Source organism: Polyodon spathula, chromosome 17, assembly GCF_017654505.1.
Source record: "Polyodon spathula isolate WHYD16114869_AA chromosome 17, ASM1765450v1, whole genome shotgun sequence".
Lineage (NCBI taxonomy): Eukaryota > Metazoa > Chordata > Actinopteri > Acipenseriformes > Polyodontidae > Polyodon > Polyodon spathula.
The window spans coordinates 28501554-28623449 of NC_054550.1; the positions used below are offsets into that span (position 1 = coordinate 28501554).

Genomic DNA, 121896 nt, shown 5'->3' on the forward strand with positions numbered 1-121896 from the left:
GATATTCAGTATACTTTCGTTTCTCTTCTCGTAGCTTCTCCCGTTCCTGTAAAAAAATTAAAATGTACCACAGGAATGGGAGGTTGCTTTCACAGTGGCAAACCAGTATAAAAGCAAAATGATGCCTCAGAGTGAGACACAATGCCCTCAGTCAACAACGTCAAACATTGTGGAAGCACGTTTACCCATTTAACAGTGTTTTTAAATTACTGTTTACAATGGAAGCCAACAAAACAGAGTTACAGTGTTGCTTCTCTATCAGTAGACTGGATAGACTAAAATTGCAGGACACCAAAATGTTCATCTCACTAGGCCATGTACATCTCAGCATGGAATATATACACAGTAAAAATAACTCAGCATCTGGCTACCTTCTCCTTTTGTGCTTTCAGTCTGTCTTTCTCCTCTTTCTTTTTCAGTCTTTCCACTTCCACCAACTTTTTCAGTTCCTCCTTCTTCTTCTCTTTGTCTTCTTTCTCCCTCTTCTTGGCCTCAAAAGTATCTGATTTTTCTTGTCTCAGCTTTGCCTTCTCCAGAGCTTTAAAAGAAATCAATGTTCTTGTCAAACAGCAGAGACGTGGATTCTCTGAAGGAATGCATTCAGAATAAATACTTTGTAGGCAATGCAACAATGTGAAAGTTCTAAAACATAACACTGAAGTGTGTTTAACTCTTTCAAAATTGAAAAACTGTTGAGCGGTCTAGTGTTCATAACTCCATACAAAACTGTATATGGCTATTGGTAAACTAAACATTTTCTGAATTTATATTCTATTCCAATGCTGTGCAGTGAACATTTGTTGCTGCCAGGGCCTGCACTCACAGGCTGCAATTCAGCACTTAAACCACGGATATAAACATGCCTTTCACATCAAGCTGTGATGTGAACCCACATCTCTACCTGAGCTTCAGTTCCCATTTTACAAGATCTCACAAAAGAACCTTACCCATAGCTTTCATTTCCTCCTTTTGTTTCTGCAGCTTTTCAGCCTCTTTTGCGGCTTTATCTCTGCTATGATTTTTATGCCTGGGAGTATGTTCTCCATCAGTGGCATTGCCAGACTGAAATAAAACCCAGGAGAAGCAGTGTGAAAACAATGAACTCAACAAGAACCTATTTTATGAATCCAGTAATACAATAACTACAGGATATCAAATATAAGAATACATCTAAAGATTAAATGAGTAAGAAGGTTCAATTTACATTGTTTTAATAACTTAAAAACACAGACACACACGCCACAGTATTTCATTGCAAGATTAAAAAAGCAGAGTCTAATCACATTTGATTTCTTACATGTCCACGAGAGGTTTGTCCACTGGCAGGTCTACATCGACCTTTACTTGCAGGGCTGAACACAAATGTTGGTGGCTCATCAGGGAAAAAGGAGAAGAAATTCTGATCCAATAACTTATATTTTGTAATACTAGCGTTCTGTTCAAAACAAAAACATAAATGTATAAGTGTTCCCTCCTCGTATTAAGGCAGCCCTTTATACCACATAATACCATTCCATTAGTGGCTTGGCTATAGCAAATCAAGGATATTTAAACATACCTTAATTCCAATCACACCATTCTGAGGCTCACAGTGTTGTTTCAATAGCAGTTTCAATCTCTCCCGAGAAAAAATATTTTTCTTACGGCTACAATAAGAAAAAGGGTTAAAAATAGGCGTTTTTACATCCCAAAAATAGTTAACACATATTGCTTGAAAAATATAAAGAATCAATAGGTCGTGGAGATAATATCAGGAAGTACAAAACACATCTCCAAGAATATCAGGCACTTTAAAAAGTGTCAACAGCATTCAACTTGTTTTACCTGATAGGATACCACTTTCAACCAGACCCACATTTCATCTATTTTTAATAGTATTATCTACCACTTTGAGACACCATTTAAGATTGCAGACCATTTAATCACAGTTGAGGTTGTGTACCAGTTAAAAAGCAAAGTGATTTTTCTTACTTAATCTGTCCAGTCTTGACAATAACTGGTTCACATCCTTCAATTTTAATAGGTTGCACTTTATATTTAAATAAAGAAGGTTTGATCACAGCTTTCTTTTTCCTAGAACACAAAAAAATACAGAAAATGTACTGTTCACTAGTGATGGAAACATGACAACACCTCACTGTTTAGAAATGCCTACACAAATGATTCCAGATAATATTTAGTTAGTTGTGTGGGTTGTTAGTAGAGCTGTGTTGGTTTGAGGGAAGAAAAACAATCAGAAATCGGAAATACACAGGTGATAGTTTAGATGCCAAGACTCCGCCCAAGGTTTTACCGGTCTAGGACAGAGCCGAGGAGTTAAGCCTGTCTGCTAGTCTGAAGACGCTGCAAGCAATACTACTGAAAACAAATGGTGTGCTTGGATAACACAGGGTTTGTTTATTAACAAATACAAATTTGAAATTACACCAACAAACATTATCTTAACAGGACAGAAAAATAAGTAAAATGTATTGTCTCAAGGTCAAGTGTATGTTTACAAATTTTAATTCAATGACATCGCCACTTGAGTACTGCAGAGGTATTCATGAAGAGTTGACTAACAATAGCAAATACACAACTAGAGGCAATACATTTACTGACCCATTCTTTGCTGGAGATTTACTGGCTTTGGTGTTTCCTTCATCTTCACTGTCATCACTTATAATGATAGAGTCTCCTTCAGTCTTGGGTTTGACGTGCCCGTTTGTAATGCCATTCTGCCGAGGCGAGAGAACCTCTAGAATCTTGCATGGCTGCCTAACATTATGGTAAAATAAATAAAAGTTAGTACATTTTCAATGTAGGGCAAAGAAAGTAACACATATATATTACAGAAGGAATTTACAACTGTCCATCTGGTGTTTTTTTTGTCCCCCTGCAGATAAAATAGTACAATAGTACAATGAGTGAAAAAATAACAGAGTTTAATCTATAAAGTGCCCATCACATTATGATCTATGCACATTCAGGGTTATAAACAAACTGCTTGAAACATTTCAGAAACTGCAGATTAGTATAATCCAGTCACAGCATGAACTGGACCTAGCCTCCAGGATTGACAGAGGCTTACAAATCACAGTTATTTGCTAGGCCAGGTACAACACAGCTCTGCTGTTTCTATATGGAAAAGCATTTACTTCAGTCTAATGAAACTGGTTTTTCATGCGTTTGTGCTTCTATTTATAGAGAAACACCCTCAAATTAAAACAAACAAATAAATAAACTTGCTAGAAAAGAGAAGGTTTCGGTACAAGAAATAGGTGCTATTAAAGTATTCAACTGGAACAAAGGGTTAATTTAAATTTAGAGCACAGAATTCTGCTCATCAAGATAAAGAATCTCTCCTCAACTCACTGACTACAGGGACTGAAGCACAAAGCCAGGAAGTGCCTTTTCTTTAACGTTGCACCACAAGCCTCATACTGGATTCAAACTATGCGCCTCCCTGCACCCAGACACTAACTAGTGTTTAGCATGCCTCCAGGCATAGTCACATTAGTGTGTAAAGAAGAAAGCAGTGTCTGTGCTCAACATGTCTCCCCTCCCCTGCTGTGGTTCCATGTTGCCTCATGTTTTTTAGCAACACAAGGCAGGCATGTCTGATGAATGCTCCCAGAGCTAAAACAACCAATCAGAGTGGCTCTGTATGAACTCCACCCACATCAGTCATTTCTGATATCACCAAAACAGGCAAATCAAACTACATGTAAAATCTCTGAAAAAAGCCCAAAAGTCTTCTGAACACAAAAAATCCAATGTTAAAAAAAAAAAAAAAAAAAAAAAAAAAAAAAAAAGAACCACAAAAAATGCCAGATTTACAATAGAGCCTCATTACATGAGAACAAGGGAAACTTGTCGTCACATTGAAAACCAGAACATTAGTCAAACCTTTAAGTCTTTTTAAAATATTCAGTATTTTGGATTAATATTTGTTATTTAACCATTTGTCTTTTAAATGGCTCTGCATTGGCATGACATGTTGGTTTTGCCAAGACAGAACACACACCACCCTCTGGAAACAGATACAACATACTATATATTTTTCTAATAATTAATCAGATAATTCCACATTAAACTGCAGTTGGGCAGGAAGATCATGACAACCTATAATCTTTGTCTACTCCACCTGTGCAGGTGCTTCAAAACCAGAATCCTGGCTTATGTTTCTTCCACCATTTTAATCTGAAGATAATTCAGTAATTCATTTTGACAAATTATTTTTAAGGGTTAAAGTTTACTTACAACAAAAACACTACCCTTTTTTAAAAAAAAAAACATACCATATTATTGTTATACTTTTCATTTTTAAAACTACAGAATACCATCTGGAAGCTTAACCCTGACAAAACAGCAGAAGTAAGATACAAATAATCAACAACAATCAATTATTCTTTTGTTCAAAAACGAATACTGCAAACCATGTTTTTCCACGCTTTGGAAGTTAGAAATAGATGGTCAGTTTAAATAGAATTTTAACAGTGGTAACATTAAGTAGGTCATTTTAAGTTTGAACCTCAGCATGCGTCTTTCTAAAACCACGTTTCCATGACCCACCAAACCTGGTACGTGCTCGAGTTTACAGTGCCTCTAGGTTTCTGATCACATCAGATAGATTCCAGATTTTTTAAATCCTTTGATGGAAATGGCTACTTTTAATCACTGCCATTCTCATATACATTTTGACATCTGACACATTATTTCCCTTGTCTGGCGCTTCTTTCCCTGTTCTGCAAACCAGTCTGCCAGAGGTATATGTACTGCAAGAAACAAATGCCAAAGAATATCTAGATGGATTTATCTTTTAAATTACTGACAATTTGATTGCAGTACCGTCTGCAGCGAATGCATGCCTTGACCGTTTAACTCGCAAGTATTTCCTGGCCAATGTGATAACTCGGAAAACCATGGCAGCGTCTCCTTTTTCACCAACTCGAGTTCAGAGAGAATTCAGACCAATTCGGGCACACTCTAGTCGACTCAAGTTGGCTGTCCATGGAAACAAGGTATAATTTTTGAGGACCTCACCTAGTTCCATTTGTGCTTGTTACATCTACAGTTTCTCCAGCGAAGAAGCGATCCTTCACATAGGCGAAGACATCATCACAGATGTCATGAAGCCGAGAGCGGTGTGTCAAGGTGGTGAGGTACAGTAGGGGCACGATCAGGGGCTCAGGGAAACTCTGTAGATTCTGTTTGGCCCGTTTCTCACATTCAAGGGCTTCTTGGTAAGTCAGTCCAGGCTTTCCTGTGATAGCACAGCTCCATACCAGACTGTTACAAAGGATAGTCCTTTCAAAAAATTCACTGCAGATTATAAAAAAGCACATGTTAGTTATATTTCCAGGGTTCTTAATTGTCCCATTATTTCTTTCCAAGACAATTATTTATTTTAATTGACAGCTCTCTAAATATGTAAACAACTTTACCAAATTAATAAAGGTCTGGTATTTTTAATATTAGAGGTTGGTTAGAATGTCATTGAAATGCTCCTATACAGATCTAATTTTGTTATTTTCATATACAGTAACTTCTATCATAAGGGCATTATATACCTCAACAAAGACACACTGAACACACAAAAAGTGAACACATTAAGTGGAAGCCGAAAGGGCAAAATTACATTTGGAACATTGTAAACATTCATTGTTTAGGCCTCCCTATTAAAAATAAGAAAATATCATCATAACCTGTAAAATGTAATAATGCAAAGAAAAACAAACTAGTGAGTAATTATATAAAATAGTTATTCTAAACATAGTGCATACTGAACAGCTGTCAAATTGGTTGCTTTGGAATCTGTCAAACCTTAAGAGTCTTTACTTAAGTTTAGGGTTAACTGTCTACATTAAAACTTTGTTTATGCACATTGCACTGTTTGATATGAATGAAATAGGTGCAATAATTAACATACAAATCAATGTATTTGTATACATTATTGCAGTGACAGATTTTAATTTATTTTGATTTAATCACTTAATATATATTGATTTTCCCTTCTGAACACCCCCCCCCCCCCAGTTGTTTGAAAAACAAAACAAATACTTATTCCATATTTTGTGTTTACTAAAATGGTAAGGACTTGAGGGGTGTTATTATTATTAATATTATTATTATTATTACTAAAGATCAAGAAAGGGCTCTATCAATATTTCCTAATTCTATTAACCCAAACCTCAACCCCATGCAGTAAATTATTACTGGAGCCAATGCAGAGCAAAGGCTGGTATTGGCTTATACCTAACAGCACCGAAAGTACAAAAGTGTGTTATCATAAAACGTAAGCATGCTGTACATGTTTATTGTAAAGCAAGGCCTAGCAGAGTAGTACAGTACTAACACATAAAAGTATCAACCCATCAGACCGCATCTTCTCTAGTGTTATGAAAATTCATGACATTGGATCACCTATACCATCAACACACAGTTAAATTCTGCTTATTTTATTTACAAGCCTCAACATAAAACTTTCATCTAACGCATTAGTTCGAACTTGAACAACCAGAAACCGACTTCCTTGACTGTCATGCTTTTTAAATTATTATTATTGTCGAATTACGAAATGTCATCTTTCTGTTTGCAAAGATGAGCCACTCTGTTAGTTGTTTGAAATAAATACCCCCTTACTCGTAGTCTCTGAAGATCTCGTTGGTCACTTTGCAAAGAAAAACCTCTTCCGCGAGCTTGAGATTCAGCGGAGGTTTCTGTCTGACAAATGGCTTTCTGTGGAGAAGCGGCATCTTTTTCCTTTCTCTTGTCTCTCTCAACTCTCGGGACTTTCAAAAATTGGAGGGAAAAACAAAGTAAAAAACTACTATGGGATAGTCAACTGTTGTCTCCCAACTCACCAGTTATACAGAGAACAGTCTGAAGAGAAACACGTGTAGAGAGAAGCGAATTAAAGCTTTTAATGAGATTTTTTTAAGAGAGGAAATTGAGCCTTTTGTTAATGACACACGCTTCCCCGAGCCTCACTCACACACACAATAGTAAGTGACGTTAAATCCTGCCCACATGAAATGTGGTCAGGCTATCATACCGTATTTTACCGCTTATAATTAGAAAGATTTGTATATAATACCCATAAAACCAATACCCCGTTCACAACGGAGTTAGGAAACTCATTACCAGTCGTGTAATGGTGAAAAGATTATATGTTCAAGACAAATGTTCCAGTTGCTCCACTTCTCGGAGCTGTTTGTATTACTCAAGTTTTGATCCGCACCAGTTCACAAATGAGGAAGGACAACGAGGTGGAGCTTTCACTTCTGATCCACAATCCGGTTGGATTATTGTTACCCTACTGACAAGCCTTCGACCAATCAACCAGGCCAGCGATAGAGTTCGTTGGGGACGTAGGCGGAGGGGCGGTGCTTATCAAGAGGTTTCATGTGAGTTTCATAGGCTTGAAAAGGATTAGTCATATTCGAGAAATTTCGTATTTATTGTCCTTAGTCAGTAGCAATCACATGGACCATTGTTTTGCGGCCTCTATCACGTTTTTTTCAGTTTTACACACAACTATAGTTTACAAGCCAAATTACATTGTGTTCCTTATTGGATGTTTACAATTTGGCTGATGTTCCTTGTTTTCCATACATTATTTTGACTTTAACTCAGTTAAAGGCCATTTATCCTGCCAAACTACAGTTTAATTTTCCACCCACTTCTTGTATAGGTATTAGGTAACAGGATATGGTTCTTTTGGGCAGCATGAAACACAAGTGTAAGGTTCGGGTAGGGTTCTATTGCCTGTAACACAGGAAGCCCCTACGTATTTAAAACTTGTATGTGTGTGTGTGTGCGCGCGTGCGTGTGTAGAAGGAGTCCCCTTTGAGAAACAATATAAGAGGCTATACCTCATGATTCTGAACCAGTGTTTAAAGGTTGGTTCAAGGCTTTGCAAAGACCTTTGGGCAGTTTCAAAGCCACTGTTCACTGAAGGTGTTTCATTGTGCTGAAAATTAGATGACAGGTACCCAGGCAACCATGTTAGCTCATTCAGTGGAATAGGAAAACAGAATGGGAGCAATTATGCACCAGGCTGCAGACTGCTGGGAATGCAATCATTAAAGAATATAGTAGGGTTGTTTTAAATCCCATTGAAGATTTAAATGGTTTGCCTTAATTAGCTGCTCACATTGTTAACTGTTCTGTATCCCAAGTGTTCTTGATATGTAATTGCCCACAATATATTCACAAATATGTGGGGTTTTGTTTTCTATTTTATTGTCGGTAATGTTAAACGTTCATCTGGTTTAGCAAGAAAACTAACCAGATATTAATTTTCTTTACCTAAAAATCAGAAATATTAATTTTTGTAAATGAGCACTGATCCACAGTAACCAGTCTAATATGACTTTCCATGTTTTTTTTCTATTTTATTTTTTTACTTTAAATACAATAATGCACATTTTAATTGTTATTGGTAACTCTGGTGACATCTTTCTAAAAACCGTAAAGGAGTATGCATTTAAAAGACTATGAATCTCAACAAAGGCCATCACCAGTCACACCCCACTTAGCTTTGTCTACAACTTTTGTAGAAACTAGTGTTTATGCAAGCTATTTTGCCAGTAGTTTTATGCTACACATGAATGCATCTTATGACTACTTAAGTGTTTTCATGCATGCACTTAAATTAGTTGTTTCCCCAAAAAATCCAGTGTAAGAAGGTTGCCTGACCTTTTTTTGAAAAATATGGAAAATCCAACAATCTCCATATGAATCTCCATATGAAATCCCCCACTTCCCTCACTCTGAATACACTTTTTGTTCTAAAAAAGACAACGTGCTGGCATTTTCCTTTGTGAGTATAGACATAAGCCTATAGATGGTGCCATTATAACTCACAGTTTGGACAGAGCTAGTCTCCTGAAAGAACTTGACCAAAGTTCAGTGTAACCTTCTGACATAGCCATGTGTCGTCTATTTTTTTTTTTTTTATTAATCAATATTGCGATTTAGAGGAAAGGATTGAAATGAAAGAGAATTATATATGAACTACATCAGTAAAATATGGATGTACTCTAATATAAGAAATACACATGGTTTCTATTGTGTAATTGCCAGAAATATTTTTTATTTCAGCAATTGTAAATCTTTATTATTTACCTAGATTTCAAAAGTGCAATTCATAAACAGTTAATTTGCTGAAGGCAGATTCCTCCCCCAGTCCGATGCAAGTGAAACAGAACAGTGCTCTATAATATACATCACTAGATCCAAAGCATCTGTATTATAATTAAGGCCCTGTGTTTTTCACTTGTTTTTTATAACCTGTAATTTAGTCCTCTCGCCAGACGATGTCGATATAGCCTCCACAGTAACTCACTTTATGAGCAATCATTTGAATAGCTCATCCTATTAAAAGTGCCTATTAGCAGATTAATAAACAGAATGCTGTAGATGGCTACTGGCATTTAATTAACCCTTACATCACTGTGAATACGTATAACAGGATTTTAATAGGAAGTTTTTTTTTTTTCCCAATATTATTTCAGAGAACTCATGAGTATAAATACATTGTTTATAGCTTTTACTGGTACACTTTTAAGCAAATCATTTGTTTAAAAAGTGAATAACATTTCCTTGATATCTGGATATCACCGGGCACAAATAAGTAATATTAGTCAACAGAAGATTGGGGAGTTTTTTTTTTTTTTTAAATGGATTTCCTGTTTCTGGCACTGATCGTTGAACAGTATAGTTAATATAACCATTTCTTGGACTCTGGGCATTTGATTGATTATGAAATATAAACTAAATAAGCTGTGTTTTTTAAAACATTTTAATTGGTTTTGTTTTGTACTTTGAATATAATGTAAAAAAAAAAGGTTGTTCATAAGGAACCCACAGTGTTACTTATGTTTGCGTGAAAATGTGTAGATATGAAGAAACACTTCTTTCAGCATCCACAGAATTGGCAACAACTGACAAATATCTTCAAGCGCATCTTGCTAAATTGCACAAGTTATAGTTATTCTGCATTTCTGTGGGCAGAAATTATGCTACCATTTTCTTTTGCATATAGCTGATATCCCTCCTTTTCTGATTTACAGTAAGCATCAAATCCTGGAATAGAATCTAACAGGAGGGTTTCTTTAACTACAAAATTGTTGTGGGTCAAAAATCCTTACTGCCTTAAGAAACTTGTGAGCTGGTTGAATAAAATATGGTTGTATTCTGCATTGATCAGGGTTCTAGTAGCTTGTCAATTTTTCATAAACATTGAGGAAAGTTTTAACACACTGCTTGTTTATACTGACATCTCTGCTGTGCAACTTTTGTACCAGTGTTCGGTATGTATTTATTAATTCTGCAGCTTTATCATATGCTTGATAACCTCTGTTACAGCTTTCAAAACACTGTATAAGATCCACTAGTCCCTTACCATGCACTGAAGTCATGGAGTTGAGACACCAGGTCGACATTGCTGCGTGCGATCTCTCAAAGAAATGCTTTTTTATTATTTTGGTGCATCAATTTTTTCAAGTTTCAAGGCAAGCTTTTTCTTTAAACACATCAATTAGAATAGCCAAAATTGTCCTTCATAATTAGGGGGTATTTTCTAGTTATCCAGAATGTAATGACTCGTCACTTCCTTTCAATGCCTGCAACTTTAAATCGGCTTTGTTACTATAGGTGCTGTGCAGTAATCACAATTGCTTCTCTTTTCAGGACTACAACACAGCATCTGGGTTTCTGAGAAGAAAAACAAAGTATCCCCAGCAGAATAATCAAAGGTATGTCATATCAGATCAGAATGGCATGATGCAGTAAGACTGACATGTGAAAAAGATGGCATCATTGGTACATTCAGAGCTTAAAAAGACTCAAGTGACACGGAAATGGTTAATCTTCACTGGAGATCACCTGTAATGGAAATGTATTGAGAATCATAGAATACAACTGTGTACCATGTGGTCTGTACCATTGATATGGACGGAGTTAGGCATTACCTCAGTGAAAGACCTAATATTTACGGGATAACTCTGGTAATGTAAGAAAACCCAAGAAAGAAAACCAAATAAAGCTGTGTAACACGCATTCAAAAGTCACATGGCAGCCACATTAGGTCAGAGGTCAATTTCAAGGTCAGCAACACATTTAGCATGATGGGTTAATATAACCTTGAAAATATGAAGTCACCAGTTCAAATGGTTTGAAGTTACCAGCTTTAATGGTTTGAGATATTTGTAGTAGTAGGCGAAGTGGTGGGTTTACAAACTCATACAAGCTCCCTTTATAGGGGTGCTTAATTGGTGTTCTTTCCTTTCCATTATTCTGAAGATACAGTACGTGATTAAAACTACACACACGTTCCATTAACTTAAAGATCACCAGTTTTGAAGAGTACAAAATGTCGTCTAATTTGAAGGATCTGAAGGAAAGCTGAAATATAAATGAGCAGGAAGTCACATCCTCCCTAGCTGGATCTGCCCCCCTCCTTCCCACCCTCATGATCAAAGTTGACGTGGGTCTGAGGGAGGGGTGACGGAAGGCAGAGAACCACATCCTGGGCCCACTGTCATAGGAATATAAACTACACAGCTGGTGCAAGACAAAACGGCAAGATATTTTTCTGCACAAGTATCTTGATTTTTTTGTCCAATTTAGATATTATTCAAACATGCAAAATGTATTCTTTTTATTTTGATCTAAATTAAATTCTGGATACAAAGTACATGTTAGTAAGCATGTCTTTGAGTGTCCCTTTCAAACAGCTTTAACTCACAAGTTTGTTAAAGATGACGAGATGATGAGTCTGGCAACCAGATCCACTACTACATAAAAGAGCCTGGCTTATTTTCTTCAGCAGTTGTAGAGCTGAAGTATTCCCTTTCACTTGCCATTCATCCTTTTCACTGCTGAGGGTTAGTCTTATTCACTCTCACTGGGATAATTTACCATATCTAACATCACTGCTAGGTAGTCATCGTAGCAGTTTACCAGATCGCTTGAAATATTTGATTTTTGGGGGGGTTGGACAGTTTTTGTTGAATGGCACCCAAATAAAAATGTTTGTATCAAGAGGTTTACTGCATACAAAGACACATTTAATAAAGATATATATTATAACAAAAAACAGTATAAGGGTGTGGCGAACAAAAAGTCTACTCATGGCAAAGCCACTGTAATTTACAAATTACAGCACAATTATTTTAGCATGATGAATATTTCACAACCTTTGGAATCCAACAACTAGGAAGCTCAGAGCCTGTTTGTTGAAATGCTTGACTACATGTGGTTTAAGAGCAGTTTCAAATATTAGTACTCCATAAGAGTTTTACCACCACCTTTCTGAATTGTGGCACTAGTAGTCTGGTATAGTTGTTGTCCTTGATAAGTTAAAGTATTCTGTAGAGATGGACCTGCTTCAGTGCATCTGCATCAGTGTCCTGCCCCAGATATACTTCATAGTCAAGGGGAACTTCTTCCACCCATTGATTAAGCTGTACAGAAAACTGTATAAAAAATAAAAATAATATATTTTATAGATATATTTATATAATATCAGGTTTAAATGCATCCTGCCCTTCTATAGACCCCGATTTGAGATTAGCCACTTACAATCCTGCAATGCAAAACTAAACACACAAATCACAATACCAGATATTAACAGTTTAACAGCTTGAACATACTGCTGAAATAAACTGTTTCTCGAATTATTAAAAATGCCAACCTATCAAAGATTAGTAGCCTCATCTTATGATTTTAGTACTTTTTATTCTTTTTACAGTTAGTGATTTCTTTTCTGAAGGGTCGATCAAGTTCACCTGAAATTGGGATATTTACCTGAAGTCGCTCAATTGATTGTTGAAGGCTTGGCACAGTTAGCAGTAAGGCTCCTTTCTTTCTTGTATTTTGACTCACACATTGCCATGCCCTTGATGGAAAACAAGAAAAAAAAAGTTTTATTTACTTTTACATCAGTTCTGGACATAAAGGGCCATTTATTAAGGTATGTTCCCTCAAAATGCAATTTTTTAAAATGTTTGTGAAAAGAAAATAGAACAGTAATGTTACCTGCAGTTTAGGTGCTTTTGATTAAGGACATAAGTAAACAAGTTGGCATGTCTAATTGATAATATTTCCTTCAGGGGAGCGATGATGTAACTCTTTTATGCCTTTGATGAATCAGACATCCTTATATACCTGAATATAATCCCCTTTTTTGGGAGGGTGGAGGGGGTGGGGGGGGTCTATTACAGTGATTAAAACAGATTATTCACAGATTACACAAAATGTTAACAATTGCAAATTATAATAACAATAATTACCTGGTCTGTTCTTCTGCATCAAGAAAGTATTCAAATACATTGTTCATAACAATGACATCAGCATTTTGCAAGAGGGAAATCTGGGAACAAATGTCTGCATGGACTACCTAACAAAAGAAATTAAGATGAAGACCTGAGCATTTGAAATCTAGGTACAACTCCAAGTGAGCTGAACAACACTGCAATGATAACGCCTCTCCTCTAGCAACAGGAACTCCTGAGATACAACCCTTCACTAAAGTAGAGCCCAATGCACTTCATGCATTGTAAAAATAGAACAGAAAAAAGAATACCTGTATTCTGTCTTTAAAGTGATACTTTGTGATTGCCATTTGCTGAAGCTGGCAGAAATCAGCATTGATCTCTACCCCGACTAACTGGGAGGCAGAACTGTATAAATAGCCCTGTAACAAAAAATGCACAAAGTTTGAACTTTTTCTACAAAACAAATATAAATCCCTTAGTGCGTTTATACTGTATCAATGCATTGATCAACACAAAGTTTAAGGGTGGTAAAACTGGTATTGTATTTTTGGAATTATTTTAATTTGATTAATCATTATTTGTAAAAGGATGTTTTACTCTAAAAATTTTAAAAAGTGTGTGCTGTATGTTAGAAATATTTTTAAAACCTGTTTTTTTATGAATTATATGAAGCTGGATAACATGAAAATCATGAAAAGGCCCTAAACTGCTGTTGGCTTTGTCAAAAACAATAAAACCATTTTCTTGAATATTAAATGTAATTTTTTCATAAAAACAGATTAAAAAAACAAACTAATAATCCCTACTTGCAAATAGGCACCATATTTTAAATATATTACAAAGAAAGACATATATTGAAAAGACAGAGCTGGCTCTGTGTTAATAGTACAGTATTGAGCCTTACCGCATACAGCACAGCCCCAAGTCTGGAGCCCACATCAACAAGCACTTTCCCTGTCAGATCTGGTAATACATGATGGAAAAGAAACTTGAGTTCCAATGTGGAGAAAGAGTGCGAGATGAAACCTAGGTAAAACACAAGGATACGAGTATATGGATTACAACAAACATGGTACCCTACTTACAGGACTGCTTTAAACAAATAAGGTGCACATTTCATATACTTGTCTTATTAGTGCAAACTTGAGCCATGAGATTGAAGCCTGGTTTCCACCAAAGGCAAGAGAGAGGCAAGAGCAAGGTGCGAGCGAACGATTATTTGAATGTGTAGAAAAACCTTTGTTTCCAAATTAAAATTAAATTAAACCATTGTACCAGTCAGTCAGTTAGGCTGCCACGTCCTCAAAATCCTTCTTTTTTAGGATCCCAGAGTTTCTGCTTTACCGCCATCTATTACTGTGTCATAAATGGGATAACAGACTATAGTCACTCACTTCACTGTTTAAATAATTGTGTCTTTGGTCATGTAATGTCACACTTGTACAAGTCCTACACAACGCTAAGAATGTAGCATCAATTATATTGTTCTTGGTCTCCACTTTCTGTGGGATGGAAAATCTCACAGGTAGTAAGCACCTGATTTTGTGTCACAGTAACTACATTTGCAGAACAAAACGAAGCATCAGTTCTGAGTTTCCTTATGCTGTACAAGCAACTTAGTTGGGAAGATCAGGTAGACCAGTAGTACAAAACTGAATAAACCAACCCAAAGGAGAAGTGTTGTGGGATCCACAGTTTAAACAGTAGTTCCTGCTCATCTTCCCCTCCTCACACAGAGAGTCAACAAACTCCTCATCATATAGGAACGCGTCTACATGAACCGTGGGTTCTGGGTTCTTCAGCATCTAAAAATGCAGTACATATTATCAGTTTAGCAAGTCATTACACTGCCTACTACATAGCGATTACAGGCCTCACCATGGATCAAAATAAGACTCCCAATGCATAGCATTTTAATCCATTCCTGGTTTTACTATGAGTTTAATAAGATACAACTGAGCTTGTTACCTGTACACAGTGGCTAATCAAGATTGTAGTAAAACCTGGAGTGGGTGAAAATGCTATGCAATAGGAGTCTTATTTCCATCCCTGCTCATTACGTTCACACTTTGCATGGCTATTCATTAAAATATGTTAAAGCTGTACTTAATTTGGAGAACAATTATCTTATTAATAGCTTGTCTCATTTTGCTATTCTATGCTGTGGATGACCGTCACGGTGAGTGACGTACTGTTTTAAGGCAGTGTTTTACAAATCTTTTACAGTTACTTGAACAACATCTGAACTAGTTACTGTTACAAATATGTTATAGTTTTTTTTTTTCTTTTTCAGGATTGGCCAGACAGGCTGCAGCTCGAAATATTCTTTGAAGATTCAGTTATTTGTTTTATTTTTTTAGGTGCTGCCACTAACTGCAACAGTGCCATTGACAAAATCAAGATAATAATTAAATAAATAAATAAGTACAAAAAAAAACATCTACTGTACCTTCTGGATAGCTCTGGGTTCTGATTTAACCATTGCTTCCACAGGTAAACAACTTCTAAGATCTTCTGCAATACTTTTAAGTATAATGTCATTGTTGTCAGTGCAGCACTCATCCAGTTCATCTAAAATATAAAATGACGAAATATATTTTTCAATTAGCATGCACTTCAGCCGGTCCATGCATATATTCTCTTTGTACATCGAAACTCCAAAATTGAAATATAGTACTTAAAACGTGAATAACATTTTCATGCTCTAAATTAATGTTTTGAGAAATATGAAATATAATTCTTACCGGATACCCTTAACCACTGAATGAGTTTGGGGAGTTCACTTGATTCTACTTTCGAAAGCAAGTCGAGAATGGCTATTTTAGCAGTTGAAAAATCCATTACTAATGTATATTACAGTACAATTTGAATATGAAAATAAAAAAAAAGCACGCTGTAGCGCATCCAGTTTGAAATCGTGTGTTATTGACACCAAGTACATATTTTACAGTTAAGGTGTTCATGTTTATTTCGCATTCGGATTTGCAAAATTAAAATTCCAACATCCTATTAATTAAGGGTTTGTTTTTTTGTGGTAAAACTAAATGTACGAATGTGGTCGTAATACAGCGATCTTCAGTTTTCTAGTACAGTGGCTCGTTTTCACTTCAAAAGTCCAAATGGCAGGCTAGTCTGACGGCAAATAAAAATTTCCACCTTAAAAATATTTTGTCCTGACGAGCTCTAAAGGGGCGGATATGTGAACCAGGAAAGGGTTTCCGTTTCCTGGTCGAGGTCAGATTTTAATGGTGACGTTTCTATGTGGTCCTGGACGGAAGAAGAGGTTTTGTGTTTGTTCGGATTCCACTGGGTACTCGTTTCATTTTCTTTATTTTTAAATCCCATTGCAATTTCAGCAAAAAAAAAGAAAAAAACCTGTGATGCCGCGTTTATTTTGTATTATTACAATTATTTATAATGTCAAATCCATCGTAGTATTCTAGGGCCCAGCGGGTTTGTTGTGTGAACATATGTTTTATTTAGTTTTACTGTATTAATGGTAGAATTCATTTACAAGCTATGGTTTATTTTACATCTGTGTATAATATGTTATAAGTGTTTGGTAAGTGTGTATTCATCTATTGCAACCTGTTATATAAGTAAAAAGTACGTAAGAAATGTATCCTGCATGTAAATAAATCAAACAGCACGTTTATACTAAGTTACGTTTTCCCATATGTTTTACTGTTTGTTAAATGACACGTTCCACTGCCCACCCTCGTTTAGGTACTATTACGACTGCTGGTAATCAGAGTGTAAAAGGCAAGGATTGCCCCTTTTCTCCTGTTATCACACCACATAACGCCTCATCGTTCAGCTGGGTTACCTTATGGATTGAGTCTGAGGATCTTCGTATTGAACAGCCGAGCAGGGATTCCTTTTTTACGATTCAGTTGTGTTTACAACTGCGTTTTCACCGGATTTTTGGTAATTTTGAGTTCAGTTCTTTTCTGTTGCACAGTGTATTGTGTAGTAGTGGTGGCTTTAACATGTTTAGTTGAATTATTTTGTTTCTGTTGTAAATCAGGTTTTTAAGAAGCTGTCAAAATGGTGTTAGCTGATCTTGGAAGAAAAATAACATCGGCGTTGCGTTCGCTGAGCAATGCAACAATCATCAACGAAGAGGTAGGTGATAGTATTCCTCATGCTCCTTGGAACTGTAATAATACAGACGAGTTACCATGCCATGTGTTTTATTGGTGAAAAGAGAAACAAAAAACGTAGAAGTACATTAGTGTGCTTAAATCATTAATATGTCAGTTAACATGATGTAGAATTGCATACATCTGATTCATGAAGTCAGGCATATTGTTGGCTAGGGGGGTGGATTTTTATTACTAACTTACTCTTTTAACAGGGACGGTTATTGCTAGAAATTCATTTTTATATATTTTGTGTTTATGTATTGGGGAGGGGGAGAATGTTGCAGTAGCCAATGTTTTTCTTCGTCCAATACGAACCTATTAGAATGCAGTTGCTTTAACTGTTACATTATCTTGGTTACTTTTCCCTGCAGGTTTTAAATGCCATGCTGAAAGAAGTCTGTGCGGCATTACTAGAAGCAGACGTAAACATAAAACTAGTTAAGCAGTTAAGAGAAAATGTCAAGTAAGTATAGGAAACGTATCTCATTCCTTTTATTTGGGCCATTTGTACATTCATGATTTATGCTTTCCTTACAATCCCCTGGCATCTGGGATATAAAATGATGTCTGTCTTTTGTGTGAACACTGATCTTTACATGTTTACTAATATACTTTTTTTTTTTAAATAGGACCAGTTAACATATAGGCTATATAAAAATACGCATGTGCGACACTTCACATTTGCCCATAACAGGAGAGTCGTTTGTTCAGTTACAATGGAACTGCATCAGAACGATATTGTTTAGTTTATGTTATTGAATGGTGATATATGCTGGCCTCTGCACGTTTGTGTGTCCCTCTTACGTTTTTGTGGCAAGTTTGAGAATAATTTCCAATTATGATTAAACATTTAGTTGCAACTTTATTTTGTACAATTCTGTACATACTGTTGATCTGTGTTATGATCAACATTTTTTACGATCTGATTTTCAATTTACTGCAGTGGCAGGGGATAAATGATACTGACATGTTCCATATTCACACACACATTTGTAATTGTTTTGATTCGTTTAATTCACTGAGGGGTTGCCTCAAATTGCAGTAACCACTAAATTGTCTTTGGAAAACACCTGTAGTTTTCCATCTAAACTTTTTTTTTTTCTGATGTATAATAGTCTAAACATTTAAAACAAATAAATAACACTGATTGTTAGATCCTAAACATCTGAACAGTTGTTGGCACGCTGTTAATTGGTTTAAATATTACAGTTCTGCAGTCTTTTATATTGCTTTATATGGCTATTCAAAATGTTTTGACAAAAGGAAATGTGTAACTGAATGCTGTTTCGCAGTGTGAGCTTCTGAGACCTGTACTAGTTTCACTCTGGCTGGTGGAACGACTTGTATTTCTTCCATAACATCTACAATATAGTCTAAATTCCTTTGTAGGGCAGCAATAGATCTTGAAGAAATGGCATCTGGTCTTAACAAAAGAAGAATGATACAGCATGCAGTTTTCAAAGAACTAGTCAAGGTACTTTTATGTTTTGATATAGAAGTAATAGGGTTGTAGGCCTTGTGCCTTTAGCTGCTTGACTCCTGGTGGACAGAAAAATAAACAGAACATAATGTACGCATTACTTAGGCTAGGTGTTGATCAGTGCTGGAAATAGCTTAAAATCCACTTCTACAAGGGTGGTAGAGGTTGATCAGAATAAGTTGACTTTTGGGTCTTTGTTATTCAGTAATCTTTTTGTCTTAAAATACTTTTTAAATTTTTTTTTTTTTAAAAGCTTGTTGATCCGGGGGTCAAAGCCTGGACACCAACGAAAGGAAAAAATAATGTCATCATGTTTGTTGGTCTTCAGGGGAGCGGAAAAACAACAACCTGTTCAAAGGTATAAAATAAAGCTACCCTTTGCTGAAATGTTACTTACTCTAGTTGATAAGCTGAGGTGTATGTTGACTTTAACATGTGTGGTTCCTTTTGTTGAGTGTTTTGTATTTTTTCACAGTTGGCATATTACTATCAAAGGAAAGGCTGGAAAACATGTTTGATATGTGCAGACACATTCAGAGCAGGTAATGTTGAACATTACAAACAATGTAACTTATGAAATGGAATACAGTATATCAATGTGCATGCTGCTGTAAGCTGGGTGTTTAGTATTTTTGTAGTTTGTATTCAATACATAATTTTGTTTGTATGCACATGTACATTTTTTTTTTTTTAACCAGTCATGACATGTAGGACAGTAACTGGTTCAGATTATTATTGAAATTGATTGCTCACCATTAAGATCCCATTTTTAAAAGTCATATTGTTTTTGCTTTTTAGGTGCTTTTGATCAGCTGAAACAGAATGCAACAAAAGCAAGAATTCCTTTCTACGGCAGGTATGCTCTGTAAAATAAGAATGAACCACAGTTTTCTGGTTGTGTATAGGCAACATTGCATCCCCTTACGACAGCCATTTGCTAAAATATAATTTGAGTGGTAAAGTGGAAGGTTAAACCGTCTCTCTTTTCTGCAGTTACACAGAGATGGACCCAGTTATTATAGCTGCAGATGGTGTGGAAAAGTTCAAAAAAGAAAATTTTGAAATAATAATCGTTGACACCAGTGGTCGTCATAAACAGGAAGACTCCTTGTTCGAAGAAATGCTTCAGGTTTCCAATGCTGTGGTAAGTCATTCGCAGCATGAACAATATGATATGTGGGCGATGTAAATAAGTTTATTTTTTCAATTTAACACAAAAAAAATACATGATTACATTTTATTCTGATTTACTTATTTTTATTCTATAGCAACCAGATAACATTGTGTATGTGATGGACGCGTCTATCGGTCAGGCTTGTGAAGCACAAGCCAAAGCTTTCAAAGATAAAGTAGACGTGGCGTCTGTGATTGTGACCAAACTGGATGGACATGCAAAGGGAGGAGGTGCTCTCAGTGCGTAAGTATCTTGTTAGTTTCTCTCTCTGGCTGAAATGGTGCTCTTCACATTTAAATTCATGATCAAATATAATGCATTAGAAAGCAACCAATTACAGTTAAGGATATGTCAAAATTCCACTGCATCATATCCTGTGTAGATGTCAACGCTCCAGCTCAAATCAAAAGTTACTAAAATAAGTTTAGCTTCATAATTCTCTTGTCCAAACTGCAAATGATGGCATCTTGTACAGTAATTTGGAGCTGTAACTCTATGTGGAATGCTGATATGTTTTTTTTAAACAATGTTTGTATGTTTTTCCTTAGCGTTGCTGCCACCAAAAGTCCTATAATTTTCATCGGTACTGGAGAGCACATTGATGACTTTGAGCCATTTAAAACCCAGCCTTTCATCAGCAAGCTTCTTGGTTAGTTCTGATCATTTAGTGACTTATGAGTAAACCTGAAAAATTCAGTTTAACTTTTCAGTGGATCATTGAACTGTGATGATCAGAAAGCTAATGAACTGGTACTAGAAACGAATGCTTCCAGATTCTTATTGATGAGTATTGTGGTGTTCTGGTTTGAGAGCATTCATAGCCCTTGTGTCAGGATTGTAATTACTAACGTTGTATGTATTGTAACATTTTAATGAGCAAAGCTAATTTATTTTTTCAGGTATGGGAGACATTGAGGGATTGATAGACAAAGTCAATGAACTTAAGCTGGATGACAATGAAGAGTTGATAGACAAGTTGAAACATGGTAAGGGTTTTAATCAATCTGTTCATCCAGTGTTTTTTTTTTTTTTTTTTTTTTTTAAGTGAAGCTTATTTCTTTGTGTAATACCGGCACTGGAGAACGTATTTGATGGAGTTGCTTGAATGTAGAATTTGTAAACCCTGTTTTTGTTTGTTGTCACGATCTCCTCTCTCATTAAAATGCATATAATTAATGAACATTCATTAAGGTAAATGCCCTGTGTAATTTGACAAAAGCTTTAAATTGGTAAACCTTCAATGCCTTGGTATGGAGAACAGAATGGTTTGTCTTTTAAACATCAGAGTCCTTAATATGAATATTAGGTATGTGTTTAGCTGTAATTTGTGTTTTTATTTATTATTCTTAGGTCAGTTTACATTGAGAGACATGTATGAGCAGTTTCAAAACATCATGAAAATGGGACCTTTTAGTCAGATCATGGTAAGTAAAATCTGAGCGTTTTAGGCTGTACATTAACCCAAAGCAAAACCTAAAGTAACTAGCATTTTTATGTATCTAGATCCTAGATTTCTAACATAGTAAACACCTTTGTGGATTTTTTGTTGTTGCAATAATTTGACATACTTTAACCTATAGATTATTTGACAGTCTGTTCAGGACTAGTTACGTCTGTTACGGGTAATTTAACAATGGAGGGTTATAAGGTTGATGTGTGTTTTTTTTTTTATTATTTTAAAAAGTATATTTACGCAGTGACTTCAACTGTGTTTCTAGGGCATGATTCCAGGATTTGGAACAGATTTCATGAGCAAAGGTAATGAGCAGGAGTCAATGGCCAGGCTGAAGAAACTAATGACAATAATGGACAGTATGAATGACCAAGGTAAAACTGAAGAGTGGATGATAATGATGAAAATATACTGTGACATTTGTGGATATTATTTAACAGTGGGGTTGTAAAGGATTGAGGATCACAGATCATTGAGGGATGGAGGAGGAATATATTACTTTGTTAGAATTATAGTTTTTGGTTAATTTAGTGCGGAGTGTTAGCCCATATAATTTTTTTTTTTTTTGAAAGACAAAAGATTGACTTGCCAATAATTATCAGCATATACTTCTTGCAGTGGGCTTCTTGAGGTATTGCTCATTAACTAAACAAGACTCCTTGTCTTGAATAGGTTTACTTTATACTGTTGGTTTCTTCTCAAATTGACTGAGGCACTTCTTTCTTTAGAGCTGGACAGTAAAGATGGTGCCAAGCTTTTTAGCAAACAGCCTAACAGAATTCAGAGAGTGGGACGAGGAGCTGGTGTTGCCACCAGAGATGTACAGGAGCTTTTAACACAGTATACCAAATTTGCACAGATGGTGAAAAAGATGGGCGGCATCAAGGGACTGTTCAAAGGTAATAGAACACCTTGAAATTTTACTTTTTTTTTTTTTTTTTTTTTTTTTTTTTTAAATGCCGTGTAAGGTTACATTTGATATGTATTCTTCTTAAAAAAATAAAAATAAAACCAAATATATTAGTATGTAGTTTAAAAAAAGTGTCAGCATCTTAAATTCTGACACTGGGTATTATTAGAGTTCAGATTTGTTTAAATTCAGCTACATAACAGTTTTTTTTTTATATATAATGTACAATTTATTAATTCAGTAATACAGCAGTAATTTGATGTGTCGTGTTAAAATATATTTGTTTTAATAGGTGGTGATATGTCCAAGAATGTCAACCCATCACAGATGGCAAAATTGAATCAGCAAATGGCAAAAATGATGGATCCCAGAGTTCTTCACCACATGGGTATGTTTGTTTACCACTTTCTCTTTTTAAGTAGTTCATATTCAATTTCCCAAACTGTAGCCAACCTGCTTTGGATTCTGATGTGTATTAAATGACAGAAGGTAAGTAACATGTTTTGGTTCTGTTTTTGATTGTAAGATGTCCAAACAACAGTTAGCTGTAGAAGAAAGCAGTGTTGGTAGCTTACCAGACAGGCCCATTAAATCCAAGCATGGTTAGCGGATAGTGCTCTCCTAGGTTTGAAGCATGTTTAATTTCTCCGTCCTTCAACCCATTACTTTTAGACAGGACATTCTTGGATATAGTAGATCCTTAGCATCATAAATATTTTGAAACTTAATGTGCAACTTGCCAAAGACATGGTTTAAGTCAGAATATTGTTTGGTTGTAGAAATATCATAGAAAATGACCACTGCTAGCCAATCAAGATCCCTTTATTTTGCTTGTTGTTGAAAATGTACAGTGTATAAGGATGATTTGTTCTTTATTTTTGTGTTTGATGTCCCGGCTATGCTTCTGGAAACAAGCTTGGTTTATTATGAGCGCTAAATCTTTCTAAATAAAAAGAATATACACTGTTTTTAAACTATAGTTTGTGCATTATTAGGTTACACTAGCCATAACGTTAATCAGTTTGCTTTCAAGAGATAGGAATTGGGTTTACTTTTAGGGTGTTCTAATGCTTGTTTTCTTGTGCTGCAGGTGGCATGGCTGGGCTCCAGTCTATGATGAGACAGTTTCAGCAAGGTGCTGCAGGCAACATGAAAGGCATGATGGGATTCAACAATATGTGAAGACAAAGCCGTAATAAACTGTGTCATTAAACCTTATTTAAAACAGTCATATTTCAGGAAACAAAAGTTGTGGTGGGGTGCGTTTCAGCTTTTTACTGCCCAACAGTCTGAATTTCTTCAAATAACTGAACAAATGAATTTCAGTTTTATAAAGCGGTGTTTTAGTGTTTAATTTCCCCCCAGCAACACTACTCACTTTTAAACATTTCAGTGATATTAATCTGCAAATAGGGACAGTGCGCCCCCTATATGACGCTGTAGTTGGGAGCAGTAGTTGAGAGACTCTGCTATTTGGGTTCCACCTTTTATAATGTGAAAACTAGTGTTAGTGTAATGGCATTATGGGGGAAATGGGAGCCACGACCGTACCGCCTTATAACCTGTTTTGCAGTATAAAGTGGGAGCCCTTTAATTTGGAAGAGATTTTCAGGTTTTTTTTGAAAAATTATATTTCCTCTTAGTTGTATTTTAGTCTAGCTATAACAGGCAGGCAATGTACCGATGAAAAATTAAGTAAAATGGGGCTTTAGTCCATGACATTATTTTGTCATCAAATGTGATGTATAATAAAATGTAAGATTTGTAAGTTATTCTGTCATTTGCTTTCTTTTATGTTGCTGTTTATAAAACTGTAATGGCCCTTTGTAAATGTGTGTACCAGGACATAACTGGAATTTATGATTCATTTAAGAGGCTATCCTCCTAAAAATATTTTAAATACTTAAGAATTCAGATTCTTGTTTAACTGCCAATGTAGTACAGCATTTTTACAAATCGCGACTGCCTCAGTTCCTTGTTTCCTAATGTAGTTTTCAATGCTCATTTCATAACATGACAAACACAGTATTTGTTCTTATGAGCTGGGTGTAGGTTCACAGCTGGTTTTACTTCTCATAATACTGCTGGCTCCTAATGATTTGTAATATAACCTTGGTGGGGTGTTTTACCATTTTCACCTATGGAGACACTAATTCATTTTAAATGAGCATGAATTACAATGAAACTTGCCACTACTTTGTAGTCATTCCCTATGCATTGCCTTAAAACCTTTACATAACCTTTGCTTTACATATGAATTTGTCAATACCTGTTCCAAATGAAGTGGCTGGAGAAATTGAGTTGACCTAATTCAGACTGAAAAGGTCTGTAGAAAACAAAGTGCTGAAAAAGTAAAGTTGTCCCCCTTTGATATACCCATCATTAATTCAGTGTTTTTAGTTTTGCTTTTTTGTGTATTTTGTTTTGTTTTTTTTTTATTCTGAGCTGTGAAAAGCAGACATACCCTTTCAAAAAAATGTACAGGTAGTACTGTAACATAATTTGAGAAGTAAACAATACACAAGGGATATTAAGTGTTTTAGTGGAACAAAGCTAAATTACTATTTTCAGGCCATTTATATAATATTTAAAATATAAAATAATTAATCATTATCTAGAAAAAATAAAATGAAAAAATTCCAGCATTCACCAGCACTTTTATATGTGTTTGTCTGAACTGGTAGTGCTTATTCCAGAGACTAATGCTGGTTCAAACTTGGCCCACCTAATGATACCTTAGGTAAGTTAGTACAAGATTAGTTCTAATGGGCATCTTTGGAACCATCGGCCTGTGAAAAATTCTAAAGTTATTGTTGTCTACAGTCCACATAACATAACTCAAACTTGCTATGGTGGGGCTTATAACCTGGGTCTCCAAAAATAAGTCATCAAGATTTTACAGGTTCAATTAAACAAACATGTTTATTATGTAACTTCCTTATAATAAAAAAAAAAAAAAAAAAAAAAAAAAAAAAAAAAATTTACATGGTTGTTTCACAATTTCTTACAAAGCATAATTCTAACCCCATCTAGTACCTTTAAATAGTACAGAGAACAAGTGAGAATGATTTGCTGTGACAGGTTTTCAGTTTGTGCCTCTTGACGTGGCAGGCAAGGCAAAGGAGGCGGCCATGTTGTTGACGACGTCACCGGGATAGGCTGTCAGTGTCTACTGTCCCTGGAGCTCAGGAAGCGGCGTTGTGGACGGGAGAAGCAGCAGGCTTTCTGTTGGTACTGCAAATATTTACACAACTGTTCTGAAAAGCAAAAGCTTTTATCTTAAAAAAAAAAAAAAAAAACTAACAGTGGATGATAAAGGGTTTGTTGGACATTAATCAAACGAGTTGGGAGGTGTGTATACTGCACGTAGATGTTGAAAAACTTGAATCTGCAGTGGAAGCGGTTCTGCCGAGCTATGGTCGCTCTAGGTCGGCTTTTCTGAATGCTGTGATGGGTCTTTGGATTTAGTAATTTGTACTTGATATAGCACCTAGAATATTACCTGGATTAATTACGGGTTTGATAGTTACGAACAAGATAACTGGAATTGCAGTCAGTATATACTTGCTTACTGTTATATATGTGTGCCATAATTTGAATTAGTTTTAAAATGTATTTTTAAATGGAAATACATTTATAATGTAGGTTGTGGTTACTTAACTCTCCATTACTCCAAATTAAAATAGTCGGCTAATAGATATTTTACTTGTGTCTGAGTTGCTGCAAATCGGTGCAGCGTTGGCATCTGTACGTCCAGAGTTCAGACTGGTATCGAGGAGCTTGCTTGCACAGTTCTGATACGAGAGGCAGCCTGGGCCTATGGTACTTACGTAATGTAGAATTTCGTATACATTCATTTTGCGTTACGTTATATTACAACCTTAGTATGGATAGATCTAGACAGACAGATAGATAGATAGATAGATAGATATACACACTATATTAAACCATTGATAGTTGCCTTTTAGCCTGTATAGATCTGGTTTGTGATTTTTTTTTTTTTTTTTTTTTTTTTTTGTTTTTGTTTTGTTTGTTGATTTATATGGATGTGTTTTATGTGAACCCATAATTATGTTATCTGTCTATGAGTTGTTATTTTTATATTGATTGTTTTATTGACTATTTACAAAAAATAATAATAATAATAGTAAAAGAAACAAAAAAAAAAAAATAAACAAACAAACAAAAAAAAAAAAACATACTGTTTCCAAACAGTCATGGCTTCTTTTTATCAGTGTGTACACTTTGCTAAATTTTTTTAAATGAAAACCATACTTGCATAACTAATGGGAAACGGCACAGCATGGCTTGTTAACTAAATTATTCGGAACAAACAAACTTTGATTTTCTGTGGGAAGTTAACACATCATGCATGTTTGTTTAACACCTAAATTATCTCCCATTTACCCTAGATCTAACGTAGTAAGGAAACTATGGCAACCTTCCAGGAGTTCATTCAGCAGAATGAGGACCGGGATGGGGTTCGGTTTAGCTGGAATGTTTGGCCGTCAAGCCGCTTGGAAGCCACGAGAATGGTGGTCCCCGTGTCGACCCTGTTCACACCATTAAAGGAACGGCCTGATTTACCACCCATTCAATATGAACCAGTCCTGTGTAGCAGGGCGACTTGCAGAGCAGTTTTAAATCCCTTATGGTAAGTAAATATTTCTTGAATTAGTATGTATCTATGGTATCCTCAGTTAACGTGCCAAAATATTAAGATGGGAAACGCTTCATTGTAACTTTAACTTTAATCCAAAGTAAATCGTAAAACAATGCTGAAACATGTTTTATTATTCATTATTCCAAATGATTAACTCTGGCATCACTCTGAAAAAAATGTTTATTAATTTCCAGTTGAATCTGTAATTATGCAAATATTGTTTGTAATGTATGACTAGTTTCATTGAAGTTAACTAGAAGATTATTACTGGTATGATGTAAAATATTTGCTTATTCTTTCATTTCCAGTCAAGTGGATTATAAAGCAAAGCTGTGGGCTTGTAATTTCTGTTATCAGAGAAATCAGGTATTAAATTCAAAGCATACCAGTATTTCAAATTTGTACATTTAATGTATAGCCACACTTTGCTTTTTAATTAACATAATTGAAATTGCTGTTTGTATCTGTTAATTTCAGTTTCCACCTACGTACGCTGGGATTTCAGAGATGAACCAGCCAGCTGAGCTTCTTCCTCAGTTTTCCACAATTGAATATGTAGTACAGGTATCACTCTTGTTTAAAAACAGATAATCAGAGTACTGTTGCTTTTTATAGTAAATTGTGGTCACTTCGAATAATACATATTGTACTGCAATCCCAGTCTATTTATCAACTCAGGTAATTTCATTTTTTAGAATAGAAATGTTTCCAACAAAAAAAAAAAAAAGTCTTTACTACTTCTGCTTTCATTTTTCAGCGTGGCCCTCAGATGCCTTTAATTTTTCTGTATGTTGTTGATACCTGTATGGAAGATGAGGATTTACAGGCACTCAAAGAGTCTTTGCAGATGTCCCTCAGTCTTCTACCCCCGACTGCTTTGGTGGGACTTATTACCTTTGGAAGAATGGTACAGGTCCATGAACTAGGTTGTGAAGGAATTTCTAAGAGTTACGTTTTCAGAGGAACAAAAGATCTAAGTGCTAAACAACTCCAGGTTAGTAACACTGTATGAATTGGGATCAATAAAATAAGATCAATGAATAGTTATTCTGTCATATTTGAAGACAATTAATAGTTTTATCTTGTCAGTCACCTTTTTTTTTTTTTTTTGAAGTTTCAAAATTCAGCTGTTCTCTACTATTCAAGAGGAATATCTATGATAAATGTCCCACCACAGTCTTCTGCAGTCTCAATATTTGTTAGAGGGTGCTGTTTGTTTTCCTTCTTTTTCTTTTAAGGGTGTATTATAATTCGTTCTATTTCTAGGAAATGCTGGGCTTGACTAAACCAGCTTCAACACAGGCAGGTCGAGGACCTCAGGTTCAACAGCCACCCCCCTCCAACAGGTAACCTGCTCGGTACATTGTTTTGCAGTTTAATCTGTCGTGTTTGGTTTGTTAAGTGCATGGCTGAAAGTGAGTTTAAATTTAAATGTAGGGACAGGTTGCTGCATGGTAAGGATTGGTAAAATGTCAGATTCCTATGCTTTAAAACTGAGGAAAGACTTAATGTATTGTAATTTTTGTTTAGATTTTTGCAGCCTGTGCAAAAAATTGACATGAATTTAACAGACCTTTTGGGAGAGCTGCAGCGCGATCCATGGCCAGTAACACAAGGCAAAAGACCCTTGCGATCTTTAGGGGTCGCTCTTTCCATTGCTGTTGGCTTGCTGGAGGTAATGGTCTTTCTTTGGTTTTTGGTCACCTCGAGTTGAGGTTCTAATTTCAAGAAACAGTATGAACGTTCTTGTACGGTGGTGATTATAAATTTCAACTGTTACCATTTCACAAGAATGCAATTCATGAAAAGAATAAAGTACCAGTGATCTTATACATTTGCTGTTTTCCAGCAGTTTATGTTCAAATAAAACACTAAACATGATGTTAAACCTTCATTTAAAATGTGCTTTGATATACAGTCTAAAGCACCTGCTGCTAATCCAGAGGAAGGTATTGATGGAGAGTGACTGTGGATATATCTGCCACTGCTCTTGTCTTTTGATCTTGCTTCTGAACAAAGCAAAAGAAAAACAAAATATTCATCCTAGTGTCCTTTTCCTCTAGTGTACATTCCCCAACACCGGAGCTCGCATCATGACCTTCATAGGAGGACCAGCCACTCAGGGACCTGGAATGGTTGTTGGTGATGAACTGAAAACGCCCATACGGTCCTGGCATGACATTGAAAAAGATAATGCAAAGTTCATGAAGAAAGGAACAAAGGTAACCTAAAAGACTTTATTATAGATTATATTGCAATGAGCTGATGCCGTGTTCATTATTGAAACAGGAGGCTATGTCTCTTAGTTAAGTTCAGTTTTAATTAATATACTGTTTTTGCATTAGCACTATGAGTCACTGGCCAGTCGAGCCTCTACAAGTGGACATATAATTGACATCTATGCTTGTGCACTGGATCAAACTGGGCTACTTGAGATGAAATGCTGTTCCAATCACACAGGGTAAGTGTATATAAATAAACTACCTGGTATCCCTCATTACTCCTACAAATGCAGTTTTTACAAAAAAATCTGTACTTCGAAGTTTGTAGCCACTAACTTTAGTCCAGTTTTAGAAGTTACTATTAATTAATCAATTATTTAGCATACTCCTTTATCCAAAGCGACTTACAGAAATTAAACAAAATCTAATAATATATAAGTTACAGGCAAGAACAATGCAAAAATAAACACATATATACAATATGTACAAAATAAATATAAATAAAGGAACATATAAAAAGATAGAAATAGAAATATATTTTGGCCTGGGAGCAAGGTACTCCATTTCTATGGATTCTTTTGGTTGGGGTCCTCAGTCAGGATGGCAAATGCCATGGGGGGCCTTGAACCAAAAAGGTTTGGAAATCCTTGCTATATAGCATGAGTTGTTGCTAATATGTTAATAGGTTGAGCCACAACTAATGCCAGTTTGATTGCACAATGTGATGAGTACAGCCAAGACTGAAGAGGTTTGATACACCGAGTTTCTATTTGCCACTGGGAATGACCTGTAATCAGTTATAAAGTGAGACATTTTAATTTCCATCAGATGAAGATGGGGGTCTAAACGATTTCATTTGGGGCACTGTGTTGCTTAGTACTGGTGGTGGAAGCTACCAAGTTGCCCTTCGTATTAGTAAACCAACCAAACCATACGTGTCATATAGTCTTACAAATTTCCTGTCTAATAAAACAGTAACAAAGGAATTGTTGGCACTATATCACATGTGACATGCTGAACTGAAGTTTGTAAAACTGAAACCACCATTTGTTTTCTCTAGGGGCTATATGGTAATGGCAGACTCCTTTAACACATCTTTGTTCAAGCAAACGTTTCAGAGAGTTTTTACCAAAGATGTTCAGGGCGTTTTTAAAATGGCTTTTGGAGGCACATTGGAAATAAAGGTAACCCTTATAGTATATATGATTATTAGGACATAATAACAATGACTACCACCTTTTAAACTGTTCTACTGTATGTGGTTACTACCACAGTCCTTACAAGTAGAACCTAGTGATATTGCAAACATTTCAAATAGTTATTTTAATCAAAGATTTATTAAGAAGGGTTGAAACTGTTATCTATTTTTGAGACAGTCCAATCTGGCAGTATAAAATAATTCCAGGGCATAACTGCTGTAGATTTAAATAATAATAATAATTTTTTTTTTATCATTTATATATGTATAACTGTTTTTATTTTATATTTTTTTCTTACTAGACTTCAAGGGAAATCAAGATTTCTGGAGCAATTGGCCCCTGTGTGTCACTCGGTGCCAAAGGACCCTGTGTATCAGAAAATGTATGTGTTTTAAGGTCCCCACTTTGCTTTTCAGTTGGTTACATATATTACTTTATCTTCATTTTAGGCTTATCCTTTGAGAAAGCAAACAGTGTAAAAACATTAGTTATTCTGATGAACTCATGTAGAAACATTTAATACAATTCTTGTGTTAAAAGCTGCTTACAAAAAGCTTTATATTTTTTTCATATAGGAGATAGGAACAGGTGGCACTTGCCAGTGGAAGATCTGTGGTCTTGATCACAACTCAACCCTGGCAATATATTTTGAGGTGGTGAACCAGGTATGTAAAGTACTTTTTGTCAGGCTGTTGTGAAAGGTCTTAAAAAAAACAATTAAACTATTAATCATAATTAGTTTTCAGTTCTCCACTTGGTGGCAGTGTTGTATACTTTAACTACTGTATAGCGTGGAATGAATTAAGGATATGTTTGTGTCATGTTTATTATGAAAACTTTTAGTTAGTGATCAATAAAGCACAGAGCTTATTGGGTAGAAAAACATAAACAGGTTGATTTTGTACATAGTAGATAACATTTTAATTAATACTAAACCTTTATTGAAAACTGGACTAAACTAAGGGGTTTATATGATCAACCTATACTCCACCAGGATAAGCTACAACTGGACTTTATTCCGGCAGGGTATGTGTTCATTTAATCAGCCTTTACGTTCAGCAGACCTATATTTTGATACAGTAATGTTCTTTTCAGTGGCTTCAATAAAACCTAAATACTACTAAAATAAAAAGTAAATACTATTCTGTTATGCATTTAGTACAAAAGCTGTTTTGACACATTAAAAAAAAAAAAAAAAAAAAAACAACAACTTTTTTCGCCTTTCTACTGGATTAAACCCTGGGATATGATCATGTTGGACATTGGAAAAAAAAAAAAAAAAAACACTAGGGACTGACAACTCATATTAAAGGGGAGATTATAAATCACAACATTAACATTAAGAAAAAAAAAAATAATAACAAAAAACTCCTCCACTGTTTAAACACTCGTGGCTTCTGTCTACCAGACAGTACTGCAGAGGTTACATCAGCTGTGATTCAAATAGTACACTTTTTTTACATCTTTTTTTTTATTTTCACTGTCCAATCTGTTTTGGAAACCTCACCATAGGCTAGCACTGGCATTGTGGCTGCTGGTCTAAAAGCTGCACTAGTATAGGCTCAGAATAACTTGTGAAAAGGCTGGTAAGTGCAGGTCTTTATTATACAACCTAGGTTGAGCTAATGAAACTGTTGTGTAGAATAACATTTATACAACAATATATGTTATGTAATGTCTTTATTCATCAAGAATGAGCCAGAGTACTAATAACATGACCTAGCGAGTTGTAAAAACAAGGTTTTAATTATTTCCTTGCTAAAAAAAAAAAGGTTCAAATTTCAAAGGTAGTAGGACTAGACTTTCAGCAACCTCCTCTTCTTATGTAGCATAGTGCACACAAGTAAACGCACACCTAAGAATTATATTTTGGCATCAAATTTGCATCTAAGGTGATGTAAGGAAGTTTGAGTTCTGTCATTTAACGTTACTTCCACAGTGACAATTTTACATTGACACCATGACTATTTAGCAATTTAGCAATGCTAATGTAGATATTGCAACAGATTTTCAATAACATCACATGCATTCCGTGTATCTGTCACCATCTGGTAGCAGCATTTTGCTCCGTATATGCAGGTCACCCCTTCCTGGATCCTGCAATAGCAGAAGTAACTTTTTGCTTTTTTATTCTTCTGCCAGTCGTGTTTTGTATCCAAAGAGGTGAGCGTGACACTTCCAGGAAATAATGTTTGATGCTTTAAATTGAAGCTTATTTCCGTGGAGGAAGAAAGAGTGTTCCTGATGGGGTTTTGAATATTTTCAATTTCTTCCAGCTTTCTCGTAGTGCTTTTCTATATTTCCAAAAAAGTTGAAAACAAAAGTATACATTATTTTGTAACCCTTTCAGAGGATCTGTACATCACAAAACTGTGCTCAACATACATATGGGTACTTATAAAGTCAATAAAAGGGGACAGTCGTTGAGAATCAGATTGAAATTTGTCACATTCCCCAACTTTCACTGATGCACCCATCGTTGCTAGTATGTGTTCCAAGCACAGTGGTTCTAAAACTCCAGCTCCTGGTCACCATGACTTTTATATCTTCATTTTAAATTTGCATCTGGGACTAGATTGCCTGTTGTAAATTACTGTGCTTAAAGATTAGGGTAACACCTGGTTAAGGTAAAACCTGGACTGTGTACAGCATTCAGGAACTGGAGATGAGAATCATTAAACTAGAAACTGCTTTGTAAAAGCCAGCTAACAAGGAATATGTGTTTATGGTTTATTTTATTTTTTTATACCAAGACAGCCATGCAGCTACAGCACTAAGGTATTATATCTGGGAAATAAATAATTCTGCATTTTTACAACATCCTGCCAATAATGGATGCTGTATAGACTAAAATATAAATTTAACAATACATAGATTAAAACCAATACATGTTGGAAAACAGTGTCCTCTATGGGTTGCAGTGGAAGTTGTTACACAATGGAGCACATTATGTGATCTATCAAAAGTCATTACTTTTGCAGCTATTTATAATTTTTTATTTACACTTTATTATTCCATGCTGGGGATTTATATATGTACAGAACTTGTCCACTTGTGATTTGAATCTGCCTAGTAGTAGTTGCTGGGAGTATTCGATTCTTGGCGTATATGGATGCATTGATCTTTTTGGCTCTGTCACATGCTAAGCTACCTGTAATTTTAATTTTATACTTACTTTTGTGATATAATGGTGACCCATGAGTTTAATGCTGATGTAAATAGTACCAGCCATGTGACGATCACTTCTATCAGAGGAGCAATGTTGGTTCCAGTGAACATTTCATAGAAACTAATAGTAATGTAAGGCATCCAACAAACCAGAAGACACACCATGAAAAAGAAAAATTATGTATTAATAATTTCAGAAATAGAAAAATGTAATAGTGGTTAAATGTGCATTAGCACCTGGGTAGTGGTGGATCTTCTACAGTGTAACCATATTGAAAATGTATATCTAATTTATGAGAGTAAATATAAACATTTGTACAATGTCAAAGGAATAAACATGTTGAATTTAAAAAATATTAAATAAAAGCATTGCCAGTGTAGATAAGTCAATATAACGTTGATGGTTAACCCTTCATCAGTAGTTAACAGGGTTAGTTCACATTGTATTGTCTGTTTCAAAAGCAAAAACATATGCTAACTATTCCTCATAAAACCTGAGCAAGGTCATTGATGCATTGCTGTTAGTGTATATGTAAAAGTATACTTACTTGCAGTTGAAATCAGCACAATAGTTCTCCTGAAATAATTGTTTGCAGGTACATAGTAACAGTGCTGATTGTTGCACGCACCTCTCCCATGCAATGCTTGGTTCCTTGCAATTTTAACAATGTAAATGTACAGAGAGCACATTATCAGTATTGGAGTGATGACTCCAATGGCTATCAGCACTATACCGTAACCCTTGGAAGACTGTTGCAAGTTTGGAGCGCAAATAAACTTCCTTTTGCTATATTTGTAGGATCCAAATCCCATGAAAGAGAAGGAAGCATTTATTAAGCAGTAAATCCACAGAAGGCAAAGTATTGACCAAGTCCGCTTCTTTGTGAAGAGTTGAGAGTAATGCAAAGGAAAGCAGATTTCAGTAAACTTGTCTATTGTGGATCAAGTGAGTGAATGGACTGAAGCAAGCTGCAGCAGCATATAAAAAAAAGCTGTGGACTGGCAAACAAAACTGTCCTTGGCATAGTTGGTAATCCCAAAAAGGCTGTTATGGACACCAAAAGGAATCACAGTGAGCCCCAAGAGTAAATCACAGATGCAGAAGTTTAAGGTCAATGCTGACGTTTCTGTCTGCAGTTTCAGGTTGTAGGCAAATATAAGAAGTAGCAGTATGTTTGCAAGTACAGATCCAATAGGATCATTAGTATAACATAGAGTACAGCATTGATTTGCATTGTAAGAAATGTCTTTTGCTTAAGTCATTGGAAGAAGTTTGTGTGCTGCTGATAAGCTCTTCGGGCTATTCCGTCATGAGAAGAATCCTCTGTTCCTGATAGTTAACTTGATGCTGGAACAGTACAGGGTAAAGCACAGAGAAATGCATTGCTTTGTGCAACAGTCAGTCTCAGTGCAGTCTGACTGAGTTCATCCACGGGTTAGCTGTTATGAAGAGAGGGATTAATTAACTCTTTCACTGCTCTGCCATTTGCTGGTATTGTTGATGCTGAAGATGGCTGTTATGCTCAGTGTTTTTCTCTCTCTCTCTCTCTCTCTCTCTCTCTCTATCTATATATCTCTATATATATATATATATATATATATATATATATATATATATATATATATATATATATATATATATATATATATATATATATATATATATATATATATATAATGTGTGTGTAAATAAAAAAATGAATGCATTCAGGGACGTGAAAGCTTTTTATAAAAGAGGTGCTGACCAACATAAGGCACTTTATCAAGGGATAAAGAGTACATTTGTAGCATATGCATTTGATTGTAAAGGCTGAATTATGATCAGGATCCAAAGAAATGTCCTGGTTCGACCTCACTGTAAGCACACATGTATTAGCAATTTGTATGTATATTGTGAGATTAATTTATATTGATATTGATTGCACCAGTAATCAGTTAGTTCTGCTGGATCAGTTACTTTTAACATTGCTTTTTATTGTGAAACAGTGGACCACATACATCTAAGGGTTCATCAGTTCAGCTTCTGAAACCATTAAAGAGTCATGAGCACTTTTAATTTGTTTTTTCTGATTTCTGTTTTTCAGCATAACGCACCAATACCTCAGGGTGGACGTGGTGCTGTCCAGTTCGTGACTCAGTATCAACATTCCAGTGGACAAAGACGCATTCGAGTCACCACAATTGCAAGAAAGTAGGTTCTTGTTTTTAAAATATACTTTGCAATCACATTTAATGATATGGACATGTCTTTGATTGTTTGTGTTAGCTAATGAGTTGAATTTAACATTAATTTTGATTAACTGTTTTGTAATATTTTATATTAAAAAAAAACAAACAAAGCACAGCATTTGCCAAAATAGGTTGTTATTCTTGAATGTAAAATGGGTTCTCTTCTTGCCAATTAAGCCCATGCTGTGTGTGTGTGTGACATAATTGATATATTTCAAAAGAAGGAACATGTTCCCATTGTTGCCCCTAAACAGCTTGTTGTATTTCATGAGAAAATAGTAAACAGTAGCTCTCTGAAGTAGAAGGTTACATGCAAATAAGAGGGAACAAATGGGTATGGATAAAATTCTCTATCGCTGACAATGTCCCGCTTGATTACAGTAAAACTTAACAAAACCTGCCCAGCTCGTGCAATATAAAGTATACGCGTGGGTTAATCAATTTTAACTACTCCTTGTTATGATTTCTCTGTGTTTCCATGGAAAGATTTGTTTTTCTAATCTAGGATTCCTCTGAGAGGTGGCCACACAGTTATCTTAACAGTCAGCTTTTAATTCTTCACTTATTAGTGATGGAAGTGCAAGACCACTGTTTTTTGTCTCGTGGACAGAATGTTAATGTTTGTCCTGAGGTTATAATATGCAACACTAGCAGTGCATCTATTGGATTTACAGCATGTCTTCATAAGAGCAGAGCAGAAAGCCTCCTTACATTTTTCAGTTAATTAATTTTCAGTTAATTAATTACAATACACATGTCAAACCCACGTATAATATGTATAGTAATGGTGACTTTTATGTTTAGTTTTTATTCATGTTCCATAATCTGTTTAGCTATTAACTTAATGTTTTTTTTTTTTTTTTTTTTTTATTCTGTGAATATACAAGGTAATTCCTTTTTCTATTTGCCACAAGAAAACTTGATTTTTTTTTTTAAATAAGATAAAGATGTACAGACTGCTTGGTTTTAATTAAATACAGTCAGACCTACTGTAAATTGAAAATCCCTGATTGCATGATAAGTACTTTTTCTAGTAAATGTGTCCAATCTGACTCTTAAAACCCTCTCCCTCAGACAACAAACATTACCACTGTAAGCAAGAAAACGAGTAGTAAAACCTGCAATTCTTTCTTTTTCTTTTAGTTGGGCAGATGCACAGACACAGATACAGAGCATTGCTGCATCATTTGATCAGGAAGCCTCTGCCATCCTTATGGCCAGACTGGCAGTTTACAGAGCTGAGACAGAAGAAGGACCAGATGTGTTGCGCTGGTTAGACAGGCAGCTTATTCGGCTGGTATGTACATTAGCACTCTGGGTACAGTGTTTACAGTGGTTGGCGGGGGGGTGTATAGTAATTGCATGTGTTTGTTTGTTTTTCTTTTCATTTTAGTGCCAGAAATTTGGAGATTACCATAAGGACGATCCCACTTCCTTTAGATTCTCAGAAACGTTCTCACTTTATCCCCAGGTAGTGTATTTTCCTTTTCAAAATAATTGGATGTGTTTCTGTTCTTAATGCAATGTATATGGTCTTATTGATACTGCAAAACTTAAACTGTGATGTTCTGTAAAAGACAGCTTATTCTGTGCATTTACTTTATTCTGTGGTTTAGTTAGGAAATTGCATTATACTGAAAAACTTGTTTTGATGTCCACAACTTTAAAGTGTAGCAAACTCATATTGCAAACTGCATTTAGATTTTAGGGTTTGAATGTTTTATTGGATTCCCTATTGAGTTTCTCACTGTACAGTACTGTAAATGATAAATCTGAGAGAGCCAAACACATCTACAGAGTAAATGTGAAAATGAGTTTACCCCCAAAGTGAAACTGATACTTACCCTGAAACCATGAAAACATATACTGGTTTATATCTAATGTGATAGTACATCGTAGAATTGTGAACAAGAAACAAATAAGTGTCTTAAAACATATTCCACATACATGGATATCATAAGGTCTTATTTATTCAGTTATTTCTATTGATCCAGACTTGTACTTAATTTGATTTGTTTGTTAGCAGGTCATAGAGCAAACTCAGACCTAAAGACAATGAGTTATTTGTAAGTTAAAGAAATGCTACTTTATCAGTGATTGCTTGCAGTTGCTTCAAGTACAAGTGCTGCATTGTCTTATTTAAGTAATATGATGATAAATTAACCTGCTTTTTGTGGTACCAGATTAGTGTTATGCAAGATTGCCCTTTTACAAATAGACTGTGCAGGAAATAATATGTGTACTTTGTCACGTGACTATGTGAATTGCTGTAAACTGTCAAGACTATAACTTGGATTATCCGTTTTTTGATGAATGTGTTGATCAAATGTCTGATTTCCAAAATGTTACCTTTTTGTTCATTTCTTCTTTTTTCTGTTAGTTCCAGTATGTGCCGAATGAGTCTTTATCATGTGGTGATGTGCTCTCATCGAGGCTCCCTTATAAAAGTTTAACAGAATATTTCAGCAGTTTTACTGTGCTTTTCCCTTGGTTGTACTTTTCAGTTACTGTAGCTTACCCTGGTTTGCAATCTTTTTTTAATATTCTTTACAATGCTTTCACTATATGTACCATACTGCTTTATTGCAGTTTGCTATGCTTTTACTATGATAAACTTCTATGTGATTTAGAAATTGCAGATCAGGTTGCAAGTTTTTAGAACGGACATCATTTTCCTTCTCTCTTGTAGTTCATGTTTCATCTGAGAAGATCACCATTTTTGCAAGTTTTTAATAACAGTCCTGACGAGAGCTCATATTATCGACATCAGTTTATGCGGCAAGACCTCACACAGTCACTCATCATGATCCAGCCTATCCTGTATGCCTATTCTTTCAGTGGACCTCCAGAGGTAAAGAGAACAATACTATTAGATAATATTAAACCATTGAAAAACCTGAATATAGTTCATATAGTGCACGATATATATATATATATATATTATATATATATATTATATATATATATATATATATATATATATATCAATTGTCATATCAAACATGAATAGGTATTGTCATTTGTAAGTTAATAGTTTGCGAATAGGTGGTAACATCTACAGCAACGTTGTAATCAATTGTAATAACATGTCTCTTCTTAAGTTCTATAACATTCTAGGATGGTTTCAAAGCATGTGACTCAAGATGAGGTACCTACGTGGGTCACGACCTCACAGTGCACTCGAGTGTTCACACCAACTGTACAGTCATTTAGGCCAGTAAATACGGACGCCCCACACAGTGGAAAGTATAGCTCAGAGGACGGATCACGCTGTCACTCAGCAGCGAATGCGTGCACCCACACGGCAGACGGCTACCCTGTCACAGACATTAATACCCTGTATCTTTCTAAACAAGGGATTTAGGAGAGCTCCTTAATAAAAGCTGAATCTATAAAAAATAATTGTGTGAATATAGTAATTGTTACAGCTGTGTATAATTGTATTTAAAACAAGATTCATTTACCTGCGTTTTTACATATCCGCCCTTACTCTGGTCCCACAGCAGTCCAATACGTAACAGATTACTCTCTTTATTATGTGTGTGTGTGTGTCCATAATATAAAAAAATCACTCAAGTATTGCTAGGTTTAAGATATGTGTAATAAGTGACTCTTGTATTCTTTGTACAGCCGGTTCTTTTAGACAGCAGCAGCATTCTGCCGGATCGCATTCTGCTGATGGACACGTTCTTTCAAATCCTTATATACCATGGAGAGGTAATACTAACATTCTTTCAATATATTCCAGGTATTAGTTGTAAAATTAGGTATAACAGGTAGAGCAAATAGGTTAATCAGGAAAAAATATATACTGGCTTCCAAAAGAAAAGGAAATAATTCCTGACCAACATGAAAAAGTTCACTGTATGATAAAGAGATGGATTTGATGGTTAATGTAGGTAGTACATGTCTTCTTTTTGAGGAGTAATATGTACAATAGTGCCATAGGGCTCATATGAAATAAGATATTGTAATAACAAAGCAAAGTTGAATTTAATACAACATTTTTCTTTCTCCTAGACTATCGCCCAATGGCGCAAGGCTGGATATCAAGAGATGACAGAATATGAAAACTTCCGACACCTGCTTCAAGCTCCAGTCGATGATGCTCAAGAGATTCTTCATAGTCGTTTCCCAATGCCCAGATATATAGACACTGAGCATGGAGGCAGCCAGGTAAGTAATGACTTGTTTTTATGTGTGTGTGTGTGTGTGTGTGTGTGTGTATGTCTAATATATATATATATATATAATATATATATATATATATAATATATATACATATACTCTATCCTGACCATACCTGTGATGTTTTATCTGATTGAAATATTATGATTTTGTGTTGTCAGGTTCTTTCCTTTGATATGTCTTTTTATTTGTTTTTTATTTTTACAGGCTAGATTTCTTTTATCTAAAGTAAACCCTTCTCAGACACACAACAACATGTATGCATGGGGCCAGGTAAGAAAACAGTAACAATTGTTTACTGGGTAAATAGTTATTTCTGGGTAAATTAATTATAGTTCAACCCTACTTGGGCATTTTTTAGTTTTACTGAATGCCTGTTTCTGAATTTGCACTGTGTGCTTTAATCATTTATTCTACTGTGGTATAATAGAATAAAAACAAGATCACTGGACATTGAACATTTTCTAAATTACATTACATTGCACTCCATTAATAAAGAAATGTATGATGTTAAGCTATATGTTTATTGTACCCATGTGACCATTTTCAATTCTCTACACATTTTACAGGAATCTGGAGCACCAATCCTTACTGATGATGTCAGCTTGCAGGTGTTTATGGATCATTTAAAGAAACTTGCTGTTTCCAGTGCCGCTTAAGCCCAGCTTGTTAATAAGGTGATAGACGTAGATGACTTGATGCTTCATGTTATCTCTGTTGCATTGGGTTATAGAAAGCCAATACAGTATGGTTTATGCAGAAAATAAACTTTTGATGGAAACACTACTGTTGGCTAAATAGTTTTTACCATGCATATTCAAATAAACTACAGCTTGTACTACAGCTGATAAAATGTGAAAAATTTTAGTTTTCTTTTATTGTGAGATAAATATAATACGAGATGAAAGACGGGCAACTTACCTGTGACCCGCCACAGATTTTCTTTACTTTCCCTTCCGTTTAGTCAATGTACTTTATTGAATGACTTGATTCTTTATGAAAAGTCACTCTTATAAACATTGGAATACAGGCATGACAGGGTACGTGACAAAAAACATGTTATATTGGACCTGGCCAATGTAAGTGAGGGGTGTTTTGGGTACAGTCACAACAGGCTTCTGTTGTTTACATGTATATGCCTGTTCTCTGTATTGGCTCTTTTAAACAAGAGGGATTTAAGTACAGATTACCCTGTGTCTAGCTATTAATTACTGTTGTTTTTAAATGCATGTTTTCAAAGCTTTTCATCGAATTTGTATTTGTAAACAGTAATGCAGTTGAATTTGCTCATAATACCAAAAATAAACTGAAGGTGATGATTATCATTTTGTGGATGAATAAAACGGCAGGAAAGATTAAGTGTAACCAGAAGAACATTTATCAGAAAATGCTGGTGTTCCTTATTTTTGCTACTTTATAGTAAATTGCAATTTCCAAAGTGAAATGTGAAATTTCTTGTCAATGTAAAACTGCCTATCCATATTGCTTATATTACTATCAGAGGATGTACCGCCCTGAACAATCAAACACTAATGTTTAGAGTAGGGTTTTGAAGGCCTTCCTTTCTTCAGTTAGATTTTTTTAATGAATTGAATGCCTTGTTTGTAAACAGTATTGCATATTTAATATTTCTAATAAACCTGATCCTTTATAGATTATTTTGTTTGTTTTTTTCACTTTCATAATTTTGTCATGAGTTACTGTAGGCATTTGAGCTGTGGCTGTAACCCTAAAGGCATTACTAACATTTGGCTGGTGACCACCAAAGTCATACTGTTTATGTGTCTTCTAGTCATGCATTCATTATTTCTGAGTTATTCTCATTGCACTATAAAATGACCTTTGTGAAGATATTAGTTAAATAAGTATGACATGTCCTGCTAATTTAAGTGTTAACGTTTCTGGCTATTGTGAGTACAAGTATACATTTCTATGTCAGTTTCTCAGAAAGTACAGCTCACATTCTGAACCCATTGTGTTATCCCTTCTAACTTCATTCCCAAATAGCCTTTCTTTTAAAGATTTTATGCAGTTCTAAAAGAGATCTAAGGAGATTTCCAATAGACAGTGCAGGTAGAGTGTCTAGGGAGCTAGTCCTAAGCTAGTTAGTAGAAATGGTTAGGGATTGGTTCAAGATTTATTTTCTAATACCAATTCAAGAATTTTTTTTTTTTTTTTAATATTGACATTTACTGTTGATTTAAAATTGGAGCTTTATGGTAAATAATCTTTTTACTTTAGTTTCAGTAGCAATACATAAGCACATACAGTTGCATCCCATTACCAGCTATTGCTATTCACCTACAAACCTTTACTAGCAGGGTGAATTATTCTGGATTGGCTAGCAACCGGTTTCCGAGGTAATGCAAGCAATACCATCATATCATGTGTGTGGTAAATGTAGTTGTGTGGGTTGTTCCTCAGGTAAGACCACTGGATAGTGTTATAGAAAGCAGTAGGTCTGGGCACAAGCTCAGCAGCACTGGGCCTGTTTGTCCCCAAATTAACAAATATTTGAATGGGTAGCTGTGGAGTCACTGGTCATGTCATCAAACTTTCAGAACACTCAACATTTATTGGTTACTTCCATTTATCCCCCCATAAAGGCTATAAACAAAAGGCTGATGTACTAGGCTTCTCGACTCCCCATAGAGTAGGAATGAATACAATTGAAATATGTTTATTTAGCATTTCCATATTGATCTTCAAAGCAAACGGATAAACGATCATTTTTTTTCAGTGTGCTTAATGCAACAACTAGTTGTCAATGAGTGTTTTTACTCATTGAACCCTTTAGCAAATGTTTACCATGTTGCAAACACATTTCAGTGGAGAGCCAAATTGACTCGAAATAAACATGAGTGCCTTTTAATTATGGTAATTGGTGCAAAAAGGCAAACTGAAATGTTGTCTTGACACAGGTAATTCATTAGTTTAAAAAATGTTCACGGCTTTGATATATCACCTGTTGTGTGTGTTTTTTTATTTTTATTATGGTTAGATAACCACACAGTGAGTGTACATTTTAATATGCCTGCAAAATTTCTAGTTCCTAAATGAATTGGCTGCACACAAGTAGGGCTGTTTAAAACCAGCAATAATATACTCCTGTTAGTCATGAAAACTTTTAGAAAAGCAGGTAGACAAGGCCAGACACCACCCCCCGAATCACCGGTCTGGATTTGAAGCATCTGTGGGAAACTGAGGCACTGTTCCCTGACACCACGGTCGGATTGGTGCGTGAAGTCTGGTTCGATCATAAAATTAATCTGGCACGATGTCTCGGGCCTTATCACCACCCCAGGCGTGGTATAGATCACAGGAACCGCACAGCCCATCGAGGCTTATACCTTACATATAACAGTCTTATACTCTTTAGTGCATCTTGTTAAGGTTATTAACATTCCAAACACGTTAATTCTTAAACGCTTAGGAAATCAAACAAAATAGAACTCCTTGTTAACATTGGGCTTAGTTTTTCTTCTAAAATGTAAGGCTAGCATTTTCTTCAATGCAAATATATTGGTGCACCTCCCTAACCATTTACTCCAAAATGAGAGCAAGCAATACAATAAAAAGGATTTTAAATAAGCTTTTTTTTTTAATTTACTATACGTTTAACACTTTCTAAAGTCCTATTTCAAATAATGTTTTTTTTTTTCTAGTTTTAAAAATAATTAACTTTGCCTTTTAAAACTCACATACAAATAGGCTTATTTTGTGGTTTACAGAGTCTGTTTCCTGGATGGGCAACTTTGGTTGTTCCAGGCCAGGTATTTGTGCCAGCCATGTAAATCGTTGTTTTAATTGAACCCATTAAACCTCCAGAATGGCCCTCCAGGGCAGAAGGTTGACCACCTCAAATCTTCTGTATTTTCAGCTATTCTTGTTTTAACCTCAGGAGGGCAGCAGACATTAAATGAAATTCTGCACTTGATTCAAATATAGAATGTTGTTCCACAAGTTACATAGGAGGCCAGATATTTCAATACCAATTATAAGCAGTGTCTAATAAGTAATTGCTTTATTAAACATTTTTAAATCAAGTTTGTTAATCAGTGATTTTTTTTTTTTAATTGAACTATGTGTTGTTGAGTTCAGAAAGGTCCACATGTATGTCTGTTATAGTTGCTGTAGTTGTCATCTACCATGACTCAAGTATTGAAACCTGAGAGCAGGTGTCAAGTATAAAGACTGGTTTTCTGTACAGTGGTTTGTATAATTGTCCATCTATGACTTGCCACACCAAGTACAATTCTGCTGAATAACCTTTAACTTGGTACAGTTGGATAAAACCAAAGTCCACAATAGTATTAAGAATACATCTGAAACACTACAGTATTAAGATCACAATTTTAAAAAAAAACTTTACCTTTTTTTTTTTTTTTTTTTTTAACAGTTTTAGTTATATACTGTGTTAGTTAAAACTCCAAATATGTAATTCAGAATGATTAGTTGATTGACCAAAATGTAGATTTTGTTTGAGGTATAAGCTTTCAAACCCCCTTTTTGCATTTGCATCTGAATATAAAGACTACAGACAAAGAGTTTGTTTTGAAAAGGCCTGTGCTGCATTGCTGCTCTGTTTTTTGTTTGTCACAGTCGGTGCTATAGTTATAATTTTTTTTTAAATGCATAAAATCCTATTTATAATGTTGCTTAGCAATGAAGAGCTTCAGAAGAAAACTTGTCATCAACATGGTGCTGAAGTGAAGTGAGGTGATAAGAAAAGATACAAAATATAACATGGTTTATAATAGACCCAACAGGAATATCACACAATTCCCAACAAGCTGCTAATTGAACTGCTGGGGATTTGATTCAATCTTGGATGAAGACATGCTGAATCTGCACATGTGAAAAGAAAGTGTGCTTCTGGCCAGTATGATAAATGAAAAATTAACAAGTTCCCTACAGTTAATTATTATTATTATTATTATTATTATTATTATTATTATTATTATTAATATTAATATTAATATTATTATTATTATTATTATTTATTTTTTTTAAACTCTAAAGTTGATACACAAGTTTAGGAGAAAACATTTCTGTTACAGTATACAATAATACTGCCAGTTTCAGTCAGGAAGTTTTCAAGCAAAATGACCCAAACCGCTGTACTGTATATGAATGCAGACCGTGTTCAGTTTAATGAAGACCTGCGGTACTCTCTACACACAATAAACAATGCACAGGCTCATGTGCCATCTCCCTGAAGTGTTTCATGGACAGATTTATAAATAGCTTTTACTTTGTTAGCTGTCCTCCCTCTCTAATGTTGTTTATTTGTTTGGCAACAACCACTATAAATAGTTAAGCACACCCAGTTCAACATTCAAATAGCAGTACAAAGAACTGAATAATTGGCAACATTGGCAACAAAACTGAATATTTGACTCTTGCGGTCGATGGAGACATCTGTTGGATTGGCTTTTGGTATTTGAGCAACTAGTTAAATGCAAAAGTAATTTCTTAAATGTCAGATGAATCAAGCCTTCTGATCTTTTTGTTTCTAAGGCATCATTAGCCAAACCGTTTGTTAACCTAGTTTTACTGCAGTAAATGAACAGGGCAATGTGACTACATCTTTTGACCTTGTTCTAAAAGCCTTCACAGTTTTGCAATGTTCTGTACTACTATTATAGCTTCTGGTGGACTTTTGCGATATCATTTTGTTGTTTCTTTGATTCCATGATGTTAAAAAAAATATACTATAATATAATAATAATAATAATAATAATAATAATAATAATAATAATAATAATAATAATAATAAAGATTATGTCAATGCTAAAATTCAAGGTGATGCAATTTTTGAATTTCAATGCTTCAGTGCATTGCTGTCTGACACATGAGCCATATATATGCAGTTCATCAAGCTCCACAATTTGGTTCTTTTGAAGTATCCAATTTAAGGTGTTCAATGGCTTTAAAAAGACATCTGTAGTTTACAGTAGAAGCAAATACAGTCACAGTGCATCAACATCGATATTTTTTTTAGCATAAAACTACCAAAGCAGTTTGAGTATTGCTGCCACTGCAGTCCGCTATTAAACTAAATTCTTTAAAAAAAAAAAAAAAAATATATATATATATATATATATATATATATATATATATATATATATATATATATATATATATATATATATATATATTATTTGTATGGCTCAGTAAGAACTCCTTGGTAATTGGTATGGCTCTGTTAGTCAAAAAGGTTGGCAGCTCTGCTTTAGTCTTGATCATGCAAACCGGGAATGTGTTAATTCATGTATTGCTGCTGATGTAGTGTAGAGATCGGCTGATGCCAACTTTTAAAGGACCTGAAGAGTAATTTGAAAACAAGTTATACAGTAGGTCAAGTATCTCAACATTGTAATCATTGTATTAAATGTGCCTTTTCTATTGGTTTCTGCAGTTTGAGCCCAAAGCTACTGTAAAGCACTAGATAACTGACTGCAGCGAATGTTAAGCATCCCAACACAAAGGTAATTAATGTCTACTAAAGAGGTATTCATTGATATCCATTGCTTGGTATGTTGAAACAAGACTCTGGAATTAGAAGAAATCCAAGATTTTGTTGACTTAGATTTTCATTGGTTTAGAGACCCATCAGTTAAGAGCACATTAAACAATGGAGTGCTGATAACTATCCATGCTCCCAACACCTTTTCATCTACTCTCAACATCAGATAGGATTGATTTCATAGCATGAAAATAAAATAAAAAACAGTATTGTTTGCAAAACAAATAAACACAAAATAATTCATGGATATATTGCTATCAAATCAAAGTCTAATTTTCAAATTCCAAATTAAAGCCCTTGGAATCGTGGCTGTGTATCAAAATCTCCCTTTCACCCTGCTGCTGCGTTCATATGGGCACGACAATGTACAACTCTTGCACAGGTCTGATGCTGGAAATACTGCCTGGATAACAGCTGACCTGTGCTTGATTGGCACAGTATCCAAAGACAGTTGGATGCCGTGCCTTGACTGTACTTTTTGATACATATTATGATTTGCTACAATACTTATATCTGTGTAGTCTTTGAAAACTTAACCATAGAGACCTTTATATACAGCATGGCACACAGAAATGTACATTTATTTTTCACTGTTTTGTGCAGGTCAAAACAAGGGAGAAGCTTTCTTATTTGCTAATATAATACATCACAAATAATTTGTGGTTGCAGTTTGCCGAGAACACAAAAGATGGTTATCAACTTGCTGCCATCAAAAAAAGAAAAACAGTTTTGTTGCTAGGGTGACAGAATATGAAATGGAATGGACTGTACTTAAACAATATAAATGTGCAAAAACATATTAATGACAAAATATTATTATTTTTTTTTTTTTTTACTTTAACACAGTACAGAATATTTTGTATCAGAAGAAAGGTGACCTCTGTGATGAACAGGGCACTGGTCTGTGGTAGAAGTTACTATTGGCAGGTACATTTCTCAGAACAATTCTAAGGGACAGGTTGCTGTCAGGGTAAGTGTTACGAATAACACCAAAAACACCCAGTCTGCACCTCCTGAGATATGATCCTGGTAACAGCCACCAACCATATCTCTCTCATGAACTTGTTCATGAAATTAGCACTTAATGGGTAGTGCTGCCACCTACTGGATGTAGTTTATATGAACATAAATGGTTCTGGTAGAGGTTAGATGAGAATCAGCTTGAGGGTGTGACCTTATTTGCATGTTAGCTTTGAGCGATTTAGATCAGTGGATCCCAATTCTGGTCCTGGGGACCCCCTGTGCCTGCTGGTTTTCATTCCAGCTGACCTCTTAATTACTTAACTAGACCCTTAATTGAACCGATAATTTACTTCATCAGACCTTTTTAATTGTTTTCAGCTCTTAAACAGTTGCAGAGTTCGAGTTAGCTATAACATTTTATAAGTAACTTGAACTCTACAACTGTTTGTTTGGACTAAATCTCTCTGCTAGTGAACAGAACACAACGGCAGACATTAAAGCATGTTGATGCATTGTGACCTAAAATAAAACAGAAACTCTGTATTCAATATTATTGATCTAGTTTATCTATTTTTTACACCAAATTTTAATTTCAGTATTACTTTTTAAAATAAGTTATAGTACGTGCCAGTAACACAACTTGCCACACTTTTTAATCCTGTGAATGAATCTTACAAGTTGTTACTTGTTTTCACAAAAAATGATGCAAGGCACAAAGGCACATTGGCACATTTTCTGAGGTGAATAACATTTTCACATTATAGCATGCAAAGAATCAACTCATGATGATAACCTATCCTTCTTGTAAGCTGTTTATTACTAGTTTTTTTTTTTTTATCATCTTCTAACCTTTTTACTACAACAATTTGCCTTTGCACTGAAAATAGGCCCCAACATGTCTACTGAAAAGCCCATTAACTTTGATTTATTGGAAAAAGGATTTCATTATTTGTAAATGTATGCAGAGGCACCTCAGGAAAATGTAGTGGTGTGAAGGAGGAAATATATATATAATGCTAATTATGTGCGCAGAATTTAGGAAGCTTATTTAGATAGGGTATAAAAAACCTTAAAAAGGAATAAAGAAAGTTTCTTAAGTCACAACTGTCTAATGGTGAATTGTTGCAGAAACTGACAGCCCTTTTATATTATTAATCTTCTTTATTTGTCAGGGGCAATTTACAATTTTTAACTTTCATGACAAGTCACAAGATGCATTGTACCCATGCTTAGCTATAAGCTAATTTACATCCAAAATCCCTGGTCTTGTGACCCCCGACCAGCACCACACACACCCACACATAAATGATGATTATTTATTATTATTTACATAAACAAACACACTTTATTCTTGGAAGATAACTTGAACCAATAGAACATTGTGACATTACACAACCCTGGTAATCCCAATTCACCTATTTTCTTCATCATGCTATTTAAAGTAATTGTAGCCAAGAAAATAGCTCATTATATAGGTCTCACATGTGCAGTTTTGAATTTTCATTTCGAAACTTGATGTCTAATAATACACTAGCTTAAAAAAAAAAAAAAAACAACCCTCAGTTCACACAACATACTTTAACTGTATTGTACTTTGTAGGTCATTTCACTTGGAGAGTGAAACTGTCCCCACTCCCTTCACTGGCCATATATCTGTCAGTAACCAATCAGCTGCTTTCTCTATTGAGTCACTTACTTTCAGTCATTCACATGCTTTGACCCAGAAAACACTGCTGAGGTGAAATGATCCAGGGAGCATAAGTGCGAACAGATAACCCAAGAATAAGATATAGAAGCTGAAAGCTTCCTTTAACCTAGAAATCATGTTTTAAAATGAAAATACATGTGCGCTATAGTATGTTTATTTTAAAACTGCACCTTTGTATCTAATAGAAGTGCAAAATTGTTAAAATTGATGGAATTATTTTGTTGGCTACTCTTCTATAAACAGAAGCTGATAACCACTATGGAAACCATGCTTCAGTATCGTCATTTATTTATTTAAGTTTAGGAGTCGTCAATTGTTTTTATCATTTTCTCTCCAATTTGAAATGTCCAGTTATTTTTAGGCTCAGTTCACTGCTACCACCCCTGTGCTGACTCGGGAGTGGCAAAGACGAACACATGCTGTCCTCTGAAGCGTGTGCTGTCAGCTGACCGCTTCTTTTACAGGCCCATCATGCAGCCACCTCAGAGCTACAGTGTCAGAGGACAATGCAGCTCTGTGCAGCTTACAGGCAAGCCAGACAGGTGCCCAGCCAGACAACAGGGGTTGCTGGTGTGAGGTGAGCTGAGGAAACCCTGGCTGACCTAAGCTCTCCCCGTCCCGGGTGCACTCAGCAAATTGTGTGCTGGCCCCTGGGAGATCCTGTCCTCAGTTGTCAGTGGAATAGCCTGGACTTGAACTGGCAACCTCCAGGATACAGGACACATTCTTCACTCTATCCGGAACACCTTTACTGGATGCACCACTCGGGAGCCCCCAATATCAGCATCTTTCTAAGCATATTTTATTTAAAGACTATATAGGGTTTACATTGAATTGTTTATTTGGATAATATATTGAAGTATCAAAAACACACTACCAAGACTTGACAACACATTTTTAATATGATACAGGTTACAATCAGTGCACTTAACAAATCACTAATCTAAACTGGTCTGTACGATAAGATTTACTGTAATGACTAGCTAAAAAATATTTTTGAATGTCCTCAGAAAACAAATGTAAATCCATTATAGCTGAACAATGAATATGAATGTATTTAATCAGGACATTGTAGAACTTATTGTCTTGTGGCTTCAGAAAGCTTAGTTTATGATGTCACATAATTGGGGTCAAATTTAAATTAGTAAAAACTGCAATGGTTACCGCTTAAGGTGCAATGAAAAAGTGTCTTTATGAAAGAGACTTTGCGCTGTCAATTCTTTAAAATATATTTATTAAAATTAATTCACATTCATTATACAATATAAGCACAGTCACTGCTTTTACTTGTAAAACAGGGCAAAATGAAAGTAAATATGACTACCTGTCATTCAAAGCTCAGTTAACTGAAGTCAGTGAACTGAAACTCAGTAATGTAATATTTCCCAGCATGGCTTGTCAGGAAGGAAGGATGTTTAGTGTCTGTGTGAAGTGAATGATTATATTAACACAGTAACTAAAAGCATTTGGGCTCCAGAAGGATGATCCGGCTATTGTCAAATCTCCAGCAGTACATTAGAGCATTATAGCTTTCTGAGGGTGCCTCAGGTGAGATGCCATCTTTATTGAACAGTAATGCTCTTTTCTTGTACCTCATTTTACAGCTGGAAGCACTGAGGTAGATGGAGGGCAAGTAGCCTGACAAAGGTGAGCCATTTACACCCAGAGCAATTTAGTACAGGCAACACCTAGAGAAACAGTCTCTTAAAGAGGAGTAAAATATCTGGGGAGATGGAAGTATTAGCTTCATGATACAGTATGTTCATCCTGGACAATACATCAGTTTCATTACAGTCTGTCGAATAAATAACATGCTTTTTTTAACATCCCGAATGTTTGTGTTTAATATGAATGTTGGCTTTTTGACGGCATTGTGACGGCACAAGTATTTTTTTTATTTCTACTTTGGAACCAAAGGATTTTAAATTAAATTGCAGTTCCATTGATGTTCTAGCTATTAAACAGGACATTAATCATAGCTCACATCTGTATTAGAGTTTTATTGCACATTCCCCGGTTTTCATTGTCCAAACAAAGGCGTAACTCAAAAAATATTGCTATTAGAGAATGCAAAGGAAATGATCCAAACGCTTTCAAAATTACCTGGGGGAAAAAGCACTTGGAGGGGATCCAAGGAATATATATAGAGAGATTTGATGCACTTATTTCTCTGTGTGCAGCATGATAAAAAAAATATTAATAAAGTTGTGTAATATGAGAAAAATAGAAGGCAATAAGAAACGGTCACTTAGAACTGCAATGGTAACAGAGAAGGCTACAGGGGATGGATTCGGGTGGTGAGCTGTTGTTGTTGGAAATGAAACAATATAGAATTGACCTGCTTATGTTCAGTAGTACAGCTAATGAGTGACTGGTAAAAAAAATAAATAAAAAAAAATCCACATGTGTCATTACTTTGTCTCATAAAGTTAACTTCACTATTGATGTAAGATGTTCATGTCTTTTTTTCCATAGCCTCAGTTACTTTGTACCTTTGAAATGAACAGGAAACCTATTTCGTTCAAAACCCCAAATACAGCAGATTTTGGAAAGAAATAACTATGGTACTTTGTGTGCCACCCTTTAGCATCCCATGAAATCCTTAAGTACTGTTTTTAATAAAATTGCTTAACGTTACTCTAGGCATCTATGACAGGGCGACTGAGTGGTGACGTCAGGCCAGAAGCAGGAACTGAAAACACACAGGCAGGTACTCGGGGGGCAAAGGACACTGCGGCGCCATTTTTATTAAACAAAAACACATTAAATATTTAAACAGAAAACACAAAGCAAAATAAAAAGGTAAAGAAAAACGAAATCACGAACACTGACACCCAAGTAAATACCGTGCTGGTCTGCCCAGCACTAGTAGCAATTGCTTGCTTTCTTGTTTCCTTACTTTCAGCTTCGTTTTACTTTGCTTTACTTTACTTTACTTCTCCTGTCTCTCTCACACACACGTTCCTCCTCCGAACAACCACCTTGAAACAGGGAGAGCTACAGGCTTGTATATTGGCCAATTAGCACCAAATTAATCAATTAATTAACTTGGGAGATGGTCACCTTCTGCACAAGGTTTTGTCTGGATGGGGATTTCCCATTCATGCTGCCAAAGAATAATAAAACATGATTTTTTTTGCCATCACAGTTATAAATAAATAACTCATAATAACAAAATAACACAAACTATACATAGGGGGAGTGGAGGTGGGGGTGGGGGATCACCCTGTTCTAAAATAATACAAATCCAACAATAAACCATTACTTTTAAATCATAACACATCATGTTTTTAAATCCAAACACAGAACAAATCATAACACCCATTTTAAAATAAACATAAACAATACCTTATATTTACATGCAGGGCTTAACAATAGTTCTTCTAGTAGCCTACCTGTTGTTTTTTCTTATTCCAAGACCTCTAAATAATTCTCAGATATATAAAGGTCGACTACAGATGGTGTCTGGCATAACATCCTGCTTTTGTTTTCATTGTTAACTGCTTTAACATGACTATGTAACAGGCAGTGCTATATCATGATGCCCTGCTGGTATGGATTCTGACCCCTGCCAGTGAAATGAGACTAGAAGCTTATTAGCTGTTTGTGCAAACTGACCTGGTTTTATTCATGATTAAGACTCTTGCTTGTGGTGTGCGCTGCCAGCCTCTTCCCTGTTACACTCATAATCATATAGAGTCTAGACACACTGGTGGCTATATAATGCATGTGACTTTGTTTGACATAAACATCTAATAAATGTGTACCTTGTGTAGGAGTGACCCAGTTAAAGTAAGTGTTTAACGAGCAATGTGCAATAATTAAAGTTTTGTAAACAGGATTAAAATAAGCCAGTTGAATCAGTCACAAGACAACGGATTCACTAAAAATAGGGATTTGCAAATTCTTCTGAATTCAATCTCTGTCGGTTTGTGAAATCAATATAACTATAACTATATTATATCTATCATATATATATATATATATAATTATATATATATATATATATATATATATTATTTAAAAATATTTGTATGAATTGTACGTGCAGTCTACAGCACTCAGTATTCCTAGGTGGTCTCCCATCCAAGTAGTAACCAAGCCCAACATTACTTTGCTTAAGCGCTGCATGGTAATTTCGATTTGAAGAGCTTTTTGCCATCAGAGGCGTTGCCCAAGGGTCACTACAAGGAAGTAGCTCTTCTTGAAACCCAAATATTGATGGTTCAACTGGAAAACGTCGAACCCTGAACTCTTATCCTCTCACCTTCTTGAGTGAAAGAAGATTTCAAGCTGTACCATTCACCAACTTCCAGCATGCAGAGTCAACACACTATAGTCATATACACATAGATAATTGCTACCTTTTGTTTTTGCTCAAAGAGAAAACCTTTCCCACAGAAAGAGAGCCTTACTTTAATTTCACTAAAAACATGTTCTAAATCATATTCTCACTGACAGCCAGGCTGGGTCCTAATTTACCATATCTATAGAATGAGTATTAAGGAAAATATTCTTCATTTGGCATGTGCTGCAGTCCTGCTAGCTTGTGTTTTACAATGCTCTCAATATTATTTTACTAGGCTTTACTACCATTTCTGTTACTCTGGCATAATGTACCACATCACTTCAGACAGATAAGAATAACACGGTTAATACTCTATGAAGTTCTCAGAAGATACACACATGGTAGTTAAAGAGCAGAAGCATTTATACAAACTTCACGTCAACCCACCTAAAACAGGATAAGATCACATACTCAAAGAAGAATTCTTTAAGAAGCACATTGATTGAAATGCAAGATTTGCCCACCCGTGTTATAAATCATTTAAATTATTTGATGAGACAAAATCCACTGTAAGAAATATAGACCACCACTTTCAATTCAAATTCTGTTTTACTTCTTAAACCATTGGAAAAGAATGACATGAGCAGTGATACAGTTTTGACCTGCTGTCTGATAATGAGATTTACAGTCACGATCAGCCTGTTCAATGGCATGCAACTTGTAATACATTGAGTGAGGGGAAGGCAGTTTGTCTGATAGAACATGTTATGGATGTGCAAACTAATGGCTGGCAGCTAACAAGATGTCATATTTTAACAATAATCTATCAGTTGTGATAGATAGTTGGGTTCCATGGTAAAAATATAAGTATTAAAAATGCAGTCCATTTTCTGAGCACTGGGAAGAATCGTAGTAGATGAATGGACAATAACACCAGGTAATTATTGCGGCAGACAAAAGAGTGCATGTTTGATGTTTTCAGGGAGCAGACAGTTTCAGTCTTAACCTCTTAAAATTTTCTTGAACATTCCACACAGAATACAATAAACATCTAATATTCTTACACCATAAAACATGTCAGCACAGACAACTGTTCTTAAAATTAGGAATTATTCCATTAATTTTCAGGGCTCAGTGGTTCAGATCAAACAGCGGCTATCAGATTTGTTTATATTCTAAATAAGAGATGTGCTGTCTGTTCAGCCACTTTATCTCCAGATTACTAATGTCAGGAACATTCATTGTATTAGTTGTTGGCCACTACCGACTTTTTCCTGAAGTGGTGTCTTCTTTTGTTACAAGCACAATACCTCATCTGTGGTTTCCTCGAATTACCAGCATAGAAGATGTGCTTAATTGCTATGATATTTTAGAGCTTGGTATCGTGGAGAGCTTTACTCTTTGAACCCAATACTGGCAGTGTAATAACATATTCTGAATAAGTTCTCAAGGCATGAATACAGAAATGTATTTTACATCAATTATTTAGTTCCAACAGAAATTCTTCTCCCAACAGGGCATTTTACAAGTGACTGCAGAGTGCCAGTTCTTGGCAATTATGGTTTCTGAATGTATCCAGTTAAATAGACATGTTTTGGATAATGCCTTCGTTAGGTTCATAGTTTAATTAGCAGTAGGGTAACCGATTCAGAGAACGAGAGTGCGAGAGTCCAGAAACGTTCAGATTAATATTTAACTTGGTCAAGACACTGGTGGTTTGACCTCTATATACCCATAGTCTTTTGAAATAGTTCACATATAGTAGACCAAAAGGTATGCTTGGTGTATTTGTATATACTTTTAAGTTTATACCTGGGTAATCTTTGTATTATTTTATTTTTTTCCTTTTTCAGAATTGTAAACTTGTTTGCTTTTCTGCAAGGAGAACCCGCCCCTAACCAACACATCATCAGCAAGCGAATAAAGGGTCCGTGTGTTATTCTCCCGTGTCGTTTCTTTTGTCTTGGCCTCTCTGGGAAGCCGAAACGGGAGTCAACCGCTTAGAGCCTGGAGGAAGGGGTGCCCTCAGCCACGGAAGTTTTCCCCTACAAAATGTAAAATATGTGAGTAGGGGGGTTTTCCTTACCTGAGTGCTGAGTGGTTTGTATTTAGTTCTGCGGGGTGCGTGGTTGGGATAGAGAGGCTGGGCTCTTTCTCAGCTGCTGATTTTCATAAATTTTTAAATATTTAGAGGGTAGGTGGCAGTGCGCCACTGTAGGGTGCATTAATCATTTATTATTATTTTCCATTCATGGTTTGGTGGCCTCTTCTTTTTGGGGGAAGGTGGCTCATAGCCCTGGGTTGCATGTAAGTGTTCATGCTTTTCCAGCCAGCCTCGCACTGGTAGCCGTCGGGCACTCATGGACGAGACCTCCGGCCAAATGTATCTTTCATGGGCCCTGAGTGCCCATCTTGTCAAAACCTCTGTTCTTCTCATAGACCAGTTTCATACATTATTTTTTTTATCATGCTGTTAGCATTTTTTTTTACAGTTCCTATTGATGGAAATTGAATTTATGATCTTGGGGGCATTGAAAGAAGCCTATTTGGTGTCAAATGTGCCATGAACAGTTAATTACATTGTAACAGGACGAGCAGCCCTGTCGTGTATTTTTAGAACGGCGTCTCTCCCTCCGCCCATGTGTTATTTTGTGTTGGTTTATTTATTATTTATATATGTAAATGAAGGCGAAAGCCGTGTGAATTGTTTATTATGATTTATGTATGTATTTGTATATATGACGACGTGGCCGTGCATTTTGTTTTGTTATTGTTTTGTATATGTTTTGCAGCGTGAATGGGAAGCCCCATCCACATTAAAAACCTATGCAGATGGTCACCTGTATAAATACCTGCAGCTCTCTGCATTTTGGGGTGGGGTGTTCGAGAGGCGGAATGAGAGAGAAGAGAGAAGAGAGAAGAGAGGGAAATCGCTATGATTTGGTCTTGTTTTATGATCAGATGTGGCAAACAGATGGGCTTTCAATAGAAGACAGACTCTGAACAAACACAATTTTATGAGTGAACAAGGGCTTGTTTCAGCAGTATCATGTAGATTATTTACTAAAATTTGTTAATGAATAACAATAGGGTAAAACCCATTTATACAACCATTTTGAATTGTATTACTTTACAACTTTTGCTCAGCATTACTGCTATATATAGATTATTTACTTTAGCTTACCATTTAGTGAAATGTATTACACTTTCAAAGCCCATTCTGTGCCCTGACAAGAGTTTGAAAACTTAACAGCTCTGTCTTCAGTTGGTAGTGAGCTTTTTACAGAGATAGCAACCCAGGGAGCTTCTGAAAATGGTGCCTTGGAAAATGATGTCTTGGAAGCTGACAGCCGCTATGTCTACTGTACTGTTTCTAGTCCTAGGAATCTTAATTGGAAAGTTTGCTATTCCTCCTGACCTCCCCAGCTGGCTCAGAGGAATGAGTATTGATGGAGACAGCAGCCTCACAGAAAGACTCATGAAGGAAATCAATGCAGACAACATTGAAAAAAACCTGAAGTAGGTAACCAGTTTGTTCTCCCTTATTTTCTATTGGCAATAATCTAAAGGTAATAACTGTACCTGGTCTCTACACACAAACACAGATTAAGTACATTCATGAACAGAGAGCAGGTGCAGTACATTATAGGCAACATTCAGCACACTCTCGATAATCTGTTCTTGCAATAGGCTCCAGCCCTGCCTGGAAAGCTTGATTTCTGGTCACTGCAGCCATTCAGTAAGTGACATTTGTGTCAGCTTTTATTGGTACATGAACACTTGTCTGCTAAGAACCCTGAACATGTTAGGACATGTTGACAGTCTTTGACTCTAGGGGTGTGATGTAGAAGTTTTACAGTTTTCTTAATGAAATACCGGACACATCATTGTGAGATGTATTCTGAGAAACGTACATTTGTTGAACTTCAGTTGTGTTACTTTTTAGAATTGATATAGACATCCTGTCATTGTAGTTGGTATTTATTGGTCCTAAATTATTGGTTTCACAAAGGACTTTGGTATAGTCCAGTTAGATATATGCTAACTTTACATTTTAGGTGAAAGCTAGGGGCATTGCATTGATACATCTGAGTAACATTTCTCCACTTAGGCTTACAGTTTATTTTAGTTAACAATTTCGCAATATATCATGACAACGACAATATTTTAAGTTGTCATCTTGCTGGACTTACGAGTAAAAGGGTTCTTTAATCATTAATTAATCATTAATCCTACAATAGATATCCCAAAGGGTTTACATATTGACAGAAGAGATGAATAAGAAGATATTTGCCCTCGTGTCCTGTCATATTGAAGAATATGTCAGAAAGGGGAGCTATCCTTTAAAGCAATGGTGCACATTCAATAATAGCCCAAAGCATCAAAGCTATATGATATGATTTTGACAGAGGATTTAGACCCTGAAAATCCAGTATCAGTTAATGTAAATGTGTTATCCTTTGGTTTTGGCAAACTAATCAATATTATTGCATACACATACCTACTGTTCTATTTTGTGCTTGCTTAGCAATGCGGCATATTTTGGAACAATAAGATTTTCCCAGTCATTCTGTTGTTTGGATGTAAATTAATGTAAGATGGATTCCAAAATGAGATCCGGTAAACAGAAAGTTCACATTTGAACTTTCAGGACTACATACTTTATACTTTAGTGTAAAGGATCATTTCCCAAATTATAAGTTGTGGTTATTGTGGGTAGATCATACTTTTTTAATTCATATAATCAGAATTCAGTATTGCTATTAAAAATGTCAATATTAGTATGCATGCTGATGGGGTGAAGACTTCATACCTACTGCTGCATATTTGAAAGGTTATGGATCTTCTGAACTCAGGGCAATGACCTAAAGCTACCTTCTATTTATAATGAGAACGGGGAGTTGCTTGAATCAATCCTCATAAATTCATACCGTATTTCTGTAGATGCTCCTGTGTTTGTCCTTGGATTCTACTTGAGATCTGTATGTATATTTCACGTTGAGTAGATGAATCAATGTGTTTGTATTTGATGCTGTTTGTCATGCATCGGTATGTTTAATCCATAGCTATTACTTCCAACAAACATGTCCCACCCGCTTACTATATCCCTGCTTCCCTGCTTTTCCCACTTCAATCCTCTACACTTTTTTTTATTCAGTAATGATATCGGCTTCATAGACTATTTTTGACTACGTAGTGCATATTTTTTGTAGCTATTTGCCTGTAAAGAAGGGATTGGGCTAAATCTGTGCCATGATGTCATTAGTGTCTCTTATTCTTATTCTCATATTTTCATGAATTTGAATAGACAAATGAAGGTGTTCAGGTTTGAGCCTGTTTGGCATATTCATGATGTGCAATCTTTTTGCGCAGGTACTTCACACAAAAAGCTCATATTGCTGGCAGCTCCCGGGAAGAAGAAGAGCTGGTTAATTATATTTTTAATGAGTGGAAAAGTCACCTTGATAGTGCTCGGATCTACCCCTACTCTGTACTACTCTCCTATCCAAATGCCAGTGACCCAAATTACGTAGCTGTTCAGTTCGAAAACGGCACTGAGGTTGACGTGTCGGCCAAGGTGGAGAAAATTCTCAGCCCAGACCAGGAGGAGGATCCCACTGTTGTAAACCCGTTTAATGCTTACTCTCTTCCTGGCACTGTCATGGTAAGATTCTCTTGTGTCAGTGTAAGGGACAGAGGCTTTAGCGTCCTTTTATCTTAAATTTCCTTTGCAGAAAATCTGTAATTGCCTATTTTAAATAGAAAAAATATCTATTGCAGACAAGATCAAGGAAACTGTTTATTAGTTGTCATTGGTTTAATCATTATCTAATAAATAATAGTGACAAATAGATACTTTTCTTTCACATTCCATCAACGCATATGTGTTCTGTTTTTGCTAACTTAAAGCTGGGATTTCATATACAGTAAACTTAAGTTCTTTTTAATGAAATAATTGTTGTGGATAAAACAACTACAAGCTTTTTACTTTATTCAACATAAAATTTAAACAAGAAGCACGTTGCTATAAAGTAGTATTGTGAACCCCGGGGGGTGTGTGCTGTGTAGATGGTGGTTTAGGGCACTCCATTATTGAGAACACTGGTTGGCTAGTTTTCTAATGTGGGAGTGTTTGGGGGGGACAGAAAAGATTATTATTTTTCTATTAGTTTAACAACCTGATATTGCTCAGCTTGCTCATTAGCAGGAGGGCAGCTGTGTGTTGAGTAGTTCTGAGTTGGCCTATAATAAACCACTTGGTGTGACCAAAGCAGAACTCAAGCTTCTAGAAGATATTTAGCTTTTCTAGTTTTTTAATATCATTGGGTGTCTCTTTCAATAAGTGGTGCACTGGTGCCTCAAGGTTGATTTAAATTGTAATTAGCATTCTAATCTGAAACATCACTGTGCATTTAAATGGTTCTGTGAATAGCAAAAGCTACTTTATTTAAGAAAGACAAACATGTGTTACTCTGGAATTCATGCCATGTCTCAATAAAACATATAAATATGTTATGTTGATATGCAACATTTAGAAACACCTGTGCTATAAAAAATAATGTCAAAGATGAATTCCAGTACATTTAAATTTGCAGTTACAATTACTTTTATATCTTTTTTTTTTTTTTTTTTAAACTGTATAGGGGGATCCTGTTTATGTAAACTATGGGACCATTGAGGACTTCACATACATGAAGAGGAATCTTTCAATTGATCTGAATGGAACAATTGCAATTGCTCGCTATGGGAAAATTTTCAGAGCAGACAAGGTATATTACATGAAAATGCTTTATTTGTTTATAACATGCACTTAAACACTTGAGGGGATTCATAAAAAAAATAAAATAAAATAAAATAAAACCTTGAGCTTCACTCGCATTGTTTTGGGTGCATTTGTGAACGCACCCGGACCGTGTTCTGAAGCATTTATTTTAATAATCTAAACAGCAGGGTTATCCATGATTCCATTTGTAGGTAAAGCATGCAGCAGAGTTTGGCTGTGTTGGGATGGTACTGTACTCTGATCCTGCAGACTATGCAGTTGACAGAGAGGTGAGGGTGTACCCTGATGACTGGTGGTTGCCTGGAACAGGAGTTCAGCGTGGCACTGTCCTTCCCAGAGACGGGGATCCTTTGACACCATATTACCCATCAATAGGTAAATAAAGTGGATATTTTTTTCATATTAGTATTTTTACACAAAGGCCACTACTATTCTCGTTGGCAGGCAGCTCCACTGTAAGGTGAGTTGTTTATTTCTGTGTCCCCAAGATTGTGGTGCATCACGCCAGTAAACTGTTAAAGGTATTGTATCTAGTATTAAAGCAATCAGTATCCCATGGCAACTACTTTGAAAGGACTGTGAAAAATATCACAATATAGGCTGCATGCTCTTTTTTTGTTTATAGTTTCAAACAGATAGAACCAATGTGAGGTCCGTTCCTTTAAATTAGTTGTCCACAAGTTAAACATGGTACCTGTCTGCCTAAAGAAAGAAAAGAAAAAAATTCCAACACTGGGAACACCCACCAAATTGTGCACTTTGGTGCTTAGGAAAGGAAGGAGTTAGTGCTTTTATGTGTTTAACTGGGATTGGTTGAATATAGCCAATGGGAAACTTGTCATTTCATTGAAGTACATGGTCCCTTCAGGTGCATGCATCTTTTGAATATGTGGGTTATAAAACTGCTGAATCGTATATACTAGTCTATAGTATACTTTAGACCAGAACCAGAATATACTGTGCACCTTGCAAATAGCACGCAACCCGTATAAAACTGACAGAAATGTACAAAATGATGTGTGTTATACGCTGTAGATTGTGATACTTCCTTCTTTCAGCAACAAATGCTTACCTAAAGCAGCTTTAAATGACAGTTTTACCAGGTTTTTTGTTATACTTTTTCATTAGCCTTGTAAGTATTCTGAGTAGTTCCAGTATTTGAGTGCTGTTGCTCAGGTCTTGAGCTTTATTGATTCTTTTCTGTATGTCCTTGGAAAGTGTGCCAGTAAAACCTTTCATGAGCTCCTTATGAAAGTTTTCAGTTATGTCTGGTAAATGACTCAGATACTATGGCTACCAGTAGCATCCCTTGACCTGTCAATGCCAGCACTTTATTTTTCAAAAAGGGAACCTATGCCATGATTACTGCCTAGATGTTTAAACAATCAAAATTTACTGCCCAGTGTTTGTTGTATACATTACACAGGAATAGCTGTCAGAATCAGGCTGTTTTAGAATGATTGCTAATTTCAGAAAAGAGTGAAAAGAGTGAATGTAAACCCCCCCCCCCAAAAAAAATTTAACATGTGAAGCTCTTTGCTCTAAGTGTATACAGTGTATGTTTTTTTTTTTAAAGTAATCCCACATGCTTTTTGTATTGTACCAATCAACTGCTGAATGTGTGGATAATTACAGCTGAAATGGGTCAACTTTCAATGGAACAGACTTTAATTATAAGACATTTTCTAATTTCAGTATTATGAGCTTCAGTATTGATCAGCTGAGGTAATTGTTAACTTTAATAAGTGCTCATGTTGATTAGAATAATGAACATATATTATGGTAATTACTGTAAAACATGATGAACAATTAGATGTTATTGAAGTTGTTGGGCTCGACACAATAATAATTTAAGCAAACCTAGTAAGTGGGTAGCTGGCTTATTTGATAAGTAAGGGACAAAACCATGAGGTTGATTAACCATTTTTTGCTCCTTGGGGCACAAACACATCCTGGCACTATCAGGGCAGAGCACCAAATATTGTTTTTGTCAGTGTGATTGTTCCTCAAAAACGCAAATTAACATAGGGACGGAGGGCTATGAGAAGGAGAAGGTGCAAAGGAATGCTGAGTCATTTAAATGCAGTAGAAGATCATTCACACTGTCAGCTATAGCATGGGGTTCAGATATAAAACAAAGCAATAACAACAAAGAAAAACGTTAATCTCTTCTCCTGCGTTTGCAACACAGAAATGGATGCAGCTCTTAAAATGAAGCTGCTCCATTGGAGTTTCATTTAGTTTGCCTCAATGATACGTCTTTCATGCAAGCCATGTGATTTCAGGTTTTTCTAATTTCTCTAAAACAACACACAGCTTGAATCGCCAAGGCAGTCTCTCTTTTCACGCTGTGTAATGTCGGATGCTGCAGCTTTCCAGCACATTACTTTCAGAAATAGTTGTGCTGCTGTTGCAGTTTGAAGCTGAACCAGATGGCTGATTGCACTAATTGTCATTCCAGACCCTGCAAATAATAAAGTAAACGTCATTCTTCTAAAGGTATTACCAGCACACTTAATAAAGTAAACTTGAAAAGTGTAATGCATCTCTAGTGCTAGCAGCCAGCAGGCATCTTCTTGGCGTGTTTACCTACAGCTAACTTCACATCAATAAATAGCTGGCCCTAGGCCACAGGGCCATGCTGGGGAATTCATTCCTACTAACAGCATCAACAGCAGAATTTATAGCTAATGTGTTTTCCCTCTGGGCTAGAACATCCTGCGTGCCTGGGGTGCACCACAGCACTGTCGACTGTGCTGTCCAAGGTGCTGACCGTTGCCAACAAGGGTCTGCTTTTACTTGTGTAGGTAAATCTGCAATATCAGAGTTCAATAGTGGAGATACTTGTATCCTGAAGCTGGTCTTTTGTTGAGCAGAGTTACGCTAAACATGGGTAACTGATTGAAGCAATGGGTTTCCTTCGATGGGATTCTGGATCTCTTCCAGCAGGTAAAGTGTTAAACAATTACAGGCATCAGTTGAGGCTAATGATTGGTTGCATGACTCTACTTGGATGATTGCATGGATTCTGGGATTGCGAAATCCATCATGGTGGAAAGATCAACAACATTGAAAAAAACAAAACAAAGGCAGGGTGAGTACAGCAACCATATTGCAACAAAAACAATATAAAATCATTTGATTAAAATATTCAATGAACTTGTTACATAAACCCACATAAAATCTTCTTAACCTCTGATGACAGGAAAGGCTATTACTGCCCATTCATGCTTGTGTAATTCGGTTTTTCTTTGTGTTATAGTAACATTAATGTCATCAGCATGGCTCATGACACCCAATATACATTATAAACCCAAAGAATGAATTTCACAAACAAATCTAGTCAGCCAGTCAGACAGTTTGTTTGGTTGCTGTAAATGTCAGCTACACAATTAGAGGAGCTCAAATAGAAAATATGAGTCACCCACAGAGAAATGGACCACATTTTTGTGATTTGAAAAAAAATGAAATTCTGATTTGATACTGTGATGATTCCTGATGTTATGTATTTGGCATGTCCTCTTCTCTTGGAGCTGTGGTAGAGGATTCACACTGGAGCACCTGGTAGCCTAGGTTTCTGTCACATCCCAAGCATAGGTAATTTATTATAGTAGCTACGATAAGTGGTGTGAATCATAATATTGCTTTCAATTACTGTAATACAGAACACCGCACGGGTGCACCAGTTATTCAGACATGCTACTCCCTCAACTTCTTTAATTATACTGGGAAAAAAAATTGGGTGTGTGAAAAGCTTTCTAAGGGTCACTATTTACAGAGAATAGACCAGCGTGGGGGTATTTTACACTTTTGGTTGGTCAAATTGGCTGCTATTTAGGTACATTCTTGCAATGAAACATGATCTAAAAAGCAGCCAAATCAACCAGTCCAGACCAGCAGTCTTTCACATCTTATTACATATTTGCCTTCCCCTGGTTAGTGGAAATCATGAATAAGGCATTCATGTTTCCTACTGCCAAATGTATTGTGTATCAATAATACCAGATCCACTCTAGTTAAAATGAATTTAAAAAATGGAATGGCGATTACCAGATTGGGGATTTTGTCATATCTGGTATGTAATATATTCTTTATTATTACCACATTTCAAATTTGGCTGATCAAATGGCTGTGTGGATGTTGTGAAACAATACTGTTAATAATATAAATTGAAGGTTGCTTTTTGGGAAGTGGAAAGCCTTTGATGCAGTGTTTTAAATTTAATAAACTGCTCAATACTTGCAGGGTGTAAGACACAGTTCTAATTTGTAAATAAAAGAAAGCTGAGTTTTAAGACTTCAAAAAAACAAAAAGAAAAAACTGTATAACAAAAATTCAAATGCTTATATTAAAAACAAAAAAAATATCAATGTATGAATTCTATTCGTTGCATTGGTGTCCAATGAGGGCGTGTTGTATTACATCGAAACAAGTAACAGGCAAGTCAATACATACTGTACTCCATCCATTTATGTATACATCAGTTCATCTATGAATAAACCTGTCTACTCTTATATTTATTAACACTGCTGTCTTTGTACAGTTTTGTTGCAATACTCCAGGCAGCATGTGCACTGAAATCAAACAATGGTTTCTACTAGACACTGTACTGCGCTATTCAACTATGTACAGCAAATAAAGATTTCTAGTGTTTGTGTTTGGCATCTGTTTTGTTCCCTTTGTATTGATATTTTACTGCTTTCATGTCTGATTAACATTACTAGTATAATAGTAACAGTTATCTTAGTACGTATTCCTTATTGGTTTGCAGTTGGTAATTATCATTATAGATTACCAAACTTGTCGGTACGGGCTCTGATCCACAAGGACACATGCATTCAAAAGGGGAGGTATGAGGGTGTAAAAGGTTTCTTGTTTTTTTTTTTTTTTGTTGAACCCCTGGGTGAAAAAAACATATAAGAACTCTAGACAGAATAGAAAAGGCATGTCAAGTGTGTTTTTACATCAATTTAATGTACAATATGTACACAGTGAACTTTGACCCCCTCAAAATCAATATGCAATTCTCTACTGTACTCCTCTCTCATCAACAGCTGTAAATATTTTTCTCATTGACCATAAAAATAAACACCCATGTTGGTCTTTAATCACAAGATGCTTCACCCCAGAACCTTCATTTAAAGCCGGTGGTGTATTCTGGAGGGCAAACGTTAAATAAACAGACTAACTATGTATACCAATCCAAAAGTTTATATTCATTTTCATAACAAATATAGTATAATGTACACTGTTATGAAAGTCTGATTAACCACAATGTTAGACTAATACTGTACTGGCTGGACTAGCTAGTGTGCACCTGCTGTAATGAGTTCTTTTAAAGTGCACATATTCATTATATAATGTTTTTATGGCTGTGTCTTTGTTATATTCTGTATAAGATCTTTACTAACAGTGTTACATGCTTCATTCTGCTCAGATCCGTTTAGGTTCTATACAGAATGGCTAAGAGGGCATGATGACATTTCGGATTAGAAACGACACAATACTTATCTGTATTTCTACTAATACTAACATTTGCCCACGTTTACAATTTTTTTTTTTTTTAAGTGTCACTTTAATGTTTTGCTTTTTAATATCCTTTTGCAGAATTGACCTTGTTGTGTTTATGTATATCTGAATTGATTTATGGTATTGGATTATTACAGCTACTGCAAGTAATCACTGAAGAAAGGTCCTTTCACTCCAGTGCACTTTTGTCACTGTGTACGCTTGTAGAGACAAACCTGCTGTGTGGCTGGAAAGACGATTGATGTGTTGCGAATAGAAAACGGTGGTGAGGTCAAAGCCGGAAGAGTTTCAAAAGAATGAGTGGGTTTTATAACAGCTAGGTATATACTGTTCACTGATGAAGCTGATTTGCCCAGTTCTACCAGAATTACATGGTTTCACAATGATTGTAGGATAGATTAAAAACAATTGTTATCGACTTCTCTAGCTAGCTCAATTTTTTTCATGATTTACTATTGGCCCCCCTTGGCATTTTTCCTATTTTGTTGCCTTACAACCTGGAATTAAAATGGATTTTTTGGGGGTTTGTATCATTTGATTTACACAACATGCCTACCACATTGAAGATGCAAAATATTTTTTATTGTGAAACAAACAAGAAATAAGACAAAAAAACAGAAAACTTGAGCGTGCATACGTATTCACCCCCCCAAAGTCAATACTTTGTAGAGCCACCTTTTGCAGCAATTACAGCTGCAAGTCTCTTGGGGTAACTATCTATAAGCTTGGCACATCTAGCCACTGGGATTTTTGCCCATTCTTCAAGGCAAAACTGCTCCAGCTCCTTCAAGTTGGATGGGTTCCGCTGGTGTACAGCAATCTTTAAGTCATACCACAGATTCTCAATTGGATTGAGGTCTGGACTTTGATTAGGCCATTCCAAGACATTTAAATGTTTCCCCTTAAACCACTTGAGTGTTGCTTTAGCAGTATGCTTAGGGTCATTGTCCTGCTGGAAGGTGAACCTCCGTCCCAGTCTCAAATCTCTGGAAGACTGAAACAGGTTTCCCTCAAGAATTTCCCTGCATTTAGTGCAATCCATCATTCCTTCAATTCTGACCAGTTTCCCAGTCCCTGCCGATGAAAAACATCCCCACAGCATGATGCTGCCACCACCATGCTTCACTGTGGGGATGGTGTTCTCGGGGTGATGAGAGGTGTTGGGTTTGTGCCAAACATAGCGTTTTCCTTGATGGCCAAAAAGCTCAATTTTAGTCTTATCTGACCAGAGTACCTTCTTCCATATGTTTGGGGAGTCTCCCACATGCCTTTTGGCGAACACCAAACGTGCTTGCTTATTTTTTTCTTTAAGCAATGGCTTTTTTCTGGCCACTCTTCCGTAAAGCCTAGCTCTGTGGAGTGTACGGCTTAAAGTGGTCCTATGAACAGATACTCCAATCTCCGCTGTGGAGCTTTGCAGCTCCTTCAGGGTTATCTTTGGTCTCTTTGTGGGCAGGCCTCTCTTGCCAGGTTTGTTGTGGTGCCATATTCTTTCCATTTTTTAATAATGGCATTAATGGTGCTTCGTGGGATGTTCAAAGTTTTGGATATTTTTTTATAACCCAACCCTGATCTGTACTTCTCCACAACTTTGTCCCTGACCTGTTTGGAGAGGTCCTTGGTCTTCATGGTGCCGCTTGCTTGGTGGTGCTCCTTGCATAGTGGTGTTGCAGACTCTGGGGCCTTTCAGAACAGGTGTATATACACTGAGATCATGTGACAGATCATGTGACACTTAGATTGCACACAGGTGGACTTTATTTAACTAATTATGTGACTTCTGAAGGTAACTGGTTGCACCAGATCTTATTTAGAGGCTTAATAGCAAAGGGGGTGAATACATATGCACGCAACACTTTTCCGTTATTTATTTTTTAGAATTTTTTGAAATAAGTTATTTTTTTCATTTCACTTCACCAATTTGGACTATTTTGTGTATGTCCATTACATGAAATTCCAATAAAAATACATTTTAATTCCAGGTTTAATTCCAACTAGTGCAGTGTGTCTCAATAAATTTTATAAAAGTTTACTTTGCTCCAAAAAAAACCCAAAACAAAACAAAAAAAGAATCAATCTAAAACTTAAATACTACTACTACAAACACACTTTTTATTTGAGTTCATAATCTTGTGCAAAACAGGACATAGAAACATAGGATATTACCATTAGTTACTGAATATCATCATATTTCTAGCGCAAGTGCAACATATTTCAATGTATTTATGTACATGTCTGACTTGACTTAACATTCCCTTAATTATTAATAATTGCTGTAACGCATTTCTGGGCTTTTCAAGTCTTTTGAAACTAAAGTTTAAATAGATTGAATGTATCAATAGGTAACAGGTGTCAAACATTAAGTTAATATGTTTTTTTTAAATCTATTTTTCTCTAAATCCTAATTAAATCTGTATTAACTACGTTTTTTTAGTTGTCCGAACATAGGACTGCATTCCTAATTTTTATCGTCAGCCATACTGTAATAAAATGTGTGTGTGTGTGTGTGTGTGTGTGTGTGTGTGTGTGTGTGTGTGTGTATATATATATATATATATATATATATATATATATATATATATATATATATATATATATATATATTAATATCCATGTTTTGTGTGGTTTCCATCTGCTCTTCATACTCCCTATTTGAATACTATCTATAAGATATAGCTATACAGATATAAACAAATAATAGGTAGTCTTATAACAGATGATTATTTCCCAAGTGTAATGCATTGAAATCTATACAAGGTTATTATATACATTATAATGAATGGATCTTTCCAGTTGGAGACAATATTTTATTTAGAAAAAAAAGCATGTTGCTGATTTCTATAGACATGCAGCCAAGTCTAAGATGATACAAGGTTGTTAAAGTAAGTCTTAACTGCTACTCAAATGGTTACAGAATTGCATCAGTCACCAATTGGACTGTCAGAGTTTAAATGTGTGAACTTTAATAACCATTCCTCAATGGAGTCTATTCTCCAGAATGTCCCACAGAGTCATTTAGGTATTCAAGCTCATTTCAGACTGAAAGCAGAGATTCTGGGCTACATATTTCCATGTCATTCTCATGTGTCTTTGTTCATCGCTACCATGTTGCTTTTACCACTTTAAATCATGTGACTACTGTTTATTTCAAATTACATTTGACTTGGTTGTGTTCTTTTTCTTTTATTATTCTACACAGAGTCTGCGTTTTACCAAAAAGAGAGCAACTCTCATAGTGTATCTGCGATCCCAGTTACTCCAATAGGATATGATGATGCCATTAAATACCTCAGGTAATTTATATTTAAATATGACATAAATAAAGATTTTCAAGACAATATCATATAAATATTATAAAACCTTTTCTTTTTTCTATTTTAGAAAAATATCTGGACCAGAAGCAAACAGCACATGGCAAGGGGGGCTGAATGTGACATATCGACTTGGTCCTGGATTTATTCCTCCTTATAGCAACAGGTGATGACCTGACATTTATTCAGCTAAGACCCTTTACAGTATTTCACACTGGCATTTTAAACATTCATGTCCTTATTAATGATCTTCAGTAACACTTTAGTGGCACATCAGTGGCATTGCAATATTGTCTTTACTCAGGGGTCGGTGTTAGCAATTTGACATGAAGTAAGAGTTGTAACACAAAGTTATGAACCAATGCATACTGATAATCCATTGTTGTATTGTGGTACTTTATCATGAAATATTTGATTTAAATCCACAGCACATTTGGTAGAAGTGGTAGGGTCTGTTAGCTTAAAATTGAATTCTGTTTTTGCTTTGTTTTTTTACTGACTAAATGCTGTTTGCAATCATTATCTACAGCCCGCAAAGCAGGGAGACGATACTAAAATTATACCTTCCGTCCGTCTGTCTTTCACACTCCATCACTCACAAACTAAGTAGGTTATTGAGGTCATTGTTATGCAGGCAGACTGAAGCATATACAAGGATTGTGTGAAACCTTTGACTTTTGACCTCCAGGTCAAGGTCACAGAATATTTATGAGAGGTATTGTAAAAGCCTATAACAATGTGAACTAAACACTGAGGTTAGACTAGGTGCTGCACAGTTTAAAGTAAATCTGTGAATGACAAGAAGGTCAAAATAGCATCTGTTTTGGCCATTGACAAAGAACCAGAACCCTTAATCCAGTAATGACCTGCTAAGGATTCACATACATTGAATAGCAGTTCACTGTGGAAATAGTGAGTATTTTTATTTGCATCTTGCACTTTATTCATTCTTAGTTTGCTGTAAGGGACTCAGAAGTTTCCAGGATTTAAAATGCTTTACAAAACTAATTTAGTGCTGTCTGCTTTCTTCAGACTCTCAATAGTAAACTTGCTGGGGATGATTGTGGTTTGTAAATTCTCTCCCTGGGCACAGTATTTTCAGCACCACATGAGGTTTATCAGTCAAGTCAATCAGAGTTCTTCTCCAAGCTTTCAAAAATTTACATAAAATACACAAACATCCTATTAAACAGATTGCAGATTCATGTGAAATGTCTATACACGATTACAATGCTATTGCAACGTTTCACTTGGTCTCACTTGGAAAATATGCTGCAAACTCATTCATTAGTACATTACAAAAGAAGTCATTAGCAGTCAGGCTGTATAATTCAAAGGTGCATGATAATGCTTTTCAGGTTGGCTACATTTGAAAAAAAGAAGGAAGTACTCAGGACTGTATGGTGATACAGAAAGAAATCAGCAGATGTCTCCATGGCAACTCACAATAGTTTCCTGGTGAATTTATTGGTAGCTTAAAAAAACAAAACAAGTTAATTCCCCCAAATCAGTTCAGATACTAAAACAAACATTATTTTTTTTCTTTGATTTTGTCAAAAAATATTTTTAATGGCAGCTAATAAAACAAGACATCTATGTTTTTATTTTTTGCATATTAAAAGCAAATTGACCCCTCCATACTACGGTAAATGGATTACAATGGCCATTTGGGGTACCAGTGAAATCGGTCACCATTACTTTTCTTGACATACAGCAACTGCTGACTGTGCAGCACCTAGTCTAACCTCAGTGTTTAGTTCACATTGTTATAGGCTATTACAATACCTCTCATAAATATTAGATGCTTGTGATGTTTATCCGTCATCCCTGGGAACTTTAAAAACAACATAGTGATATTTTGGATTTACGTGTCAATTTTGGGTAGCACCAACTTCTACTGAAGCTGCATTCATTGTTTAAAAGGCAGCATGCCGTCCAGGACATTACATCATCTTCATTCTGCACCTGCTTTGCACTCGAGTGACAGCTTGTTCTTCAGTTGCTGATAATAGGGATGGTTTTAGAATGCTATATTCCAAGGTTATACTATAGAAGTTGAGTGGATTCTAGTACTTTTATATAATGTTGAATCCTGCTTTTTTTGTGTACAGCTGATTTTGTAGGAATGCTTTTTTATCACATTATTCAAAGAATAGTGGTAATGATATAATGGCAGATTCTTTAAGCAAAAAGACTTTAGAGTTTGAAAAATCTGAAAAACGATAATAAAGGAAGGCCGCTAATCATAAGACGGATGTGAGTATAAGTATATGGATATAAGTGGTTATTCAATTATCAGAAGAAAAGAGTGCATGATCCAATTAGCATCATACTGCTGTTGTCATTTATTTGCCTTATTTATTTCTTTAGTTACTGAACAAAGTATGCCAAGGTGTACATGAGGCAAACATTTTAAATGTGTACAGAAACAGCCTTAGATTGCGCTGTAGGTAGGAGCAGATAGTTACTGTTCAAATAAAATTTATTTTAAATAAGTACTGGCATGCAAATAGCTATACACTGACAGGTGATTGCTCATTCCAACATGATTAGTGAGGGATATTAGGATTAATGATAAAGAAGCTGGCCTTTCTCTTGGGGACTTGTCTTTAATTTGTTTCCACATTCTTAATCTTTCTCTCACTACCTTGGAGGAGAACTTATTTTTCTGAGCTGGTTATCCCACAGGCACCAAGTGAGTTGCTGTGTTATTGGTACCTCAAAAAAAAAAACCCAAACAAACAAACAAAAAAAACAACCTTTTTATTTGTCAATACAAGACTAGACTAATTTTAAACTGTAAATATCCTGATGATGACAATGATATTGCTTTGGGTTTTTTTTTTTTTTTTTTTTGTCAATATATATAAGAATATGCCAGACACATCTATGTTTAACAAATGCATGGGAACCGTTTCTTCTTTGCTGCAATAATTTCTTCAGGAATACTAAAGCAACCTACAAATATGTTAGCAGTTTTTAACATATTCAGTGGCAATGGGAATAACACCAACTTGCATAGCTCTGCTATAATTATACTGTTCACATATAATCACCTGTAATTCAGGACCTAAATGATGTGTTGCAGTAAAAAATACCTCTGTTAAGAAAGGGGAACACAGACTAAAAGGCTAAAATATGCACAAGATCAACAATGGTCATAGGTGCTTTGGATCTTCCAGTCCTGGGTTTGTTAATTTACAGATGATGTTTCTCTGTACTTGTTGATTATGCTTCGGATATCACACCTTGAAAATCAAGTGATGCGATCTATTTCACTCAATGTTTTTCCTTCTTTATGCAAGTCAAAGTTGTTATAATTGTAGAAAACACTACTGGAGGCTTTGAGTAAATTGTTGATGCTCATAATCCATCAGAGTAAAAATATACAACATGTCTAAGACTTTAGACGTGTGTGTGTGTGTGTGTGTGTGTGTGTGTGTGTGTGTGTGTGTGTGTGTGTGTGTATATATAAATAACAATTGGCAAAAATCATTAACTTTTTCGTCTGTTAGGTTTGGGTTATGTGTGTTCATGTAACAGGGAAGAACTGCCGATGTTGCACACCACAAACGGGCACCTTAACAATTATGCAAAATCACCAGATTAGTCTCACTGCCAGGGATCAGAATACAGAACGTCAGTGCACCAGACATTAACACAGGCTTGTTTTGTGCCTGTTATGTTTTGGTTTCCAGACATGCTGGCTTGTATGCTTTTCAATTGGTGCAGACAGCAGCTTCTTTTGTTAGTTGGCTGTGAACAATAAAACTTTAGCAGACAGATAATGAAGGATCTCTTGAGTGACTAATGAGTTGTTGGGTGAATGGTGATACTGGGAACACTCATTTGTGTCAATGCTACTTCTGATACCATATAATAATACAGCAATAACAAATGTTAGGGCTGCATTGGTTTGTTTTTTTGTTTCACTGGTCCATTTATTTTTAAACTGTATGGATATCTGAAGAGCAAATAAAACGTACAGTAAATTACATTTGTATGGTGTTTTTAAGCATCTGTTTTTTTTCTAGAATTGTCTGCCTTATATTGCCTTCGCTCCAAAAATGATGGGGCCCACGTTGTTGCTCTGAAAGTGAAAGTGAATATTTCTCAGCTGTGGGGCAGATTGATTAGAAAAACATAGCACAGCTTTATGCCCTTTAGTGCATGCTTGTCATTTACCTTGTTCTATGGTGCTATTTAATACTATATAATTGAGAATGTATGTCCAAAAATGCTATTGTATTAACATTCCAGGAAATCTGATATTAAAAACATGTATAACGTTGCATTTAATGTTTTCTGGAAAAGGTTATTGAATTTGTTCATTGAATACTGAAATAATGCAATGTTTTTTCTGTTGATGCTCCCCTTCCATTTGAAGAACTAACCACTTAGAAGGCACATCAAACTTTAAAATGAAGCATGCTTGAAACAAAACAAGCAAAACACTTTCATTTTCCCTCCTTGGAGCATCTCTCCCCTACTAGGAATATACTAAAGCTGGACACATTGAAGGGTGATTATCTGCTGTCTTGCAGGTGGAGGAGACAGATACTCCTTCAGATACTTAAAATGTGTGTATACTTGACTTTCTTACTTTATTACACCCGAGAGGCTGTGTTGGTACAGAAGATTAACTCATTCACTTTAAGGAGCAAAGTCCCTTTGGGGCGTGGTCAAGTCAGAGCTGTTTCCAAGAGCACTTCATTTATACAGTATAATCTAAGCTTGGGTACAATTTCCAGAATCAGTTCTTAAGCAGGCAATATCAAAAAGCAAGCTTCTGGCAGCTCCTTATTGTAATGAAACTGTAAACAGCTGTTGCTTCCTATAGGTTAAGGCACCTTTTACTGCAGCAGTTTAATTTAATGTCCTTACTTAACTTGTCATATAAGGGGTATAGGTCATGTCTTACTGTAGCTGTCTCAGAGCCAGCATGTTGAGGAAGCATTGGTTATTAGTGCTCTCCACTAAGCTTGGCTTTGCCACTCTCTCACACTGTGCTCCACTGAAACTCTTGATTAAATGTGCTTGGAGGATTTGTAAAGAACATGAATATTTATAAAGATCCTTTGACAAATAAAAGGGAGAAATTCAGCATAGCTGTTCCATACTGACCTCCATGGACAACTGATGTCAATAACTTACCTCAGCTGACAAGGCCTTGTCTGCAGTCCAGGCAGATTTCTCATTGTCATTCTGAAATGGCAAATCCTTCCATCTTGTTTTGCCAGTCATGCATAATATTTTATGTAACTTCAGAAAAAAAAAAAGTAACCTTTTAAATGGCAGAATTCACTATATTTTTGATAAAGGGCTTTTATATCTTTTAGGTATTTTCAGTTTTAATAAAGTACAAACCACTTTTCAATTACTCCGGTTGCCAAAGATTCCATTGGCTCAAGATTTTAAACAATAAAAGTATAAAAAAGGAAAGTGTATTGAATAACAACGTTTTAGTCATTACATTAAGTCATCCACATGAGTCAAGGGAGGCGATTAATTCATATAAAACAATACAAGTAAAGCATGTTGGTTTCACAGACCCTGAAACCAGCTGTAATGTTTTAGTTAATCATTCAACATCTCATATCTCTAAAACCATTTGAGATACAGTCTTGGTTACAGCATTACAAAATCATCTTCAATCAAAGTCTTCTTTCCTTTGATCTTATATGGCTGTCCGGTATCAGTAATAGATTATATAAGAATCTTAGAAGAATAAAAGACTCTTGCTTAAGGTTAATTGTGGGTATTTTTTATATAAGAATTATGATTATTTGCAAGTGGGCATGAGACTTTTAAATTCCTGGCTCTGACCAATCACTCATATTCTGTATTCGGATTCAATGCTGTATTGTATAATTGAAATGGAAATTGGATTGTACAGCTGTTTTCATTTGTCACGTTGAACACTTCCTTCATTTACAGCCAGAATTGGTGACACCAGAAAAAAAGTGCTGGCTGTACAGTTTGATGTATTTTTTAATGTAAAAAGCACTGTGTTAGGCTTCATATTCAAAATGTTTAAAATCATTATTTTTCACACATAGTAAATGATTTCTCCAATGCGGACCAGAAGGCAATACAATAATGTATTATTCAGACTTCCTAATGATTACCTAATCTTGACAGTAAGATAATCACACATAAACATACTGATTAGGCATTGGGGCAGCCATAACCCTGCCAAATGCATGTCCTTTTGTATTGTACAGTGCTTAAATGTTAAAAGAGAAATCTAATTTGAAATGTTCTTTTTTTTCAGTAAACTGAAGCTACATGTTCGCACATACAACGAGAGAAGAACGACGCACAATGTGATTGGATATATTCGAGGAGAACATGAACCAGGTCATTTCTTTTTTAAGTTCTTATTTGAATATGCTGTAGTACTTAAATATGATATCCATTTAATTTTAACTTACATCATCTTTATATATTATTGGGTCATATTAATAGTTTAATAAACCACTTCATCAGTTAATAACAACTCCTTAGTTATTTGAAGATTTTTTTAGCATACAGTTTTAGACTTTTGTTAAAAAAACTAAGTGTCTATAACAGTTTCATGAATATCAAACTATATTTTAATATAAGGTGAAGAAAACCTGAAATAAAAACTTTGTGAGTGAATTTGTATGTTAATATACAAGAAATATAATTCATATTTGTTTCTTTTAATTTCTGCTTGTTAAGAGAATATATATATATATATATATATATTTTTTTTTTTTTTTTTGTGGGATATATATTTTGTCTACACCCATGTGTTTTACCACCTGTTAAAATACTACCAGTACTCTCCCATCAGTAAAGCTTACACTTTCTAAAACGAAGATGGAGTTAAACAGCCGTTTACATGTTAACTTTAGTGGAGTTCAAGGAGGCAAGAGCCAGGGCTTCGCCCCTTCCTAATTTCACCTGTCTGTCATCATTGACTCCCTATTTAAACCCAGTCACGGCTCAGCTCTTTCTCCTGTGTTTTGCTTTTTTTATATGCTGCGACCCGCTCTCCTCCCTCAGCCTCATCTCATCTCTCTAGACATCAGGATGTGCAACACCTTGCTGCAGCACTGGAACAATCATCAAATTAAGTTCCATCAGCTCATCTTTAATTTTTTTTGATATCAGTTTCCCACAATTTCATCATCCAAGCTTGCCATCTTCCAAGCATCTCCAATAATGCAGTCATCCCAGCAGTACATTTGACTATAATTGTTTCAAAATTATCATTATCAGACACTGGTTCTCTTCCCACCTCTCTACTCTCATCGCCAGAGCAAGTCTTTCTCCCCTATTCTACACCATACACTCCTTCAGAATTGGTGCAGCCTCTTCAGCAGCCAGAGGTCACATCTTCAGCACTTCAGAAGTCAACTCGTACATCTGATCACTGCCATGTGATATCCCTGCAGCTTACCAGTTGATAGCTAGTATGCCCAGAGTGGGGTCAACCTCTCGCCAGGACCACCAGAGGTTTTCCCCTAATAGAAGGTTTTTTTGTCCTCTCCACCGAGTGGATGGCCAACACATAGCTTGTTCCACCAACCATCTACTTTTAGTTATTTTGTTTGTCTTTGTCATTAGTTGTCTCTTCTTGCTTTTATGTTATACATTGGCACACGATCTTTGTTTTTCTTCACAGGTGTGGGTGCAGCGGGGAGCTGGTGGTCCATCTTTTGGGGGGAGAGTGACTCTCACTTCCCCTACCTGGAGTTCCAGTAACCGCAGGTTCTTTGTGTGGTCAGTGGGGACCACTGGCCACACTATTCTTTTGCAGCTCATGCGCTATATCTTGCCTCAAGAAAGAAGGCTCTGCTTACTTCCTTCTTTACCCTTCTGGGACATGGCCCACATAGTGCTCGAGTCCCATAACTAACAATTAATTGTGTTCTTTCAGATTCTCTTTTCTTCCTTATATCAAGGCTTCGTATGAGCCATTCCGTCCTCTGACGGTCGAACCCGGTCGCTAACTGGGATCCAGTTGCTAGGCCGAGCCTATAACGATTCTCCAATAAGTCAGAGGACTGTCTTTTCAGGGGCTCGAAGGCCATTAGGGCTAGTCTCGGCTCCATAGGGAAGGCTGTCTCGATTAGAATCCGGCCTATCATTTTCTCTCTCCTTTGTCTAGAGGCTGAGCCTGCAAAAAATACTCCCTTCTCTTGCAGCCCTGGCTCCTGCTCCGTGAACATTTATTAACTGCACCATGCTTTTGTACTTATATAAGAATAACACAACAATATACATTGCAGCATTGAAAGATCTAATCTGCACCCTGAATGTAATCTATAGAGGCTTCCAAGGTTGAGTTTTACTATTCTAATGGCTGGAATATACTTTTAACTGCAGATCGATATGTTGTCCTTGGAAACCATCGAGATGCCTGGGTGTTCGGAGCTGTTGACCCCTCCAGCGCCTCTGCAGCTGTGATGGAACTCAGTAGAGCTTTTGGGGAACTGCTGAAAGATGGTACAGTAATTGAAGGAGCAGTTACTGCTTTTGCAAACACGAGATGCCCAGTATGCTATGTCAAATCTGCTAACCAGCCAGTCACAAGTATTTGATGGATGTTGTCATTTGGTTTTTTACTCTCCACTGGGGATGAAATTTCCTGCCAAGGGGATAAGTGGATGCCATCATATGTCTGTCTGTCTGTCAGTCTGTCTGTCTGTAAGTTTGGCAATTTCAGAGTTTCCTATGCTTACAGTATCTTCTTTAGCAGGCTACCCTATGGTTTTTCCTTTTGAGAAATGCATAATGAAATATGAATGAAAAAGAGGAATTATTTTCTTTGCATCATTAGAAACAGCATAAAATTATTTCTGCAAATGTAGCCCTGCATATGCGTTTATTACGCCTCAATATAAAATAAGAAAATGAAGCCTAAAACAAATACATTTTCCTACCTACAGTGTTGAGCTTCATAGCCGACGTGGCACTTCACTGGTCTGATTATGGTTACATCTAACTTGACTGCCCTCAAAATAGGAGGCAGGAGTACGCAGTCAAAACAAAGAATTATATATTTTTCTTCTGTGAAGAAATATTGATTGAGAATGTATCATTCTAATTTTTTTTCAAAGAAATGTATTTGGTACTTAATGAGTTAAAGCAAAAAAAAGTCTTAAAAGCAAGACATTTACAAATGTAATTCTAATGGATTAGATAGCATGCTAATGGTTTTGTGGTCTGTTGTGCTGATGGACCTCAAGGTGAAACTTTAACCATTGCATTCTGCTGTATCTTAACAACCATATTAAAAAATGAATTTAGAATCTCTGGAGTAGAGATCCAAGTAATGACTTCTCCTTTTTACCATCTTTATAGCCCATTAGCAACACATACATAAGAAATGAACGCATAATATTAAAAGATTTGTCATACTTTTCAAATAAAGCTATTTTCAAACAAAACATTGGGGAAAAAAAAAACCCACATTAGGCCTAACCCAGCCAGTTAATGATCAGATAATGCACAATAAGCTTGACTTTTTAAGGTACTTAGGTAGACTACAATCTGCAGTGAACCTCTGGGTATTATCACCAAGCTATCAATGGAAAGATTCATTTATGCAAATATATGCTAGACACGCGTTTTTCAAATACAGAGAAGAAAATAAGTTATCGTGTGAATCACTGAACAGTGATGTCACACCCTCATATCATTTTTAACTGGGTGGCAAAAGATAAAAAGGAAACGAATTTGATTCATATATTTTTATTGAATTGCTTTTTTATTATTGAAAAAAAAATGCCCACAAGCTACTCATGAAAAGGAGATGACCTGACTGTTTTATAGTGTCTGCCCTTGAAATCAACCCCCCCCCCCATATATATATATATATATATATATATATATATATATATAAATCTAGGATAAACCTGGATGGATGGAAGCTAAAGAAACTCAAAGCTATATTGCATGAAATTAGATCCATGAATCCAAATGCAAGTCATTTATTCCAATTTTACTGCAAATTTAGTTTATTAAAGAAGGAAGAGTATACAGCACTGTCCTGTGCTATGTGGTAATCCAACCTGGTGCTGCTGTGTACATGTCATATCACATCAGTTTCAAAGTATGAAAGCTGAAATATAAATGGTTCCACCTCTGCATACAAACACAGAAACTTTAGGAGTCACTGTATACTTACTGAAATACTAGTCTGTCTCTCTCTGAGAAGTAAATCCCATCATATTTACACAAGCAGTGTGTGTGAGGGTGACTGAGGAAACTGGTATTATCAAAGTGATGAGATTTCCTTGGATTCAAAATTATCATACAGTATGCAGCAACATAACTATGCACTATATTATCGTTAAAGATTATATGGTCATTCTGTTCAAGATTATGAATCCAGAAACTTTACTTAATAAAAAAACAAAAAAAAAAACACAATGGGGTTAGATTTGCTTCCCTTCCAACCAAAATATAGGGTTGACTCTTGAAATGAAACTTTTAAGTTTGTAACATGTTAGAGAGCTCTTTTAAAAATGTATTTTTTTCTATATCAAATAATATTTAGCTTTAACATTGAATTGCCATTGTTTATTTTGTTTTAGGTTGGAGACCACGGAGATCCATTGTATTCTGCAGCTGGGGGGCTGAAGAACATGGGCTTATAGGATCCACTGAATGGGTTGAGGTCAGGTATCTGTTAAGAATTTCAATTGTACTTTATAGTATTAGCTTGGTTATAAAGTCAGAAGCAGTTTTGCAATGCTTTTGTTAAAAAAGCACGATCTAAGTTTATTATCTACGACACCACGAAATGCATCTGTCATAAATGTGGTTGTCTAAATTTTCACAGGAACTTGTTAAAATTCTTGGAACGAGAGCTGTGGCGTACTTAAATGTTGACATTGCTGTGGAAGGTAAAACAGAATTTATGTACTGTATACCTACAGAAAATAGTAGCATTGCATGTTTTGATTAGAATGACCAAGCTTTTATCCCAGAGTTGAAAATTGACATTGTGCTTAATTAGGAAACACGAGTTTGACAGCAAGTGCAACACCCAACCTCTACAAGTTATTACATGAGTCTGCAAAGAAGGTAATGTGTTCTTTATTTTCATAACCAGTTGCCTAAGGAGAGCATTTCAACTGTTAAGAATCTATTGTTCTGCACAACCATTAACTCTCTCACAGCACATATAGGGATCAGGGTTAGGATAAATCCCAATTCATTTAAAGATATTGGAATTGATATTTTAGACATAATAATATCTGTGATTGTTCAACTGCTTTCATTTAAAGTCAGTTTATTTCACTAACAGTGACTTCAGTGTAAGTAATGTGCTGCTTGTGAGAAGCTCATTTTAACAGAATACTGCTAAGTGCAATTTTGATCAAGTATGTGTTGGAATTGATTAAAAGGGAATAGGAATTGGAAATTGATTTTATAAAGGAATTGGAAATGGAATTGAAAAACACCTTGATTGGATTACCATTATTTATAACTTGTCCTTTTTTGTATTGTATGGGTGATCCATTTATTCTTACTTGTCTGTTTTTAGCATGACAGGTTTATTTCAGATTTAAAAGGCTCTGCAGTGAATACAAACTATTCCCTGCACTTCAGTGGTTTCATATTGTCTGCATGTTAATGTATTCCAGGTTGAAAATCCAAATCCAGATGAAATTGCTAATGGTAGGAAGACAGTGTTTGATACATGGTTGGCAAATGACCCATCTGAGTACGACCCAACTCTCCCTCAGTATGTATTCAGTAGTCCAGTTCTGCAACAGCAATCAAAATTGTAATTATTTTAGTATTGTGACAATAAGTTGACTTTCACAATTATGAATTGCTGTATATGTTGCTGTTTTACATTCAAACTATAGGATCTTGTTGCAACAAATAATTATAATCAGCATGCCTTCACGGAAATGTAAATAACGTGCAGATTTGTCAAGTTGAATATGTGCTGCCCTTGCTGGCCCTTCTCCCTTATTGACAGCCTCTCGACTCATTTAAAAAAAACTGAGCACCTTTGCACTTCCACTGAGATGGTAACCAATCGCCTGCTGCAGATTTTTTTAAAAACGGGAGTTTTTCTTTTCTAAAGATTTAAAAAAAAAATTCACTCCTATCCTAGATTTTAATTTTAAGAAAATCAAAATGAGACAAAAAAATGTATAAAAATAATAATTACTACCCCCATTGTAATATTTTAAAGTTACATACATACAGTATGACCTGCTATTAAACAGTATTAATAGAGCCATAAACAATAGTTCATTACAGTTTTGTTACTTAAATCTGATGAAACTTGGAATGGACATTTGTTACTAGCATCTGTTTTACTTATTGTACAGTCCTATGAATGTAGGTATTGGGGATCATGTAGGGGATATTGATCCTGCAATGAGAGACTTCTTTCCAACTCTTAACTGTAAACTGCCATTGAGAAAGTCAAATGTTATTTTTTTCTGGGTCAGCTCTAGGAGGATTGAAATTCCATGGCCGCATGACTAGGTAAAAATAATTTCTTGGAACGAAAACACATCCTGGAGTTTTACTTAAGACTCTAGTGGGGACAGTTCTGCTTGACATTAGTCTTGCTTTGCACAAAGAATACAAATTCACCGATGTATTCAACAAAGTTTATAAAGACTAATGAAGAAAAAGCCGTAGCTGAAAATTAATCATAAATCTGACATTATCTCCTTTCACCTCCACAGGTGACAGACAGTGTGAGTCAATTCCTCTGTCTAGAGGATGCCAACAGATTAAATTACTCAGTACAATTACAGCAATACTTGTTTTCTTTAAGTCTTACATTATTTAAAGCTATAGAGCCCAGGCATAATTGTAAGCAAGTCTTTGCTGTACTATTGTTTACTGCGGACTCTGGTTCAAAAGCCTGCATGGAGAATCTTGGTATTATAGTTTAAATGAATCCTCAGACTTTTTTTTTTTTTTTTTTTTTTCTGTATGGCGATTTAAGTTTTTACAACCAAAATTGAAGAAACCAGCCATACTGTCATGTCAGGCTATATTTAGATTTGAGATCATCATTAATCTAATAGGAGTACAGAAATATGTGAGTTTTTTGGGGTTTTGCTGAAGGATGATAGAGTATAAAGCCATGTTTTGCCTGCGTGGACCTGGCATCCTATCTACTTTTACATGCCCCGCCCACTACAACTCAGTGATATGTGTGACATCTACAAATAAAGAATGACATACCTGAAGACCTTAAACTCACCTCAAATAAATGTATCTGATAAAATGTTATTTTAAGACTTGAGCTGTACAGCAGGTGTAATACAATCTATTCAAATGGTTCCTAATGATATATTTTTTTTATGTTTCTTTGATAGCCCATCAAGGTCTTTTGAGCCATATGTTTTGAACCACAGGCAATAAAAACAGTTTCTTACAGTGCTCGTCAAGATGCAGCAGCAATTTTAGCAAACATCTTCCTTCTTGAGAAGCTTATTAATTGCAAAAGCATTCATAGTGTCGTGATGACTCAGTTTTAAAATAGTCTCTAGTGTTTGTATTCTGACTGAAGAGGCTATGCTATTGAGAGATTTTATGACGATAAACTCCATCTCTGATGGTTTCATAACCTTTACGTGACTATATTACATTATCCATACTTACAAGAAAAAAAAAAAAAAACTAATAGTTTGCTTTAGTTTAATTCATCATTAATTAATACAATACCAATTGTGTCTTTTTAGTATTGGGGAACTGGGATCTGGAAGTGACTATGCCACATTTCTACAAATAGGAGGTATTCCATCCACAGACATGAGCTACACCTACAGCAAGGTATGCTATCTTACATATTTTATACTTTACAGCTTTCATGCAGTCATGTTGTGGGAGAACATATGTTCATGCAATTGCATGGATAAAAGAAATACATCTTTAAAATGTGTTATTTATTTAGATAAATAACCAATATGTGTATTTTATAATTATCTATTCTTATGTTGTCTGTTTTTGTATTATTATTTTTCACTTCAATTTCATGCTATATAATTATATACAGTTGTTATATGATTACACATTTATGGCTTGAGTGAATTAGCAAGGGAACTGTGATTGATACCTCTGTTTCTCTGAGCATATTTTTTTAAGGACACAAGATATGTCATCTTGTATTAAAATGTGTTTCATAATGCGCTGATTTTATTTTGGATATAGCTGCAAATTTAGATATTTTATATTAGAACCTAATTATTATTTTTTGGGGACAAATATTGCATATTTCATGCTTATTTAATTTTACTTCAGCATCTTTAAGAGTACATTTATTAGGTGAAAACATCAACTAACAAAACCTGAATACAGGAAGTCAGTAAATAATTGACACTCTGATCATCTAATTAGATAGCACCCACCCACTTGTATTTTTAGTATATAAATTTTTTTTCTCAATAAAAACTTTTTTCTCCTTAACAGTGTGTGTGTAGAGTATGGTGAGTCGATAAGTGGAAAAAAAAATCCTCATTTAAATGCATGAAACTCTTTGGCACTGACACAACAGAAAGTGAAAAAAGTTCAAGGGGGTCTGGACTTTCTACAGGCGCTGTAACTGTTATTTGGAATGCTGTTAAACATCTGCTGTGTGATTGATAAAATTATTTCTCACTCTTTTGCTGTTAACTTAAAGTAGAACCTCCTTAATCTAAAATATGCTACTTTCCTACTGTTTCATTGATTTTATTTTTCAAAAGATTTGGCTTCGCCCTTTTGACTAGTTGCCAAAAAAATCAATCAATTAATTAATTAATTAAATAAATTGCTATCTAGCAAATATGGCTTTGTATTTATTATTTAAATGAAGTCATTAATAATCCCTAGCAGGAACTGCAGTAGAGCTCATAGCCTCTTCCTGTTTATCTAAAAGGTTACAGGGTATTGTAAAGTTAAGGATGAGGAAGTTCATGACATCTGATCCCAGGTTCATGTCCATTGTTTACAGCCGTCCAAACTTAAATTCAGACATACAACAACAGTCAGGTAAAATCCTGAAGATTATGTGGGTTCATGATTTGTAATTTTTGTAATATATGACACATGTTTCTCAATGTCTTTAACTTTAAAAGGAGTCCAGTTCACATATTTATATTCCAGGTTTTCACCACTAATGATAATGTGTGAAACATTAGTTAATGGGACAATTAGTGGAATTAGCAAACTGGCATGCTGATTATTGTATATATTTGCCATGTATAGGTCTGAAGAGGTAAATTCTTTCTAGGTACTGTTCATCACATAAGCATGAGAGGGGAAATGCAGGACTTAAAACGTTAGAAAATTAGGTAAACATGTCAGTGGGTGTGTGTCAGGGGTGTTCTGTTTCTGTGTGGGTATACTATTACCTGAGAGACGAGAGACACAGGGTATGACGTTGAAACGTTTTATTAAAGATCACGCAGGCAGATGCAGTGGATGGTGGCCGTCACTAGGGTACAAGCAATGGTATCCCTAGTGTGGGAGAACATACACAAATACAGCGTACATAATCACAAAAATGCAAAAACAGCTATAAAACAAAAGCAGGCCAAGCGCTGCTCCCTCTAAAAGGGAGGTCCCGCTCCAGGAACCTTCTCACTACACAAATAAAATAAACTAAGGAGGCATTAAAATCCCCTAAATTAATTCCTACCCTAAAGTTGTAGGTATCCCAGTCTACACACCATGATCCCCCTTAGCTCACCCTGTTTATACACACAGTCGTGAGGGTACAGTACTTCTCCTGCACTACCTCCTCCTCCTCCTCTACCTCCAGGCTTGTTGAAGAAAACACAGTACAAACAAAAAGTAAAAGAACAATTTTTAAATCTACAGGGGCAGGCACGTTACCCTGTCACAGGGTGAAATAAAGTAAATCTGGTAAATTTAACTGGTAAGAGAAAGATACAGTACAATCCAATAAAGTGCCTCTGCCTTATCTTTATTACTGTAGTAACCATCTTTCTACCAATTTCCAGCTATTCAAAATGTAATTATTGGTTATTTTCTCTTGTCCACTCAAAGCACTACACAAATAATGAAGATGAATTGGTATTCATTAAAGATGCCGCAGTACGAGAGGTTTACTTGTATTACTGGATACAGACCTACAACATTCCAATTTATTTATTACTTTTTTTAATTACCTTTCACATTTAAAACACTCTGCAGATAAGACGTAGAATCTGTGTACCCATCACAAAACCTCAATGTCACATAAAGCTTCTTTCTGTAGTTGTAGTTCTGTATATTTTTAAAAAATCAGTGATCCACATGTAGCTGTATAACCATTTTTATACCAATTCTATAAAATGGAATTTGTTCTTTAAAAACAATTTCCAAAGTGCTATTTTCCTAACATTGTGTATATGAAAGCTTTATAACTGAAGAAACATTAATTTCCAGTCATCAGACACACAGCAACACTTACTGTATAAAATACAGTTACTGTATTTAGTTCAATTTATCAAGCTGTTTGATTTTCACACTGCCAAAAATGCAGGGAAAAAGTTTTTATTTTTCCAATAAGGAGGAAAAAATAGGAATAATTTAGTCAAATAATATTTAAACAAAGAATAATTTATTGCCTGGCTCCAATATTGATTTCTATAATTTCTTGACTCTATAAACCTTAGTTATGGTCAGACCAATCCATCATACACTGTTTGACATTTGAAACACTTTTTTCAATGCTGATCCACTTAATGATGTCTTGTTTTCACTGCTCCGTGAAGATTGGGCTGTTTTTAGACTGAATTTTGAACTTGGCTTGAACTCCGTATTTTGATTAACTTTAAACCCTTTTGTCTGGCTTCCATGAATTTGCGGTAACCTTCCTTGCAGGAAGCCTTTTCTTTCTGCTTCATATTGTTGAGATTTTAATAGAATCAATTTAGAAATTCTTCGGTATATTCATAAAGTATGTATTATAAATCCTTTGGATTTTAATTGCTTGTTCAGTTTTTCTCAGATTTAAAAGACCATATTCTGTACTTTTGTGAAACATGTTTCTCATGTATTAAGAGAGTTAGAACAGGAAAAGACTTTAGTGCATGTTATGTAATGGCAGCAGGGTTAACTGTAACAACACTGTAACATAATTATCAGGTCTTTAAATACTTTTTGCTTTACCTTAGAAAGGTTCTTCAGCAGTAAACACACAAAAACCTGGGATTTGGCAAATAAAATAATCATGGGATGAATGTGAGGTTGAATATTTGCATGTTAAATATAATTCTTTGTAAGATACTGTATAGATGTATTTAAATAATGTGTTTGAGTTAACACCAAGTCCTAAGATTGAATAACATAGTACATCTTTTACAGTAACTGCTTAAATTGATCTTAAAATGATGTTATAAATATAGTTCCAATTAATGACTTACAGTATATTTTTGACAGCCTAAACTTTCCCATGCCCTGCGGATAAAACATCTGCTCTAGGAGGGTAAAATATTTCATATCTCTCACACCACATGATATTTGTCTGCCCCTTTAAGGACTTTGTAAGAATTGAGTTAATTGTTAAAATGATGAGACATCTGTCATCAACAGCTGCTTGACAGTATGTGGTTTTTAATTAACTGGGCTTTTTTCACCTTGAGAAATAATCAAAATAGAAAGGTGTTATTATGATTCTCAGAAGAACATACACAAAAGAAAAGTTAAGTGTTTTGCACTAAATAGTAGAAAACCGACACACAATCTGTGACAACAGATGAACCTGCTGGCTCCATACTTAACTGTAGAGCATCGCCTTTCTTGAGTACTAGACTCATTAAAAGAATAATACAAAAATCACAAGCTGTAAACTACTGAATACAATATATGCTTATTATAATCCACAAATCAGCGTTCCATCCAACACTGAACATTAACACCTGAAAAATTACACCACAGGGTCAAACTGTGTTTATTGTATTAAAAAAAAAACAACAAACAAAAATTGTCATATTTATAGGCTTTATATAATTTGCTATAGTATCATCTTCTGTAATGTAGCTATGTATATTTATTTACAAGATCATTGCTTCAAGCAGACATATTTATATGTACTTGTGAAGTGTCTATCTGATTATAAAGTCAATATCTATTTCATTTGAACAATGTTTAAACATTAAACTGCTGATACCAACACAGTCTGGATTCCCTTGTTCTCATGTCTCCACTACATGCATTGGGTATTTAAGCATTTTTCAATATTCACTACTGTTATGGCAAAAAAGTACATGGAAACATGTCCATTGTGTGAACACTCAAGAACAAGCCTTTAACCTATGGTTTGGAATTCCCTACATTTACAAACCACTTTAGAGCTGAGAAAAAAAATAAAAAAAATTGATAGTTTAGTCTTGTCTAGAAAAAACTGAAAAATCTATTTGTATAAATAATTGAAGACTATCCTCATTCAATACATTGATGAATGTTATTTATTGAGAGTTGCTGACTAACAGAGGACAGTGCACAGATAATCAATTATTGCTGCCAAAAGGAACAAAAAGAATAATTTATCTTGGACACATCATTACCACCATTTACAGAGCACCATAGAAAAGTACAACTGAAGCAGGGTCTTGCCCAGCAGTTCTTTGTATACTGTATTCTGTCCATTTTGTAAAACATCTAGATATTTGTTGCTTGACATGTTTAAATATAAACAGTGTACAGAAACCAAGGCGGAAACATTTAAACCTGTATCTATCCAATCATGCAAGCCAGCAAACTTTCTCAGTGCGGAACTAGTTTCCAACGAGTGGAGAAATGTTTTTAGGTGTTGTTAGTGAATCTCAATGGCAGGATGATAAATAAAATCCACCTGTATATTGATATCACTTTGTGGAAACATCTTCATACAGTATTTTGACTTGTCAATGGTGTCACAATGTTATAGACCAATGAATACTGGTATTTCATTGTGAGTCAAAGATACAGTGCCAATTTGCAACTGTATCAGAACCGCTGTGAGATATGTGTTCCAGACCCATTCTGTCGCTATTGCTGGTAATACTGTTGCTTGAGGTTCTTCAGGGTAAGACACACATTGGTATTTTCTGTGAGGCCAATCATCAAAGCATTGCTGAAGAACCAGGGTGACAACATGCTTCAAAAGCTAGCATATTAAGTTGCCTGAAAGTTGTCTTCAAACGGACGGACTGAGATAGTGATCTTTAGATGTCCTTGGTTTCATAGATTTCTGGGATTAGTTTTTATGATGATACAAAATTCATGCATGGACCTTAATCACAGGGAAAGTGGAGATTTTCTTCACATCAAGGAAATGCCTTATATGTGAGTCTCTAAAGAGCGGCAAATTAATGATCAAGAAAAAGCTATTTTCTTTTGATGTGCAATTGCAGAAATCTCCTTGGTTGAACATTTTAGTACGCATAAATAATGAACCAGTGGCCCTTTTTAAAGTTGTGTAAGGAGTTACACTGTACAAATGCTAGAAAGGAAATAGTGGACTGATATGAGCTGTAAAGTACCTACAGTGCTGATTCTTTTTCACGATCTTGGTATTACTTATTTTTGTGATCTGGACCCACAATAAATTTGGTCCATAAAACAGGCTCAGGTTGCTACCTGGTACTGTACAAAAATAGTTTCTTTATATCTTAATCCTGTCCCATTCCAAACAATGGTCAAGCCCATTAAAATACAATATACTAAATAAGTTACTGCCATTTGGTCACACCATTAACTAACTTTATTAACCATTATTAACTTGCACCACTGGCAGATATGGATTTGCTTTTCAATTACCTGTTTTGCACTGCAAGAAAACAATAAGGAAAACAGACACATGACAATGAAAATATATATATATATATATATATATATATATATATATATACACCAAAGGTCTGACGTCACAGGAAATAGTTTACATTGCAAAAATGATTTCAATCCATTAAAACCCTGAATACATCATCTATTTCCCTCGTAAATCCATTTATAACGTTTGAAGTAGACAAAAAAATATAAAATATTCAAAATAAAAATTTGAATGCACTTTAAAAAGCCAAACATGTAGTGTCACCAAACTGGCTAGAACAATATTAAATGCAATATTACATTTTAAGAAATTATTAAATATAATGAAAGCTAGTAAGTGACTTACCATTGCCTAGTTAGTATCCACTTGTCTCCGCTCCACCTTACAGTGTAAAGGCCTTCACACACTGGACGCGATGCGGTTTTTACTGGGGTGACATGACAAATTCGCTGAGAAAACCCTGCGCACACCAGAAGCGATCACAGACACGATGTGACAGATGGAAATTTGCCAAATCTTTCAGAAAGTGTGATTACTAACAAACAAACACAATAGAAAATGGCTTATTATTATTATTGGCCTGATGATAATGGCAATATATTAGGCGATATGCATTTAATCATGTATGAAATTATAGAAAACAGGCACGCCCAGATCTTTAGAAATCGACTCCCATATTACGTTTTTGGCTTCGGTGTTTTTATAATTGCTTTTACTCTTGTCATGAAGATCAGGGAAATTAGATACTGGAAATATGATCTTCTCCTCCATTTTCAGTGAAAGTGAAACAGGGTTTGATTTCAAAGTACATGACATGAAGCTGTTCTCTGATTGCTCTGTTGTGTAGTCGTCCCGCGGCGAATTTGCAAAAATAGTACCAGGTTCTATTTTTTTCATCGCTCTCATTGGAATTTGTGTTGCGGCGATGTCGCTTTGTCGTGTCGCCTTTGGTGTGAAGGGTGCTTTTGGAAAGCAGAGGTTTTATCGATTTTCTCATGTCTCTTTCTGTCGCTCTTCGAGTTGCATCTGGTGTGTAAGGGTCTTAAGGCATTGGGGCTTGCTGCTGAATATTGCAATTATAGTCAAAATCCAGAGAATTGCACAGGTCTCTTTCAAGCGACTTGTCAGCATTGAGGCTCTCTTAGCTGTCTTAACGCAGTTCACGTTGAAGAAGAGCCTTAAAAGTGCATGCATATTTGCAAAGATAATTCAAGTGGAAATCATCTCAAACTTAAATTAGTGTTGGATCATTTTCCCCCACAGTCTACTTGCACTTTATTTGTTGAACAAAGACTGAAACTTCATCTTCATCCATATTAACAGTAGTAGACTTTCTCTATTGCCGAATATGTGCGATGTTGACGAGTATGCTAACGTGGCTTTCATGAGGCCATATCCTCTGTGTTGACAATCTAGTAAATATGATTCCTCATTGCTCTCAAATCTTCATTAGAGTGCTCCCTGGTTGACTTTCTCAAAGATTTGGTCATTTTCTCTTCCGACATTTATTTTCACATGTTGCCATTTCCTCTGCTGAAATAGATGTACGTTAATAATTTGCAGATTTGGAGGAAGAGGATGATATGTAAGTTGGATTTGTGGCTTCACTATCTGTCGGTTGTCTTATTAAAAAATTAAAAAACTCATTTGTTTTGGTATGTTGACCACCACACTACTGCTAATTAGTGTGCAAGTTTTTTTTAAATAAATCCTTGCCAACTGCCTGACAAGCTGTCAATCAAACGCAGCTTACACATGATTCGTGTGAGAGGAAGATCCCGCCCAAACATTGCATCACAATAAGTCATGTGGTATGACTTTTTTACTTTTCTCGAGACATTTGCGGGGGTTAGATCTTTATTAATAATAAACTGGGCCAAATTGGAGTGGTCATTGAACAGGTGTTTGGGCTATTATTACAGCCTGCTGTATCCTGCACAATCTGTGCCAGGGCCAGAAGGAGGTGTTCAGGCAAGCAGAGGAACAGCTACCTTATCCTCCAGCAAGAATTGTACAACAGCGTTATGAAGAGAGTCCTGCTATTAGAGATGCACAGGCTATCTGTATTTTTGTAACCTGACTGTGTACTTTTATTTTGTATTTCACATTTTTGTTTCATTAGCTTATTTTGTATATCATTATACCAAATATAGCATTCTCCTTTGCGCTGTACTTGTACGACTGCTTCTGCTATGTAAAAAATTGGAATATTGAGCAGTATTGTTGATTCTCAAGAAATAAATCACAAAATGTCACACCACATTTTATTTTGAGAGTGGGCTAAACAACGTTCGTGTTGTGCTGCCTCATTATATCCTCTTCCCTTATGGATATTAACACCCGAGTCTCTTCATCGATCCAACGGTCATAAGTGGAGGATGGACACAGGTTTTGCTTAGACATAACTAGAAGAAATTGTATTTGGAGTATAGCTATACACGTTTAAACATAGCACTTATTAGTACTTTACAATAAAGTTGTTTTGACAGATGTTTGGAAAGCTATTTGTAAGTGTATTCTGAAGTACTGTACAGTAGCTGTCACCACCTGAATTCACAAACACACAATGCAGTTTATCAAACATTTTGCATAATAGTTAAACAGAAACTTGGTAAATACAATCTGTATCATACTTTACAAACACACTTAGATCCATGTATGATTTATGATATGTTCTAGGGAAGACGGAGAAAAAAAGTTGGTTTATCTGAAACATCAATCTGATAAGGGAAATACTACAAACAAAACATTAACTTCCCTGCTGCCATATTTGAAACCATGACTTTATAGCAGCTTTGGGAAAGGACTTGAACAAGCTAATTAACATTTTTACAAGAAACTCGTGTTTACATGTGCAAGTGGGCATTGATTTCACAAGCATTTCCTGGAATCTCACAAGAAATTTAGACCTTCATGGTAAAATACTGAAACTGTTTCTTAGGACATTTTCACGCACATTCTCTGCCCAGTTTCACACGCATTGTCCATTCACATGAAACAAACCAGACATGTAAACTGGTCTAATGACTACATGGATTTGATTAGTTAAAGCCTGCAACAATAGCTTATTGTCCTAAACGTGAGCTCCTGCCATCGGGGTGCACAATTTGAAATAAAAAAATAAATAAAAAATAAGATTTACCGGTACTTAAACATGGCACTCGTATAGCCTCAGATTTGCCCACACAGACCCACCCTTGGCTATTCCCCTGTAGTTCAGTACAATAAATAATTCAAGCTTTTATCTCCAGGAAATACTGTAGCTTCCAGTATGTAGTTAGTTCATTTTTTTCTCTTTTGATTATAAACAGTATTTGCTTACTTTTCAGATGTCATCTTTTCATTTCTAAATGGAGCTTATCAGCTTCAATACTTTTACCAGTGAATGACTGAGTGTCGTATGTAGTACCCATCTTAACAAGACTTTGTTCTTGACAGAGATACAAGATCAGCTCCTATCCAATGTACCATTCAGCCTATGAGACGTTTGATCTCGTTTCCCGTCTTATGGACAGAGGCTTTAAATACCATCAGGCTGTGGCTCGCCTTTTGGGAGTGATGGCAATGACTCTGGCTGAAAAAGTCATTTTGGATTTGGACTGCACACAGTATGCCAACAAACTGGAAAGAATGGTGAAGGATATTCAAACCCACTATGGGCCACTGTTTGAGAAGCATGGAATAAGCATGGGTAAGACGGTCAGTTCTTACATGACTCTTAAATTCTGCAACAGCATATTCCATTAATACCAAAAATGTGGAATAAATAGGCCTTGAGGTGGAACTAACTAGAAGTATCTTATAATGGTCTATAGTAGAGGAAATATTGCTATATGAATGTAATGAAAAACAGAAACAAAACAAGAATTTCAATCAAATAACTTGAACTATGCGTGGGTATAAAAATGATTGGATTTTATAATGTATTCTACCTTTTATACCAATTCAAGATTGATTTAAAGTTTACCTCCATCTTAAAATAGTTTGCATTTGTTATTGTGTTTTAGGTTGAAGATGGATGAGGATGTGCAATTTTCAAATTTAATCATGCAACTTTTTTTTTTTTTTGTTCTGGAAAAATGTTTTATTCTGTGTGAATACACGCATCGCATTAAGTATCAGCAATAAGTATTTTCTATTTCCTGTTACTTCTGCAGCAACAAAAACCAATGCTATAAAATCTGCTGTTTATTATACAGCAAAAAATGACTGCTATTGTTATTTGGCAGTAGTATTGTGGTTATATTAAGATAGACACATATGAGCTGAGGTGCTGAACAACAGCAATTTAGTTTATTTGTCTCGAACCTTCTGTGCACACCTTCTTAACACACATAACAGTTCTCTTTGTGGGCTACTTTTAATAGTATTCTCAGCAATCTTGGTTGCCTGGTTGATAACAGTCACCATAGTGTGCTACTACTGCCAACATCAAATTGAAAAATAATAAATGGGTTCAAATAGAACTATATGAGGGATGGAAATAAGACTCCAATTGCGTAGCAGATTCACCCATTCTAGGCTTTACTATGAATTTGATTAGCCCCAGTATATAGGTATCAAGCTCAGGTGTGTGGTATTAAACACTAGTGAAATCAAAAATGGATCAAACTGCTATGCAATGAGAGCCATATTTCTATCCCTGCATACTGACTCATTGTCGGTAGTACAGTAAAACACCCTGTGTTTGTGTGGTTTTCGTGGATTGTGCTGGATTTTTTCTTTTAAACGAAAAATGTCCTCCTTCTGCTCACATACAGTATTGCCTGCTGGCTATCACTGCCTCCCTGTCGGGAGAAAGGATTACCAACAATGATATAAATATCTCTCAACTTAATTAGGCAGAACTTTAGGATTTTGTTATGTTTCCCGAGGTCAGTACAGAGGGTTGGCAGCCATCTGTAAATAGGGTTTATCTGTCCAGACACCTTTGGAGATATCAGATGTCCATTTATTATATAATGCGTTTGATCCACTGGCACCTGCTGCTAGCTCTGTAGTTTCTTAATATGCTGTTTGTCTTTCTTTATCCTTGTTGTTTTGGTACCTCTCATTTTACTATCATACATATGTTTGCCACTCTATATGAAAGTGATGTATTATGGAGTCAAATTCTAATAGAAGTGAGGTCAAATTGAAGATGTGTTACAACAATTTGAGATAAAAACTAAACAATTGGTATACTTGCAAAATGCTTCCACAGATCACATGCTTGTGAGCCTTATAATTTCTGAATGTGTGATGGCTTGATCCAACACCTTGTAGAGTCTAGATCATGAATGTCAAGGTTGAGATCAGGGAAATTGGTTGCCAAATCCAATAGGCACAGGTTCTAATAAAGTGGGCAGGTAGTGTATATTGTGCTGAAAGGACAATTCAAAGAGCATATGGATCTCACAGTGATTATGTCCAGACTGGACCCAGTTAGCTTTCATGTGGTCATGGTAAACTGTTTGTTGAAATAGTCCTAGAAATGCAAATGTTAGTTTGAAAAATTAGCTTGTTAAGTTAGGCCAATATCTTACAGTAAATGTGTGGGCAACTGCAGTGACACAAATGCACACTGTAGGTGCCAATAAAACTGAATTTCATAACTGAGAAATACAATTGAATTGCCTGATTACGCTCAAGAGCTTTTGCGACTTTATATTTCTGATTTGAATCAACAGTGTTATATTTTATTAAATGCAAGGTGTCTTTTGAAGGTTATTGAACCCAGTGTTTTTCAAATTTTTCTGATTGATAATTGAAAAGCTAAGCATAAGAGTATTTCTAATGATGTAAGGCTATTACACCCCGAAGCGCTGTAGTGCCGAACACAGCTTGGAGAATACTAATAAGGAGGTTGACATGGCAATCACAGCAAAGCCCAGTATTATCTATGCACATGCTGCAGAATAAGCCACATTAAGCTATTCTGCTTGACAACATATTGTGCTTTACCATTTCCCTAGATCTGAACTACTGTATACAGTGGCATCTGCAATTATTCATACATTTTCTTGCTGCAGTATATTATATTTTTATTGACCACTGCTACTGACATTTCTTGAAGTACAACTTGCACTCATTAATACATTTTTTGAAGAATGTCTGCATGTTAGAAACACTGCAGTTTTTTTCTGGGATAGTATACAAGACGTATAAAGAACCCAACTTCTAGCTTTTATTCAGTTATAGGTAACACTTTAATTCATAGATCCAATTATAAGTTGTTATGCAACCTAAAATATGTTAATTCTGTTAGTAACAGTTATAGATTTATTAGAAGTGTAGTACTAACATTAAACATGTTATAAGAATATACATATATGTATATGTTACACTAATATAACCATTGACAAGAAATCTCTAAACTAAAGTGTTATACAGATCCGTATTCAAAGTGACGCTTAAATAAAAAATTAAAAAACTTGCCACTGTAATTCATCAGTAAGTACAGTAAATGAATAATAACTGCAGTGCTTTCTTTAAAAATGGGGTCTGTTGATTCATGTTTACGTTTTTTTATATGTAACCAGAACACATCTAGAACTGTTGTCAACCGAGAGCCTTGTAATACTGCTGGAGCTGACGTGAAGGGATATTTCTCTGACAGAAAGTCTCTCTCTAATTCAGGCAGTCTGCTCAATTCAGTTAAACCAGTGGAAACTATTAGCAACAGTCGTCAAGAATGAGGTGCTTTGGTACAGCAGACCTTTTTTTTATGCGTGTTATACTAGAACTTTCCCTTTGACAATTAGTATTGATGTAAATGTAATGTTGTGTCTGGTCTCTCACAGACGGAGTGGTAAAAGCATTACAAGAATTTAAAGAAGCTGCCAGGAATCTACATGGAAGAACTGAAACTGTTGAGTTGACCAAGTAAGTGAAGATTACCACCTCCACAACAACCCCCCCCCCACACGGCCATACAAACATACATTGTACATTCATAAGTGCATTCACAACGAAAAAGCTCTGGACCGGCTGGAAAAACCCATATCTTAGTGCATAAAGATAATCCTGACAGTAAAATGCGTAATGAAGAAAGCTGTAAATCTTGTTGACTTTAACCCTATTTTCTACTAATACATATATAATAGAGATATATACGTACCTTGCTTTGTTGCAATGGCCCGTTTTTTAACAGGGCTGTTGATTTATCACAATAAGACCCATTGCTATAGTTACGATACATTATTATTTCACTCATGCTATATTCTTAGTTATATTTCTGACCCTTACAACAAATCCAAATAACTTAATTTATTAACACCCACCTTTTTTTTTTTTTTTTAACAAAACAAACCCTACTTGTGAAAATTTGTTTTTCAGAAATCTTTAAAAGGACACTTTTTGCTTAGTCATGTTACCAACAGATATGTGGGTATTAAATAGTTGTAGACTCCAGTATGGTAAGAAAACCTAAAAGGTCATGTCTTTATTTGTATATTTCAGTATTTTCTTACATGACATGTTTTAGGTGAGCTGTGGGTTGATCAATATAACACATTAAAACTGGTGCAAGTCTGTTGTATTTTTTCTTGTTTTCTTTAAAACTATATCTACTGAAGTTTGTGTACTCCTAACTATCTCAGATGCACCTTCACGTAACTATAAGTAGATACTGTATGAGTTATACCTGCTTATCACTCCCTCAGGCTAACTTGTCCAGGTTTTGCACTCATTAAACCTGGAATTAATTGTGGCAATCAGATTACTGAATGCATTGTTACAACCCATGAGATAATATTAAGATTAAAATTAATATTAAAATTAAGATTTGCTATGTGGTCATTAGGGTCAAGCATTGCAAAAATCTGATATTTCTTATGGTTGCTTTTAAAGTTAAATCAGTTGGCTATTGGAGAAAACATTACAAAAAAGTGTGTGCTGGGAGAGTATAACTTGCTGGTAATAATGACCAATCAGGAAGGGACTACTGGAGGATGTTTCATATTTGTCAGTGCCAATTCATATCATTTGCACCAATTATGTTCCTTGTTGTCCTTATGTGGCTGAACTCATTGGAAGACAATGGATTGCCATGGATTACCATAGAATTATGATTTTATTCGTTTTTTTTATTTAAGGGTCTATAAATATGATATAAAAGAAGAAGTAAACACTACTAGACAGTTCACAACAGACAAGCGATACAATGTTATATATAATATAATTGCTCTATAAAAAACATGAAGTTTAATCTAGTAATTTTCTGTTAAAATGTTATTGTAGAAAAACATGTATTGCATAGTAATAATTGTCAGCATCTTTAATAACATATTAAAGATGTTTTATACTGCAAATTAATCTTTTAACTAAAGTGTGACCAATTTTGTGAAAGTATGGACTACAGGCCATGTATCTTGATACAAAAATTTTCTAAGCAGTTAAAACACCACTAGTGAAATAGAGAACTCTACATTTTTGGTTTTTAGTAGCAAATTATACTTTGTGGCATAAAATGTTGTCTTGCAGATTTTAAACTGCTTAACTGGAGGTTAAACAAAAAAAAAATGTTATTCTCTTTAGTTGAAGTCTAGATAGTCTGGAGAGAGCAGGCTGTGGTTCATTCCTTCAAAAACACATCACAATTCAGTGTGGACTCAGCCATCTGTAATCCCTGGGAAAAGGGTGGAATGAAATAGGTAGAAGATTATATCTGGTCTTCATTCAAAGGACACGATTTGATGCGGAAACTCAAAGTGTTGAGTTTTTAATTTAAACTGTGTAAGGTTATAGGAGGTTACAAGACGACTAACTATACAGCATATACAAATACATATTTTGTTCCCAGACATGTCTGACACAAAGTACTGTATGCAATCTACTGTGTCTGTGTTCTGGCACAGACAATATTAGGTCTAATTTAAATAAATAAATAAATAAATAAATAAATAAATAAATAAATAAATAAAAACTGTGGACTGCCTCTTTGCACAAATTATTCTATTATGTTTCACAATGGTTTTTGGGATGCTAATGCATTTCAATGAATGAGAAGAACAGGAAAGTTGCACTTCACAACTCTGTATAGCTGTCGCAAAGACTGCCGGAGTGGGTGGCGTCAGACCAGAAGCAGGAAATAAACAGAGAGGTGGAGTTTGGTGGAGCTGAGCGAATGGTCTCGCTCAGCATTTAATAAATAAACAAACAGAAAATAAATGGTTGTAACAATACAAAAACAGGACACGGCACATTCGCCAAAATTAATAGACAAACAAAACGGACTAAACAAAACAAACAATGGACAGACAAACAAACACGGTGAGCTTCTATTTAACGATTACTATTATTCTTATTATTTTTACCTCCATCTCCTATCCCGTCCTCCACTCACCGAACACCCAACCCCGAGTGGGTGAAAACATGTTGTTTTTATGCAGCTGTACCAAGACTCGATTGCTAATCAATCATTATATTGGAGTCTCGGTGCAACTGCACGTGAATTAATAAAGTGCAATTCCCCGTGCTCACATATTATTACTTTTTACTTGCACGTGAAGTGCTATGCAATTCTCGTGCCTAAATACAAGTATACATTTTAAACACTCATGTTACACAGACCCGTTTATATCCCGTGTACCAATGGCTATACACCAACATTTAACACACCACACTCAACATATAACAAAAAATACACACAGGGGCGGGCACTTTGTCACAATAGCTTTTAAGGATGAAATAGCTTGTACAATACAGTATTCATCACATTTTATTTATCCTCTTTGCTTTCTGGTACAATGAATTTTGAAACTTGTTTCAATTATTTTTAAATCAACGACAAGGAGCTGTGACAATGTCTCCTGCTAGGCAAATTCTTTCTTAATGAAAGGCTCCAGCAGACTGCCTTCTGTTGTTGGTGTAGCAAGACAGCTTGTAAGGTTATACCTATTCCTAAAGCACTGGACTTCCTCTGTTCTTGAAAACCATATCAGGGGCATAGCAAGTCCTCCAGTTGTCTTACTGGCAAGAGTAGTCTTACTGGTCTTTACTTCACACATGTATGTCCCTGTATTGTAAAGATGACAAAACCTTGCTTTTGCGCTTTTTCGTTTAACTATATCTTTCTCTTGTGGAAGCCCCTGAAATTACAGTAAATGGCAAAATGGAGACCATTTACACCGATTGAGACTCTCTTAACTCTCTTGTATAGCCAGGCATACTGTTCCCTATTGGAAATGGGAGTTGAAATGAGCATGTAACTGTTAAAAACTAATCAGAAGTATGTGCTTAAATAGGTATCACATTTTTCTTGGCTATAGCTTTTAGTAAAACATTATTATACAATATTTACCATTAAATATACAGCAGTAATAGGGAGTTAGCAATACAAGGAGGCATATTTTTCTTAAAGATTTATTTAATTTTAATAAACCATGCTTTGCACTGTACAGAAGTATTCTTGAACTAATACCAATGTTTTAATCATGCCTTAGTCAAACTTTCTTGAAAATCAGCACACTCAAAAGGAACTCCTGAAAAGAAGAGCAGTTGAAAAGAAGACCCTATTTATGTAATTCATGTCTTGTCTGGCAATGCGCTTTATGCGTCCTGGAACCCCATGAAATGAACCCATGATGTCAGCTCATTTTCTTTTTTGTGTAGCTAATGTGTGTTTGCCTTGGCATTTTATTTTATTTTTGTGCCAGGGTCCTGAAAAAACAAAACAAAACAAGCAAAAAAAAAACACCTGCATGAAGAACAAGATCCCTTTTATTAACATATTTTTCTCTTACCTGAGCTACTGCAAAAACATTCATAATCTCATGGTACTACAGATAATGATCAGAGACAGAACTTGTTCAGGGAGTGTAATGTGCTGTAACTAGTAATACAGTAGAGTCTAGTTTCTGTTGAAGGACATAGCTATGGGAGAGAGTTGTTAAGAAATCATACGTTAGTATAGAATGTGAACATGACTCGAATACTGCAGCTTTAATGAATATTGAGGATGGCTCTGAGGTGTGTAATTGTAAAGTAGATACAGTGTATTGTGAACTCTGACTTTCATTGTAATTACACATGTGGTTGTGTAGTCACAGTGTAATAACGATGGGACTTTCAAAAACAAGGTGATAAAGATCTAATTGCAAAGTTGCATGCACCTCCCACTTCATTGTACTATATGAAGGCATTTAATTTGATCTAAATGTCAAATATTAAGTTTCAAAAGGTCAGTTATTGCTATCCTGCTGCAGATAAAACTAATGATTACACCGTGCAACAAACCAATTTTTTTTGGTTCCAGGGTAGTAAGTGTTATTACCTAATTGCTTATGCCTCAAAAGTATAGGAAATGGCTATTATTCCCCACAGACTTTGCTTTTGTGACCAGGACAGTGATATTTTGAAATTTACCTATTTTCCAGAACATTCCAGATAGATTCAGTGCTGAGTAAACTTGGAGTAATTTCTAGAACTTTCTAGAACTTTCCAGTAATAGAAATAGTAGTATAAATACAGAGGCCTTAAGCCCACCAGTTCAGTTTAGTTCCAGCTGCCTAAGTGGATACATATCTGCATTTTTCTGAGATGGCATCAAGAGGCTGCAAGCATCCGGCAGACGCATTTTGCTATGTCTGCGGCCAATTTATCAAGACAAGAGCGAAAATTACTCCGTGGAAGCATCTGCTAAGATGTGTGAGGCCTACAAGGCATATTTCGGCATGCCTATCGGGGATCAAGACAAATCCTGGGCACCTCATTTCACCTGCGAGCACTGCAAAAAAACTCTGGGAGGTAAGATGGACAATTGTTGCTCGGAATTTTATGTTATAAAATTTGTTAAAATTTTTAAAATTGTAAAAGTTTTTAATTTTAAAATGTTTTACAATTTTCAATGTTATTGAAAAAATATATCATATATGAAAAATGTTGTGAGAATCTCTTACACATTAGTCATGGGTGAAATAAATATATTATTATAGGATGGTACAGAGGGGAAAAGAGAACCATGATGTTTGCTATCCCAAGAATTTGGTGGGAACCCACTGACCACTCAAGCAACTGCTACTTCTGCATGGTGGACCCTTCCAAACGTCAGACTGGCAAGAATGCACCTGCTATCACGTATCCGGACCTTCCTTCATCCATCGCCCCGGTGCCACACTGCCATGAGCTCCCCGTACCCACTCCTCCGGAGAGAGAGCAGCCATCTTTAGAAGAGAGCAGCAAGTCAGAGAGCGAGGAAGACGTAGATCCAGATGACAATTTCAGAGGTGGAGCTGAGGAGAGAAACCCATATTACCCCAACCAAAAAGACCTCAACGACTTGATTAGAGATCTTGGTCTCACCAAATCCAATGCCAAGCTTTTGACTACTAGGCTCAAGCAATGGAACTTGTTGGATGAAAGTGTGCAAGTCGCAGATCAGAGGAAGTGTCACCAACCTTTTGCCGGTGTCTTCGTCGGACCGCAGATAAAGAAGATCCTGGAGTGCAATGAATTCCCCAAGAAGCTCACTAGTAAGGAGAAAGCAACTTGGAACAGCTTTGTCGCAGTGGTTCGGTGCTTCCTGGGCAATCACAAAGCCGAAAACTATGTGGAGCTGGTTGAGACTCTGGTGAAAAACTACGGCACAATGGGCTGTAAGATGTCCCTCAAAGTCCATATCCTTGATGCTCATCTTGATAAATTCAAGGAGAACATGGGAGCGTACTCGGAGGAGCAAGGCGAGCACTTCCACCAGGATATACTGGACTTTGAACGCCGCTACCAAGGACAGTATAACGAGAACATGATGGGAGACTATATTTGGGGGCTGATTCATGAAAGTGATTTACAGTATAATCGTAAATCTCGAAAAACTACTCACTTCTAAATCTTTTGTAGTCATTTTTGTATTACTTTAGTATAAATACATATTAATTTGGATTCATATGTTGTTTTTTTCTGACTTTATGTGAACGAAAAGACACAAATTAGCCTGTTTTCTCATTGGAAATAGGTAAATTTCAAAATATCACTGTCCTGGTCACAAAATCAAAGTTTGTGGGGAATAATAGCCATTTTCTATACTTTTGAGGCATAAGCAATTAGGAAATAACACACTACCCAGGAACAAAAATTGTGTTACATAGTGTTATTTAACATGAATTCCAATTAGTTCTCTGCAGAACAGTTGCTGGAGAAGTACAGTATGATATCCCTTTTAGAGTTTTAATATAGCTACAGAGTGTGGCGTTATAAACAACTGCTTAGTCTGTTTGCAACAAACGATTAATCAAGTGTTTACTTATGTGAAAAAAAGAGAATAAAAACCTGGGGGCATTTTCATTAAGTACCTGGAACAGGCTTGGTTTCCATGGTAACATGTTAAGAGAGAAGTATGTTGTTAATCCTGGAGCTTTGGTGAAGCTTAAAACCATCTGACCAACAATTCTGGTAATTCTTTTGCACATATGAGAATTCCCCACATGATGAAAAGTGTTGTGTGCATACAGTGTCAGCATTTAACAGATTAGAATATTCTCATGAAAAAATAAAGATATTAAAAAATTAGTGAACAGTTGTAGCTTGCTTATAGTAATGCGTACTATGAAATCCTATACTGTAAGTTGCACCATCAGTAGTTTGACAATAATTCTCAATATAACATCTGGATCTGGATCAATCCCTGTGATAACTGAGTCCACATAATATGGGTTTGAGTCACCAATCCCTCCTGTTTCCATGGTGATTCAGCTTTATCATTATAGTATTGTAACAACCCTGGGTCTCCTGTAACCATGTTCGGGAAGGTTCTGTGATCCAGAGTCCAGGTTCAACTGCAGCAGGTGTTCAGGTTTGTTAGAGAAGGAAGAATCTCCACCAATCAGAAGCTCGGCTTGCCTTGCGAGCGGGACCTGGTAGCAACATTGTTGCCCCAAATCGGGGGATAAGATGTTGCAACAATCAAGGGATTGAGAATGAGTAAGCCGTGTATGCTTGGAATTTGTGGTTGGTGCACCCGGGGCATGACCTGGACAGCAGGATAAGCAGGAGTGAGGATAGTGGCAAGTGGCTGCTGAGACGAACGGGCAGCGGAGACAAAAGAGAGCTGGGGTGTGGAGACCAAAGATAGATGGGGCAGCGGCATTAAAGAGAACTGGTGCTGAGACAAAAGAGAGAGCTGAAGGATTGAGAGAAAGATTGGAGATAAACATTCAAGAAGAACCAGAGAGAAGCAGGAGTAGAGAGAACCAAGAAACCAGAGACTGCACGCTTACCTCGTTTCCACTGCCGGCGTGGCCGGGCCATGGCCCGTCCAGCCCCCATTCTTGAAATTTTTGCAAACCTGGCCATTGTCAGAAGTTCTTCGCCTGCTGTAGGAGGTCCCAGAGGGATTGTGAGATAGTATAGTGTTCCCTTTTTTAAAAAGCACGGACAGAAAATAATGAGACTCTTGTGGCTATTTTTTTCTATGTGCTTTACACTATTGTAGACAGCTTAATAAAAGCCCATGTCGCTGATCCAAAAAAAAGACGCGTTGATTGTTGTACTTCGGAAGACAGTAATGATGATTTCATTCCCCGCTGCAACACACGTATTGTAAGTAATATGTATGTTTGTGTATTTATTCATTTATGTTCACATAATGCAACATTAGCAAGAGCTAAACGTGTATAGACAACATTTTATTCAGACAAGCATTAAATCATGGAGGAAGGCTGAAATGGTAAGTTAAGTCACGGGGATGAAAATTATATTGTTTTTTATTTTTATTTTTTAAATACAATATACTGCATACCTATATAAAAATAAAACCAGTCTCTATAGTAGGAAAAAAAAGGAAAATTAATCTAAATATATATTTATTTATTGTGACCCTGCTTTAGTACAAAACTCACACACACTACCTATCACAATGGTAACGGTACTCTTAAATTACTGTGCCTGCTACTTTGGCTGAAGAGGCTATTCTTTGGCTGAATATTCGTAAATATTGACACTGGCTTTTAAAGGGAGATGCAGCATTTTTGTGCCTAACCCCTAAAAAACAGACTGACCCAGACGAGCTGGCAGCTTTTTCCAGTCTGTCTTGGCACATAGGAGGCTGGTAGACGCATCAGGTGGCTGTGGAGACGATGAGTCTAACAGGTCTTCTGCAGAAGTAAAAACAATAAACAATGAGATTACAGACCACATGGAGAACACAATAACTACAATGCCTTTTTTTAAATGCATAGCTTCGACACGGCAATGAAATCATGTGTATTTTTTATTATTGTTTTTTACTTTGTTTAATTAGTTATTTCAGCAGTAACTTCTCCAGCAAATGAATTTACAATAAATGGCACATGTGAGACAAAATAGGGATTGTTTTATTAAAAAAAAAAACAATGTTAGCAGTATTTTAAGTACATATTACTCTTGTGTACAAGGCTTTACAGTAAATTTCAATTTATGAATGATATGTAACCTTACCTGTTGCTCGACAGACGGGATCTTGTTCGTCTTCCACACAGACGGTCTCCTCGGAGGTGTTATACAAAAGACCCTGCAGATCATTCACAGGACGACAACCTAAAACACTGTCCATTTGTATAAAAAACTGAAAGGTTTTTCAGCTGTTCCCACTCTGGTTGTTACTGTCTTTAATTCTTTTGAAGTTTTTTTTTTATCTTCTCACAGCACTGCACCAGTGTTCTGTGAAATCCATGACGGCAAGAACTCTGACTATTTTATCATATGGATTCGATGTTTTTGTATGTCGACATCACTCCATGCTGCTAATAACTTTAATTTCTTTGTGATCCCACACGCCACCTGACATTCTATTTTCCGACATAGCTGATGTATGTGTCTATTTCTTATTGGTCTACATATTCATTCAAGCACACGCCTCCCTGCTGAAAATTCCCTGTTTCCTTTGTGGACGGGTTGGCCACATCTGGTAGCAGATAACAAGAAAAAACAGAAAAACTGGACACATCCGGCCGTGGCCAATTGAGCCGTCAGTGGAAACATCCAATTTTAAGAGCCCGGCTGCCAGTGGAAATGAGGCATTAGATGGCTGTAGCACACAGCAAAAACAGTGTGCTTTGGACTTTCTTTTCTTTTATTATTTGTCACAGTCTGAGTAGCACTATGCTACTCAACCACAGTTGTACCACTGGCTGGTTAAGAGGAATGCTTTACCTGTTAAGTCCCGGCTTAATAAATCATTGCATTTGAGAACCTTAAAAGACGGTGCGAGTCTGCTTTAATTTCCATGCAACGCTACATTGGTGTTTCAGAAGTGCACCACTGCAGGAAATGAAGGCAAGGAGCCGAGCAGAAGCAGAGAGAGCCGGGTGCCACAGAGAGCAAGCAGACGGAGACAGTTTGCATAGAGTAGCGATGAACATGCCTATGATGGGACAAGCCGAGAGACCAAGGGAAGAGCAACCTCATCAAAATGGATGCGCAGCTGCGATGCACAAGGAAAGCAACACCGGAGTCAAAATGGCGGATTTGACAGAAGTAAAGAGCAGTGGGGGCGGAACAGGAGCCAAGATGGACAAGAAACCCATTACCGACAACAAAGCCCACATCACTCTGCTGCAGTATGACGGTATGGCCGTTTGGCAAGCTTGTGAAATTTGAACTGGCTGATTGGCTGGAGGAGTGGACTGAGCCAGAGAAAGCGCTGCAATTAGTTGCTAGCCTGATAGGGGAAGCCCTGCCTCTGTATGCTAACATCGGAACACTGCCGGGACTATGGGGTACTGAGGGAACGATTGTTGTGCTGCTTCAGTAATAGGGGTTGAGCTCTGAGGTGAGCTCCGACGTGGCAGCAGGAGGGTAGAGGAACCCCCGGGACTCTGCCTTCATTTCCACTCAACACTACAGTATTTTTTCACGTGAAATATGTTTTGTAGGAAGAAAAGATATGGCTATGATATGGTTCCCCACAATACCTTCTATGTGTAACAGTAAATTACAGTTTTGTCAACATTTGTAGTTTTAAATAAATTAAGGTAATTTTCAGTACTGCTGTTTATCCTGGAATTTTACTACGTCAGAACATTGTCAGTTAAAATACCTGCAAGAGAATACAATTTCCTGTAAGAATGTGGAGTTTTCTGGGTAATTCCTGCTGTACCTTTGCAGGCAATCTTCCTTGATGACTGGGAAATAAGTCTCTAAGTCAAGATGACATGTACAAGTGAAGTCAGTGCAGGCTACTCAATCGAGATCCTTCATTGACTGGCGATAGCTATGGGGGTGGAGCTTGCAGCTGCTTGAACTGTGACTCTATCAGCAGGTGTTCTTATTAGTCTGCAGTCAGTGTTCGTCTCTATAGTGGAAAATGAATAATTAGCTTCAAATTTGTAATTTTTTTGTTTTTCAGCATATCTTTGGAAAGAGCTTGAAATTCAATATTACAACATTCTCAGACTGAATTCTGAAACTATGTTTTCATACAATGAGCCTGTATTTCTATCAAGTGTTTAATAACTGATTATTTAACAAAACATGCAGTATTTTGTTTAATAGTCAATTATAATTTCCATTTTCACTTATGAGGATCCTTTACTTTGTTTATTTATAACCCTATCCAGAAACAACACTTTCTGTTTGTGCTTGCTCAAGTGCATCAAGGTAATGACTTCAGAAGAGCAGGCTTTTTTGTTCATTTTAAATATGGCTACTGGTTTTGTTTATCCAAGGATATTTTGACATAACAGAAGCAAATTAATGCTGAAACATGCTGTGATGGGGTATGCCCGCCCCTATGTTTATTTGCATTGTTGTATGATTATTATTGTTATGTAATGTATTTGTGTTATGATTGCAGTTATTTAAAGTAATGTACAGTATGTGTTATTATTATAGTTAAATGTAGTTGACAGGGACGATATCTGATTCTTATCTCTGCCAAACACATCCCGTGAGAATGTATGGTCGGCAGCTAATAATTTATTGACAAATTAGCTAACGACCATGTGTATTGGAAATCCTGTGTGGAATGTGGTCAAGGGATAAATGAGGTAAATAACAACCAGTTTTATAGTGCTCTAAATGAAATTTTTTGAACTGATATGAAAATGCTTACTGTTAAATAATTATAGCCTTATTAGAATCTTACATAATAGAAAATGATAAAAACAAGACAAAAATAAATCAATACAAGGGAAAATAAAATGATACAAACGAACAAACGTTTGTGACGGACAAGTAAACAGAAATCACAAGAGAATGCATTTATTTAGCTCAAGTATGGATGGAGAGGACATCAAGGTAGTTACATTCATTTGAGAAATATTTCTGTATGAGCTAGCCTGCAGATCCCCTTTTGTAAAATGGCGGAATAAAAATAACTATGTCCCTGATGTGAATACATTTATTTGAAGTATGTCCCTACAATAAGCAATGTAACTGGACTAGCTTAATTGTCTGTCTCATAAGATACAGCATTTCCATTCGAGTTTTAAAGCTACAGTGTCCTGCAAAAATATTCACAAAAATATTTTTCTCCTTGGTGTATTTTTTTTTACTAAATTCCTCATTTGTTTCTATTTCCATGCTATATATCTAGCATGTCAGTTTTGTTATATTCCACAAAAGGAGTTCTAATTGTAGGAACGCAAAATTCTTTCCTCATTGAACTTTACTTGTCAACTAAGTATGTTCAGTACTTCCAGCAAAAGGCATCTTCAAAGTTTAAAATGCGGCATGGTAAATAGCCCACTTAATGAAATTGAAGTTATCTAGGAGAGAAAAGCTGACTGAGACACACTAATCACAGTGCAGCTGGTTTTGTTGTGTAAATGTTCTTGACTTTAAAAAGGTGGCAAAAGTTATAAATGGAGTGTAAATTGCCTTCAGCACGTACAGCGAATGTTAAAATATTCAGTGTGCGTGACACTCTCAAACCTGCTTGGGTTTGCATCGCAATTTCCTCCATTTCTTACAATGTGTTGAGAATGCACAAGTACATCACTCAGTAAATCAACAAATAAGCTGATTAAACTTGATTCTACTTATTGCTTGGGCTTGGTCAAATCAATTCTGCTTTGGATGAGGGAAATGGTGTCTGAGCAGAGAGAATTCTGAGGAACACCTGCCTGCCATTTGCTTATGAAACACAATATGTTCAGGAATATAAATCATCTACAATTTTGCACTTTACTTGTGCCTTTCTGGTTCCCTTTTCATCTCATTCCCATCTAAATTCTACCTTTTCATAGAGTATTACTCAGTCACATCGCCTTCAGTGTGTTTTCTTGTAGCTGGTATATTCTAGTTCTTGCTGGTATTTGTCATTGTACCTTTGATACCATCTTTGATACAAATCCTTCCAATGCTTTTACTTCCTTTTGTTGCTGACAGAGCATTTACATTTGGTCAGTATGTTTGTAACATTTCTACCTGTTCTTTTTTTTCAGATTTCTTTCGTTTTTTCTCCTCCATCCTTTTAAATAATGTCACAAAGAGCAGAATTGAAAAAACAATAATGGCAGATCATGTGCCTATCTTCCTTAGTGTAATTGTCATTGCCCCCACACAGGTCAGAGATAATCATAGGTGCTAGCGTAAGGTCTTTGTTAATCTGAAAATGCTGTCTTGCAGTAAGACTCATTAAACCAGATCTAAAGCACTGTTTTTTGGAGTGTTTTGCTTGCAGCAAGGACTCATTTCCTATGACTTTTACCTAATATAAAATATAATAATAAAAGGCTGACAAGAAAAGTATCAAATGTGTTATATTGAACCTTTACTAAGTAGGTGCATACTGCAGCGGAATGAACATATAATTACTTGGAACTGGATAGTAAATGATTGACAATACAAACTTTTAGCTTTCAATGTCTTTATAATAACTTTTAAATGTATTTTTTAATTGAGCAGATAATGGAGTCACATTATTGGGCAAACCAGTCGCAATTATAATAAATCTGAATGTCATACACGTCATTCTCAGTATCTAAACAAACTTGTCCAATTACTACAGTCCCATCTATGCTTAACTGTTCATTCTCAATCCCTAATGAATTGCTTTTAAATTAATCATGATTGTGGGTTCCTAATTTTATTTCCCCTGAAGCAAAACACTGTAGATTTAGATTGCTATTCTTTGTTTCTTTGTTTCTTTTTTTTTTAAGTAGTTTTTATGTTTTAATATGATTTTTCTTTCAAATACATTTTTTTCATTGAATAGAACTGGGTTTTTGAGTGCCTGATAAATATTAGTTTGTTGGTCATAGTGGTGCCAAAGTACTGACATGCTGCATATAACCAGGAGGTGTCTAGTGTACTTATATACATTACAAGCACTTGAGACAGTGCTTTTAGTTAACCCTTTTTGTTTTTAACAAGCAGCAGCTTTGGGTAGGGTACCCCCAGTGGCTTACCTTGTAAAATGACTACACTGTGGAGTGCAGGTTGAGTCATAAGATCAGGTATTTGCAGGTTTAAATCCTGAATGGATCTCACCTGCACTGTTGCTATAAGTATCTTCACTGCTTTAACAGTTCCTAGATCTCAATGACACGATCAAACCAGTCGTTGCTGCTTTAATAAATAATTCAAATGAATAATTCACATTACTTTTTCAGATCTCACTTTTTCTCTAAAAATCTTCCCTATTCTTCACTTGAAGATTTGTGAAGAACAGCCTTGATAACAGTCTCAAGAAATAGATATACAAATCAATCAAGTCTACAGGAAAGATAGAAGAGTGATAATGCCATTCTCTACTTAAAAGAAAGATACTTTTTCTTCTACAACTAAGTAAATGAAACATGTTTTATAATTTATTTTAAATGTCTGTAAAATAGGACATTTTCTGCCGTGTTAGACTACAATGTCCTATTTTTTTATGTGCCCCCCCCCCGCCACAGTTATTGAAATATTGTTTTATATAGCAGTTACAGGTTATAATGTACTGAGCATTATATAAGGTTGTCTTTTGTCAAAAACTGAAGAGAAAAATAACTCCTTAAATCAACGTGGTAGCTAGTTTTCTAGCTGTTGGTTAATTTATAGTCTCAAGTTCTCTCTCGCCCAAGAAAGGAACGCCAGCTAATTAGGACCATTAAGCTGCAACAAGCAAACATTTTTTGAGAGTGCTTATTCATTCATTATTGATTCGTGTCAGTTGTATGACAGGCCTCTCATTATCTTGGACGATCTACTGTGTGGAGAGCTGGCCCACACTGTGAAGCTGTATATGCTGTCTATATTAACGAAATTGTAAGATGTTACTACAACCTACTTGTTTTAACTGAGGCAGAAAACTAAAAACTGCAATACTTTTAGTCTGCAGATCTCGAAAAAGCTTAAGAGAATGTAGTATGTTTTGCACTGTTTCTCCAAAGAAGGAACAATCCCCCAATTACTTTGTTTCTAAAATACAAGGAAAAGAGGGCACATTCTGGACAGCTGCAATTTATAGATTCAATAGATTTAGTCAGGAAGGAAATAAAGCTTTTTGTCTGAACTGTATGTTTAGCAGTGTGTCATTTTCAAGGAAACACAAGCAGACTGTACTAATTAAGTGCTGAATAAACCTGCTGGCTAATTAAAATCAGTAGAATGCAAAACCATTTTAGATTTAATATTCCCTTATGAATAATAATTTAGTCTTGAACAAGTAGCTAAAATTTAACAAATACTACCATGCTAAAAAAAAAGAGCGCTGCAGAATGTGAAGCAATAATTATGTATTATTATTTTTAATATACCTTTATTAACCTTGTAGTGTTACTCAACAACTGTGTGTTTTCTATTTAGATTATAGACTGTATAGATATACAGCATCACTGAGACATTGCTAAGACAAATACAGGAAGTGATGTGTTATACTGTATGCATAAAACTGTTACCTGTATTTGCATATACCAGCATAACTCTGTGTCTGTTTTTTTTTTTTTTTTTTTTTTTTTGTAAATTACAAATTTTATGTTATTAAAATAAAAGCTTTGTGACTTAATATTCTATACACTTGCATTCACAGCCCTCACTAGATTATCACATTTAAAGAGAACCAGTGTTCTGCTTGATTATGAAGACTTCAATTTCAATCAGTTTGATTATGCCCAAAATTACAGCAGTGCAGGTATGGCAAGAGCTTATCTGGGAATATGTCTCAAGATGTTTAATTTAATTTGAAGATACAGCTCCCGTTTGATTGGCAACTACAATCAATATATTATATTCATCTGTGAACTACAATAGCTCTCTAAATCAACAATGCAGCTAGCTAAACTAGTTATCAGGGAGTCTGAGGATAAACAACACACACGTAGAAACCAGAAACAGCGATGCAGCCACTTTAAAGCCTCATTTGTAAATTGCCAAAGACAAAGACGTTATTAGCTGAGAAACACGGCTGATAAGATTGTCTGTCATTACTGATACTCATCTGTTTAGCCACTTTCCAAATGTAGAATAAGGTTAATCAGCTAATGGATGAAGAGAGCTTTGTGCAATAGTGATTGCATTAATGGATTGATGATGACCACATGCAGCACTGCACACAGGCCAAGTATGAATAGTATTAAATAATTCACCCACACAATCTTTTCATTTAGTAAATTAAACTCCTGTTGACCTGAGGATACTAGGGTGCTATCTAAAACCCTTAAAGGAATAAAAGCCTGGGTTTTCCACTTATTAAACTGTGATAAAATGCCATCGGATTTAAGTTAGACTTTCAAGTTCAATGGACTTAAAATGTGCCACTAAAATTTAGAAAAATATGAGACAGGGGTTACAATGGAATATTAAGTACATTTTTGACCACAGTAAACTACATATGTCATGCCTAATCATTACAACATTGTGGAAACACTGTCCACTTTCATATGATTTGGCATTTATTACACTTGGCTTATCTTTGCATTTACCATATCAACTGTATCTTACTTATTTGTTCTTTTGTTAGTTTATTAAAGCTAACCATAGATTCTAGATTCTCTCAGCCTTGCTGTAAAGCCAAATACTGAAAATGAATATCGTTACTGATAAAAATGTAACATTAGAGAATCCTAAGTCTACTATAGCTAACAACACTAGAGGCAAAATATTTCCTAGAAAATATAATTATCTACAGGGGTATGTTTAAGTTTTTATCAAGCCTGAAAGATTCAGAGGATTACTGTGCCCTCTTTTCAGTTTAACAACCACCATGATTTTTCAGTGGCACAAAAAAAAACTAAAAAAAAAAAACAAGTTTGGGGTTATAGAATACATTGTACAACACTGGAATGTACTGCTGAAATGGGCAAGATTTCTGTCGTTTGCACAAGAAAAATAAACCTTCATTACATACATCAAGACTTCTTAAACTGTCCTACATTAAATTTCAGAGTTAGTAGTTTGGTAACTTTTTATTAGGTGCATCAAAAAAAAAAAAAAAAAAAAAAAAAAAGAAAAGGATACTGGATTAAATAGTTTCGAGAGCCCTTCCCCATAAACACATCCCTAGTGACAATGTGCAATGGACAAGAAAGACTTCCATGTTTAAACTGTGTACAGTGCAATTCCAGATCCATAGCATTTGAAACACCATCTGACTGAGAAGCTCTAATCAAGAAATCATCAAACCTGAGAGCAAGAGGGAGCATATTATTGAAGTAATGTAACAAGAGACCAGGAACAAGATTAGTTCCCAGCAGCAGTGTGTGGAAACTTAACAGTGAGCAAAATAAACTCACAACTCAATATAAAGGTGAATATCAAAGTCAGAAGTTGAACAGCAGGACTTCACACTGTAATTAAACAATATGACCAGAGATGGTTTCTTTTACATATTATCCAAACTTCCACAAGGAGCAGCAAGTCATTCCAAACTTTATCTAGTAACACTTAGAAGTAACTCTTATGGAAATGCAACTTTGTATATTAAATAGCTTTCCCTTTGTATTCCTTACGGTAACATAAAACACATTAGTGTTATTTCAAAAGTTGGCATTAACGAGTAACCTATTATTCATATTTAATTTCTCAATTGTTCTGTGTTATAAAAGTTTTGTTTGTTGCCGGTTCATGTCTTGCTGTTTCCGTTATTCTTCCTGGCTAATGATAAATAGATTTTTGCTTTAAATAACATCAGTTTTAATGAATCAATAACATCACATAGATTTGTTCTAGTTCTAGTGATCTAGTTATGTGTGATTGTTAAAAAATGATTAGTTATGTGTATGAAAGCAAGAAATCAATGTCTAATAGCAAATAAGTAATTGATGTCATTTCTTGTGAAGCTATACTGTTACTTTTTCTTAGAAAATGTGTTCAGGTGAAATCATTCGATTTTCCATTTCCAGCACCTTACTGCCATTGAATGGGTTGAAATAAGCCAGTTAATTACCTACTTGAGAGTATGCCACATTCTCAGAAAAAAATAAGAGAAAATTATTTTGTTGTACCTTTATGGTGGAGCGGTAGCAATCAGAACTAGCCATAGACATTTCCAGTCTAGGGGGTGCAGTAGCATGTGTGGGAGCAGTGCCTATGGAGCTCTACAGAGTACGGGCCAGGCTTGATGGAGTGACCCATCTGCAGCTCCTCGGCAGCTTAGGCTAAGAAGGAAAAAGTGAATTGAGAAATCTGAATAAAAAAATTTAAATTATAAGCAAGGACACAGATGAAGTGTTGCAATATTGACATTAAAATTGCATTCACTGAAGTGACTGCAAAAAAAAAAAAAAATGCTGTAAAAGCAGGGGTTTTAACAGAGGCTTGCAATAATCAGATAGAAGAATGGGAAGAAATGGAAATTTGGTGAGCATTCTTTTAAGTAATACTACGCAGAGACCCCAAATTTAAAAAAACTAAGTACCATGAGTTTTTGGTTCCAAAGATAAGTTACAGGGGTAGATGTACTAAGATGGACCAGTTGCACCAATGCAAACATACCACAATTTGCATTTTCGTTGCGACAATTTGCAAAGTATACATTTTCTCATATGTACTAAGAGAAAATATGTTAATGCATTCTATTCCGTCTTCATTTTACCTATTTTAATACTGTTATATCTAAAAAAAATAATGAAAGGCAGTTTAATCCCATCAGATTCTATAGTGGGCCCCCACCTTCACCCCCAAAAAGCTTTTCATAATCATACAGTAGCCCCTCGCTAAACTGGACATGTTTGTTCGAGGTAAGGCAGTGTTGGGTTTAAAAAAACAATAGAATAAAATCGCACACACATACATTTATATTGCTCAATGCATTTTAAATGTAAATCATTGCGCTGAAATAACGCTAATGTGTTCTAGGTAGGCTACATATTACTTAATGCAAAAATATAAATCTGTACAGTAGAGCTTTACAGTACACTAGTAAAATCAAATGCATACCTAGCACACTTTCTTCTTACTTTAGCCTGTAGGCTGCCGGTAACACAAAATAAATCATGATGCTGCGTTGTACACATTAGTGTACAATGTGAATAAAAGATTATTGTTACTTGAAACTAAATCATTTTAGCATTTTGTTTTTTAATTATGAGTATTTTTAACTTGGCCTACTTAGTAGCCTAGACAATTAACACACAATAGATCATGTTCCCATACAGATGCTCAGAATGAGCTGGAGGGTTAGTGGCACATGTGTGCAGTCTATTGCTCACAATACGTTGGGGAAACCAGAAATGCCATTGAAATTTTTTTTAAGGCTTGAAAGTACACCCTGCCTTTATGGAAAATTAAGTACTTGGGTGTTTGCCTCAAAAATGCATTGAGTACAGCTAGCAACACAAGAGAAATAGTGGACTGGGAAATGCCAACAACAATTGCTACTGTTTAAAATATGCATTCAAAAATGTGTAACAAATTGATGCAATTTTAAGTGCCACATTGTCGGCAGCTTTAGTACATTATTTGAGATCTCTGATTTGCACTATATCCACCCCCTTTTTTGCAAATTTATGCAGGAACGCCCATAATTACATATTCATCTATGGTTCAACTGCTAAGAAAAACTGCTGCTACAAAGCACTGCCTAAAAAGTTATGAATAGCATAGCATTTGTTTAATTCATTTCACCCTAGACTTCTGACTTGTTTGCAACTGGCTTCTGACTATTGCAACAGTGGCAACACTTCAGTACATCTACCCCACAGTGTCAAAAATGCAGCAGTATTTTGATAAAATGAGGTGTCTAAGGTCTCACTGTAAGTCGAGCAGCTCAGCTGCATGATTCATCAAGACTTGCAGTCCTTACTGCCTCCTTTGTTTGTACAATAGAAAATCCTACAGGGAGAAAAATATATATTGCATTTCTTTAACAATTACATGCAGACCTTTTTGTTTTGTTTTGTTTTGATGTTCCACTGGCAGCTCTTCTAAACTGATCTGGTTTATAAGATATAAGTTCAAGCTTGAAGGTGGACGTCAGGGATTACGTTACACAGACCCCTTTTAAGATTATAAAGCATTCTGGGAGAGAGGATTTAAACAAAATGCTATGATTTTGCTATGATTTTGTTAAAGGGCTGTTGTTAAAAAAAAGAAATATAGTAGTCTGCCAGTTGTACTTGAACATTATTAAGCTAACCGCACATCACAGAGGGCATGGCTAGGTGCATGGCGTATCTAATGCTACTACTGCTCCTCTTAACCTTAGATATTTCAACCGTAAACAGGACTGCTCAGTACAAATGAATTGACTGATAGTAGAAAACAAATCTGATTTTTATTGACAATTGTCCTTTGTTTGTCTCCAAGGGGACTTTGGAATTGGAGGAGGTTTTTAAAGACAGACATGCTGGAAGAATTAATGTTTTTTTTTATTTTTTTTATTTTGTTTACAGTAAACTAAAACAAATTGACAAGGCTAGAGGACACTGTATACCAGTTACATCACTAACTATGTAGTAAATGGCATCAGAAGCTCATTAATACATTTAAATATAAATAAGTGAGTGTGGTTACCATGGCATCAAAGGCCTGTAAGTACCTCCACTGTTGGTTTTCAAACTTGCTTACCCTATATATATGATAATAGGATGGCTAACTGAATCAATCAAATTATAATAGTTACAGCAGCAAAAAACCATAGAAAAATATGTATAAAACTAACAATTCCCCTCCATTGCAGATGGGCCAATGTACAATGTATTTGAGGGGGCATGCCCATCCAAGTTGTGGCCTCAGTTTTTTACCTTACAATGTAAAATGTGATGCTGTTTTGTTGTTGTTTATTTGTTTAGTGAATTTCTACCCACAGACTGGGAACACCACCAGATGATAAAGTTTAGCACCTTAAAAGACAGCTTTATATATCGACTGTATAATGAGGTCAATTCAAGTTAAATTTAAACATCTCAGGTACACAGTTTTTTGTTCCAGCCAATAAATTTTCTCAGCTATCTGTTATTGTAAAAAAAAAAAAAAAAAGATCTAATTAAAATGAGGAGAATAAGGCTGCAGTTTTCTGTTATTTTCCATGTAACTGCCAAATTGCTTTTCTCTGGAAGCAGCTGGCTGAATTTCTTAGCCATACTTATCATACTTCTGTATGTAGTTAAACAGTTTTGTGCATTCAGTAGCCAGAGGCATTTTATGCATTGAAATCTAAATCTATATTTTGTCAGTGTACAAATCCACTTAGAGAACCTTCCTTCTGTTATCTGTACAAAGCAATCCCCCAAAGTGGTTTTTCAGTGGCATTTTCCTAATATCCAATGTCTTACCTGTTTGGTGTTTTATTGAGTGTGTTCTTATTGCTCCTCTGTGGCTTCTGCTTATCATGCTTGCTAACTATTCCTGCAAAAATCGCTTCTGAAGAGACCAATTGTGGAGCAGTGTTACAAGTTTCAGCCCCCAAAAGCCTGGATAGTGCTTTTGAACCCTTAAGTGTAAATGCTATTGAAACCATGTCATTACACTACAAACTGAACAGGGCTTTTATTCCATGACAAAATCTCATAATTTTCCACTTTGTCACGCAAAACCTGAAAACCTCCTCTAAACACCATCGACAAATTGACAAATGTGCAATGCTATGTATGATGGTACCTTAGAGGTTAAATGAAATAGCTCCACTCTCGTTTGCTTACAGTCATGAGAAATAGCATGACATCAGAACTACATGAACTGTAACCCCATTGTGTCATACTAAAAATCCAGGCCAGTGAAATGTATCATATGGAATTTGCATGACAATGGGGTATCTTAAAATGATCTTTACATGTACACAAGCCTGTGCTGCACAGTTTTCAGTGCACAGTGCTTCAACCTGTGAGATTTAGTGTTGAGCTCAATTATGATATGCTTCCCCACCTAGTATTCGGTAAATGTATCCCTTCAAGGGACAGTACTGTATATTTGTATTGCAGTTGTTCTTATGAAGGGGTAAGGTTAAGCAAAATACAAATAGACGCATAACATTACTGTTTTTTAGTTTTTTTCATATATAATTATTAATAAACATTTTACTAAAGGAAGCAATTTGGATCAAGTTGCTTTGCAAACAATCTGACCTTCCTTCCACCTGAAAACAAAACATATTTATAAAATGTAATCCGAGTGAAATCATCAACAACTTTACAATGCTGCAGTATACACAAACAGAAAAATATGTAACCAAAAAAGAACAGAATTACTTTATAGGCAAATGTTTGCATAGGTCCTCTCTCCTGCAGCTCAGCTGATAGGCACCTTGCTTTTAATACACTGTTATCAGCTTTTAATCAGCTGGCCCATTGAATAAAAGCAAAAAGAGAAGATGGTATATTTCTAAATGGTTATTTCCAGACCTGGCACAGATCCTTTTCAGGCTTCTTTTCATTTCTTTCAGAAAAACATGTATTAGAAATGTTAGATTTAAACTTCACAACTGAAATGTTCTCTCCTAGCCCAATATGCAATGTTGGATACATTACTTACACAAAGGTGTGTATTAATGCATGTGAGTTCGTGGGAGCGTTCGTTATTCCTTATGTTAGTAAAAGTGAATAGTATAGTCTGTTTTAATCAGTTGCTGAAATCTCTTTCATATCATGAATCACCATCACACAAGCATTTATACATATAATATCCACTCCAAGTCACCTAAAATAAAATTACATAACAGACTGTGCCTAACAAAAAGCCTGAGCAATGGATTTTTTGCATGTATTGATAAGCAGAAAGACAGACAAACAAATGCATTTTTTCAAAATTTATATTTACAAGACCTTTCATGTTTTTTTTGTTTTTTTTTATTCCAAATACTGGTAATCAACTTTCATGCCAAGTAACATGGGCACATACAATTAGAAGTTAATTATCTACGTTAGCTAATGAACTATTTCCTCCTCTATTCTAAACTATTGTGCCTTGTTTTTAATGTATTTCCTCTGTCACGTTTTTAAATGTACTCATTGTTGCTTGTTTTAGCCCTTTAGAGGTCCGCAGACTGAATGATCAGCTTATGGATCTAGAGAGGGCCTTTATTGATCCTTTGGGAATTTTCGGCAGACCATGGTACAGGTATGGCATTATTCAAGTATTCAACACTATTAGTAGATTATAATGTCAACTCTGAAAAGAAAATGAAGAATACCATAATTCAGTTGCTAAATGAAATAACTGACAAACCACTTTCCACGAGGAGCTAAACTTCTCAATTTGCTGTTCTAGATAATATGATAAGCTAAGACAAACTTAGATCTTTTAATACGTTTTTGTATAATTGCGCCCTTAGGTTCTGATGGCATCATGATAGTTCTGTAAATTATGTAACAACTGACCTAATCTTAAATTAGCTTTCAGAAACATACTTCTCATTATTCGATTCGAGTGGGTGGCACATAGTTAGTAATGACTCATATGGTGCAACTCTTTTGATTTTATGAGTTACTGGTATTCTGTAGACATCTTCTCAATGGGGTAATACGGCCCTATGGGTTAAGACACCTACCATCATTAATTCATGTTTTTGAACACTAGATTGCTCTAAAATTCATGTTATCTCAACCCTTGTGTCCTCAACTTTCTTTCCAATGAATATCTATACTGAAACAAAAGCACACCTCGACGCTTGAGCATTAAAACATTTTTTGTAAAACATAGTTTTTATAACGTTGTGACTTTAAAAAAAAATGTTTGTAGATGTACATTAATAATGTGTTTTTTTCTGGAAAATGTATTACAGTAATAGTAGGCCTTCTGAGTATAAATCCAACAGTTTAAGCACAGGGTGTTAGCTGGGAATTTTTTGTAGGCCCAAACATGTGGTCTGTATTGATAGGGTAAGTTGCCCCCTCCTACATTGCTGAAGATTTTATGTATTGTACTGACCTGGTTGCTGTTTTGATATACTGTGTTAAAGATCTTCAACACTGGTTGGGTTCTGGTAAAATACACCCTTAGTTGGGTGTTTAATGTAAGGTTAATAATTAAGAGAAATTAGAATTTATCTTTAAAAACAGATATTTTAATTGTTTCTTGGCATATGTTGAATGTTAAAAATGTTAATTATTATGCTATTTAAAATGCAAGTCCCGCAGAAATCAAAACTTTGACCCTGAAGGGTATGCTTTGTAATGTGTGAGTAGGGAGGGCTACATTTATATTAAAAAATAAATAATAAATAAATAAATAAATAAAAATGGTGAAATGTTGTGTAGTTCTGATTTAGGCCTCCTACTTTAATTCACTATTTAAATGATAAAGTGAATGATTAAAATGTTTGATATTTGTGATTTAAATAAAGTTCTTCCTTTTTAATGGCACTGTGTTTTGTTTATTAAGGTAATATGCATTGTTTTACAAACAAACATTTGAATTGCAGCAAAACGCCCCTTGGAAAAAATATATATTTTGTTCAAACACAATAAAAACAAATTGTGTTTACTTGGATTTTTCTATGTGGAATTGGTACATTTATCTATCAACTTTTTAAATTTCCGATTTTCACCATGTGTGTGCATAAAATTTAATTTCCCTTGGGGGGGGGGAGGTTGGGCGTTTACCTCAATGTTACCCCAATTATGTCAAAACAGCTATTTTTCATAGTGGAGGTTTCATTGACGGGCAATTTCTTTTAAATAAATACAGACATAAAGGGGCCCTATTAGATCCAGATTATTAACACAATTTCTGCTAAAATTGCACATGCATGGTTTTCGTAACAGATTCTGTCATTTCTTTAGCTACCCAAACATTATTGGTGCTTTTTGAGCTGAGGATTAGCTGACAGTGGCAATACTATGTATACAATTTGTTTTCTAGGACAGATTGGTGAAATGTATAGAAAAGGTATTGAGCTTGTAGGCTTGTGAATTTTCCATTGGACACTGAAAGCATTATCAAACAATAGTGACATGTGGGTTATAGTTTTATACATGTATGTGTCAGCTTTCCTGTCAGTAAAGTATGCACTCCCTCACGTCCACTGATTTTTTTAATGCTTCACTTATTTCTCCCTCAAGTGCTTAAGAGGTATTTTTATTGCAAAAGTGGAAAAGAATTTCATGGATGATATACTATTCTGTTTCCATGGAGACTCTTAATTCTTCTTGTCCCTGCATTTAACTCACTTGTAACAGTCTGTCCGGTGTCAACTACAATGAATATTAGTGCCTCCCAACTGGCAGGTCATACCAGGAGACAATAGAAACAGAGGTACAAATGCTTCTCGTCACCCAGAGGTCTGAATAATCAAAATTGTTACATACGACAAAATGTATACTTTGCAAGTGTCGCAATGAAAATGCTAATTGCTGTATGTTTGTGCTGTGACTGGCCCATCTTAGTACATCTAATCCTGTAACTTTTCATTTGGAACCAAAAACTCATGGTACTTGGTTCTTTTAAATTTGGGATCTCTGTGTAGTATTACTTAAAAGAATGCTCACCAAATTTCCATTTCTTCCCATTCTTCTATCTGATTATTGCTATTGCAAATTGCTGTGTGTTTGTGCAGCGACTGGCCCAGTACATCTACACCCCAGGGGCAGGGTTACTAAGATGAGCCAGTCACAGTCCAAACATACCGCAATTTGCATTTTCTCTGCTACACTTAACAAAATAAATATTTAGTCCTATGTACTAAGAGAAAATATGTTAATGAAGACAGCCGCAACATACTAATTTAAATATTTGTTGCGTCTTCTTAGTGAGATCTCTAGCATTATACATTGTGAGAGAAGTGCACCATTGTTCAAGTTGTAGTCAAAAGTTTACATACTCCAATTGAAATTCATAATTTCTCAAAAACAAATAATTTTAGTAAAAATCTTTCGTAGCAAAAGTTTTGCTTTTGTGGATAAGGAAAAAAGTTACAACGAATAGATGTCTACAATTATTTATTTCAGCATTTTCATCAGGTAGTTAGTTATTATTATATATAAATCTACACAGTTAACTTATTTATATTTAAACTGCCCACAATGTCATTTTGTTTGTTGTGTTTCACAGGCATGTCATTTTCGCTCCAAGTCTACATGATGCTTATGGTTCATCAAGTTTTCCTGGTCTCACGGATGCTTTATTTGATATTGAGAATGATCCAGACCAAGCCAGACGCTGGGAACAGGTTAAGAAGGAAGTATCAGTGATTACATTCATAATCCATTCTGCAGCTAGCACCATGAAGGGTGTCAATGATATTGGTGGACTCTAAACCACAAATAACATTATATCTTATAATCACACTGAATTGAACTATTTCATGATTACTGAAGTGACCAGAAAATGTAACTATAAAAACAAACAAATGTAGGTAGTGTGCTTGGTTGTTCTATACTAACATTGTTGTTATTAGCAACGACTGTTATAGAAGAAGCTCCAGACTTCCTAAGAGAAATCTTTCTTCGTTCATATTTCTTCACTGATTAATAGGTAGACTGTTGTTTTTTCATGTTGTAGCAGATAATACATTACTCTAATTTTATTTGTTGAAGATTTTTATTATATTTGAAACAATCTTAAAATGCAAAACAAAAAGGATATTGTACGTTAAAAACTGATTTAAAAAAAATACAATTGGTAAATCTTTAGTTTGTATGTACCGTAATCTGTTTTTTTCCAATATACTGGC

The 121896-nt window shown here is 35.5% G+C and overlaps 5 protein-coding genes and 1 pseudogene across 8 annotated transcripts in view; 3 read left to right on the forward strand and 3 right to left on the reverse strand.

Annotated features, from left to right (window-relative positions):
- The window catches only part of LOC121329930 (bromodomain adjacent to zinc finger domain protein 1A-like), a 20232-nt gene extending 12994 nt beyond the window's left edge, over window positions 1-7238 (reverse strand). The window contains exons 1-10 of one of the 2 annotated variants that reach the window (XM_041276015.1): window positions 7126-7236; window positions 6625-6773; window positions 5026-5304; window positions 2602-2757; window positions 1972-2073; window positions 1559-1646; window positions 1298-1435; window positions 948-1062; window positions 372-538; window positions 1-46 (exon numbers count right to left, since the gene is read on the reverse strand). The exon at window positions 1-46 is cut by the window's left edge and continues 50 nt beyond it. In XM_041276015.1, coding sequence (XP_041131949.1) covers window positions 1-46; window positions 372-538; window positions 948-1062; window positions 1298-1435; window positions 1559-1646; window positions 1972-2073; window positions 2602-2757; window positions 5026-5304; window positions 6625-6737 — 1204 coding nt within the window. In that variant the 5' untranslated portion in view covers window positions 6738-6773; window positions 7126-7236. Of the gene's footprint in view, window positions 47-371; window positions 539-947; window positions 1063-1297; window positions 1436-1558; window positions 1647-1971; window positions 2074-2601; window positions 2758-5025; window positions 5305-6624 lie in introns of both variants that reach the window. The other variant, XM_041276014.1, reaches the window with a different exon arrangement.
- Window positions 7239-12020: 4782 nt separating this feature from the next.
- Window positions 12021-16437, reverse strand: zgc:109986 (uncharacterized protein LOC553566 homolog). Its single transcript, XM_041275211.1, has 9 exons — window positions 16165-16437; window positions 16010-16133; window positions 15715-15836; window positions 14932-15070; window positions 14170-14291; window positions 13574-13684; window positions 13281-13387; window positions 12796-12886; window positions 12021-12464 (listed from the first exon to the last, which is right to left on the reverse strand). Exons 2-9 carry the CDS (start codon window positions 16104-16106, stop codon window positions 12348-12350), a joined length of 906 nt encoding a protein of 301 aa, XP_041131145.1. The 5' UTR covers window positions 16107-16133; window positions 16165-16437; the 3' UTR covers window positions 12021-12347.
- A 56-nt stretch (window positions 16438-16493) lies between these two features.
- srp54 (signal recognition particle 54) lies at window positions 16494-24195 on the forward strand. Its single transcript, XM_041276549.1, has 17 exons — window positions 16494-16575; window positions 16992-17192; window positions 17293-17390; window positions 17782-17873; window positions 18800-18884; window positions 19144-19248; window positions 19366-19432; window positions 19689-19746; window positions 19884-20034; window positions 20159-20307; window positions 20613-20713; window positions 20964-21050; window positions 21415-21488; window positions 21783-21891; window positions 22246-22416; window positions 22720-22815; window positions 23518-24195. The coding sequence occupies exons 3-17, from the start codon at window positions 17313-17315 to the stop codon at window positions 23607-23609; spliced, it is 1515 nt and encodes a 504-aa protein (XP_041132483.1). The 5' UTR covers window positions 16494-16575; window positions 16992-17192; window positions 17293-17312; the 3' UTR covers window positions 23610-24195.
- Window positions 24196-25561: 1366 nt separating this feature from the next.
- On the forward strand, window positions 25562-41749 carry sec23a (Sec23 homolog A, coat complex II component). 3 transcript variants are annotated; one of them, XM_041276042.1, is made up of 20 exons: window positions 25562-25658; window positions 26840-27081; window positions 27399-27456; window positions 27568-27654; window positions 27848-28084; window positions 28357-28436; window positions 28621-28765; window positions 29154-29312; window positions 29436-29551; window positions 30373-30496; window positions 30813-30893; window positions 31087-31176; window positions 35764-35870; window positions 37052-37205; window positions 37302-37379; window positions 38598-38759; window positions 39539-39625; window positions 39929-40084; window positions 40304-40369; window positions 40666-41749. In XM_041276042.1, the coding sequence occupies exons 2-20, from the start codon at window positions 26861-26863 to the stop codon at window positions 40753-40755; spliced, it is 2298 nt and encodes a 765-aa protein (XP_041131976.1). In that variant the 5' UTR covers window positions 25562-25658; window positions 26840-26860; the 3' UTR covers window positions 40756-41749. The 3 variants fall into 3 exon arrangements, with proteins under 3 accessions (XP_041131976.1, XP_041131975.1, XP_041131977.1); XM_041276041.1 differs by lacking the exon at window positions 25562-25658 and adding an exon at window positions 25671-25778; XM_041276043.1 differs by lacking the exon at window positions 25562-25658 and adding an exon at window positions 25832-25855.
- LOC121329943 lies at window positions 31787-35128 on the reverse strand (annotated as a pseudogene).
- A 15163-nt stretch (window positions 41750-56912) lies between the features above and the next one.
- On the forward strand, window positions 56913-121479 carry LOC121329675 (putative N-acetylated-alpha-linked acidic dipeptidase). The gene is made up of 17 exons (XM_041275382.1): window positions 56913-57103; window positions 58958-59249; window positions 60229-60354; window positions 60560-60743; window positions 69097-69190; window positions 69279-69374; window positions 75483-75568; window positions 77567-77686; window positions 79780-79862; window positions 80028-80091; window positions 80205-80272; window positions 80836-80936; window positions 82912-83002; window positions 92409-92661; window positions 95753-95834; window positions 118251-118343; window positions 121275-121479. Exons 1-17 carry the CDS (start codon window positions 56913-56915, stop codon window positions 121477-121479), a joined length of 2229 nt encoding a protein of 742 aa, XP_041131316.1.
- The last annotated feature ends 417 nt before the right edge of the window (window positions 121480-121896 follow it).

Bases quoted from the DNA above. Each gene is read 5' to 3' on its own strand.
- zgc:109986 (XM_041275211.1), bottom strand. From the start codon at position 16,106: ATGGATTTTTCAACTGCTAAAATAGCCATTCTCGACTTGCTTTCGAAA. The intron at 15,837-16,009 runs GTAAGAATTATA...TTTATATTTTAG, and splicing joins TCAGTGGTTAAGGGTATCCG to ATGAACTGGATGAGTGCTGC. The intron at 13,388-13,573 runs GTATTCTTTTTT...TTCTTTTGTTAG, and splicing joins ACTTTAAAGACAGAATACAG to GTAGTCCATGCAGACATTTG.
- srp54 (XM_041276549.1), top strand. From the start codon at position 17,313: ATGGTGTTAGCTGATCTTGGAAGAAAAATAACATCGGCGTTGCGTTCG. The intron at 19,433-19,688 runs GTAATGTTGAAC...TTTGCTTTTTAG, and splicing joins TGCAGACACATTCAGAGCAG to GTGCTTTTGATCAGCTGAAA. The intron at 20,308-20,612 runs GTAAGTATCTTG...GTTTTTCCTTAG, and splicing joins GGAGGAGGTGCTCTCAGTGC to CGTTGCTGCCACCAAAAGTC.
- sec23a (XM_041276042.1), top strand. From the start codon at position 26,861: ATGGCAACCTTCCAGGAGTTCATTCAGCAGAATGAGGACCGGGATGGG. The intron at 28,437-28,620 runs GTAACCTGCTCG...ATTTTTGTTTAG, and splicing joins CAGCCACCCCCCTCCAACAG to ATTTTTGCAGCCTGTGCAAA. The intron at 31,177-35,763 runs GTATGTAAAGTA...TCTGTTTTTCAG, and splicing joins ATTTTGAGGTGGTGAACCAG to CATAACGCACCAATACCTCA.
- LOC121329675 (XM_041275382.1), top strand. From the start codon at position 56,913: ATGATGTCTTGGAAGCTGACAGCCGCTATGTCTACTGTACTGTTTCTA. The intron at 80,937-82,911 runs GTATGTATTCAG...GTGTCTTTTTAG, and splicing joins TACGACCCAACTCTCCCTCA to TATTGGGGAACTGGGATCTG. The intron at 118,344-121,274 runs GTATGGCATTAT...TGTGTTTCACAG, and splicing joins TTCGGCAGACCATGGTACAG to GCATGTCATTTTCGCTCCAA.